We start from the raw sequence: 122,394 nt of genomic DNA, 5'->3' as shown, positions 1-122,394 counted from the left end.
CGAATTCGCGTCTCTTGGTTCCAGCGCCGCGCGCGGGAAAATTCAAACGCTTCAAACATTCGAACACAGTCAATTCAAATCATTCGGTTACGCAATCGTCGATAATTCTCGCAACTGGGAAACTTTAAACCTACGATGATAATTAGATTCATTTATACAAAGATCCGCACCGAAAACAGCGCTTTTAACGGTATTTGTTAAACTTTAATGTCGTTGTGCGGGATGTACTTACAACTTCCTTTGTAACAATAAATATATTTGATGGAGGCAAGGTCCGCGTGTCTGATTTGTTAGGATCAATGATACTTCTGCCCTGTTCGTCCAATTTAAAAGAAACAATTTGTTAGAAAAATAGGCTCGTAATTGATTCGATGTATTTACATTTTTTTAGACATTTCCGTTATTGATCAGAGACGAAATAGTTGACCGGCTGGTCACATCAATTATAATTTCGACGAGCCAGTACTTTTATCCAGCGAACTGTATATACGCTCATTGCCTGATGTATTTGTACCGTGGTTGTGACATATTGATCCCCGGTACCGACTACAGCGATCCTCTATTTATCTCGGTCCCGTGCTAGCTCGCACAGCGCTGTTTCTGCGACCATATTTTCATTTATCCCCCAGTTTTGTCTTTCCTTACGTGACAGTCTTTTCGCCACGAGTTTCACCGTACAACGATCGATATTTCACCATAAAAACATATAAATCTAGACCATAGACGACATAAATAAAATCAATTTCGATTTAAAAACGATTTCTTTAGAAAATTCTCTTATCTCGCTGCTTATTTAATCTCTAACTAGAGTACCAACCGCGGGAAATTCAGATCTTCTCAGCTTTCTACGAGTTCGGAAGGACCTAGATCCGATATGAGTAATTATAGATAACTGATCTGGGAATTGTTATCGATGTCAACGAGAACGCGACGCATCTGACTTGATTAGACGGCTCGGTTAATTAGTCCACCACGTACCGGCTACGTTTTTCGCGTAGACACACGTGCTCGGCTCTGGCAGACAGCCTGTCAGACTTATTCCCAGTTATCGATTCCACGCATACGTGGAAACGCACCGTTGTGTTGCATTCGTGGGGTGGGTGAACTGCGTATTTCTTACACGCCAGTTCCCCGAATTGTGCTATGGGAGGCGGTCACAGTAATCCGCGTTTTCTCCTTCGCCGACACCAGTCCAATTCCGAAATTCTACCCTCGAAGAGATCGCCGAACCCTGCAGAAACTTCGAACACTGCGCTCGATCTCAATTCGGTCGAGTTGTGGAACTTTTTAATAGGTGCTGCTTCTATAGGACCCTGGAGGCAAGGAAAAGTTCCAGATTCATTTATTGTGAAGATCATTCTAGAATTGGAACAGATACTTCATCAATTTTAAGAAAGTTCGGAGCTTCTTGTAAGAAATACTGAATAGTATGGATTTGATCTAATTTTTGTTCTTTTACCCTCTCCGTGCACTAGCTTCTACCCTGCCTGGAACTAATCTCGATGCTATTTACATTTGATTCTAGGCGTGTCGGAGAGCAAACGCGACCCGAGCAGCTCGCGATAACGATCTAGGCTGGTATAGGTGACTGGACTCATCAATTCGGCCGACTATCCGCAAGACCAGTGCCCCAGAAAGAACCAGCCGCAGAAAGAACGCGGACTCTCCTTTCCTGGGACGTTCTACAAAAGTTCGCGTTTTATCAAGGATCCGTTCTGACCCGTTTTCCACCGCAGGAAACACTAAATCCTCTACGGAAACTAAATACGCTCGGCGATAAACTAGTTGTCCTTAATAGCGTGCACGGCCGTCGGCGAATCCGTGGATCCGCGTGGAGGATCCCGGCCAAAAATTTTTCGAGATCGTCCTTGTGCTGCCGATCCAGCGGCCCCCTTCTTCTCTCTCCCTCACCCCCCCCTTCTCGCGTTCTGTACGTACCAGGGTCGGATTATACACACGATACACCTATAATTGCACGTAGGGCAGCTTCGTCGTAACGCTTCATGGATCGATAGCTGGGAAATGGCCGGAAGCCAAGTCCGGCGACGTCGTTTCGAGTTTTGCCGTTGTCACCGTATGGGACCTAACCCCTTTCTTGAACGTCCCACTTGTATCGGTCATCCCCCAACGCTCGGGTATCCCTTCCTCGGCTTTGCATTCCCTTTGGCCGCCTCTTTCCACCGTCCTGGTCCTTCCTCGATGAATGAGGGGGGCCACGATGCCGAAGACGGCGCGATCTATACCGCAGCAACGATGGTGTTTCGTTGTTTCTCGAAAATGCCCGAAATCTTCAGCTTACATGACGTTTTCCCGTAGGATTTTCTGTGTATTTCGTGTTCTACTCCTTCTCACCTTTCAGCGATGAATAAAAGTGCCCATATTATCAAGGACATTGCGACCTATTCCACAAAACATACTAGAAACTATAGCGTTTCGTTGTTTCTTCCCTCCAGAGTAGGAAGAGTCCGAGATCGTTATTTTCTGGGCAGATTTGCCGCGTTTCCCGTATCGCTCCAGGTCGTGACAATCGCGATCAGGCTCGAGAACATCAGTTTTTTCACCTGCTCCCTCGAGAGGCCATTGTTTGCCCTCCTTTGTAGCTCTCAATCATCGATGTTCCGAGTCGCGATCCGGGCTCCGCCGCGCGGGGTGCCATTTATTCCGGCTTCTTTAAATCCTCAAGGGCGGCCTCGGAAAACAACCCCCGGCGATATCGAAATATGATGCTGTGTTTAACCAGCAGGGTGCACCGGGCGCCGGGGGAGGACGGTGGCAGGAATAATATACGCATTGTTTCTTTTTCCGATCCGACCCGAAGTTCACCCGGCTTATTGTCGAGGGAAACTTTTTAGCCAGCTTCATTCCCGTTTACCGAGCGATCTGGACGTTTCAAGGTCACGCTCTTCCACGATACCAGCAGCCCCGAGGCTTCTGTGCACGCCTAGTTACCTTTGGCTCGTAGAATCGTGGTGCTTTTCCAGAAGCGAGAAGAGGTACAGCGACGAATAGCATAGATTTTTACGCTTCTGGATGATCACTAGACTGTGGATTTTATGCGTTCATGGTAAAAACGAGGAGATGGAATTTAAAGTAATAGACAAGTTGATACGATTGTCTCACATAACAATTCGGGTCCCATGGAAATCATCGACACAGAGATTTCTCCGACACGGTTTTCACCGACAACATTTCATTAATTTTTTATTTATTAATTAATTAATTCAAGAACACTCGGTTTCATATTTCGTTTTTCCACTGATTTTCATTCAATCCACATCAATTATTGTGTCGGAGAAATCTGTGTCGATGATTTCCATGGGACCCAAAAATTCACAGTCTAATGACCGCAGATTAATTCACATTTCAGACATAAAAATCGAAAGTTTGGTTATCGACGTAAGAGTCGACAGAAGAGCATAGGAGTTGACCACCCAAGTGTCCAGATGCATTCTGCGGAATCAGCCTCGCCGAATGTTCTCCCCTAAAAGCTGGAGATCACGGCGTCAAAGGCTGGGATCTGTTTTAGATCCCTCGAAACCTCCTTTGACGGAAAGCTAGTCTCTCGTATCGAGCGACGTGTCCCGAGCAGAAAGGAGTGTAGTAGCATAGGGTGAATCATCCCCGTGGTCAAGGATAGCGAGTCGAACTGGCCAGGGTGGCCACCGAGCAGGCACAGACACATCAAAGGTGCCGGCCGTAGAACCCAGCCGACCATTCAGTTCTCGCGAGTAGAAGGCGACCGTGTACACCGTTCCAAAAGAGTAACAGAGTCTCCCTCCAGGTTTCCAGGGAGCGATTCCTTATCCTGGGGATCTGAAAGGCGACGGCTGGCGAGGAAGTAAAAGAAAGGTGGACGGTGCGGCGCGTGCCACGAGCGGAGGGGTCACCACACAGGAGGATCCTTTTATTTTGCGGAAGATCGGCCGAGCGCGTGACACGAGCGCGTCCACGTATTCCTTTCACCGCTGGGGAACAATGGGGTCGTGTCCACGAAGGACGTATCACCTCACAACCAAGGGTAACCGGCACCGGTAAATGATCCGTGAACGCAGCTGCGTGTGTCTTTCCGCGAACTTTCTTCCCTAGACTGGGCGAACGCCTGGTCCATTCACCAGGGACACATTACGAGGGTCTTCCGAAAAGTTTTCAGCCCAACATAGAAACAAGTATATTTTTCGGTCAAATGAAGTTTTATTCTTCAACATAGCCTCCTTTTAAGGCAATACACCTTTCCCAGCGATGTTCTAACCATTCTAACCCTTCCAAATAGTAGCTGGCGTCTCGCTTCGCAAAATAGACGTTTACGTATGCGTTGACCTCCTCGTTCGATGAAAATCTCAGTCCTCCAAGCGAAACTTTAACGTTAGGAAACCGAGAAAGTCGCTGGGGGGCAAATCTGGTGAATACGGTGGGTTGGTCAACCAATTCTAAGTGGAATTCGTGAATTCTGCCCATGGTGACCGCCGAAGTGTGAGCAGGTGCGTTGTCTTGAGCAGTTTCTTTACGAAAACACTGACATCGCCTGACGCAAACAACAACTGAGCGTCCAAACTGCCTGAAATTTTCACAAGCATCTTTCAAAGCATATTACATTGTAGTACCAGAATGTTTTCGACGAGTAACGTCATCTCCATGTGTTGAGATACAACATTTCTCGGACGACCCCCGTAAACAACCAAGAGACTGCGATCTTGCGTCACTTAGCTCAGCAAGTTGCGATATTTCCAAAGAATGGAAAGACGTCGGGGGGGGGTTCCAGGATATTCGAACGAAGGAATTGCGAAATTTAGTGGGTTTGCGGCGTGAATAGGCGGTGTGGTAGGGCCATTAATGGCGGCGTAGGTCCATCGGGGGGTCAAGTATAGTGTGTCGCGCTTGTGCATCGGGGCTATCGGGCAAGGCCCAAGAAGCGGGGAGCCGCAACAACAAGTTGCAACCACCTGGCGAGGGTGATGCCGGCCACCCAGTGGCCTCCAGGTGCTCGGCAAACCCCCTGTCCCGTCCCGCATGCCTGCTGGTAACGCGGACGTGTCGCAAGCTAGGCCACCGTAGCGTTTTGCGACCGGGCCAGCCTTTTACCGATTTCGAAGAGGCGAGACGCGACGACCTCTTTGCCTCTCTTTCCCACCAGTCGTCGTCTCCCGGTTCCTCTCTCTCTCTCTCTTTCTCTCGTTCTCTCGCGCGCAGAGGGCAACGGTATCGTTCTGGAACACGCGCGAATCAACGTTCCAAAATCGATACATACATCTGCCGCAACGTAGAGTCTATTGACTCCTCTCGCCGCTGCTCCCGAGCATCTCCAAGGCGACTCCGGAGAGGATGGAACGCGGCGCGTCCTGCTTTCCACGAAATTTGATAGGGAGACAAAAGGGACACCCTCGCGTACGAGCCACGTTCAACCCCCGTGCATCGTTCCACCGGCAACGGTTTAACGGCCGCCGCCGCCCCCCCCCACCCGAGAAACCATTTCCGTGGCAGTTATCGAAATTAGTGGACACAGACGTGGACCGGGTCCCACACGGACTTGCCTCGGTTATGCAACCTCTCGCGATATTGACACGCTATGGGAGCGGTCGCCGAGTATCTGAGCACTTTTTTATTTTCCATGATGATCCGCGATACTGTTTTACAAACGATCAGTTGTCCAGGGTCATTGAACGCTCGATTGAATAAAATTGCAGCTGGTAAATTGAGAGCATCGACCCGAATTTCGACACTTCATATGCGGGAATCGTTTCATTGATCTGACGATAACATGTTTTCGAGCTAACGTTTAATCCGTTTTAATGAAACTGGGATATGTTCGCGAGCCGAGCAGATTGATTCGAAACGATTTACATCCCGATCGCCGATCACTTCGATAGGGTTTACGAATATTCGCAAGGATTTCGCGCGAGCTAACGTTGTCGTAGTGTGTGAAACGAGCGCAGAACGTTCGTAGTACATTTTTATGGGTCGTGGACAGCTACGGGACACGGATTGTAAGTGCACCGCAGCAATAACGCTGTCGAGGAACGTGTTATTATCGTGTTGACGAGTTCCTGAAACCGTCTCCTCCATTCTTCAACCCTCGAGATAAAAAGAAAGCAAATGATGCTTCTATAGAAAAGTATGTAATACATCGAAATCGATTTGCAAAAGGGTTTCCAGTAGAATGTAGTCGACTGGAAGCGTCTCGATCCTCGAATTGGAGCGCATTAGTGCAAGTCGATCACCGAATTGCAGCGTCGACGTCCACGGTATTAATTTCCGGGATCGATGGAGACGTCACCCGACACCGTCGTCCACGGGACACCATTCATGCAGCGGACTGTAAAAAGAGAATAGGTATCCGTTCATCGGCGAGGAAAAACGGTGGTGTGGGACAAATATCGAGCGGGGACATTGAAATTCGCAGGACGAAGGAGCTATCCTTTCATCGCTATCATTTCAGAGGTGACCGTCGGAGCGAGTCCATTCAATTTTATTCGGGCTTGGTAAAATTTTTGGAGCTATCGACCGATCTTTTTATTTTTACATTGGATCCGGGTACCCGTTGAGAAACGGCGACGCGAAGCGGTAAAAATAGGGGAGAGTAGTCTAATTCGCACTGGCGAGAAAGTTGATTCAATAAAAGATCGTGAGAACAACCTTTAAGTTAACGCGGCTGCCATTAATATCATGTCACTAGACAGCGGACTTTATTTTAATTTTAACAAGTCCGACATGTGATAAGATTCTGAAATGTTTCTAACATATTTCCAGTTTCGTTTAATTTCCTGAAAAGGCAATATCATTCGTGTATCCAGGAAAGTTTACATAACTTAACACATTCGCTACCAGCATTTGTTTCGTTGCTTACCTTCCTCGTTCGAAAGTTTTATTAAACTCAACGTACCCAATTTTGAATTATTAGAACAGTTTAGCGGAAGAAAGTCACATGTTCTCTGAAAATTATGCATTCTGCTATGACTTTAAACGACGCAGAGAGAGAGAGTGCATAAAATTAATTTCGCTGTATTTAAGTGAACTGTCAGATTATGGATGGCACATATTTGTGACGGTGGCAGCGCGAACAGGTTAAAAAACAAATTAATGGTACAGTGGCTCAATGGAGCAAGTTATCTGTGATGCTGCCACCGCTCCGATAACCAAGCAATTAGACCAGGAACGATTCTCAGGTTATTTATCTGTCCTGTCCTAAACAAAACCGTCCCTTTCACGCCGCCTCACCCCTACGCGTAGAAAACAGACAGACAGTGAGTGTTACGTGTGGGGTAGAAGTATTTGGAGGGGGTTTAGGGGCGAGACAGAGAGAAAGAGAGTGGTATGGTGGGGAGGTCGAGGAAGGAGGGGAGAGAAAGAGAGAGAGAGAGGTAGGGTGGAAGAAGAGAAACGGCCGGTTGGAAGGAGGGATGAAGCTAGGGAGGGAGGGAGCGAGAGAAATGGAGAGGGAGGGAGAAAGAGAGAGAGAGAGACGGTTGATGGCACAGGTCGCGGGGGTGGTTTCGAGACGTCGCGTTGCGGGGCATCGATTTCGGGCCAGGCCGATGGCATCGGCGGGGCATCGAGGGGGTGTCACGACGTGGTGAGCGCGTCGCGGCGCTGCTGCTGCCACTGGCGGCAAAGCGGAAATCCGAGCGAGCGAGGCGAACGCTTTTCGTTGTCCGAGAACCGCTTCTACACACCGTTCGGGACACGTTCTCCTGCGGTGGAGTTGTTCGCGCAAGAAAGATAGCGAACCGCGTGCGTGCACGCGTACAGAAAAGGCGGAGAGTAGTTTTGCGGCCGGCGCACGAGCTCGCCACGGAGGTAGCCGAACCTGGCGGTCGTCGACGATACACAGAGAGACAGACCGCGCGCGTCCCTCTGTCAGCTAGACACCGCTGACAGTGTACGGAACGCTTCGAAGGGGTACAGAACAGAGAGGTTTTGTCGGTTGAGGCGTGTGTGTCCCCGGTCAGTATACGTCCAAGTGTTCGCGGCGACGGAGCTCTCCCCCAACTGATCGTTCGGCTTCTCCTCTCGTCAATATTTACGAAATCGGCAAAGATTTCTTCTTTCGTAGAGACAGCGAAGAGAGTAAAACGGAGATTTTTAATAGTTCGAGTTCGATTGTTGCTGTGAACGTTTGGTAGCTCGAGGCTCGCTCTCTAAGGGAGGATCGAGCGAAGAGAAAGAACCGGAGAGTACGACTGTCGAAAAGTTGTTGACCGAGAGAGAGGTGTATCTGAGGACGGCGTGCCGCTCCGAATGGTGCTCGGTGCAAGCGGATGCGCCGGTGCACCAGCAGCTGCAGCTGTCACTACCGCTACTACCGCCACTGCTACCAGCGAACACACACCACACCGCCGCCGGTGCTGCTGCCGCTGGCAGAGCCTCGCAGAGGTGTCCACCTCGTGGCAGTCGACACTTCCTACCGGACGGTGGTAGTGTCCAGGCGCGCTGGACACACGAGCTGCAGCCGGTCGCTGCTGCTGTCGTTGCTCAACGAGCATAAGGATTAAGAGAGGAGGCACGACGAGCAGGGGAAGAAAGAGACGGAGGAAGAAGAAGCTCGCTCGCTCGCGAGGACGGTGCGGTTTGCTCGTGTCGGTGTGTCATCGTCGTCGTCGTAATTCGGTTCTCTCGCGAGTATTTTACATCGAGTAAAATAGTTTTGGATCCCCGGTGGTTGCAGTCAGTCTCTTTCTATCTCTTTATCTCTCTCTCTCTTTTATTTTTCTCACTCGAGGAGCACGGGGAAACCGAGGACGGCAGTCAGAAAGAAGGGCCTTTGGAAAGGGGTTTCCTCGGGGTTGGAAGGAAAGAGTGCGACGAACCCTTCTTCCTCCCTTCACGAGGCGCACCACTCTCGCATACTGACGCGCGACGTGTCGCCGGTAATATAGCGTGCGCGCTTTCGTTTAGAGGGTTTCTTCCCTCCGACCACGTCGTCGTCGTCGTCGAAGAAGAACTCCGGTGCCGGGAGTACACGCGGTGTGGCCGCGTTCCTCCTCCTCCTACTCCTACTCCTCCTCCTCCTCCTCTTCTTCTTCGCACGGTCTAGTTGAGTTTTCCTTTTTACTTTTTCGCCCCCGTGAAGACACACGGGGTGGAATTTCCGTGCGCCTACCAACCAGCGACGCACCGGTGCGCTACCGAAGGGACAACGACGAATAAATCCGTGGTACGAAGCCGAGAGGGTGGTACACGGGTACGCGAATTTCTTTTCTTTTTTCCGGCGAGAGACATGAAAACACCGGAAATCTATACCGAGGCCGAGTGGTGAAGCAGCAGGCAGGCAGGCAGGCAGGCAACACGCTCGCGTGTTGGCCGACCATAAACAAGAGCAGTGCGGACGCACACGATACTGGACGGGTCGGCCTTTACGAGCGGGTCGGTTTGAAAATTCGAACTGTTACGTGATTCCTAAAGGGAGTAGTGCGGTTCATACACTGAAGCTTTCGAAGCGAAGAAAAAAGGAAGAGGAAGAAGAAGAAGAAGACGACGAAGTGGTATTTATTTGGTGTGCTGGTGGTGCTGGTTGATCTCGGTGGAGCCAGGTCGTGGTGATGCCTCGCGGATCGGCTAGATCGCTGGGTGTCGTTGGTTCGGACGCCGAGGGTGCAGTCCCGGTCACGTACCAGCCTGTTACGAGGAGGATACGCTGACGAGTGCAGCCCCCGGTGGCACGGCAGTCGTCGCTTCTGCAGGCCATGTATTACGGTCCGGCAATCGACCGTACCGGCAGCAGCTGCAGTGCCAGCGACCTTCAGCAGCCGCGATCACCACGTCGACGCGGCGCCGCGACGACCGGCGTCCTGCCCGAGGACGCCGACGCCGAGGAGGAGCACCGTCGTCTCTTCCTTGTGCAACGAGGAACGATCGAGGAACCGGCGTACGTCGTGCACGAGGTGCAAAACCCCACACCAGTCGACTGTCATGGATCTTCGCGCGACACAACCTCACGGCCCTGGTCCCGGTCCTGGTCCCGGTCCCGGTCTCGTGCCGGTCAAAGGCCAGGTAGAAGACGGCCCGGCGGGTACGCCGTCAGGATACTCGTGCTCGGCGCGGCCGCTGCCTTCCTCGCACTCGCCGTCTCGCCGGGTGAGTACCATTTTTTTTACTTTTATATCATCTCCATCAGTTCGATCTCGTACCTGAAAACATCGGCAAATGATCGACGGCGATCTTTACGAGACGCTTACCTAGATGTTTACCGTCGAGACTTGCGATCGAACAGAGAACATAGTGTCCGGAAAATTATACTACGATCTTATCAGACGTCTGCTCTTTCGATCAGAACGCAAGGCTGAAATTTCGCACAACGTGTCTCTGCTTGAGAAACTGTCGAACACCTTTTGCTTCATCTTGTTTGGATCTTGCTCGTGTTTGCGTTGTAGATGGTTGTTAGGTCGGTTTCTCTTGTAATTGGGTCGTCGAAGATTTTCAGTGTGGCCTGCATGGCTAGTTTGACTGAATGGTGGAATATTGACGGCGCTGCACGCCGAGTAAGTCATCGGATAAGCTGATTGTTCCGAGAGACCCGTAAACACGTTTGTTTATTACCGATTTTGCATCGAACGAGTGAGGTTGCCTCGGTCGCCGAGGATTTGTCGTGTCGTTGGATCTAGTAATATGCGAATAAATTTCTGGATCGTGTTCCCGGTGTCTAGCCTGAAGATTTGTTACTGACTGTTGGAATTGTTGCGTTTTCTGTTACCATAGAAACGTGGAAGTTCATATTTCATAGGTGGAATTTCAGATCGGAGTAATACCGATGCAAATTTTCTGACACCAGCACCGGCTTTATTAAGGAACGAGTATGCTCCGAAAGGAGTAGCACATGCAAATCTATGCGGTTTGTTCAGATAGTTTCAAAAATAATTGTGTGTATTAAAATTGTAAAGAAGAATTTTTATTTACTTATTTTATTACTCGCAATATTAATTCGCAATAAATTCGCAACCGTTTCGATCGGCACGTAAAATGGTGGAATATAAAGCGGAGACAATGCGAGGCGAGAATCCGGCGCGAGAAGTCGCGTCGTGGGGTGAAAGGACGATTGTCCCGCGATTACGTCTGCCGAAGAGGTTCTGTTTCTCGCGGGGAACGGCAACCCTTCCCGTGTCAGACTTCTCGAAGGCACACGGTGTCCCTGTCGCTCGCCTAAGTGGGCGCTCGCGAAAAGTAAACAGCGGGGGCCGAGACGCTCCGCGAAAAAGACGAGAAAGAGATTCGCGGCATGTTGGCGCCTGCGGCGTGTCCACTCGAGCATGCAGATATGCGTATTATTAAAATGCCGCTCCGTTTCGCGAATCGTCGCCGATACTCGTCGCCTTATGACCGTTTCGCCAAACAATCTCCTGTCGTCCGAATCGGACAAGCTTCTCCACGGAGGGCCAGCCTCGTTCGACAAAGCCGGACAAAGCTCCGGCGGTCTCTGTCCTCGGATCCTCGCTCGGTCGAGCAGAAATTAGGTGAAATTCATTAGGAGGAAGAGGGATAGAACGGCGCACTAATTGCGGATGATTCGCAGCCGGCGCTCGCGCGAGATCTAGGCGTGTGCATTCAGGCTTTTTAGGTCGGCTTCTTACTCGAAGAACCACTCAAGCAAGTCTGACAGTGACCATATGACGCATTGCGTCAAAATCCAGTGCCGAGGTAACTGTTGCGCGAGATCCGTTCCGTTTGCCCGTTCTCTAAGCCTTCCGATCGATTACTTTTCTTTTTCTGTCTTCTCTCTCTCTCTCTCTCTCTCTCTCTCGTTCTCTCTGTCTCTCTTTCGCTCTATTTTGCTTTCTCTCTAGCTTTTCGCTTCGGTCCCTTTCGAACACACGGTTTTGTTTCGAGCGAATGCCTGATGAGGAATCGATCTCTCCGGTCGCGTGGCTCTCGGCTCATACATTATCCGAAACACAAAAATATTTCACTGCTCGGATACCAGGCGTTCTCTCCTTCTCTCTCTCTCTCTGGGAACCACAGAATTGCCCGCGTGTGTTCGATTTTCTGCACCTGGGAGCTTCGGAGTCTCTCCGTGGATCGATGCGAGTGCACGAATTTCTCTCTGTTCGAGTTGCTGCAAATCGACTAATAGGGAGATCAATTTCTCGGGGAACAGAAATTCGAACGAGAAGACCAATTATTGAACCTGACCTTCTGTTTTATTGAGTGAGGTGGAACGATCCGAGAAAGCGCCTCTTCGTTCTGGCAGAATTCCTCGGACAGAAATGACTCGGTGCGAATGCCTTAAAATTTTCACTAGCTCGGTGGTTGTAGCATTGCTATTTCGAGTACACCTGGGCATGAAGGTCAGTTGTACACGTTTCCCGTGCGAAATTTCACGAGGACCAAGCTGGTTCAAGTAAAAATTGTCTATCTCTGTCGGGAGAAGAGGTACACGCGATCGTTGGACCTGACGAGCACTCAGGTTTCGTCGGGTAGCTGCGTCTATGTTTCTGTCGAGTATTGCGGAACCGGATGATGTGTGCAGGTTTCCTATGGGAAATTTTTCGAGGCGATTCCCGTGGAAATAGCCCGTTTGGTATCGTGGGGCCCGTGTTTTCCTTGGCCCCCTCCTCGACCCCTTCGTCGCTGACTCGTTCCGGTGGAAACGTGGCGTGTGGCCCGTAGACATCGCCGAGCCGCACCCACGCGCGCTATTTATCTCGTCGTCTGCCGAAGCCGAGTGCCAAGAGTGTATTTTTTCGCATACCTCGTCCCCCTCTCTTCGATCCTCTCCTCGTCGACCGTCTCTCTTCGTTTTTCCTCTCGCGCGTTGTTTCTATTCGTCTATCCGTCTATTTCCGTTCGCCTCTCTATCCGCTTTCCATCTCGCCAACCCCCGTCGTCGTCTCCGCTCGCCTTTTTCCACGATTTACAAGGAAACACGCGGGCCAGACGAAATAGTGTCGAAGGAAACGGTCCGCTGCCTTACTGCCGCCACTTCGTAAATTTAGATATTTTCGAGCAGGAACTCCTCGTTCCCCCTCCGTTGCGATTTAGGAGCGCAGGGATGATCGCGAGATAATAAACTCTCCTCTCTCGCATCGGCTCGTGGCCTTGGGCGCCGGAATCTTCGGCCTCAATGGAGCATCGCAGACCTTTCTTCCACTTTCAATTATTTCTTCGAACACCGCGAATCTGATCTCGAATGTGGGAAAGTATTTCTCTGAAATAATTGGTTAACGCTACACCTACCAACCGTTAAACGTATCTGGGAAATGTTGCCTTACAAAAATGGCAACGCTAAATTCATATAGAGATCGTCTGTAATTTTAAACTCACATAAAAAACATTTTTATTAAAATTGTTTTAATAGAAACAATAATGTGAAAATTAATTTTATGGAAAATTTAATATTGTTTAATAGTAACATTAAATTATTATGAGAATTGATTTCAATATTATTTAGTGGAATCGTATTGAAATTCATATATTTTACAGAGAATTTAATATTATTTAAAAATATAAAGCTGTGCATTCGTTGACACTTCCTTCGCCCCATACTTCGTTGATATTCCGAGCCGCTTGAACGGCACTTCGGCCCAGCTTGAACTCCTGGAAAAAAATAATGTGAAAATCGCGTTTTGACATCCTGAAATAAAAGCCGAATAATTTAATAAAAATTTGAATACGATTGAATACCAAATGACATATAATTCATTAAATTAAGGTAAATATTTATTGGTATAAAATTGCAATTAAAACAAAGGAACGAAAATCCTGCATTTCTCTCTTTCTTTACAAGTAAAATTTATTCCATCATTTTCCATAAATGGATTTTTATGATTGTGATACTTGGAAAATATATAAAACCGGTCATTCGACCGTGGCAGGTTTAGTATTAATTAAAGAGGGGAGGAAATAAAGAATCGTTTTGGACGAAATTAATTTTTTATTTTACTCCTTCTTGCCACATTTTTATTTTGCGTAAAAATCCCGTCTATTGGTAAGAGAGGCACCGAAATGACGACAGAAACCAACAGGCCTGATTAGGAGAACGTATCCACGAATCTCCCTGGAAAATGGGACGTGGAATCATAGTGCGATCTAGGGACAGTTCCGCGATCGTTGGCCAGCACGTGTCTGACCACGTTGTGTCGCGATAACGTGGGTGAAACGGTTCTGGGAAGACCCTGGCTTCTCTTTTGCAGTGATGCGCTGTGCTAAAGGTTAACGTTTGTTACGAACGTTCCACTATATTCTCATAATTGCATTGTATTACATCTTTCCCCGGTGTGTAAATTTATTCGCCGGAAATAGCGAAACACAAATGTTGAAGAAACGGTTGTTCTCGTGTGGTCGCGAACTATGAATAGGCTCCTCCGGTTCCCTTCTTGTCGGTCATGTTCGCCATTAGCATTGCGTAATCGAATGCGAGCCCCGATTATTCCGTTGCCCCCGGCAGTTTCCCTTCGGTCCGAGTAAATGTGGACTTCTAAGAAAAACCTCGGATTTCTATGAGATCGAGCACTCCGCTCTCTCGCATTCGACAGCCATAATTCTTTTCTCGCGAGGAGGGTGAGTCGGAGAGATAGAGAAAGAGAGAGAGAGAGAATCGTCACACGAATCGTTCCCCTGTTCCCCATCTTCCCGACACACGAGCCTCTCTCTCGGCCGATTTTACCTTATCGTAAATTAGATCCTGCCGGCTGCCGCCTTTCCCTAGATCGATACCTATTCGTCACCGTTCCTTGTCGCGGGACCTCGATCTCTTCTCTACTCTCCGTTTCCTCGCGGGAACCTTAATTGACCCGTTACCAACACTGAAATTTCAACCTACGTGCCTTCCGACGAACTGCAGGCCCTCTATCCTCTGATCACAATCGGATTTCTCGTGAACAATGCCGTTTGACCGAGTGTTAGGCCAGGTAAAAAATCGGGCTACTGTAACTCGGTCCTTCCTAATTAATTTTTCTTTTCTGGAGGTATAAATGGGAGGTATAAAGTATTGAAATAGTGCGAAGTATCGAAATATACGAAGACGACTTTTATTTTTTGGTGGCACTATTTTTCATTTTCAAAGATTATCTACCCCTGTTGCAGTAAACAAAAGCACTTGGATAATTTTATTAGGTTGGCAACTAAGTTCGCGACTTCTACATTTTCTCAAACAAACTGATTTATATATATTTTTTAAGCGCGAGTATTTTATATGAAATTAATGGCGAAATTCAGAGCTTTCCACTGATACACAGTTCAAAAGGAATGGTCACAATGATACAATAAACGAATGACAAAACGAAAGATCGCGAATTCAGTTGGCAACCTAATAATTCATTAAATTGTGACGAGAATTAACAGAGCACTCACGAATAAATGCGTGTTATTCGATCAATTTGCTGTGCTCTCTGTTACGAGGGTGTACGAATTGATTCGGCAAATGAGGAGCATAATTAGAAGCCGCCGATGCGAGACGTGGCTCGTTTCGGCGAGAGTCGGCGCCACCGCGGTGCAACTTTAAAATGGAACGAAGTTTACGCGCTCGCTCGTCGCCACGGGGTGTTCCGCAGTTGTTTTGCGTCCATCATTCTGAAAAGTTTCTCCGTGTCTTTCCAGCCGCCAAAAAACCCGAAATTGTTTTCTCGGTTTCGGCCGCGGGGGAAACATTAAATCGTCGCTCGCGGCCCGTTTCGTCCGTCGCCCTCGTTAACGATCGATCACGGGCCCCCGATCCCCGACGAGCACGCTGTACAAACACACACGCGCGCGCGCACACACACCTCGACTATTTTCTCCTTTGTTTTCACCCGACGTCGCCGCGTTTTCCTCATTTCGCTAAATATAAATTCCTCGACTCGGGGGTGGTTTTTCACTCCGCGCTGCAGCGGCGTCATCGCACTTGAAAATTGACTGTGCAATATTTATTCGAAAAGGTAGAAATGCGCATACTATATTAGTAAAACTGAGTGGGTGCAATTTAAACCAGGATAGAGATTAAAACAGAGAGCTTCATTCGAATAGTCCCACCCTACAAATGTTATTGAGAGAAAAAATAATTACTCACGCAGCTAGGGCCATAAATCATAATGCTGATAGTTCATTTCAATTTCACCCCCGCCCCTCAGGAGCGGGAATTGAAGCTTTAATAAAATGCTTTCAAAGTGACGTAAAGAAAGTAACAACGTCGAGCGACAGTATGAAGTTTAATGCATTGCGATACGAACACGCAAAGTCAGACTTTTTACGAACCGTCATATCAGGGTCATTAGCGACAGTTTAATATTTCTCGGAGAGTCGAGCCACCCCCCGGCGTCGTCGCTCGCATCATTTATTGTTCGTACGGCCGACGCGCGTCGTTCGAAGTGAGCCACAAATGTTCCTTGTGCTGAAACTTTTCACGACACGTTTAAGGGCCGCCTTTGTGCGCTACCCGGCGCCAGACCAGCCAACGGGACTGGTTTATTGTAATGGATTCGCACATTTACAGTATGATCATTGTACTGTTCCGTCGACCGGCACCTCCATTCCGATGCGAAATGGCTGGCCACTGAATAACTAAATGGGCATAATTCACCGGGCCATAATAGAACGCGATTAGATGCGGGACGGTGTGAACGGGCCTTAATTTCGACGCCCGGATCTATAAACGCGGTATTAGCTTTGTCATTTCACTCCGATTCAAGCTTCAAGTTACTTTATCACTTTTGAAAGTTTCCAGACGCAGTTTCGGCGATGCATTTCTCCAAGTTCGTTAACAAATTGTTAAAAAAATTATGCTTCTTGTTACAACGATCCAAACTGCGTGATAAGAATCGTATTGTAGGCGATACATAAACGACGCGACGTTTGACAGATATTCAAATCAAATTCGATCGTGGACGACCTCGAGCGGAGTCGTGTTCGTCTCGGATCGGACTCTCGTTTCCAGCCGGGAGTTTCCCGCGCTCGGGTTCCGTCGGCGAAACGTATTCCACGGTTATGCAATCGAATTCAATTCGATTCGATTCGATGCGATCCGTGTCGCGGCGCGGCATTCGGTTTTTGTCGTGGTGTCAGCAGCCGTCACTTTGAATTACTTAACTTTTCATCGAGTCGACGTCGTTCCCGTGACTATGGTTCACGTGCTCGTCGCTCGATACGATTCAAAATTGAATGTACCGTACCACCGTGTTCGATTATTCGATTATTCTACCTCGAATTATTGCTAGCTGGATCTTTTTATCAAAAAATGTATCGATCGTGACGTTCATTGTTCAAATCATCATGTTTTATTATTTACAGCGAATTAAATAATTTTTGAAAACATTATCAACGAAGAGACATCACTAAAAATTTATTTGCATACTGCTCGAGGTCCAGACCGTCCCATAAAAAAGCTGCAAGTCTGAATAGGGGGCGTGAACGTGCAAAAAGCGTGATCAATTGGAAAGTGATTCTAACAGCGAATTAAATAATTTTTAAAAACATTATCAACGAAGAGACATCGCTAAAAATTTATTTGCATACTGCTCGAGGTCCAGACAGTCCCATAAAAAAGCTGCGAGGGCGAATGGGGGGTGCGAAGGTGTAAAAAGCATGATCAATCGGAAATTGATTACCGAGGCTTTCAAGGGTCCTGGTCTGAAGTGGTTGAAACGACTCGTCGCTCGACCGAGCGATTATAAAATTTCTGTGGGGGAACGAGGGGGCATAACGGGGGCGCGTAACTTTTCCCGTGTCGGCGCAAGGGGGGACCACTTTCTCTGAAAGGAGGCATTATCGTACCTGTCACCGGGCGGTTTCCATTCCCGGTCCGAAGGGATCCGTTCTTTTCCATTGTCAGGCCTTCCTCTCTGAACTGGTTTGAAAATACTGAAGGGCAACCCTTTCCCTCCCCGTACAAAAGACAGCGACCCAATTTCAGGACCTGGATTCGTCGCCGGTGTTCACGCGACCTCGAAACGTGAACGCACGGTGCACCCCACGACGAATGCGCACACGTATAATACGTACACACGAGCCAACGTTCACGACCACCTACGCGAAATGACCTCACTCGCGCGGCCCTCTCGCTTAATTTTCCGGGATCTCGACAAAACAAGCTCGTCCACCACAATACCAAAATGATTTACTCGAAATCCGAAACTTCCTGCAGCACTGAGTATCGCGGAAAGTTGTAATTGTTGACGCAAGGGTCAAAGAAAAATGATTCTGATAGTGGAAAAACAATCTTCCATTAATGTATAGAGATTTGTACTGCGACGGCAAAGCGTGATGACAAATGCAGTGGCAGGAGAATGTAACAAAGGGTCCGTTTATGGGCGTTTTTTGGGGAACACCTTCGATCCATTGGTTCATTGAAAGAATTCCAAGGGGTGTCGAGGCAAGAGCAAGTCCTCCCCGTATCCCGTATCCCCAAAAAGGCCCGCCACACCATTAGCCAGTGCGTTAGGTCGCTAATCCCCGACACGGTGCTCCTCGATCCCAATTAGTCGGTAGTGATTCACGCGAGGCAGCCTTGAACCTTGTCCATTAATTAAATGACGCGAGTTTCGAGGGGGAAGAAGAAACGGACGCGTCGCACGAGGGGTTAGGGGGTTGGAACAGACACCTGCGAGCCGGAGACCACGAAAAAAGGTTCGAAAAATGGACGATGTATGACAGCTGGTGTCACGGGCGGTGGTCCGACCATGTGCTCGGTGCACGCTCGACGTTCTCTCTCTCTCTCTCTCTCTCTCTCTCTCTCTCTCTCTCTCTCTCTCTCTTTCTGCACCCTCTTCCGTGCTTATGGTGGAATAGACATTCGCATGGACACGTTGGTTATTGATTTCGTGATTAAATTCGTTTCGCGACTAGTAACGACAGAGATTATCGATGCTCCTTTTTTCCGAGAACACAGGAATTGACTTTCGACGGTAATCGCAATGATCACGTGACGGAGTAGGACACACACGTCCATTCCGTAATTGCCGAGCGGTGCCGGCAGCGCGTTATGCGCATAGATATCGGCCATATCCCTCCTGCTTTCCCACCGCCATACCTACCGGCAATCGGAATTTATTCTACAGCACTGTCAACGACCACTGGCCCGTGACACATCGACGATCTCTCCGCTTTCCGGGTCACTGCCACAGTAGATTCGCTGGCTAAATATATCTCGGTGGGTTAGGTGAATCTCTGGCTGCGGATTGCCCTCTGGGGCTCCGCTCCGGCTCCGTTGGCACCGGGGCACGGAGGCCACGCCTACTCGGACCGTTCGTACGGGGAAATTACTTTCAATTGGTTAGATGCTTTTGGAGGCGATTTTAGAGGCTTGGTGACCCTGGAAAAAGGAGAAACAATTCTGATCTGTAGAACTGGAATTTTTAGAAGATATTCATCCGCTCCATATCTATGGAGGGACTATCTAGTCCCTCCACCTAATTCCTAAAGTAATAATCAAGTAATATTTAAAAATAACAAAATAGTCATTAGTCAAAACTTTTAGATTAGTTAGTGATAACCAAATGGCAAATAGTTAGTCACAGCTCTAAGTAATCGTTAGCGTGTTAGTGAATTAGTGGTTGATGATCAGTCATCAGTCACTATTGTGCGATTAACATACATTAACTGCGGATTTTATGCATTTATGACAAAAATGGGCACGTACCATTTAAAACAGTGCAGGTATTAAAAATATTTAAAGCCACCAGTGTATTAGTTTCACCTGAATAAGATAATTGAAAGAAGAACGAAATTTTCATATGGTTCCTGTGTCTGGCAATCAATACAAACATTTTCTATTTTGCATCAAGATCCGCTGTCTAGTTATCACTAATCAAAAAGACTATTATTCATTTTTAAATATTAGTTGATCATTGCTCTACTCTGGTCTAGGGTAACCTTAGGGTACACTGTCTAGCACTGCTGACTGACAAGCAACGGTCACTTAAAAAACAAACGAAAAGAAACATTGAATATGTCTTACACCACGATTGAATATAAAAATTGCAAATAATTTGACGAGTGGAACGGGGTAATTTTTCCGGCCGTATTGGGCCAAGGGTTGGCCGGTCGGTCGCTGTTTATGATCGCCGCAGTATTGCCAATTGAGATGCGGTCGCGATTCTCGGTGGCCATGCGATCGTGGCGTAGCTGAAGTTGCCAGAGCTCGCACAACTTTGTGATAGTATAGCGTGTGCACGTACGTCTGTGTGTATAGTGATGGTGGCTGCGTCGGCGGTGGTGGAGTTTGTAGTCGGAGTCGGAGGTGGTGGTGGTGGTGGTGGTGGCGGCGGAGGGCGCTTCGACTGGTCGTTCTGGGAGGGTTGCATAATACACCGACCATCGAGCTGCCAGGGCGTTGACTTTGCACGGCATTACGTTTCTTACGCTTTGCTTCTCTCCCCCATTGCTAATATCGGTCCCGCTGCTGCTCGTCTTTTGCGCGCCGAGAGCCCTCCCCCCACCCCCTCGGATTACACTGGTAGAACCGCGCCTCGTCTCTCGCTCGACCGTGCTTTTCCTTTGATTACCACCGTCACCATTACCATCCAGTCGCTCAGACAGTCCGACAAATTGTCCCCGTGCGCGTTTATCCTGCGTCCTCTTTCCCCGTCTCGCCGAGCGAAATTTCTTTATTTCAATTACAACCCTCCTACTACCCTCTTACCTCTTCGAACAAAGTTTCCCCCGTTTTCCTTATATCTCCTTTTCATTCGTGCGCCTCATAACCAGTTAGAGAAGATAGACAGAGGGAGAGAGAGACACATACTTTCAATTTCAACGGAGTTGCATCACCGTCGGACAGTGAGTAACGCTCCTGTTTGTCGAATAAGGGTTGTATAACCTGATGAGCAATAAGCTTTCAGGGCGTTGAATATCTGCAACGTGTTCCCGCACGGTCGCCACCCCTCCCCATCCGACGGTGTCGTTGCTCCTGTTTGCACACCCTTAATGCACTTAGCCAATGCGAAAACACTCGGTCCTATAATTTCACCCAGCGACGAATTACGAGCATACGGGGCACGATCGGCGGCCGCGTCTCTTTCAGCGCAGAATTCAATATCGGGATATATTGGGTTGCCAACGTTCGCATGGCCTTCGAGAGCATTATTTATAAAAATTGTACAATTCTCAATTTTTCGTGCAAATATAAATCTCAGAAAATGCAGCATTATTTATTCAAATTGTACAGTTCTCAATTTTTTGTGCATATATTCTGGTTCTACTTTAAACAGAAAATTTGAGAAATAAATTTTATAAACTGCAGTATAATATTTATTCAAATTATACATCTCTCAATTTTTTGTGCAAATATAAATCTCATAAAACGCAGCATTATTTATTAAAATTGTACAATTCTCAATTTTTCGTGCAAATATAAATCTCAGAAAATGCAGCATTATTTATTCAAATTGTACAGTTCTCAATTTTTTGTGCATATATTCTGGTTCTACTTTAAATAGAAAATTTGAGAAATAAATTTTATAAACTGCAGAATTATTTATTTAAATTATACAGCTCCCAATTTTTTGTGGAAATATACTTCTTCCAGTTTAAAAAGTGAAAATTTCATTTCATAAATTTCATAAAATGCAGACACCCTTCTTCCAGATACTGATTCAATTAGTGTTCGCATAAATGGCATGATTAGACTGCGGATCTTTATGTAAAATAAAAAATGTTTGCATCGATTGCAAGACACAGGAGCCAAATAAAAATTTCTTTCTTCTTTTAATTATCTTATTAAGGTGAAACTAATGCACTGGTGGCGTTAAATCTTTTAGATATGTCCACTGTTTTAAATTGTACGTACCCCTTTTTGTCATAAATGCATAATGATGGAACATCATCAGGTGTCTCATTGGCCGACGACTATATTCGTCCCGATAGTCTCGAATCGCGGCGCGCAACGCCTAGCGGCATAGCAAGCACGATCCTAAATTCAGGCTTATTGATTGGCGATGACGGTGTGGTTTCTTTTATAGTACGCTGCCGCGCGAGACGCGACTAAATCTCTCCCTGGGCATGGAATCCTCGCTGACCTCGCGTGACCCGTCGCTCTTCCTCGTCCCACCCAAAGAAAGGATCGTTGCAATCTTCCGAGGGCGGAGATGAGACAGCTTGATCTAGATTCGTCGTTTCAAAAATCCTCCTCCTGCTGCTTCAATTAGACTGTTAAAAGCCTCCGCGCCTCGGCCCAGAAATCTTCGCAGGACTCCCTCGATGAACAATTTGAAATTCTTGTAGTCGGATCACGCGGTGATTAAAAGCTCTACGTTGGCCCGGTTTCATTCCCGGAGGACCGTAGTGCTTTCCAATTTTTTCAAGAATAGTCCGCTGTTCCCGAAATTATTCTAGCTTGTATTTCTTCGAGAGAGCTTTAACATCAAAATTTCCGAATGTAAGTGCAATTTCTGAAGGTCGAAGGACTGGGAGCGTAGTTCTGCAAATTATTCCAGCTCGTATTTCCTTCTGACGGTTTCAACACTTTGCAGTCGGAGCTGTATTTTAACTTGAGAATTAAACATTTCTTTCGACCTTGTATACAGTTAGGAGCAAAACTGGTCACACTTGAATTTCTCTGTAAGGCTATTATAATGTAAGGAATTAGTTTAGTAAATGACAACTAAAAAATATGTTCAAAAACTGACTTTTTTAGCTGGGCCAATAACGAAAATTTCAAAGATGTGTTTGGTCAACTCGTATAAATCATATACGCTCCGAAAATTTCATTGAAATTGGTTAATCGGTTTACGAGTTATAAACGATCAAAAGTGGTAAAAAGGCTGAGAATCTTCAAAGATTGCAATTTTCACCACTTTTGATCGTTCATAACTCGTAAACCAATTAACCAATTTCAATGAAGTTTTCGGAGTGTATATATAATTTATACAAATTGACCAAACACATCTTTGAAATTTTCGTTATTGGCCCAGCTAAGAAAGTCGTAAAAATCAGTTTTCGCAATCCCGACCAAATGCAGTTTCCCAATATATTTTTTAGACGTCACTTACTAAACTAATTCTTTCTAGCCTTCCAGAGAAATTCAAGTCGTTTGGTCCATTCATAAAAAAGTTATTCTGATTTATAGTGTGTGTCATCAGTTTTGCTCCTAACTGTATAATACCTCATACGAGATACCAAAATATTTAATAATGGAAACAATATTGTGAATAATGGCCTCTGACCCCTCGACTGCTAAGGGTTAATACCAAAATTTGTAAATGTGGTTGTAATTTTTGGAGGTCGAATAGGATAATTTTCATGGTTTTCCTGAAGAAACCGTGGAATGGTCAGAGGTGCATTTTCGTCGTCGAACTAGCGAGAACCTGAAAATGCGGCGGGCAACCGGAGCGAATCGATTCCATAAGTCCGCCACATCCGTTCGAGGGCGAGCTGGTTCTGTCACGGGGCCGCGAAACGTGATATCGCACGGTCGATTTGCAAGCTCGAAGGCGATTCGCAAGCTCCGGGAAGTCAATGCCCCCCGATTACGCTCCACGATCTCGTTCCCCGGTGAAAAACCAGCTTGCTACACGCGTGACATCGATGTGGAAGATCGCTCTGAATTTGAATCGAACGCGCAACCCCTGTAGAGAAGAACGACAAATTGAAAAATCGGCAGATCTCTGGTAGCCTAAGCGTTTCTTCAGGCTAGTCGAGCGATCAGGCAAGACGACGGAGCCGATGGTGTCCCATTAATTTCACTAGCGCGATGAAAAACGGCTGTCGGAGTCGCGGAGGGTCTCGATGTCGCAGAAACGATCATGAATCGACGCGTGTGGGCTCCTCGAACAGGAGAGCCTAACTTCGGTGGTCCCGTGGAGAGAGAGGGGGGGGGGGGAGGAGGAGGCAAAAAAGTGTTGGGGAACCGTCTCCTCTGGCACGGGCGAGGCACAATCGACCTTTATATGCCTCGGTGACCTCCGTATATATATGTCCTCGCCTGGATGTCATATTACTTATTGACACCGACGGAATCCGATGCGTGGCTGATATATTACAGAAAGCGCCGACCCTCTTAAATGGAGGCAATATTGGCCGGCTGATTTGGCAGTGGATCAAGCTGGCGGTGAATCAAGCGACGGTCCTTTGTGCTCGGGCCCGAACCGCGCCGAAGCGCCGCGCCGCGCGTCGCTCGCACACGATTCGAATCCGAATTCCCCGATGGTGATGTCACGATTTCGATTGGCGAGGAGATCCGCGGCCGTGAGAACTACGAAACGGACCGTGGCTCTCGGCCCTTAGCCCGGACACCGTTCAATTGACCCGAAGGTACCCCCAGCCGGGGCCATTTTCGAGCGGCGTTCACCAAGTACTACATTAGGTGTGCAAATAAATTCGGTGCCTCTTCTAGCGATCTTTAGCTATCATTCATAGAGGGACTATAACATTTCTTTGTCTTGGTGAAGCTGAAGATCGGCACCTTAAAACGAATAAAGAGGTACCGGACTTATTCGCACACCTATACTTCCCCCTGGAGGAAAATGGTGGTCTCGGACGATCGGTGGATAGTCGAAGCCTAATTGCTTCATCCCCCCGGAGACGGTCCCTCGAGGAGCGAATAATATTTGAACGAGAAGAAATTGCATAGGTGAGGCACACAGCTAGAGTCGAGTGACCTCCTGCCCCCGGCCTATCGCCCCTTACATCCACCGTTCTCCTCGTGGCACCCTCGTGGCACACGCCCCTCTCTCCGCCCCTCTACTCTACCCCCTTTCTCTCCTCTTTCTCCCCCCCTCTTTCTCCCCGTTTCTCCAACGTTCTCGCCCCCGTCGGCCCCCGTTCGCCGCACAAGCCCAGCTTTTTCTCGGGGGTTCATCGATCGCCCCCAATCACCCACACCTGCCATCTTGCCTCTCTCTATCCCCTTAAAAGCCCGAAAGCTTTCTTACCTCCTCGACCCCTCGTTTTCTTTCTCTTGATTCGCTCTTTCTCCTCGCTGTTACCACCACCGACACCACTTTATCGATAGCTCGCGGACTGTGGTCACTTTTGCACCCCCGACACCCCGGACACCCCCGTCTCGAATTTCGAATTTTTGGGGCGGGGACAATCGAATCAACCAGCCCATTTCTTCCGAAGGGAATTTGCTCGGTCCGTTGACCTCTTCGGAGCCGAACGAAACGATTTTTCTGGATTAAATTGGTCGATTGCAGACTGTATGAAATTGCAATTTGTACAGTTTAATTAAAAGCAGACACATAGAGATTGCCTGAAACTGGCACGATTTATTTCACAAGAAAGGAACAAAAGAATTCTCTCAAAAAGTAATTTTCAAGTCTAATAAAAGAATGAGTCGCCCACGTCTATCCAGTTAGCCTATTAAGGCGTTAGCAAAGAATAAACGGAGTTGAAAGCATGGCAAAAATTAGAGTGCTCGAGCGACCCATCGAGTGTGATCCTCTCAAGGGTTGCGCCACGATCCAAGAGCCCCATAGGACTTCAGGGAGCTTTCGAAACGGCCAAAGAGATTCTCCTGCTCGGATTAATGGCGCTCGTTACGGCAAGGAAATTTCTTTTAATTGTCCCCAGGTATTTTTAGCCCGTTGCTCTGTTTGCGCGAGGGAAACAATCGGTGTTTGAACTTTGACTCGTGTTGTAGGCGGCGCGGCGCGGTGGTTGCACGCTTTCCCCGTGTTCCTTTCCGTCGCTTTTCTCTCTCCGTTTTTCTACATTCTTTCAGCTCCTCGAGCACCTTCTCCTCGGGTGCCTCGGCTCTGGTCTCTTTATCTTCCGCAAACACAAACTTTCATTTCACGGCTTTGTTCTCCTCATCCCTTATTCCATTCCCGGATCGGTCGACTGTGATTCCTTACTTTCCATTGAAATTAGTTTTCCTCCGAACCCCGCGCCTCTTCGGGAGAAGAGTCGCGCTGCAAAATGCCTCGCGAATTGTCTACCTCTACTAATTAACCTTGATGACTCAGCCTCGCCGAGGGTTGCGGATTTGATGCACTTATGGCAACCTTGTGTAGCTGCGAATTCGAAGAGAAATTATAAAGACCAGAAGAAAATCGACATATTAATTTTGATCGACGAAAATTATTTACTTAATTCATTTTCACAGAGAGAATGTATAGCTGCTGTTTCAAACAAAAATACTAAAAGACTAGAAGAGAATCGACATATTAATTTTGATCTAGCAAAATGATTTACGCCGTTTATTCTCATCGAGAGTTGTGGATTGGGTGCATTTATGGCAACCTTGTGTAGCTGCGAATTCGAAGAGAAATTATAAAGACTACAAGAGAATCGACATATTAATTTTGATCGACGAAAATGATTTACTGCATTCCTATTAATTTCGATCTAGCGAAATAATTGGAGAAACACAAAAATTGCCAGATGGCTCTAGTTTGTCGGAACAAATAAGAAATTTGTCTCTTGCATAAAGATAAGCATGAAATAAGGTTTTCTGAATAAATAAGATTCCCGAGAATGCAGCTCGCAGAGAATTCCCGAGTCTCGTAGATGGCGAACTCGTGCGATTAGGGACGATCAAAGGCGATTGCCGAAATCGAAGTGTAACGATCGTCGGGCCTACATAGGTGGCTGCGGGGCCACCGACTATTAATGGCCGTCGCGGCAGATCGCAGCAATTGCCGTTAATTAGCCGGGCACGCATCCTCGTCAATTGATGCTCGTTTCTCTGCGCCACCCTTCGGGTTCGCCACCGTGCCACCGCGCTCTCCAACACACTTCGCTGCCGAGGCACACGCATTTGGTAAGGTCACGGTCGCAACACCAGCAGCAGCAACGAGCTTCAGAAATTTCAGTCTCAGGCCGACTCTATGCCTATACGGCCGCGCCACTCCATTCCAACCCAATTCCTTTTCTTTCATAAGCCCCTCCAGCCCCGTGACACAGCCCCTAGACGATTTCCAACCGGGTGGCCGGGCGGAAATTCATTTTCATGGGGGGCGGGGGATGAATTCGGACGCGTTCGAGCCCCTTAAAAATACGGAAATGGGAATGGTCAGTCGACAGCCCTTCGACGAGACTACCTTAGCGTGGGAAATTTGATCTGTCATTCGAAATAATTTCATTCTCGTCTGGAAACGGTTCAATGCGGATGCCCTTGAAAATCTAGGTGCACGGTAGTGCACCAGCCAAGTTCTCGCACTACCTTCTTTTACACGAAACAACTTAGCCGTTTTTTAGAGGCTTACAACTCGGCACTGGAGACAGATGGAGAGATGTAATTTCGTATACTTGTTAAATGCTATCATGTCTCAATATTGACAAAACATTAATCTTACAACATTAGTAGGTTCCGAGATATAGGACCTCAAAACTCGCTAAAGTCACTGACAGATCATCAAAACCTTTTGGGTACTTCCCGTTGGCCTACAAGCTTGAAATTTGGTACATAGGTCCACCATAACAAACACTCAAAGGAATAATTATCAAAGTTTGAAATTTTACACCTTAAAGGGGTTGTATTGAAAAGAAACATTACATAGCAGCATAACATACATAAGTATACGTTTTATTAGCTTAGAAGTCGCAACAAATACTGATGAGAAAAACAATCGCTCTAACTTGAACAAAAGAAACTGCACCGAGCATCGTCTGTAGCGGCGGGGGGCAAACGGATCCGAGCGTCGCCGGCAGAGTGTTAATCTTCGATACATTGAATTTGAATTTTGTCTTGCAGATTAGAAAAGGATTTTTTTTCTTTGATACCTACTTGATAATTGATGAAATCCCAATAAAAATATCCTGTAAACAGGAGCCAAGTACCTATGGCCGTAAAAAGTTGTCAGATCAAACAAAATACGGCCGAGTTCGTCAGCTTAGAAGTAGCTCTTGTAATACTGAAAAAGCGTTTGTAAAAATTAGTTTAAAAGAACGCTATTTAATTTTTAAAGAGTTACATGGAGGACTAAATTATTCAAACTCGGCCGTTACTTTTTAAAACAATGGCCATAAAAGGTGTTAGGTAGCGGCCAAGTTTAAGGATGTTCTGAAGGTATATAAAAACGCAACAAAATTTTTAAAAATTTGACAAGATATAATTCTTACTAAATTAATGCAATTACCAAAGTTTGGGTTGGATTCACTGCACCGTTTAAGAATTATAGCAACATTTTAACACGTCTTCTTATGGAGAATTCATAAAATTCCACTTCAAACTTCAAACCCTATTTAAACCTTGAAAAAACGAAACTAGAAAATCCAGTTTTTGTTTAGACATAGTAAAAATTATGTAATTAATTATGTTCAAAATTTATTAGGATTCCCTAAACAGTTACAGAGCAAAAAATTATAGACTGTTACAAAACGTCTTTATCGTGTTGTCATCTCACTAGCATGGAAACGCGACAACAGTGTAAGAAAAGTATACAAAAGTATGCAAAATATACTCGTGAATGGCTTTCATTGCCAATTTATTGATGGATTTCGAATTTCTTGTACTTTCGTCTCCCATTGTACCTCCAGAACATCCTTAAATAATTTAGCCCAACATGTAACTCTTTAAAAATTAAATAGCGTTCTTTTAAACTAATTTTTACAAACGCTTTTTCCAGTATTGCGAGAGGTACTTCTGAGCTAACGAACTTGGCCGTATTTTGTTCGATCTCACAACTTTCTACGGCCATAGGAACTTTCTGCTCCGAGCACTGCGGGAAATGGACATTCATCTGGAAAATCAGATAATGCTCGTACTCTCTCTGATTGAAATCGTGTTTATAATTTGACTGTGGTTTCGATGAATTCGTCGCAAAAATTAGTAGGAGAATGAATTTAACCCATTGCAATCAGAACTTCAACTTTCAACTTGAAAATGGAACATTTCTTCTGACCTCGAGTAATCTCATTGTATACGATTTTTTGAACACCTCATGCAATACTTGAATGTGTAGTAATTGATTAGATATCAACATATTTAATAATGTAAACAATTTCTAGTGGTGACTCTGAGTCTAAAGTTTGTTGGCTCCTAAGAATAATTTTCGCCAGCCTGATGCTGATATTTCATGATGGAAAATGTTACGAAGATTACTCGATAACGGTAAATTAGTGGGAGAATGAATTTAACCCTTTGCGGTCGAAGCTATTTCACTTGAAAATGAAACATTTCTTCTGACCTCGAGTAATTTCATTTTTTAAACGCCTCATTTAATACTTGAATGTGTAGTAATTGATTAGATACCAACATGTTTAATAATGTAAACAATTTCTAGTGGTGACTCTGAGTCTAAAGTTTGTTGGCTCCTAAGAATAATTTTCGCCAGCCTGATGCTGATATTTCATGATGGAAAATGTTGCGAAGATTACTCGATAACGGTAAATTAGTGGGAGAATGAATTTAACCCCTTGCAGTCGGAACTTCAACTTTCAACTTGAAAATGAAACATTTCTTCTGACCTCGAGTAATTTCATTTTTTAAACGCCTCATGCGATATTTAAATGTGTAGTAATTGATTAGACACCAATATATTTAATAATGTAAACAATTTCTAGTGGTGACTCTGAGTCTAAAGTTTGCTGGCTCCTACGAATAATTTTAGCCAGGCTGATGCTGACATTTCGCGACAGAAAATATTGCGAAGATTACTCGATAACGGTATGCTGGCTCCACTGATGATCAGAAATAAGGTTAGACGTTCGAGAACGGTAATTTCCAGCTCGGACTCGGTTGACGAGGTTGTTTAGCCGGGAACGCCTAGAGTCAGGTGTTTGCATAGCTTGAATTGAATTAACTATCGCAGGAAGGAACTGGTGATCGACTTTGCATGTGAAATATGCAGAACGCCGGTGCGTTCCGGCGACGAGGACGGCCGAACGTGCGAAAGAGCAAGACCGCGAAATGTATTTTGCAGTTCGGAGAACCGTGTTTGTACACAGCGGGTCTCGTTCCCAAGAGACTTTTTTCATTCGATTGTGATTCAACGAGCTGCCTGCTGACAACAGCGAAAACCAGAACGATCGGCGAGTAGACCGCGGTGACGATAATTATGCAATCGGGACATAGTAAATCGGTTCGGAACGAAATTAGATCGCGATCGTGTGCGGTATTGAATGCGACGAGTAAGGAGGGGAGGTGAAAACGGAAACGGCACGGGGTCGTGATAAGCGTTAACGTTCCCCGGGACTGGTTCCACGGTGTTTCGCACACCGTTATGCCGTTCGATGAGGGTAGCAGATTTACATTTCGACGCGATAATACCTTCTGTATCTCCTGCGAATTAGATATGCCGGAACAAAGTTTTCTTCACGAGTTGCTAGTTGTGCGAACGTTTGGCGGTCACGATCGAACGATTCGAAAACTCGGCGCACAATCTACGGCTTGCGGAAGTCGTACCCGGCGTCGCCGAACTGCTATAAACGCAACTACAAAGTTGTTCGCAATTATATCAAACTTTAACGGTGCCTACGGTCGGACAAAGTTGGTTAAAATGTTCACAAAATGTAAACGGAGATCGATGGGCCAAGGCAGTCTACGATGGACGTTGATGGTGGCCATATCGGGCTTCAAGAAACTATTGTAAACACGTTCACTCGCAACTACAAAGTTGAGTGCAATTCTGTGAAACTTTCAAGATACAGTCGGACAAAGTTGTTTCGAATGTTCACAAAATGTAAACGAAGATCAATGAGCCGAGGCAGTGTCTATGTGTATATTACTTTCGATCGATCAAAAATCATTTACTCAATTCATTCTCACGGCGAACAGAAATACCAAAAGAATAGAAGAGAATCGGTATATTAATTTTGATCTACGAGCCAGGTAGTCTACGACGACGACTAATTTAAACTTAGATACAACTGGTACAAACACGTCTAATCATAATTACAAATTGACCACTGCAACAGTCCTTGAATACATTTACAGTGGCGTGGAAATTGTTGAAAGTATTGATTCGCAAAGACACAGATTGATAGATCCGGATTCTTTCACGGCGTCCATGTCGGATGTTTCAAGGTAAAAATATCGTTTTGTGTCGGAGAGGGTAAATTTTCGTTTCGGAATGGAGAAGTTGGAGAGTTGTGATGGTTGGGAGACGCGGAGGACTTCCGGTCGCGGTATTCGGCGGGTCGTGATACTATATATGGCTCTCGTCCGTCACGCTGCGACGGATACGACGCACGCAATTTTCTAGGTCGACACGACGCAGCAGGGAAGGTCAGGATTGGTTCAAGTCCAAGCGAGCGATCGTCGCGGCCGTCGGCGTCGACGGCAACGCGTTCGCCTCGTCGCTAGTCGAGCTATAATTAGCGAATTTCCGCGGAGCGCTCTGCTGCTCGCGCTGGAAAGAGAGCGAGAGAGAAAGAGAGGTAGAGAGAGAGAGAGAGAGAGAGAGAAGCTAAGCAACGAGTTTCTTCCACCCATGCTCTTTCGATTCGTCAAACGGATCCCAGTAAATCGTCTCTAACCCCCGAACGCGTAAATAAGTTGCTCGGGAGTGCAGACCTTATCCGAAGAGTTGCTTACACTTTTCATCTAAAAATACCTGGCAGACTTCTACGAGCCTCTTCGGACCCTAGCTAGGTCTAGGTTCCAATCTAATCCAGTCTGAGCAGGGGCTCTTGTTCCTCGGGCACTCTAAGCTGGCTGTTTCGCGGTGCAAGATCCACGATCATTGATCCCGAGTCCTCTGGCCGATGCTAATGGGTCCTAGAATTAGATCCTTAACCCGTGTTTAATCCAGTCGTTAGCATGGCAACTGAGAATTAACTGCCATAAATCTGTAGTCTTCAGCTAAGACACTAGAGTCTCCTAATCCAATTAATGGGATTGAAATCAATGCCAAATTCGCAACTGTTCATCCAGGTCCTCAGCTACTCGAAGACTCCAAACTCTGAACAAGTGGATCATATCTCCAGGCATTTGGCTGAGTTATTACAATGGCAACTGAGAATTAACTGCCATAGATTTGTAGTCTTCAGCTAAGACACTAGGGCTTTCCTAATCCAATTAATGGAATTGAAACCAATCCCAAATTCGCATCTGTTCATCCATATCCTCAGCTACTCGAAGAATCCAAAATCTGAACAAGTGGATCATGTCTCCAGGTGTTCAGCTAGTCAAAGATTCATCGAAATGGAATGACTAGCATTGATCTTCGACGCAGCATCGCCTGAGCCTCGCAGCCGGCCTGGCATGCTGGGAGTCCTTCGCGCGGAAGTCGTTCGGAATTCGTAAATATTTGCCGGCTGGACTGATCACATCCACGCGCATATCACGAGCGCGGCACACCTTCCAGGAAAAGTAGTCGGTCGGTTTATTGACATTAGCTCTGTTCCATGCGCGTTGACGCATTCTGCTCCGGTTCCTCCGGCTAGAACGCACCGGCAGCGTCGGCTATTCGCTCGCGGCACCTTCTTCTTCTTCTTCTTCTTCTTCATGCTCGCAGTAGAAGAGCAGCAGCCCACGCTGAGACTCCGCAGGTGGCCGGATGCCGCGAAAATAGAGGCCCTAGTCCCGGCGAATCGCGTCCAAGATGCAAGGCTGACTTTGATTTGCGGCGTCATCGCGATCCGACGCTACCGTCGCGTCGCGCTTTCCAAGGAACACGTGACACCTCGGACGAAACACGACTCGGTGTCGCGTAGAGACTGGCACTGACGTATACTCGAAAATCTCTAGCATCGGCTCTTTCGTTTTAGAATCGCTGAAGTCATCCTCTGGATAAAATTCTTCGCTGAACACGCGTATTCGTCTGCTTGTTAACCCTTCGCGCTCGAAGCTGTTCCAACGAGAAGACCAAGACGTTTCTTCTGACCTAGAACATTTCCATAGCACAGTTAAAAACTGACATGGCTCTTCCACCAACTTAATATTCCCTCATTATATGATTTTTCGTATTAGAAGATTATTCCCGAAGGAATGGGCTTGCCTCTCGGAGCGAGAAAGACGGAGAAGGGAAAGTGAACGATGCAAGTATGCTAACATGAACGGCGAACCGTTATTTTCGTTGTCAGTTTCGTATAAATAGAAACGTGGAAGAGAATCCGAGAGTCTTGTTAAATCTCGGTCCACGCCTTCCTCGTTTCGAGCGGTTCTGTTTTGATTCCTCCGGAAAAAGAAAATCGTGCGGAAGGCGGAGTAGAATCGCAGGATTCCGAGGGTCTTTAATTCTCTTAATTGAGCCGAGCTTCCACCGGAGCTTCTCTCGAACACTCGAGCCGCGGTTCGAGCATAGTTTCATTCTCTTCGCGTTTCCTTCCTCGAGTTCTATTAATTTTCTGAAACCGTGCGAACCTTCGAAGAGAAGACGCGACTCCGAGCCGTGCACGTTTCTCGCGAACAATTTCGCGGCACTTGACCGACTCGAGCCTCTCGTAATCCTCTAAATTTACACCGGGACCTTTGTTAAAGTAAGAGTTATGCCGGGCGTAGTCCTACCGGAAACGTCGACCGTAACCCCGCGAAATGTTGCAGCATTTTGTTCGAAAACGCTGCCGCGCGCGTGCGCTCGATAACTTATTCTCGAACCGTATACCGTCTGCGGAAAAACCGACGGAACGGCGTTGTTTCAACCCACGTGGTCCTGAGCCGGTCTAATAAACTTTCCATGAATATGCCCCCAGCTACTCCCTTGTTACGTCTCCCATTGCATTATTCCGCGACGTTTATTCAGCGAACCGTTTTATCTCGAAAGCCGGAGCTGGCGAACGCAAACAGCCATTATCCCCGGTTGGAATCTTTTTACAGAATAATTCATTAATGACGCTGGGAACATATTGTTTTCGGGCAGCTCGTCTTCTGTCATGGGCTTGGACCCTTTATCTTAAAATGAAGCTAAACTTTATTGGGTTGGCAAGAAAACCCAATTTTTTTTATTCAATCAAATATTTCCCATTTTGTTCGTTAATCTTTTGCCATCTTTCTGGTAGCTTCATAGAACAAAATGGAAAATATTTTATCGATTAAAATTCATTGCTTGAATAAGAAAATTGGGTTTTGTTTCACCTTAAAACACCGAAATGAAAATACATAATTAAATATTAAAATAAATCAAACTGGAATGTGATCAGCAGACTGGTAATGACAAGAATGGATGGGTGTGAATTCAGATGATAGAGAGAATGATACAATTTAGGAATACACTATTTACAGCTTGTGATAAAATCTTGTCTGGTGACCCGCAATCTTTCTGCCAATTCTTCTCGCGTCCTGATCGGATTTTCGTCGAGCAATTCCTCTAACTCACCGTCATCGAACTTTCTTGGTGCACGTGAACGATCGTCGTCTTCCAAATTAAAATTACCGTCCTTAAATCTTTAGTGTCACTTTTTGCATGTTCTGTAAGATATAGCGTTCTCTCCGATTGTCGCACAAACCATTTCAGTAGCTTCAACAGCTGATTTTCGAAGCTGGAATGCAAAACATAAGCAGCGACGCAAATATCGCACGCCATATTGCTTTAAATTGTTGCACAGGACTGGAAACTTTTAGTGCGCTCATCGTGACTCTTCATAAGACTGAAAGAACGCTCTTTCAGATGGCACCAAAATCGGGAAGTAATTCGAATTCGGTCGGAAGTTATGATCGTACAAAAAGAGGAGAAGGAAATTATTTGCACACGTAATATTTGCAAAAGATTCGCAATGCCGTGACGAGGGTATGAAGCGCCTGTGGCAAGTGTCTAACTTGCGCCTCCCCGTAACCCAATAATGAGAAAGAAATTAAAAATTTCAATGTAACAAGTTAAATTTTACTAAATTCAATATATTAAATACTATTAACCTCATGAAAATGAGTTGACTGTATATACAATAATGTATTTGTCAAGGTATCTGTATGAAGAAATAATCTATAACCTAAATAAGAACAAATTTTTATTCATATTCAATGACGACAAAATAAAAGAAATACAAAACCTAGGTATATGTTAAATAAATATGATAAAAACATAAAACAGTTCAGCATATGTTATAAAGTAATTTTTCTCGTTTAATGTTTTGACAACATCTTTATCAATTAATATTACAGACATGTTTGTTAATCGCTCTTGTCCAATAGAAGATCGAAGGTACGATTTTACAATTTTGAATTTGCTAAACGAACATCTGCAGGAAGCTGTTGTTACAGGCATTGTTATAAAAATCCTTAATTCTATGTCTAGATTTGGATACGTGTTTTGTAATGAGAGTTCGTAATTTTTCTGCAAGATTTGAAAAGCGTCCAAGCGACTCTCAACCGGGTCTGTATTCTTTGTTTTGCGTCCCAAACACAGTTGCGCCTCTTTCGCCACGCCCTCGTTTACGACACTGAAGATTCGCAATGATCAAGATCGATGGAAGTGGCGCGATTCGGGAATCTGAGGACCCCCGCTTACGTAAATCTGCTCGATCGAATTTCCTGGCCACCCGGCGACGCGGTTCTCCTACGTGTGCGCCTATTACGTCGCCTTTACGATTTCCTCGTAAACGTCCAGGTCCGCGAAATTGATAGACCACTACGTTACACGCCACGCACACACACCTAGCCGAAACCTCGTCCCATCGAGGCGTCGATGTCTTCTTCTAACAGGCCGAGGCCCAGCATCGCTTCGGTCGGCTGTATGTCCATCGTAAAAAGGTCGGCAGCCGACGGAATGACAATCTCTCCGTTCGAGTCGAACGTTTCTTTATGACGAAGGCGATCGACGAGTGGAATACCGAACTGGGCCTCGGAGAAACGGTCTCTGCTCGACACCACGGTTACACGGATCCCAGAATGCATTTTATCTGCATAGTCCCGCGTAATTCAACCTCCCGCGAACGCTTTTCTCGTCTTGTCTGGATCTTATCACTTTCGTCGTTTTTCGACTGCAACGCGGAACTGAATGGGACGGTTGTCCGGCGCCATCTTGGATTTGCAAACGTGGCTCTTGTTTCGTTTTACGGCGTTCCTCCACCTTTTTGGAACATTTATAACAGGCATCCGCACTGGTTGTCCACTAAATAATACATTTTATACATGTGTAACACGTTTGGGTTCATATTTACACGAGCGGGAAATATTGAAGTGATCGCATCCGACGGAACGATGGCCGTGTGGAAATTACGGCGCCCTTATATGGACGCTTTTGATTAATATTTGTCAGTACCACGCTATACACAGTCTGATTTCACTTTCAATTTCGACTAGAATGTGCTTTACTAGAATAATATTTGAACCCAAAGCCTGCAGATGGCTGCGTCGGGGACAGACAGATGGGGAAAAGACAGATAGCGTAGGGCTAAGTAGATGCTTGAAAGTTTTTAGGGGAACGGTACGGGGGATGCTGTTTGATGTGTAGATGAAAAATCGCGCAGCGTTTCGCGAAGCGCGCGATTAGTCAGGCGCGACGATGGAAAACGGAGTTTATCGATCGTCGGGGGAACATTGTCAGGGATGAACGTGCGTTCGGTGTCACGTTCAGGCGTGAAGAAGCTTCTGAAAAGGAAACAGAGTCACGAGAGAAAGAGAGAGAGAGCGGTCCGTCGTCGTAAGAACGAGCGTAATCGTTCCGAGCGATGATCGGATGACGGCCGGGGTGAGCGGGTTGATTATTTCCCGGTGATTTTACGAGCGGGACGCGGCTCCAGACGCCGACCAGACGCGAGTGGTTCAACGGGGATATAAATCTAGCTCGCCTACGCTCGTTGAAACGCTCGGCGCCGTTTCTCGTAGAACAGGCGCGAAATGATTTGCTGCTACTAGACCCCCTCTCTCAATCTTTCTCTCTCTCTCTCTCTCTCTGGCCGTTTTTATTTAAAAATACGACGATCCGAGCTTTCGAAAGCCCGCCGGTCGGACCACCCGGCGCTACACATCCACGGAGCACGAGCACGTGTAATTCTACAACATTAACCTTCTAATTATGGTTCTTGTACACTGTGACCGGGTTTACTGCTTCCAGCGAGGGATTTATGCGCAACCGTGAGCCACTCGATTCCACGGTTCTATATTTATTTTCGACGAGAAATATAAACGTATCGCGACAATTGTTTATTAGCCTCGAAAATCGCGCAGACACACCTCCTCGAACTTATTCCGCGCGCTGCCGGCGACGTTGTTTCTCTTCGAGTGAAAAATTGGTCTCGACCTTAAGGTACCGGATCGAATAAATTTCGAAGTCCACCGAAATAAGCCGAGACGGCAGTCTCCAGACCACGAGGCGTTTCGATTTCGTTGGACCAGAAACATTTTTCACCGATAGTTTCGAATACTTTTCCATACCGACGAACTTTAGAGGAACAATTTCATTAATCACTGTACACGGAACAATGAATGTCATCCGAGTAACGCGTCGTCGATCAAAAAAGGTTGGATTCATATCGCGTTGATTAATTACTCGAACGAGTTGAATGGCGATGGGCGATGGGCGAGCGCCAAATTTGAATCGCCAGACGGTGCTCGTCTCGGAAACACGCGGGGAAAGAAACTGCAGATCGATACCGTAGGGAAAGAGCCGCGAGAAGAGAGGAAGAGAGACACAGACACCGCGAACAAGAAGGGAACTGTAAAGTCGTCATAATTGATTGCGTGTTCCGTGAGTGGAGAGGAGAACCTTGAAGAGGAGGCTGAAAGGAAGAAGACAGTGGATGAGGACGAGAGCCACTCGGGCCGGTACGAGTGCCGTTGACATTACTACGTTGCGCTCCTCTCCGCGCGCGGAACCGCCTCGCGATTTTTATTCTGGCTGGCAATAAACAGATCCATCGCACCAAGCTTCTACTCTTCTCTCCGCTTTTTACGGCCCTCCCGCGACAACCGGCTCTCCTGTCGTCGCGCTGGCAAATTATTAGGCGTGCGAGGCACGTTTCCAAACTTCTAGCTACCTTTTAAACCTCCCGCTTTCTCGAGTTCCTCTAAAATTCATTTTTGCATCTCTCGCGTGTGGCCTTTGATCTCTCTCTTCTCTGATATTATATTTTCTTCAATGTAAAAGCGAGTCAATTTATTCCATTAGTTTTTTCTTCTCGTACTTTTTTGACTCGTGCAGGTTTTTCTAAAATCCACGGTGCAATTAAATTAAATCGGGTAAAATCTGCAGAAGCTACTGCACAGCGAGAGATAAAAGTTGCGTGGAAGTTTGCCGGATCGTCGAAGCGGTTTATCAGAGAGGTACGAGCGAGAGACGTTCATTCACTCCGATGCTAAGTACGGGCCAGGCCAGGCGTGTCTCCTCTTCTAAATAGACACTTCGACACCGGGACACGCTCTTCGGATTGTTATTTCCGTCGAGGTTACCGGATCGCGTTTGCGGTTTTGTTTTCCCGGCTACGCCCGATGAGAAGACACATCTCTCCGCCGTCTCGAGTCGGCCGAACGCATGACGATCGATGGCAGGTGCCGTTTTTCTCTTGCCTTCGAACGTGCGAACGCGTCCGTCGCGACGCATCAAGGACGGCCCGTTCGGCCGAACCGCGAGAGACGAATCCGCGGGGATCGAACGGCACAGGTTGAGGAATAGCGTGCCTTCCAATTTCGAAGAATTTTTAATATGTTCTGGAAATCGATATCTCGAACAACGTGTGAGTTGCCACTAGAAAAAATTCAGAGGCACCGCAGAGGAAAGAGTAGTTCGTCGACAGCAGTCATCGAAATCAAAGGGTAGGTAGCTCGAAGTAGAAAATAGTCTGGGTCGATCCGTTGGGTTGATCGGAACAGGTTGAAGAATAGCGTACCTTCCAATTTCGATGATTTTTGGATTTGTTCGAGAAATTGATATTTTGAAGGACTTGTGTGCTGCCACTGGGTGAAGTAAAAATTCAGGGGCACTGCAGAGGAAAAAGTAGTTGGATGAAAATGATCGAAATCAGAGGGAAGGTAGTTTGAAGTAGAAAATAGTCGGGGTCGATCCATTGGATTGACCGGTGCAGGTTGAAGAATAGCGTACCTTCCAGTTTCGAAGAATTTTGAATATCTTCTGGAAATCGATATCTCGAACAACATGCGAGTTGCCACTAGAAAAAATTCAGAGGCACCGCAGAGGAAAGAGTAGTTCGACAGCAGTCATCGAAATCAGAGGGTAGGTAGCTCGAAGTAGAAAATAGTCTGGGTAGATCCGTTGGGTTGATCGGAACAGGTTGAAGAATAGCGTACCTTACAATTTCGATGTTTTTGGATTTGTTCAAGAAATTGATATTTTGAACGACTTGTGTGCTGCCACTGGGTGAAGTAAAAATTCAGGGGCACTGCAGAGGAAAAAGTAGTTGGATGAAAATGATCGAAATCAGAGGGAAGGTAGCTTGAAGTAGAAAATAGTCGGGGTCGATCCGTTGGATTGACCGGTGCAGGTTGAAGAATAGCGTACCTTCCAGTTTCGAAGAATTTTGAATATCTTCTGGAAATCGATATCTCGAACAACATGCGAGTTGCCACTAGAAAAAATTGAGAGGCACCGCAGAGGAAAAAGTAGTTCGACAGAAGTCATCGAAATCGGAGGGTGGGTAGCTCGAAGTAGAAAATAGTCGGGGTCGATCCGTTGGGTCGATCGGAACAGGTTGAAGAATAGCGTACCTTCCAATTTCGATGATTTTTGGATTTGTTCGAGAAATTGATATTTTGAAGGACTTGTGTGCTGCCACTTGGTGAAGTAAAAATTCAGGGGCACTGCAGAGGATAAAGTAGTTGGATGAAAATGATCAAAATCAGAGGGTAGGTAGCTGGAAGTAGAAAATAGTCGGGGGTCGGAACGAAGAAAATTCGATGTATGTATAATATAAAGCATAACGGTGACCGAGAGAGATCCTCCGGGGATTAGCTCGGCGGAGGGTGGAAATGTCAATAGCAATATACCAGCCTTGACATTCGTCCTGTTTATCCCCGCCATTGCAGAACGATCCGTGGGAACTCATTCCGGCTCCTTCGACACTCACGAATCCTTTCTGTGAAGTGGCTATGATTGATGCCAACAGTCAGCGCCCTGGGGGGCCGACGATCTCGTTTCAAAAAGGCAAGGACGACCTCGCGGCGTCTCGTCAAGGACGATCCCTATCGCGATAATGGCCGCGAAGGATTTTCGTGAAAATACCCGCGCAGAAACACACGACGAAGCGCGTCCTCTCCCCCTGCTCCTCTCTCTCCCTGGCAAATAAGATAAACCTCGTCAACGGTGATTCTCCGTGTTCACCCCGTCTTTCTTACTGTCAAGGTTGCGGAGATTGTCAGATGTTGTGATTGCCGAGCATTATGGTCGGGATCTCCTGACCGCCCGGAGTACAATTTCTCCGAAGGGACACAGCAGATTGGAAAAAACGATCCTACTGTTCTGGCGGCGATCGCGGTGATTCAGCCTGATAACGAGGGAACTGGCCAATTTTGTCCGACGATCCTGCAAAACCGAGGCAAACAGTCAATTACGCTCAATCTTTAATAGGTTCGCGTTCGAACGCAATCTCTCCGTTTTGTTTTGATCGACTGTGCTTTCATTTCGCTGCGGAATTGCTTTATTATCGCGTACTCTGGATCTGAAGTCCGCAGGTGAGCACAACAAATCGCGAAAACAAAGATTACCGCTGGGAAACATCGTTACAGCGAATTATCGATTCGCTCCCTTTCGAGGATACTAATTTCGCTTCAATTTCAACTAAAAGTTGTTCGACTGTTGTCATTTTTAATAGAGAAGTCCGCAGGTGGGCGCGTCGATACGAAACAAAGATGGCCCCTCGAAAATCCGAACCCCGTCTAGTGAATAATCGACTGTATCTCGGTTTTCAGTGATCAGAGGATGAAAGTTCCGTTTAGAAGCGACGAATTCAACTTGAATTCCAACTTGAACTTGCCTCTCGGCGTTGTACTTTTCGGAGGAGAAGTCGGCAGTTGAGCGCACCGGTGTGAAAGAAAGATGGCCGCGGCGAAATTACGGTCGAACGAAAGCGAGCGCAATTACGGGGGTCGTGGAAACGGGAAATAATGAATTCAAGCCCCGTTTCTCTCGTGCTCCCGAGGGATTACAGACACAGGGTTGCGATCGGGGGGCCGGGCCGGGCCGGCGGTGGGTGAACGGCGAGATTATTCCGGCCCGCGAAGTAAAGAGAATCTGGCAGCTATGACCTACTTCGATTTGCTCTTCCACATTCGTAGGCTCTCCACGTTCCTCGCCTCTGTCGTCTCCGGTGGCCGACGTTTGCCTTGTTGCTCGCTTCGACGTCCCCTTTCTCCCCTTTTCACCGGCACTCGTCCGAGAGACTGCCGTCGAATAATAAATTCGAGGGGAAATCATTTCTTTCGCCATTGTCGCGTTCGAGCGGCGTGGGCTGTGCAAATCAGTCGGCGATTCGATCGTCGATTAATCTCCCAGTCAATTCGAACCGTTTCATCGCCCGTTATTCGATTATCCAATCGAGAACGATCAAGGGAGTAAAATTGTTTGTTAGTTCGAGGAACCGACGTCTAATTTATGTGAATTCCTCGAGTGCCACCTCCCGCGAGGCAGGTGCTGTACGAGTAGATTGCGCTGGCACACCTGGTGCCCCGCACAGTCCCCATATGACATCGGTTCCCTTCCAGATATAACAGGAACTGCAATTTCTGCCTCGTTAGGACATTATCTTCTACCACTAATTCCTACCACTCTTTGGGCAAGAACGAAAAATTATTTTCGGTTTCAAACTAAACTGCGACGTCTAGCTCACAGAGGCGAGCAATCTGGACGTTTCTCAACTGGTATAAATTATTGAATAGTGAGGGGCACATGCGGTATCAGACTCAACCATAATCTCTAGCCCACAGAGGCAAGAAATCTGGTTGTTTCTTAACTCATAAAAATTATTGAATAGTGAGGGGCACATGCGGTATCAGACTCAACCATAATCTCTAGCCCACAGAGGCAAGAAATCTGGTTGTTTCTTAACTCATAAAAATTATTGTATAGTGAGGGGCACATGCATAACCAGACTCAACCACGATCTCTAGCCCACAGAGGCAAGACATCTGGATATTTCTCAACTGGTAAAATTGATTTAATACTGAGGGGCACATGCGTTATCACTAGACAGCGGATCTTTATGCAATTATGACTTTTGAAAATTTAAAAAAAAATGCTAGGGTATAAAATATAACAGAATTTAGTACAATTTTAATTTATTTCAAATCTGCAAAGGCTACTATCACGGAAAATAAGATTCTATTTCATACCACTTTTTTAAAATTTATCTACAAAAATGAAAAATTGCATAAACATCCGCAGTTTAGTTACCACTCTACTCAACAACGATCTCTAGCCCACAGAGGCAAGATATCTGGATGTTTCTCAACTCATAAAAATTATTGTATAATAAGGGGCACATGCATTATCAAACTCAACCACGATCTCTAGCCCACAGAGGCAAGAAATCTGGATGATTCTCAACCGACAAGAATTATTGAATAGTGAGACTCATAAAAATCATTGTATAGTACGGGGAACGTGCATTATCAAACGCAACCACGATCTCTGGCCCACAGCGGCTGGATGCTTCTGAACTGATAGAAGTAACCAATTAGTAGGGGGGACATCGGTGCGTTATCAACGCGAAGGCTCCAGTTTCGGAAAATCGCGGAAGTTCGGGCCAATTATCCTCGTTATCGAGCATCAGCGTCAACGACACCGGGACGGCAATCCAGGCTCCATTGGCGTAGCTGTGACCAGTGCAGCCGAAAATTCGACTCAGTCTCTCCGCATCGCCGGCGCCGCGCAATCGTGGCCGAGTTGCCCGTTTGGGGATTGATTTCGGGCCGCGTTTTCCGCGTAATTTGCTCGCGAATTGGTCGCGCGAGGCCGGCCTGAAATCCGATAACGATCGGCTACGCGAAACACCGTTATTGGATGTAGGCCTGGGGGGCGGTCAGGATCGAAACAGGGCCAGAGAAAGGGGGGTATCTTCGCCTCATAACAAAATCAGAGAAAACGGGCCGAAGAAAAGAGGCGAGAAGGAACGTTCTCTCGAGAACAAACGGCGGAAGATGCGGGCGGCCGGGTTGCGTCCGGGATTTCGCCGAGTTCACTGGCGCAATGCGGGGCGGCCAGACAACATGGCGCACTCTTCCCCTACACGTTGATTCGCACGCACACAGGTACTGTCTTTCGCACGGTACGCTCTTTCCGATCGACGGAAAATTGGTCGCGAAACGGCCGAATTTGTTCGTCGGCCGTTGCACACTTCGTTCGGCGTTTCCGGTTCGGAAACAAGTCGAACATTCGTGGAATTTTAAAGATACAGTTGGAATAACACACACACACACACACACCGATTATAGGGTATTTTGGGTTTTTAATGTCTGTTCTAATAATGTTATCTGGAGGCAATGGTAATGGGATAATGGTCGGTTCACTGTGGAAATATTTCACGATCGTTTAGGTCGGCGCACGACTGCCAGGCACATGGGGGATCGAGGTTCACGCACGGCTACCTTTAAAGTACCTTTTTTTTTTCTTGGCACGTGGCTGGTGCGGGCCTCTTCCCCTCACGAGTCCTCTTTCATCGTGACGCCGTGAAATAATTCGGAACAGGTGTTACTGCACCACGGGCCGTTCGCGCGCGTTTGTGGGGGGCTTGGCCGTTGATTCCTACGCGCCGATGGTAAAAAGTCCCATCTTAGCTGCATACACCATCGTCATAGATATGTAACGTCTACAATCTCGTTGTTTACTTCAAGCTGGTTAGATTAATTCTAATCGCTTCGTTGTTTAGAGTCATTGCACAGCAAAATACTCCGAGGATCCACGAGGTCTTTGAATATGTCGTAGAGGAGGTACGTTGCATTTAATACCACGTTTTACCAATGAAGAGTATTCTAGTACGTTTATCCTGCAATGAATTACAAAAATTGACTAAATTTTCTGTTGCCAATAGTCTTCCTAAATTTTTTGAATGTTTTTTAAAGGAAGTATGTTGCATTTATTACCACATTTTAACAGCGAAGAGTATTCTAGTACGTTAATCCTGCAGTGAATTACAAAAATTGACTAAATTTTCTGTTGCCAATAGTCTTTCTAAATTTTTTTAATGTTTTATGATGGAGGTATGTTGCATTTAATACCACATTTTAACAATGAAGAGTATTCTAGTATAAAGGTGACATTTGTTTCTCGATCGAAATTCATAGTATTCTAGTATGTTAATCCTGCCATGAATTACAAAAATTGACTAAATTTTCTGTTGCCAATAATCTTCCTAAATTTTTTGAATGTTTCATGACGCAGGTACGTTGCATTTAATACTACATTTTAACAATGAAGAGTATTCTAGTACGTTAATCCTGCAATGAATTACAAAAATTGACTAAATTTTCTGTTGCCAATAGTCTTTCTAAATTGTTTTAATGTTTCATGAAGCAGGTACGTTGCATTTAATACTACATTTTACCCACGAAGAGTATTCTACTATAGTTTATCTGCAAGATACACAGCGGCGGAATGAACGCCGGCACCGAACGTGTAAACCCTGCAATGAATTACAAAAATTGACTAAATTGTCTATTGTCATCAGCCATTTTACACCAGCACTAACAATGTCCATATCCCAGCTACCGTGAAAACTATTTCTCGCGTGTGTTCCGCCGTTGAAGTTAACAGAAACGATTTCAGTTACAGTTAGCTTTTACTCGAAATCCATTCGTCGCTGCCCGGATTGCCTTTTAAACTCGAGCTCGCGAGCGCGACGGTCTTTCGAATATTGCGAAACCGTTCTGTGCCAACGAGAAAATTTGATGTTCGAAAAGTCCGCGTCCAATTACCGGGAACAGTTTGCATTCTTCTCGAAGCACGAACCGCCGTTTTAGCCAATTGCTTCGGCCTTGACCCGAGGTCACCGGTGTGCAGCGATTATTCGGTGTAAAGTGGTCGTCTGGAATTTTTTGATTCCTCGGTCTTTCTCCGTCGCGAGGAGAGAATCCGCGAGAATTCTGGATGAGAAAACTCGGCGCGGGAACAACGGGCACGGGAGTCCTCGATACGAGTTTATCGACGTTCGTCCGATTAACTGTCAATCATTGTCAGTGTTCCACGATATGGAGTCGATCGAGGACGGTGGACGAGCGTTTCGAGGACGTCGCCATCCCGATTCGCCCTTTAAATAATCGACCACTCGGTGGCTTCAATAATTAAACTGCTCGGTCGGACAGGAGTCCATACGATGTTTCTAAAACAAGTGGAGAACCACCGAAAATAAGAATTTATAGGCTGTAGACCTTTTTGCTGCAGCGATGCACATCACTGTTGCAAATTCTACATGAGACAAGCATCCAGACTACACGTGCATTCCGAATGAATTAAATTTTTATACTGTTTTAAAAAGATCTGAAAAATATTTATCGGTTTAGTATCTAGGTGCACGGTAGTGCACCAGCCAAGTTCTCGCTCTACATCCTTTTACATGGAACGATGAGCATTTTGTAAAATGATTGGTACACACCCTATATCTCCACGCGAACTTCTAGGTAATTGGTGGCCCGTGGAACTACCTGCTTCCACGCTTCACGCTCGCTTCTCCGCATTTTCTCATTGATTTATTCTGAAATTTAAGGGTTGAATTGGACAACCTAATGAGTTAATTTCTTCATTTTCAGTGTCGTCGGTATAGTTTAAAACAATCGCCTACTTTTAACAGAGTTCTGGCGAGGTTCGATGGCCTAGCTACCCCTGTTCTACTTCCAGGCTAAAATTCGTTTCACAGTCTCTCTTCATTCATTTACTATTGGGTTGGCGAGACGGTAATTTCGGTATTTTAAAGGGAAATAGAGCCCAATTTTTAAACCAATGGCCATAAAAGGTGTTAGGTAGCGGCCAAGTTTGAATAATTTAGCCCTCCAACTCTTTAAAAATTAAATAGCGTTCTTTTAAACTAATTTTTACTAATTATTTCTAACGAACTTGGCGGTATTTTGTTTGATCTCACAACTTTTTACGGTCATAGGAACTTGGCTCCTATTTACAGGATGTTTTTGTTGGTCGGAACGACATTACATGTAAACCTAGCAAGCATTAAAAGTATCTGGTAAATATTGCCTTATAAAAATGGCAACGGTACTTTATTGAGATCGTTTGTAATTTTGCGATATAATAGATGCTTGGACAAGGAAATTTATCCGCTTATTTTCCATAAATGGATTTTTATAATTTCGACAATTGGAAAATATAAAACTTTTTGTTTAGTGTTAATACAGCGGGCTGAAACGCATTTCTAGCTTGCACTACGAACTATCGCGGTCACCCGGGCAATCTCGATCGGATCTAGCCGGAGCGCCGTTGGCCATTAGCAATCGGGGAAAAGTCTCGAATTCTGGGGTCCCAGCACTGTAATCCGAAATTCACCTCCCTCGACGAAAAGCCCACCTAACGAACATACGGTGTCCCGTAGGAGTCCCTCGGTGTATGCGGGGGCGTATGGGGGACCGGCACGCGTCAACAAAGGGACGCACAAAAGGCTGGGAAATGGAGAGCGAATTGCTCATTATCGAGTGGTCAGGACTTGCCGAGGGGCCGCTCGGGATTTCACGGTTGCTCTCAGGGATAAAAAGACTCGGCTAACCGAAGGAGGGAGGCTGGACGGGTCTGGATGAAGGAGCATTGGGTCCGGGAATCCTGGATTCGACGCCAGCCGAATGAATCGCGTGAAAATTGTCTCTCCCCCCTCTGGGGGGCTCTCTCGAATCCTCCCTAGGGAGTTTCGCGTCTCGCGTGGAACCTGAACGGTCGTTTACGACAGACTCCTGTGTCTTTGTTCGTCGGGGAGGATCAATCGAACCCCGGGGCCCCACCCCAGTCCATGGTAAATACGAAGGAGGGTGGCGAGCGAACAACGGAAGTGATTCGTACGATTTCACGAAAGTGCACAGCCTCCCCTAGCCCGTCACTCTTGGCTAAACTTTCGTTTCATCCTCCTTTGTCGATGAATCGGAGAGAAATTGCCGGGCGAGTACTGTTTCGTTTACTTTAGAGATGTTTACTTCGGTCTGGCCATCTTCGAGACCGTGCACTTACCGACTTTTATCTTTTCTCTTTCTTGAAGTAATCTTCTTGGAGCTTTTGTACAGCTCTTCAGTAGTACTTTTTGAAGTACACGCTGAGTTGAGTGTAGCGTGCATGCCGGGTGAGTTGCGCAGTGCAACTGCGCAGCGAGGTGGAGCGGCAGCCATTCGCCTAAAGCGAAATCCAATTTTTACATATAAAAAGGACGAACTAGAGTGTTAATCTGTACCTAATAGTACCACCAAGGTCTAGAGATGATTAACAATGATTACAAAAACAAGAAAATAGCTTGAAAATCGATGAAAGAGTCCTACAATGATAATTCTCAGCAAAGTTATTCAGTGAGAACGAGAAACGTGCGTCGTTTGACGAACGAAGCACTCCTAGACGGATACACGATGTCGGATCGATGGGCAGTTAATGTTTGAAGCGCATCTTGAATATTAACGGCCTGCACGGTCGCGTATCGACGGGCACAACGTAAATCCGACAGTTGCGTCGCTTTTATCCACCGGCCTTGCACGAAACGTAGCGCGGGTGGCATTCTCATGTGAATGCCACACTTTTAGATAAAATTCTGCCGGTGGTCGGCGAGGAGCGGCCTGATTTATGGGCCGGCCTAAAAATATCCTGGATAGTTCACACGAAACAACGGTCGGTAAATGACTCCTCCCGGCCGCTTCCTTGTTCGCCGCCATTTTTCTTCCCTTTGTTTCCCTTCCTTCTCGCGAGACGCCTATTTTTCCTGTCCGATTTACAACAACGAAATCGATTTTTCTGAACGAAACCAAACCGAGGTGTGCTACTGTAATTGTACCATGAATATTTAGCGGCTGTTGAAATTGTAAAATAAATTGATAACGTTCGTTGAACGTGAAACGAGACAATCGAGTTCGGTTATCAAACGTCGATCGGCATTTCGGTGCGCGCACGACACGTCGGACAATGAGGAATTACTTTTCCGCGAGTGAGTACACTATTGCGATACTTTGCCGGGAGTGTACTTGGATATCAAAAGCCCCCGTGTGCTCTAAAGCGGTTCGCTCGAGTACGGCCATTTGGAGCTCGTTCGTACGTAAAAGGAAAGCACTTCCGGGGAAGGAGTCAATCCGGAAGTGAGCTAAAAGCCTGCTTGGAAATTGAAGCGTGGAATTCTTTTAAAATCTCCTCGGGATTACGTTTCGCGTTTGAGATCGTTTCCCCTCGAATTGTACGCTAACTATCATTCTAGCCACCTATTATTCGCTTCTCCCGTCTCCAACCACGAAAAATCGATCTATTTACCCGGCAATCTCGTTATCGTTTGCTCCGCGAAAACCGTCCGATAATATTCTCAGATTTATTTACCTGAAAAACATCCCTCAAAGTCTTCCATTAAAATTCAAATTGCCGCTCCCTCGATTCGCAATTCTCAACGATAATATATCCTCGACGTTCCACCGACGCTCCGGCAAACGTGGAACACGGCTTCTCGAGGAAATTCCGAATCGATCACGGGAGGCCCGACGATTACCTTGAGTCACGTTCAAACGAAAGTTCGAGCGCCAGGAGATCGGGAGTTCACCGCGCAGGCCGAGGTTTCTCTTTCATTTCGCCAGGCCGTGAGATTTTCCCCGTTTATCCGAGCCGTTTCACCACCGACGCCCTTTCGTTTTATTTCCCTTTCTTCTTTTCAACCGTAATTCCCCAGTTTTCTCGCGACGCGTACGTCGTCGTCGTTGTCGCCGGGTAATTTCATCCCAGTCCCTGTTTGTCCTCTTGTTTCTGAGGTGTTCTTCAGCGTCTCATTTCCTCCGCCGTCTCCGTCCGAGGAAGAAAATTAAACCTTTGTTTACCTCATCGAAGTCAAAACGTTCCTTCGCTCTGGGACACCCACTGATAAGACCGAAAGGAATTTTATATAATTAACTTTGAAATTAATTATCAACACAGAAGTCGACGTAGTTGATTTTAGATCACTCTGTAGACTGAATTTGTATTGAGTGTATTTTTTGCAAATACGACTGTGGAAACAGACCTCTTATTAAAAATCGAGAATGTAGACGACGTTCATTAAATAAATTATATGTAGGGGGTGATTTAATACTTTTCTATTTAAATCTAGGACACCCTGTAGGCTAGATAAAATATCTTCACGGTGTCTAGAATGTATTTTCTGCAACCACGACTGTGGAAACAGACCTTTTCTTAAAAAACAACCATGTATATGACATTAATTAAATAAATTATATGTAGGGGGTGATTTCATACTTTTCTATTTAATTCTAGGACACCCTGTAGGCTAGATAAAATATCTTCGTGGTATCTAGAAGATGTTTTCTATAACCACAACTATGGAAACAGACCTCTTCTTAAACAACGACAACGTAGACCACGTTAATTAAATAAATATTGGGTTGGAAAGAATGTTCGTAGCGTTTTCAAATTAAGGATCAAAGATAAAATTAAGGCATTTCTGCATATGTTTATTCAATAACACAAGAAGCTACCACGAAAACAGCAAAAAGTAATAGAACAGAATAGAAAATATGTTATTGAATAAATCTACGAATAAATATCTGAATTTTAGCTTTCACTTTTACTTTACAAACGCTACGAACTTTAATAAATTTTTAAATATTTACGGCGCAACGGTTCGATCGTTTATTACGAATTAGAAAGCAATTTTGCTAATTGCCAAACAAAATCAAACTGGGATCGAAACGTTGATTCTGTTTGACAATTAGCAAAATTGCTTTATAATTCGTAATAAACGATCGAACCGTTGCGCCGAAAACATTTAAAAATTTATCAGCAAATATTTGCAACGAACTTTCGTTCCAAACCAATATATGTAGGGGGTGATTTAATACTTTCTATTTGATTCTGGAACACCCCGTAGTCTAGAAATATTTCCACGATGTCTAAGAAACTATTTTCTGCAACGACGGAGCAGGCTCCCGCTTTAAAATCAATGACGCGGAGGATTTTTATTGGACGACCGTTTCACGGTGTTGGTTTTCCGCGTTTCGTTCCGGGGACACCGAGTGTATGGATCGAGATGCCTCCAGAGTTCGCAGAGGTCGGGTAAACGATTGAGTCATTGTATCGCGCGTTGCGGTCCGTCAGGATCAGACGGATCCCAACGATCCGTGCGCCGGTGATCTATAATTCGCGTCAGGTGCACGCGCCGTTGTAATTGGCTCGCTCCGGTTGCGGAGCCCGTTGCTCTGTCACGAGCAAAGCGATATCGTAAATTCGAACGTGTCACCGGCAACGAGCCACCGTTTCGTTTTGTATTCGCGAGCCGTTCCTCGCTCATTTCCGCCATCTTGCGACTTTTTTCTCGCGAATGGACGCCGCCGTTCCGGTTCTTCCTTCCTTCCGGAAGAAGTCGATCGATGGATTCCGCTGGAATTGTTCCCTGCAAGATTCTTTGAAATTCTCGTTCGAGGTTCCGCGTCGTGCCGTTCGCTTTACGATAGTCGCGGATTTACGAGAGGCCGGACGGCGATTATTTGGCGGTGCTAAAATTTATTGGAGGCTCGTAGCACCGGTCGTTCGGTTCCGTTCGACCTCCGCGTGAATATTTGATAGAACACGCGACGAGAGTGCTTGATAAGATCGCGGTGGTCGTGTGTATGTGTGTGGCCCTCGGTGCTATCGAAGGAAACCGTTCGGAACGCGTTCTGTTTGCCGGCCAGTACATAAAACGCGAAATGAAATGTCGGCCGGGTTCGTACGCCTAGGGAAATTTAATAATCGTCGCGCGCGAGAGCGTGGCCGATATAATGCTCGTCCCACACGGCGAATGAAATGTGTATCGAGGTCATAGGCGGATTCGTGGGTCTCCAATAACAAAGGTTATTCCATTTATTAATAGCCCGTTACGGAGATTAAGGCTCGAACGCGAAAACACGGCGATCCGGAAACGTTAAAATAGACTGATCGATTGGCCACCAAATATTTTCGGGCTCGCTAGAGGCCTGCTCTATTTCAGCCGAAACACTCAGCACTTTATCCTCCTCCCCCGCGTGCATGCGCTCGAAAACGGGGTAGAACGAGAATCGTTGCATTTTTACGACCGTCAACGCGGGTTCGAGATGTCGCGATTATTCCTCGCAAGAAAGTATTCACGGTTGTTCGCGTGAGAAATCGTTGTTGTAATTTTGCACGGGGGGCCGTCGTGTTTGCTCGAAGTTACGAGCTCCTCCGACACAGTGTCACCGCGTTTCCTCGGCGGTTTATGCACAATGGAGAGGTTCGGCCGCGATTGCGCTCGGCGCCGCGGCGCCGGGACGCTTTGCGAACGATTCGAATCCTATCGCCTCTTCTATCATCCACGGACTCGAGCACACTCCAATTTTCCCCTAGCCGACGCCCGTTACCCGGGGATCTGGCAACGCCGGGGTTTCGTCGAGACTATTACAAAGAAACTTTGCCTCGTGGGGGATGCTAACGAGCAGCTTTATTGCAAGTCTGTAGCATCGGATTATACTTTTAGCTACGCAACAAATGAAATAGTCGAGTAGTTTTCCCGTTATTCTTCCGAGAAGAGACATTTTCATTGGTTCTTTTCAGTAGCAGAAAGATTCTCCACCTCGCTGCGCAGTAGCTCTGCGCACATTACCCATGAACGCCGGGTGTCGGACTAAATCTCGCGTGAAATTCGAAAGGCGTTATCGTTTTAGGAGGTTGCGAATGACGATGTTTTCGGTTCGGGGAAACGTGGATGGCAGCGAGTGGGATTTTCTGGTCGACAGGCGAAAGGTCAAAGTCGATTGCGTTGCCGGGAGGCGCCAATGCGAGCGACAACGACTGAACGCTGGTGTACGGCGACAGACAGAAAAGAAACGACTCGACGCCGGGAGACGACACGGTGAGAATGCGTTTCACGGGCAACAAAAGACTTTACGAGCCGACGACTATTTTTGAGGCGTTCTCTCTCGCGAGAGAGAGAGCGAGAGAAAGAGAGAGAGAGAGAGAGAGTTCACTCGAACGACGCGACGCCCCGTTTTACGAGACGCGTCACGACGACGCGACGCACTCTCTCCCAAAATGAAGGTTCCCGCGCGTTCCGGCTGAGAAAACGCCGCCCCTTCTAGGTTCCGTTCTGTCCTATTAATGGCACAATAAGGCAGTTTGTAATCCCTCCGCAACCTTTGATCTATATTCTCCTGGAAGATCGTCGAACGACACAATGACCGCGAGCCATTGTTCGTGGAACCGTGTCCTCCGCGGTGGACGTTTTTTTCGGCTGTGCTAAAACCGGACCCCCGATTAGGGCTGCCCTTGTACTCGATGCGATTTTTGAATCGCGGACGTGTCTCTCGCGAGCGAATTCTCCCCTGCCGCCGGTGTCTCCGCTGCGAACGGCCACCGAATCGATCATACAAGTAAAAATACACGCCGCGCACGGGACACCATAAATTTTTCACGAACGGTTTTTATGCCCGGCCGTAACGTAATCGCGGCACGCGACGCCCGAGTGGATTGCACGAGAAAAAAAAAATATTCGACCGACACACGACCCTGCCCTCGACGACCAATCCGATCTCTTTTCCGGCTGTCTCGCACGATTCCTTTACCGATCCCCCATTTTTACTGCTGTTACAAACAATTCTTAGTTTGCACGAAGATCCGCGGTCGTCTCACGAGTGGAACAAGTTTAGATGGTTCAACTTTGCTATGAGTTACGCGTTTAGCAACTCGAGTAGCACGATTCTAAATGTCCGAAGATGCGATGGGACTCATTGCCGAAGAAGCATGAGCAAATGAGTGACCGATCGAGCAACACCTCCATCAAGAATAGCCCAAGGTGGATTGAAATATCCGTGGGGGCTATCGTCGCTCGCGCGGCACCTGCCGCGAACGTGTGCCGGGGTAAAATAGCCTAATCTCTGGTCGGTCGTGTGTACAATCCCGGCTTTCGGCCAAATATTGACCAGTCAGGTTAGCGCGGTCGTTCCGAGAGAGCCGCGAAGAGAAGGGGCTTGGTTACATTGGTGCATTCCTCGTGTTCTTATCTCGTGGGCCCGTCCATCGTTCGTGATCTTTGATCAAGATCCTTATCGTTCACGGGCACGGGTTTCGCTTATCAGCTGACTCGAACAACGCTGACGACGGCGGCCGCTTCCTGTCCCCCTTTTCTTCCATGGGAAAAGTCCACCTCCGAAGAGAACTTGTCTCGCAACTCTCTATGATTCTCGCGGACCGGTACGGTGGTTAGGTTGCGGCGCCCAAGGTCGCGTCCAAGCCGAACCCCAGCTCCGTCTTAATCGCCTTTGCAGCTTGAAAAAGCCGCACGGAGCCGCCTTCAGGGTAATCCCTTCCTCAATCACGACGCCTTTTGTGCCGGCGCGGCCCCGATCGATCCTCGAAAACGCGATTTTCACGCGGCCTACTCGATCGATGCCGCTCCGCACGACACCTGCACCTTTCTTGGAACCAGTCGAAATAGAATGGAACCCTCTACCTTTCACGCGCGTACCCGGGCTTCGTAGAATAAAAACTGTGTGCAAACACTCCCACGCTTTTTCAAAGTTCGAGTCGAGCCAATTTATTATATAAATTGTAAGCTTAATTTATTTTGACTCCTCCGGCTTGGAGGCTTTTCCCGGAAAAGCTACTCGAATCATGGGGCCGAGTTTTTCGACCGAATGTGTTATGAAAGAGATGAAACATCTATTTACAGGTCATTATTTTCAATTTTGTTATGAAATGACAGCGCTGCGGAAGTCCAATGTTTTTTAAGACTTACAAAAAAATTATAAGCTGTCCAGTTTCGATTACAGTGTTCCCGCGATTGATGTGACTTTCGGGTATGCGGATGATGTGACCCTCTTATCCCCACTACTGGGGGTTCCCCCTTGGGCGGTCGATCGCGCTACGAAGAAATTAAGGTATCAGGGTGTTTAAATTGTGGTTTCATGATGCTCGATGTATCATTCTCAGATATGGAATAGCATTAGTACAATGCAACAATTTCGCTGGAAAATTTTCACTTGGAAAAGTTATGCAAGAAATCTATGTTTTCGACACACGTAAAAAAACGTATGTAGTACCATTTCGTTTCCTGAGGCTCGATACCCCCGAGGTTCTCACAACATATAGCGGGAACGCTGTATTTCTCCTTCAAAAAAATTACACACCTAATTAAAATCCTAGTAAATGTGTATGCAAATTCCCGTTTTGCGAAAGGTTCGATTATTTCTCCCGAAAAAAATTCCCGGAGATCCTAAAATGGCCTGGGAATCCCGTGTGGTCCGTGTCGGAAGGTAACGCTCGATAGGCCGTAACTATGGCGACCTTGACCCTTCGGTAACCGATGATCGAACCTCACGGCCTCGCACGAGGAGTCTGTTTTTTGTCGGCACGGCGGAATTTCTGCTAGGGCAGAGTATTCATTCGCTGGTGTGCGATTGATATCCGGTGGCGACACGGCGAGCTCTCCGCGGTGTCTCACGTGTCCTCCTCGGACTGGGCAAATTTCAATGATCGCGCGAAATTTGGCGCCACGCGATCGCTCACGCCACACGCTCGGTAACCGTCACCCGTGTCCTGTGTCCCGTCTCGCCTCGTGGAAATCCGATCGTGAGTGGTTTCGGCGCGCGAATCGGGACACACACGGGCCTCTCTTGTCTCAGTTGATCTGGGAGTGGCGTTGTCGATAGTGGTCGCGTTTCTGCCCGGTGCCTCGCAATTTCTCCCAGTTTCCGGTTATGTCGGTCCTGTTCATGGCGGTGGTTGGCGTCGCATTCTGCTGGCTGATGGTGACGCCGGTCACGCATGGGGTCCAGGATCGTTTGCGGAGCAAGCCTGGCAACCGTGAGTACCGATCTTGTGCTCCGAATCAAATGAAATCTACCGCGGACCTTGCGGAATCAATCTTTTCGTGGGTACCGATCTTGTGATCCAAATCTGAAAAATTGAGCAGAATCGTTGTAGAATCACTTCTCGCGAGTACCGATTTTGTTCTCCAAACGCGGCAAAATTTAGTACAGATGTTGCAGAATATCATTCTTCAAGTGAGTACCGATCTTGTGCTCCAGATCTGCCAAAATTTAGTACAAACGTTGTAGAATCATTTTTTCGCGAGTACCGATCTTGTGCTCCAAACGTGGCAAAATTTAGTACAGATGTTGCAGAATCATTTGTTCGCGAGTACCGATCTTGTGATCCAAATCTGTCGAAGTTTAGCAGAATCGTTGTAGAATCACTACTCGCGAGTACCGATTTTGTTCTCCAAACGCGGCAAAATTTAGTACAGGTGTTGCAGAATATCATTCTTCAAGTGAGTACCGATCTTGTGCTCCAGATCTGCCAAAATTTAGTACAAACGTTGTAGAATCATTTTTTCGCGAGTACCGATCTTGTGCTCCAAACGTGGCAAAATTTAGTACAGATGTTGCAGAATCATTTGTTCGCGAGTACCGATCTTGTGATCCAAATCTGTCGAAGTTTAGCAGAATCGTTGTAGAATCACTACTCGCGAGTACCGATTTTGTTCTCCAAACGCGGCAAAATTTAGTACAGATGTTGCAGAATATTATTCTTCAAGCGAGTACCGATCTTGTGATCCAAATCTGCCAAGTACAAACGTTGTATAATCATTTTTTCGCGAGTACCGATCTTGTGCTCCAAACGTGGCAAAATTTAGTACAGATGTTGCAGAATCATTTGTTCGCGGGTACCGATCTTGTGATCCAAATCTGTCGAAGTTTAGCAGAATCGTTGTAGAATCACTACTCGCGAGTACCGATTTTGTTCTCCAAACGCGGCAAAATTTAGTACAGATGTTGCAGAATATTATTCTTCAAGCGAGTACCGATCTTGTGATCCAAATCTGCCAAGTACAAACGTTGTAGACTCATTTTTTCGCGAGTACCGATCTTGTGCTCCAAACGTGGCAAAATTTAGTACAGATGTTGCAGAATCATTTGTTCGCGAGTACCGATCTTCTGATCCCCAAATATGTCAAAATTTAGTACAAACGTTGCAGGATAATTTTTTTGCGAGTACCGATCTTGTGATCCAAATCTGTGAAAATTTAGTACAAACGTTGCAGAACCATTTTTTTTTTATAAATACCGATCTTGTGCTAAAGAATTGGCAAAATTTAGTAGAAACTTTGCAGAATCTTTTCCGTTGAGTACCGATCTCGTGCTAAAAAGTCACAAAATCCAGCACAGTTGTTGCAGAATGATTTTTTCGTGAGTACCGATCTCGTGTGCGAATTGAATTTTCCCAAACAATTCAAAACCATCAGCTGCTACATTAATTTGGCAATATACAAGAGTCATCTCTCCCTCGAAATCATCACAGTTAGTAGTTCGCCAATCAGGTCGTGAGCCAATTAGCGGAAGGGTCGCAGTGGTCGTTAACGATCAGTTATTTTATTCGCTCCCGCCAGTGCGTGTGGTTCAACGAAATGGATTAATTAATTGTCCGAAAAAAATCGGGTTTGGGTAAGGAGTGATTCATTCCCGTGGGTTGTCGCCTAATTATCGGGGCTGACAAAGCGGACAGTTAGCAGAATTGCGTGCCGAACGAACGAATCAATATCTGGACACGATGATACTAGTTACGATTGACCGGCTGTTCCGGGAAGTTACGTGTCCGGCCGGACAACTTCCAAATAATGCAGAACTGTACCCTCAATTATTCCCAACCTCGTGGAAATATAGATATTAAGGAGAATCTTGCGTTTCTTAGAAGCACGACCGAGTTCGTAGAACCCTGCTGTGACTAGGAAACACATTTGCAATGTATAATAATCATTATTCGCTCGCGGCTTAATTCTCGGCTTCGATAATCCTTCAAACAAAGCCTGCTTCCGTAGAAAACTACGTTCTCTAAGGATAATTACTAAGGATAATTCTCTAAGGATAATTACTGTTCCCAAGCAACAGAGAAAATTTCGCAATGGAATAAATTTAAGTTGAAAATTCAGTTTCAATAAATTCAGTGTTGCTATTTTTACGAGGCTTTTAACGCCGGAGTAGGATTAGCGTTGATCTAGATAGTGTGTTTGAACAGTAGAAATTCCTCGGGAAAAATTCCGAGTTCCTCAGCGAGGAATAATAGTAGTAATATTCGCAGAGGCCGAATTAGCGAGGTAATATTCGTTACGAGGCGAAGACACCGCGAAGCAGAGCGCCGGGGCGAAAGGGGAGCGTTGTAAATCGGACACGCGAGGGTCGGCGTTTTTCATTCACCGCTCGAAACGAAAGAAAATCCGCTTTCGACGAATGCCAGGGACTGCTCGAATCGATAGCACGCGGCGACACGACGGTCAGGCGTTTGTCTGTCCGCCTAGGAGAGCCGTCCTCGTGGTGCACGACTCCTCGTGGATCGATGCCGAGACACGTTCCACGAGTCCAACGAGTCCATGAGTCCACCGGCTATTCGTGTCTGCTGTCTATGGGGGTCGCAGACCCCGGAACACCCCTATGAATTTCGTCTGATACGCACGTACCGGCCCGGTATCGCGAAAACACTGACAAAATTCGTGCCCGCCCGAATTCTACATTATCCATCACCACTGCCAACCCGTTATGCGAAATAACACATGTCTTTATTCATTGCGAGACACCGGAGACGGTCCAATATACAGTGACTCCCACAAATATTCGGACACTCTTAAAAAGGCGATAACTTTTTTAATATTATATTGTATTATACGATTTGAACTTTTTTGGGAAGCTAGAGCAATTCATTTACTACAGGATGTGAAAAGAATCTTTTTCGAAAATTGCAATTGGTCGGAATTGTAGAGAAAATACTAAAAGTTGCATTTTACAACTTTTTTATGTGGGCCTATATTGAAAATTTAAAGAATACGTTTTGTAGATCTTTGTGAATTCAACATATTCTGAAAATTTCGTCAAAATCGCGGTCGACGTTGCAATGAGCTACAAACGTTTAAAGATGGTAAAAACTGCAGATTTTCACGATTTTCGGCCGATAACTACAGATTCTTACATCTTTCGATGGAAATCGATTTCGATGAAACTTTCACAGTGTATAGAATTGACACAGATCTACAAAATGTATGTTTTAAATTTTCAATATGGGCCCACATTAAAAAGTTATAAAACGCAACTTTTAGTACTTTGTATACAATTCCGACCAATTGCAATTTAAAAAAAAAATTCTTTTCACATCCTGTAGTAAACTAATTGCTCTAGCTTCCCAAAAAAGTTCGAATCGTGTAGCCCAATTTAAAAAAAGGTATCGGCTTTTTAAGAGTGTCCGAATATTTGTGCGAGTCACTGTACATTTATTTCGTTTCTTAATTACTTTAGAGAGGTTGAAATAACGCAACAATATTTTAAAAATCTTGGAATATTTTTATAAGCGTACAGGATGTATAAAAAGTAATGGTCATCCGTTCTAGGGGTGAATCTACACCTCTGGATCGGTGGACATTTGTAAAAGAAACTTGCCGCAAAATTGTTCACAACAAAGGAAATTGTTGGTAAAGCTGTTTTTTTTACCACGCTTATATTAACTTGCCGCGTTGCTGTATGCGTCAAATCTTGTAATCGAATTTTAATTTTCGAATTTCCGATTACGATAAAAGTAGAAAATAAAATATACAAAAGAAACTTTTTAAAAACCACACGTTCATATTAAAATGCACTAAAAAGGAGAAAAACTAAAAACTAAAAACGCAGATCCACGAAATTAAATTTTTATTATTCAAAAATACTTAACTGATGAAACATCTTTACAATGTTACAATCAATCTAAAATCTCTGGGGTCTGTAAGACCGCACCTAATTAACACCGGGTTAAGCAATGTTTGGTGGAAGTTGAATTGTTAATGTTAACAGAGGCGGTTTTCGATCGACGGTTTCGTTGGTTTCCTAGAAACAGACCGGCCGGCCCGCGACTCCCGTGTCCCGTCGTGCATCACGCGACACACCACGCTAATTATCTTCATTAGCAGCCGGTGATTGGATTTTCGTGAACCGGCCGATCGATCGCCGAGACGCTGACTCGCGGCGTACAATCTATTGGAAACGTTTGCTCCGATAATTAACACCGCTGTTTCCATTAATTATCTCTTGGAATTTCAGGAGTGTATCTTTTACTATTATAACCAAAATATATCTTGCAGCTGATGAAACAATTTCCAAACAGTGAAAATGACGTTTTATAAATTTGTCGCATGATTGAAAATCATTTATTTCATTCATACATTCCCCATTCCGCAGAAATCTAACCATTAGTTAGAACTGATTGATGAGTGTGTCGGAGCAGGAAGCTATACTGCACTTTAGGAACTGTATAATTGATGCAGGTGATAGGAACGAACCGTCAATGTTTCAACGATAGTCCGGAGAATTGATGAACCTAGGATCGTTGGATTCATTCATTGTAACACGGCGTCGCTCTTTAATGAACACATTCTACACGCGAGGATGATGACCTCTCGGATTCTCGCGCGTGAACCAGGCATTTATCATTCATAATGCGCCCGCGGAATATTATCCGCGGCTGTTACAGTCATTTAACGTTATCGGATTTGCAACAGTTGCGGGTACACATTGTAAATCAGTTGTTCAAGTTTAATTAGAATTCGTGTTTCGCTTGCTTTAGCGCTTTGGTAAACTCGTTTGCTGGGAATTCTGCATTGCCGAACGAGAACCGTGTTCTACAACTTCCTGCGGAAAAGTAGTATGCTCCAGCCACGGTCAGACACGGCAACACGGTGAAACCACGATCTTAAAAAATCGCAAACTTGAGCCGACTCAGCTGATCGAATTAGAACAGAAAAATTAACAGTAATCCTATGTCACCAAACTTTGAATTGACAGTAACCCAGTTATGTCTTCAAACTTTTCTGTATGTCAAGTAAACAGGGGAAAATAATTTTTTTAGGCATTGGTGAGCATAAATAATTTTATTTATTAATTTCACTTATAGTCACTAGTGTCTACAAAAATTATTTTCTCCTTTTTACTGCATTTTAATATAAGCGTGATTTTTAAATAGTTTTCTTTTATATATTTTTTTATTTTCTACTTTTTAGTCTGTTTTAAATGGAACGCAAGATATAGTGATACTGGTATGAAATAGTAAGATATATATAGAAACGCAAGAGATATGGAAATACGGGAGAATGAATGAGAGGAGAGACGACGTCTCTTGATGGAGTCCGAAATTGTCCGAAATGGAACCGAATGAACGGAACACCACACTGAGCTCCTTCGGTGCGAAGTGGGTCAGTGGAGTGGGAACACGTAGTGGAGTAGGGAGCGCTGGCGCGCGGAGTGGGGATCGCTGAACGCGATGACGTACTACTAACATTTTTTTTTCTCCTAGACGCACATTTTTTTTTAGATTTGTTTTTGAATATTGCATTGTCATCCAGTTCTGAACTATGTTTAAAGTTTCAAGTCTCTATAGCTCATCGGGCAGTGATTTAAAATTCGATTACAAGATTTGACGCATACAACGACAAAACAATGGTAAAACAGCAACATGTTTTTACGTTTCTATTTAATTGAACACTTTATCATTTCTATTTTTCGCATCCAATGCTTTTGAACCCGAGGAAAGAAGTACGTCTCGCAAGATAAATTTCTCTTCAACTCCCGTTTCTTGCGATCCGAGCAGACGATTTTTCTTTCGCGAAAATATTCCAGCGCGCTGATTGCACTAAACGCGGCTTTAAAATCCAACAGCAATCAAGATAGTACGAAGGAAAGCTTCGCGGTAAGCTGGGCAGGAAGAATAACTCGGAATTTTTTGCAAGAGTAGACGAAATAGGAGCACGGACTTTTGTAATTTTCCCGTCGGCGTTACCGATAAATTAGCTCTGTCCTACTTGGACGTCCTGAGTTGTTCCTCCTTGTTTGCGAGTTATTCCTCTCGCGGGCTCGCCCATCCCTGCGTCGCCACCCTTTCTCTGGTCGCGTCTCTCTCGTTCCCTCTCTCGTGGCGGGTCTCTCGAACTAAACGATAATGCCACGTACGGTTCGATAGCGGGCGTCGCGACGCCCGGCAGTCTGCCACCGTTCCATTCCGTCCCGTTCCGACCGTTTTCGGGCCGTGCTCTCTCTATCGCACTGTACTATAGTATAGAGCATGGTATATAGCATCTCCGAGCGCCGCGGCAGCCTGTGTGCTCCTAAGACGGGCCATAGGCGGCGCCTTTTCCAAATTTCCGACGGTTCGTTAACCCGACAACGCCGAATCGATCAGGCGTGTGCCACTTTTCCGACGACGACGACAGGGAACGACCAAACCAGTCCGCAGTCGCATAATCGCGGGGGTGGATACACTATTTTTATGTCTGCACGCTATTGTTCCTCGATCTGCCCTTCGTCAAGCAAATTTCTACGCCATTGTCCCGACCATTTTCTTCGAATTTTTCTTACTAGTCATTACAATTTTTAGTTGGTGAGTAATGGTGAGATATGGAGCACTTCATTTGCATCTCAGTTGAATATTCAATCAATATTGAAAACATTATCGTTGGACAGTATCATTATTCTTGGACATTTTCATCGAGCAAAGGGTTTAAACAAATCGTGCACACCATTAGTCTCACGATTTTCTTCGAGTTTTCTTACGGATCATTCGAAATCTTCTCATTTTACATGGAGATCCATAGTTTTCCTATTTTCTTGGACATTTCCATCGAACAATGGGTTTAAACAAATTGTGCACACCTTTGGTCTCACGACTTTCTTCGAGTTCTCTTACGGATCCTTCGAAATCTTCCCATTTTACATGGAGTTTAGTTAGGGACAAATTTTAATATTCATTTAATATTGAAAACATTATCGTTGGATAGTATCATTATATTTTTCTATTTTCTTGGACATTTTTATCGAGTCAAGGATGTATATTGTATATAAATTGAGCACACCATTGATCTGACGATATTCTCCGAAATTTCTTACGGATCATTCGAAATCTTCTCATTTTGCATGGAGATCAACACACGCAGTTTAGTTAGTGATAAATTTTAATATATATATTCAATCAATATTGAAAACATTCTCTCGTTGGACAGTATCATTAGTCTTTCCTATGTTCTTGGACATTTTCATCGAACCAAGGATTTAAAAAAATTGTGCACACCATTGGTCTCAAGATTTTCTTCGAGTTTTCTTACGGATCATTCGAAATCTTCTCATTTTACATGAAGATCCACAGTTCGTCGGAGATTATCATTATCTTTTTCAATTTTCTTGGACGTTCGATCAGTGAACTGTTGTGCAAACAAGAAATCCTGACTATTTTCAATGTGTGTAATTCGCTGATCCCCCGAAGCGACCCTGCAATAATACTTAATAGCCGTAGTTACTTTTTGTTTGCACGATTCGGAGCCGATTCAGTATTCGAGCGAGTAAACATCGATGGACCGTTTCAATGAACCCTACGCCAATGGATCAAAGGTGCAGCAGGTATGCGTTTGGCACAACGGACCGCTTTTAGCGGTGAATGCTGCCGCGCAACGCCATTAATTTACCGGACGATTTGGCTCGATTAATGCTTGCAAAGCTCCGCCATACACTCGCACACGCATACACACGGGATTCAGAGGATCGTTTCACCGCGAGCAATCGACTTTCCACAGTTTCCCTTTTCCGGCTTTCCCTTTGCGCGCAGAGAAAGAAGAGAACGCGATTCGCGGTCCGTTTCACCGCGGTGATATCAGTCTGGCTCCCGGAGACGGTTGAATAACGAGCGTCTGGATGTCGCCGTTAATTGACAATTAAGATCGTCCACGGGTGCGGGATTATTAGATTAGGACTGCTCAAATTTAATGGCCACACTGATCCCCCCCGGATTCGAATCGGCGAGATTCCTCTTGATTAATGCGATTGGGAAAGGGGGCTCAAATTAATGAGTGCTCACCGTTGATCCGATTCTCTCTTGCAATAACTGTCTCCGTAATGAGGGGCTCAAGCGAACATCCATTTTCATATAGGATCTCGTTAGGCTTATTTTTTCAGTGCGGAAGTGTTCTCAAGCAGCCTATTTTGTATGTTCAATTAATCTAGCTCTTGAAATGTTAGTGTATCAGTCACATAGGGGTAGTTTTACAGATTAGAACAGACTTTTAGAAACTACAAATTACATTCAGCTATAAACTAGTATATTGGCTTGGCAAGAAAGTAATTTCGGTATTTTAAGGTGAAATAAAACCGAATTTCATTATACAATCGATGAACTTTAATCAATAAAATATTTTCTTGTTTGTTCTTTTTGGCAAAAGATCATCGAACAAAAGGGAGAAATTTTATTCATTAAAATTAATTGCTTGAATAAAAAAATTGGGCTCTGTTTCACCTTAAAATACCGGAATTACTGTCTCGCCAACCCAATAGTGAATGAATGAAGAAAGACTGCGAAACAAATTTTAGCGTGGAAGTAGAACAGGGGTAATTAGGCTGTCGAGCGAGATTGTTTTAAGCATGTTCTGGAGGTATATAAAAACGCGACAAAATTTTTGAAAATTTGACAAGATATGATTCTTACTAAATTAATGCAATTACCAAAGTTTGGGTTCGATTCACTGCATCGTTTAAGAATTATAGCAACTTAAAGTTTGCACATTTTAACACTTCTTCTTATGGAGAATTCATAAAATTCCACCTCAAACCCTGTTTAAATCTTGAAAAAACGCAACTAAGAAACTTCAAAAAAGATACACTCGAAAACAAAAATATACTCGTGAATGGCTTTCATTGCTAATATATTGATGGATTTCGAATTTCTTGTAATTTTGTCTCCCATTGCACCTCCAGAACATCCTTAAACTATACCGACGAAAATGAAGAAATTAACTGATTAGGTTGTCCAATTCAACCCTTAAATTTCAGAGTAAATCAATGAGAAAATGCGGAAAAGCGAGCATGAAGCATGGAAGCAGGTAGTTCCACGGGCCACCGATTACCTGGAGGTTCGCGTGGAGGGTATGGGGTGTGTTCCAATCATTTTACAAAATGCTCATCGTGTTCAGGGTTCGTCAACCCTGCGTCGAGTGGCGGAATCAATTGTGTCTCTGTGAAACGGGTGAAACGCACCCGCGGGACGATTGATCCCAGTGCCGAAACGACGGATCCTCGATATTTTTCTCGTTTCCACGCTTTTCCATCGCAGCGCGCGGGAAAAAGTTATCTAAAAAGGAGTGCGAGAGATAGGGAGGGAAGAGGTTGGAGCATCAAACATTTTTATTAGCTCGGTCAACTGCTGTCGGCTCGCGATAGCCCATTGGCGGCGATCGGACAGAAGGATATTGGCAGTAGGTTGGACGCGGGTGGCGTCGGTTGACGGGGGTTGGAAAAGAAAAGCCTTTTTCCGCGCGACAAAAGGCTGGCGAGGCGGGGGTGAGTTCAATCATCGTTACGTGATCCCGACGCGACGCGACAGAGGCGAAATGGATTTTTCATATACCCAGAGAGAGAGAGAGAGAGAGAGAGAGAGAGAGAGAGAGAGAGAGAGAGAGAGAGAGAGAGAGAGAGAGAGAGAGAGAGAGAGAGAGAGAGAGAGAGAGAGAGACCGATCCGATAAACCCGGAGCGGTGTTTACGGGGGTGTGTGGCGAGCTTTGCTAGAAGGGATCCGGGGGTAGCGGGGTTGTAGCTAGTCGAGGAAGGGGTTGAAGGCTTCACGGAAACGAGGAAAAGCGCGGAAAGGCCGATAACGACCGTCGACTGTGAAGAGTCGATCGATACCACCACCGTTTCGAGAGGACTACCTTGTCCCTTCTTTTCCTTATCGCTTCTTCCGCACCCCTCACCCTTTAAGCCCCCTCGGTGTGTTTCCCTTCGTACCACCCACCCCCTCGACACCGTCTTGCTATTCACTCGATGGACGCGTCGATGATGGATGCTCCTTGAACTGCTCTTAGCATTTTTTTTTTCCACCGTTGGAGAGAGTGGAAATACCGCCATTGAACTTTATTGCTGTTCGAGTAGCCGCTGTTACTCGCGGAACCGACTCGTTTCGGGTGGGGAGCGTCGGGGGCCGACGATGCTAATGTTCCGTCTGGAAACCTCGATGAGATGCTAATCGCCCGGGGTAGTCAATTTGTTCGCGCGATTTGCGAACATGAAGCGAGAGGAGGGGTAGTTCCACGAACCGTCGAACGCGTAAAGTTAAATTAGCGCGGCAAATCTTTTCTCCGAAGGAGAGGTACGATTTTATAAAGGAATTTGTTCGCTCCTTATTAAACTATTAACCCTTCGCACTCGGAGCTATTTTTTTCTGGAAAATTAAACATTTCTTCCGATCTAGAATATTTGCATGCTCTAGGATTTTTGAGATTTTATGAAATTGGTATAATACCTCGTACAATACCTAAATGTTTAGTAATTGATTAGATACCGATGTATTTAATAATGTAACCAATATTTTGAATAATGGTACAGCAATTTTTAGCGGTGCCTCAGAGGGGCCAATCGAGCACAAAGGTTTAAATGCAATCCTTTTCAGGAAATACTGAAACAATTTTGCAGGAGAATGTCGCGATACCTCTGAATATTGTGCTGTATATTATGAATTAGACCGCGGATCTTTATGCAAAATAATAAAAAATGTTTGCATTGATTGCAGGACGCAGGAGCCAAATAAAATATTGTTTACATTTCCACTGGTTTAAATTGTGCGTACCCATTCTTGTCACAAATGCATAAAATCCGCAGTCTAATTATGATATTAGATAACAAAGTGTATAAAATTGGTTTAACTATTTTTAGTCTATTTTCATCTAAAGAGAAAGGCATGACAGTCGTGTTTGTTAGACTTTCTTAAAATCTTCGTCGCGAGTCGTTAAAATACGGCAAGGGGTTAAATTGTTAAACATTGCAATGGATCCATGACGAAGACAAGGAATCAGCCTAATTATAAGATTGGAGAAGGGAAAGTTCTGCAAGCAATCAGCTTGGAAAAATTAGACAATAATCGCATCATCCGATGCTCCAGTATTTCAAAATACTGGCTGCAATGTAAGATTTTACAGATTCGTGTCAAGGGGGGGCTTCGCCGAGACGTTTTGACGTCCGGAGTGAAACAAGCCGGACGTTTGCCAGCGAGCGTCCGAGCCTATAGGATTACAGTGTTGTAATTGTTGTTTGGCAGCTGGCATCGACTTAACAAGCGTTCTCTTTGGTTTTCGCAGTGTCCGGCACGGCAAACAAGAAAGAGGAAGAGACGGCGGTGGCCGCAGCCGACGTCACGGAAGAGACCACCGGTGTCCTGTCGACGAGATCGAGAACGGGCAGCGATCCTGGCGGCGGTATAGACCTCTTGGCAGCTTTACAGCTGCACAACACGACGCGGCAGGGTGTTACACAGGTGCCGGGGCTGGTTAGGTTAAAGCCGGCTTATTATCTTCAGGGTGAGTCATGGTTTACGCGTACACACCGAACGGGAACGCCGAGTCTCGCGTTTACGACAGAGACATAATCTCCGCGTAATACTAACCGAGGCAGAAACGGTCCGCGTTTATTATTCCACCACATTGATGAACCCTTAGACGGTGCGTTGCACACCCCACGCGAAAACAGTTCTCCCAGCCAGAAAAAAGAAAGTTTCGGTTCGCGGGTCAGTGCTCCAGGAGACTCTAAATATTTCGTTGTTCAACTGTCCCTCTGTTTTTTTTGCAAATCAATGGTCAAAATACTTCACATACATTTTGAATGTTCCTCCAGCCAGAGGAAAAGAAAATTTCGGTTCACAGGCAGAGTTTGGGAATTTTTCAAGTGGGTTTTAAACCCACTTTATTCGAAATATTTATTTAAATAAAATTTTTGCCCAACCCTATTCACAGGTCAGTGCTCCAGGAGACTCTAAATATTTTGTTGTTCAACTGTCCCTCTGTTTTCTTTGCAAATCAATGGTCAAAATACTTCACATACATTTTGAATGGTTTTCCAGTCAGAGGAAAAGAAAATTTCGGTTCACAGGCAGAGTTGGGAAAAATTTTATACAAATAGAAATTAAAAATTTCGAAATATTTATTTAAATAAAATTTTTGCCCAACTCCATTCACAGGTCAGTGCTCCAGGAGACCCTAAATATTGTTGCTCAACTGTCCCCCTGTTTTTTTGCAAATCAATGGTCAAATACAAAACTGTCAAGACATTCGAAGAATTTGGAATGTTCAGGATTCTCATTTTTATACGGCAAAATCCATGCGTTGCATTTGTATTTCACTTTTCCCGGGGACGTTCGGAGAACAACTGTCCATTCGAAGACGCAACAATGGTAAGAGTCACATGGCTCGCACGTGACACGCACGTGAGAATCCGCGAGGACCATCTTATCTTTTATTCAGCACCGTACACATGTAACAAGGGTATAACAGGGCGCATGGAGCTATAGCCCGATTTATAAGCCTCGCTCAGCGATGGCGGAAATACTGTTTCGAATAGTAAATAGTAAATAGTCTGCGTCGCTTTCGATCGGACCGACAACTGTGGCAATATTTTGTTCAAGAGAAACAGCCTTCCCCTTTCAAACAAGTAAAGTCAATTTGTCCTATCTCATTTCAACAAAATATTTTGGCACCCCTAAAATAGGGGTGAATGTACATCCTACAACTTTATATTTCCTGAAATAAAAATATCCTCTGTTTGTCGTACCATTTTATCCGGACGTTTTTACCATCCAATATCATTAATGGTAAGGCGGAACTGTTTCACGCACCCTTGAAATAAGGGTGCGTTTACATCCTACAGTTTTATATCTTGAAATAAAAATAAGAACGTCTTATCTTTCAATATTTTCAATGGTACTCGAAATATGTTCGATTTCCCGTGGCATATCGGAGGCATATTTTCCACGGGAGTTTCTGCGCGCACATGGTCCCCCATAATAAAATTCGGCGACGTGGATAATAAATCATCACGCGAGTGTACGCCCCCGCGTACCGGTTGCGTGCTTGCCTGTACGCGATGCAGTAAATCTACGGACGAGCAGCCGACTCGAGTCGAAACCACTTCGGGGGCCTGGCTTCTCTTAACCCGAATACTGGCTGATTTGCATATCGGAGGGTCGTTTTCTAGCGCGGCGAAGCATTCTCCCTCTCTCCGGCAATCATTGCCAACAGTAAAGTCGATTATTGCTTTTCGTAAATCACACCACGCTTCCTGTCCCTTCACGCTGGAAATTAGAGTGCCGATGGAAAAGGTCCTTGAGAAGTTTCCCTGTCCCTGGAAAGATTTATTCGCGGTTGTAAAAATCCTCGGCTGCTTCTTCAATTTTTAACTGGCCGTTACTCTATCGCCATTTACAATATTGCTCATTAAACTGTCCATAAATATTGCTCAATTCTCGCGATTTCGTAATGCAGCTTTGAGAAATTAGAATTTCATATTGTAAATTGAAGACATTATGTGTGTGCGAAACAATTGAAAGACTAAAAAAATTGACGAGCATTTGGCTTTCGAAGCTGCTTCTATTTCTCGCAACGGATGCAGAAATAGAATTATTGGGTAGAAAATTCAGTATAATATATAAATTAAATTTAGAATAATCAATTTATCATATGAATTTAATTTAGAATAATTATGTGGGTAGAAAATTTAGTTTAATATATAAATTAAATTTAGAATAATCAGTTTAACATATGAATTTAATTTAGAATAATTATGTGGGTAGCGAAAATTTAGTTTAATATATAAATTAAATTTCGAATAATTATGTGGGAGGAACATTTCCTGGTTCGGTAAATGGAACGCTGGCTTTTTGGGAAGAATTGGAGCAGGAAATGCCGAGCCAAAAATATTGAGTTTTTCAGAAGGATTATTTTGGTTTCCGAGCGACAGATAACGCAACGATTAATTTTTCGGGAGCGTTGTGTGACCTCGCGAGTGCAGCAGAATTGAACCATTGACCGCGATCTTGATAACGGTTATCAGTCCTGGCCGCAAAACGAACGAATAGGAGCGATAAACTGGAAAAACAATAGGCGCTTATCAGTTGGTGTCCGATGGTTACGTAACGAGCGATTAATCGATATTGCGAAAGGTCAGTTTCAGAGCTCGTCGACGTTTCTTCATCCGTGGGTCTCCGAAGGGAATTCCCCTGACTGTGAACGTCTCGGCTGCCCTTTTTCCTCAATAATTCTGGCGGTACCCTTTTCGCTGATACTCCCTTGTTCACGTCTCGAAATTTCCTATTTTTAACCCTGCTTTAACTCGCTTATTTCAACCCTTGAGAAGGTCTTCGGTATTAATCGTCGTAGATCGAATCTTTTATAATGAACCTCACCGGTATTATTACTATCGCAGTATTCGATATTTGCATACGGCCTTCGAGCGTTTTAATCAAATATTGCAGAGATATTCCAACAATAACGACAGATACTCTCACACTTTGCATGGAGATAGTCCATGCAAATCCGTTGCGTTTTATGCACGTTGTCATGAGAAGTTCCGAGTCATTCCAGAGTAGTCAGAGCAGACAATTTTTATTTTGCAATTATCATGAACTTATTCGAACGATTAAAGAAGGAAACGATGAAGTCGGCAGTCATTCAAGAATATTCGTAGCAGACAATTTTCATCAACGTATTCGAGCGATCAAAGAAAGGAGACGAATAATTTTTGCACAAAGATCCGTAATGTAATAATTAGCCCGGATCACCTGTGGAGCGGCGAGTCGCGCCGGTTCGTAACGCGACACCCTGTATATCGGTGGAAACATGCTCGATTAGCGTTCGAGCACGGCCGATAGAGTTTCGTGGTGCGATGATCGGGGCCCGTGCTCCACCCCCGTCGTCATTTGTTGTTCAATTAGCCGGCCGCTTTCGTCCCCTGAAGGGAAATGAATTTTTCAGTTTGGTCGACGACGTGTCGATCGTCCAGCGAGCCGTATGATCCGGTCCCGTGCGAACGATCGTCGTCGAACACGCCGCCACCGTCTGCGCAGCTAAAGCGCACCGGTGCACACGCTGCTGCTGCATTCGTAGTGCAAGCTGCATGCTGCTCGATTGGTTGGCTTCGCGCGCGCCAACCTCCACCCGCCTCTCCTCGAGTTTCAGTTTCAGACGCGCCACGGGCTTAATAAAGTAACTGGACACCTGTGCTCGGGCGAGCAATAAACGGAGCACCCGCTGGAACCGAGGCCGATCAATCGGCCGGGGTTCACAGTCGGTTAAAAGCTAATGGAACCCCGCAGACCCTGCGAAATGTTCCTCTTCAAGTGCCCCCCTTGCCTTACCTTCAGGTACTTCTCCAGATGTACTTCGATCTTGTCTTTGCAACAGCTAGTTGATTTATGCATTCTTCCTCGACGAATTTCTTCAGGTACTTCTTCCAGATGCACTTCGATCTTGCCTTTGCAATAGGTAGTTCATTCATGCATCCTTCCTCGACGAATTTCTTCAGGTACTTCTCCCAGATGTACTTCGTACTTGTCTCTGCAACAGCTAGTTCATTTATGAATTCTTCCTCGACGAACTTTTTCAGGCACTTCTTCCAGATGTACTTCGATCTTATCTTTGCAATAGCTAGTTCATTTATGCATCCTTCCTCGACGAATTTCTTCAGGTACTTCTTCCAGATGTACTTCGATCCGGTCTTTGCAACAGCTAGTTCATTCATGCATTCTTCCTCGACCATTTTGTTCAGGTACTTCTCCCAGATGTACTTCGATCTTGTCTCTGCAACATCTAGTTCATTTATGCATTCTGCCTCAACCAATTTCTTCAGGTACTTCTTTTGGAGGTACTTCGATCTTATCTTTGTGATAGCTAGTTCATTTATGCATTCTGCCTCAACCAATTTCTTCAGGTACTTCTTTTGGAGGTACTTCGATCTTATCTTTGTAATAGCTAGTTCATTTATGCATTCTTCCTCGACGAACTTTCCCAGGTACTTCTTCCAGATATACTGCGATCTTATCTTTGCAACAGCTAGTTCATTCCTGCATTCTTCCTCGACCATTTTGTTCAGGTACTTCTCTCAGATGTACTTCGATCTTGTCTTTGCAACATCTAATTCATTTATGCATTCTGTCTCAACCAATTTGTTCAGGTACTTCATTTGGAGGTACTTCGATCTTATCTTTGCAATAGCTAGTTCATTTATGCATCCTTGCTCGATGAATTTCTTCAGGTATTTCTCCCAGATGTATTTCGATCTTGTCTTTGCAACATTTAGCTTATTTATGCATCCTTCCTCGACGAATCTCGTCAGGTACTTCTAGATTCTAGAGGAACCTCGATCTTGTCTTTGCAACAGCTAGTTCAAGAATGACAGCCTCTAGAGGATGAATGCAGCAGAAATATATTTATGCATTCTTCTGAAACTAATATGTTCAGGTACTTCTTCTATATGTACTTCGATCTTGTCATTGCAACAGCTGGTTCAAGAACAGCACCCTTATTCTTCGACGAACTTCTTCACCTTCTACTTCATGTACATGTACTTCGGTCTTGTCTTTGCACTAGTTCAAGAATAGCACCGTTAGAAAATGCAGTTTATCTACGAATTCACGAAGAATTATTAAAAGGGGTGACATCGCCTCAGACAGAATAGAGCACATAATCAATTATTATTATCGCTGCTCTTCATTTATTGACTGAACGAGGTTAATACTCGATAAAAAAGGTTCCAGATCAAAGATAAATGATGTATGTCAGGAATGATAAATATCTAGTTTCTCCTTATCATCGTTCCCAGGGGGTGATTTTTTTCTCCGTACTATTAGTAGACAATGTCCTACTGATGGAAGTAGGTTGTACAACAATTCTCTCGAATATTAACAAGAAAATACATTTGGGACTAGCCTAGTCACTTGAAGCATGAATAATGAAAAAGGAACTCTTAGGGTGATTACTGCGAGGTCTGAAGTATGCATAAACGAACGATACAGTGTTCGAAGAATCGGTGTCTTCGAACAGGTCCGCGAAGACCCCATTCACCGTGTATACGCGCGATCTATAATTCAGGGGTTAGTAAAGTACGAAGTACGAAGTGAAAGTTGGCCAGTGAAAGATCAATGGGGGAGAGTTCGAAGTTTCGAGCCGGGTGCGGTGGAGGAAAGTTCCATCAGCCACCCCTCCGGGGCATTAATTTAGCATCCGGGAAGACGGTCAAAGCGAAAGTTGCTTCGTTTCAGAAATAAATAACGCCGTTCGCCGGAGATTAAATCAGCTGAACCCCCTGAGGGAAGGGGACAGACGGAGAGAAAGAGAATCATCCTATAAGGGGTCACCCAATTCCAGAACCAGACGCCTTGCCAGCGTTCCCCGCTGGTCCAACAAAAGGGGGATCGCGAAATCTTGTTTTCCATGTTCCAGAGAAAACTTGGACACGTGTCCGGGGTCTCTCTATCGTTCGCCGCCTTTGTTCGCAGATTACAATGGGCTCCCTTGCCTGGGCTCTTCTCCCAATTCTTCGGGGGGCCTTTGCTCGATCACCGAAATATTCCGACAGAAAAATAATAGTATCGCTGCTCGGATAGAGGAATAACAGTCTCGCTGCTACGAAAACAACGGCGACGAACCTCTTCAATCAATCAATTCAGTTAATCATTACAATATCATTTTATAAGGAAGTCTAAGAGCGACACTGTTTCAATTTTTATGGTAGCGACCTGTTGGTATGGCTGCTGTTCCAAAATTTCCTCAGATTTTTTGGTGAGGTGTGTCCCAGCTGAAAAAATAACAGTATCGCTGTTCGGATAGAGGAATAACAGTCTCGCTGCTACGAAAACAACGGTGACGAACCTCTTTAATCAATCAATTCAGTTAATCATTACAATATCATTTTATAAGGAAGTCTAAGAGCGACACTGTTTCAATTTTTATGGTAGCGACCTGTTGGTATGGCTGCTGTTCCAAAATTTCCTCAGATTTTTTGGTGAGGTGTGTCCCAGCTGAAAAAATAACAGTATCGCTGCTCGGATAGGGGAATAACAGTCTCGCTGCTACGAAAACAACGGTGACGAACCTCTTCAATCAATCAATCCAGTCAATCATTACAAAATCATTTTATAAGGAAGTCTAAGAGCGACACTGTCTCAATTTTTATGGTAGCGACCTGTTGGTATGGCTGCTGTTCCCAAATTTTCTCAGATTTTTTGGTGAAGTATGTCCCAGTTGAAAAAATTAAATGACACCACTAAAAATTGCTGTACCATTAAATATGTTGGTACCCAACCAATTACTAAACATTCAAGTATTGTAAGAGGTACTACATCAATTTAATATCCATAAAATGAAAAAAAATCGTGTACAATGAAGTTATTCTAGGTCGGAAGAAATGTTCAATATTAATACACATACACAAACTTTTTACCCCTTAAGTGATCGTGAGAATGAAGAGAATGGTCCGAAAAGTCGATATAGAGTAAAGTAGATTTTCGGTGTAGTCTAGAGTTTTTATTGCCACGGCGAAGTCAGTCGGGGCGAACAATTACTTTGTACATAAAAGGTTGGATAACCATCGTTGAGCAAAGTAGAACGTTACCTGTGAACTTTGGTCGACAGCGAGTCGCCCTCGGTCCGCCGGAAGCAGTAAAACAGTGGAACAGTAAAACGGGGCCTGAATTCGGTCTTGAAACGAAGCCACCGCAGTTTGCCAGGAAACCGGCGTAACAGTTCGCTGGAACAATACCAAAAACGATTCGAGACTGGAACCGAAGAGAGCTACATGGTCAGAGAGAGACAGAGAGAGAGGGGGGGGGGAGTAAAAGGGGGAAGAAAAAGTTCCCTTCGGGCCGAGGTTGGAAACCGCAGAGGAGGTTCGGTCGCTTCCGCGAAACCGTGGCGGTTGCGAGAGAGGGTGCAGCGAGAGAGGCGAGGGTGGCTCCGGTAATTGAAATTTCTTTCGGGGAAAGCCACCCTTGGCCCGAGCAACCCCCGTCAAGGCGGTCTGCGCTCGCTTTTCGCGGACGTTGCACCGTCGTCCTCGTCGCCCACGCTTTCAAGTCTCGGCCTCCGCGCGTTTCTCTAATACCGATCAACTCTACAGGGTGTCCCAGGACGAGTACTGCAATCCTGATTCTCTGTTCTTCGTCTACGAGAAGACGCAGAGGAATCGCCCAAAAATTCCACCCCTCCCGAGTCCCTTAATTTTGCAACTTTTAACGGTGTCGGCGCGCCCGTGCAAGAGTGTGGTGGTACACGCACACATCGCTAGATCCGCATATACGTATACGAAATTACAAGGTTTACAAGAATACAAAATGACGCTTCAACATTGCAATGAGTTCAGTAGCGGTCAATTGTGATTCCTAAAAGTCAAATCTATGTCTGTCCGGTGCCCAAAATGCATATTTTTACGTTATCGAGGAATAATTTGTAATATTCGGCACATACTTCAGCACATAATTCGTGTTTAAATAATTAATTAATCAACTAAAAATACACACCACCGCCTTTGTACATGTCCTGGCTATGTCGATGCAAAGCGATTTTCTCGATTTGAACGATAAATCTTTTAATATTCACGAAAATCTGTCAGTGGCGGCCATCTTGAGATATCATGCTTGATTCGGATGCCGCGTGACAGGCGGTGTCAGCCGAATATTACAAATTATTCCTCGACAACGTAAAAATATGCATTTTGGGCACCGGACAGACATAGATTTGACTTTTAGGAATCACAATTGACCGCCTCTGAACTCATCATTGCAATGTTGAAGCGTGATTTTGTATTCTTGTAAACCTTGTAATTTCATATAGTCATATGCGGATCTAGCGATGTGTGCGTGTGCCACCACACTATTGCGCGGGCGCGCCGGCATCCTTCCTGAGGTATCGTGCGATCATTCGCAATAACATTCGGACGCCATTAAAATGACGACAGCTTATTAATAGTGGACCATATGAATTTGTTGTTTTATTAGAAGTTAGAAGAATTCGTTTACTACATGACGTGAAAAATAACTGTTGTGTCAGAATTGCAATCAGCCGGAATTTTAGAGAAAATAGAATCACCTCGTGCTCGTTCTTCCGAGACACCCCGTGTATTAGAAGCATGGGGGACGAACGCAAGCGCACACTCAAGTGGCTGCAGCCGTTTACGCAGCTACACGAGTAATTGGACACGCGATATTACGCGGCCGAATCGAAACCGAGAGCAAATATCGAGGCGACGATGGTTTGTCGCAATTTGTCGAGTGCGAATGGGGTGGGACCGTCAAGGGCGCCCTTCACCGCGGCCTCTCACAGGGTGTGGACCAGCTCGAATTTCTGTGTGTCTACATGCAAAGATGGCATTAATGGAATTGTAGACATTCCTTAGGACACATCTAGTATTTTTATACTGGGCCAGCTCGGATCAGAGACAGAATTTAATTTCTTGAAACGTTTATGGCACACTTCCCCGAAGAAATAATATTATCGAGACATAAAACTCTATTGCTCATTACGTTGGCCCTTCGGCCATATTTTTGGGACGTCTCGTTATCCCTCTCTTGGAAGAGTTCCCAATTTCTTGCGCAGCTCCGCATCTGCAAGAAAACGAGAAAACTTCTCGGCCGACTCGATAAAAAATGTCTCTGCCCCTCTGGACAATTTAGGAGCGAATTTAGCTAATCCTGTTTCATGTTTCATCATTCTGCATCTCTGAAAAATTGAATCTTCGGGGGGTGGATCTTCAGACAGCGTGATATACAACAGCTTAAAAATTCACCCCGAAAAGCTCCTCTCTCCCTCCTGAATAAATTTCATACTTATTCACCTCGAAATATCGCTATACAGTAGCGCACAATTTTTACTGAAAAAAACAGGCATTTCGTGACGCATACATACAACCCTGATTCGACAGTCCAGGCCTGTGAAGGCTTCGGACCAGAATGGGCTCGGTTCGTTGGATCGAATTCGAGCGAACGAGTCAGCAACCACAGCCAATCGAATTTCCATGTCAACGTGATTGCGTAACCGGGAGCGGGGCACCGTGAATCCTAGAGATCGATGTGAGCCGAGAAAAATTTCGGCTGACCCAGATCGCACAGCTCTTTCTCTAGCGACCGTTCCCGAACTCGCGGAAATCTTACTCTTTGCTGTCAGAACTTCCGGAAAGCGAGACAAGTTTGTATCTTGTTCTGTCTCGTAGAATCTCGTCGAAATCGCAGTGCGAGAGGTCAACCACCTTTAAATAACAATCGAGCCAATTTCATCCTGTAAATGTGCGACCTAGCTGGTGTCGAGACGGATTCGAAGATCTACTATAATCATTTTTATTTGTTCCCTTGCGGGATATAAAGAGATCCCGTTCCCTTAAAAATTCTTTTCTTGATTTTCACCCTGTCGCACAGTGGGCTGGATCGAGAAATTTAGTGACTTTTTGTTATAACTTTTAACCCGGCGTTGGTAAGGTGGGAAAATATATCGTAAGTGGTAAGGTGGGGTCTCACAGACTCACCGAAATAATATATTGTATTATAGAAATAAATACCTTTTTCATAATTATAAGATTAGGTATTGCTTAAGAGGCTTGCAATTTATCAGAGTAAAAACACAAATCCACGAAATTAAATTTTTATTATTCAAAAATACTTAACTAATGAAACATTTTTACAATGTTACAATCAATCTAAAATCTCTAGGGGTCTGTGAGACCCTACCTAACTAACGCCGGGTTAAATCATAAGAGATATCGGGAAGAAATTTGCACTAGAATTCATTAAAAAATTGTCAACTTTAACTATGAACAAATAAAATTTTTTCTATTTTGTTCAACAATAATGGTTAATTAATTTTCATTGATTTGTTTTATTAAAATAAAATTGATTAAGTATAATCTTCCAAACTATTTGTTACTCTTACTAAATGTGTATTTTATATTTACATTTCATACATGCAATGTTTTATGGAATACGTAAAATATAAATTCGAGAGAAATGTTTTTATAATCAACGCATACAAAATGTACCGAGGAGGTAAAAACGCCTCGGAAGCGTGTCAAAAGATATTTTTTATTAGTATAAATTATTATTTATAATAATTATAAATGATTTTTTCCATTCCATATATTACGACCTTCGTTATTTCGTATTATTTCATGTATAATGTGTCTATAAAAGATAAAAATGTGAACAAAAATATAACAAATATAAAAGATAAGCCAATTAATCTTACCAAAATGTTTTTAAATTGATGTTAACAGGTAAACTGTTGGCCAATTTGTTTAGTTTAGTGATACTCACTAAGAAAAACTAAGAAACTCTTAGTCCAGTCATATTATTACCGTTCATTATATTTTTAACAATAAAATTAATAGATTACTTATATTATTGTCAAAAATTACATACTTGTTTTAGGTAGGTATGTACTTTTGATGCAATTGCAGAAATATTCATATTTGGATGGTATTTAATTACTTATGTAGTACTATATGTGAGTTGCTATACGTCAAGTGACACGTCCCGATAACTTTAAACAATCATAATTTGTAAAGTCGGATCAGGTCGGATATGATTTTTGTGGGGATATGTAGAGGAAGGTCTACTGAAAATGATCTGATTAGTCCTATTAGGTCCAAATAGGTCCATTAAAAGATACACCTTGCATATTCTAAGAAAGTATATAGATTTTATTCATTTCATTAAATATTAATTTTTAATATATTGCGAGCAACCATCCTCAGCCAACAGCGTTAATTGTTACCCGAAAGGACTGTTTTTCATTTACACAAAAGAGTCAGAAGAAATATTAAATAGGGTAATCGGGACACCTCGATGAAAAGAAGCAATTTTTGGCTGAAAAATACTGCATCCCAAATGTCTATCTTTGTGAATTTATATTAACTACAGTTTACCTGAACAAACATTAATTTTCTCAGCTTCGATGTTGATGGACATTTAGGAAGCAATACAAATTTATTAGAAAGTCGATATTTTCGTGAAATGTCACTAAATTTCTCGATCCAGCCCGCTGTGTGTCGTCTCTCTTATTCCTTCCTGTTTTTCCTTTCTCTTTCTAACTTTGCCTTCCACCCCTCCCCCTCTCCGTCTTCGGCTAATATCTTTTTCAACTTCCCCTGGATCTTTCCAACACGTGGTCCCACGTTTCTGCTTCGTGTCCACGTCTATAATCATTTTTACGTAAAACAATGTCGGCCAGAGAAGGAAACACACAGGTTCCCATCCAGTGCGGTAGTATCGTCGTTGATTTTCCGTATCGAGAGACTCGGTCGGGCTATGCTGGCGTCGAACAATCGATGCTAACGGAACAATCGGAACACGGGAGAACTATCCGCGGCAGCCGGCGTTCCGGCGTAATATGATTATTAGCGCGCCAGGATCGAGCGGAACGCAGAAATGATCGAGTTTTACTACTGTGCAGGCGAGGAGAGGGAGCTTCGACTGAACGAGGCGAGCTTCGAACGAGCGGCCACACTACTCCGGCGGGTTCCGGAATTCACTATAGCCGCCGCTCTGCGACAGGAGGAGGCCAATTCCGGGACGATCGTCGCCTTTTCACATGGGAACAATAGGTAGGACGCGTAATATAATTCTGCGACCCGTGTGGATCCCTTCGTTCCCCGATCCACTGGAATTCAAAGCTCTATCGCGACGAACAACGCGAAATAGCGTTCCCGTGTCGTTACCGTGGCTCCATTTATCACACTGGATTCTCCGGAATATAGTGTTTTTGTTCGCGGAACGTCGCGCGGATGGGCATAGTTTCCGCGGGATTTACGTCTCCCGAGGGGGGTCGAGAGAATCGAGGGTCGAGGGGGGACCTCGGGTCAATGCCAACCGTGGCTACAGTGAGTTCTCGATCAAATTCCTGTTGTTCGCGCGAGGAGAGTGAGAGAAAGAGGCTCGCGAACGACACCGGCACGAGCTGAAAATGGTAGAAAAGCCAGTCTTAAGGAAGTTACTGTGTCAATTGTTGAGCCGGGACCGGTGTAGAGCACTTAACCTGAAAGTAGTCGCAGCCTCTGTTGGCACGTCGGGCGCGCAGTCTAGTCGTTTTGACCCGGCTGACACAAATTGGATGCGCGGCACCTACGTGTCCGCGGCATTAGACGGTAATTAACACGCTCCGTCGAGCGGAAATCGCGGCCGGATCAACCGGAATTTAGCGTCGATTCAGCGCGCCGGGAGACTTCAAGTTGGAGGGATCCGAACGGATATACGGCCCCCCTCCCCCGAAATCCACTGGAATTCCGCGGACAGATCGATCGCGACCTTTCCGCGCGTCTCGGCTAAACGAATTCCAGAACGATGCCTCAATGTCGCCGATTGAGAGCGGCCGAGCGACTCCGCCTCGCGATCGATGGCCAACGAGGAAACGAAAATCGTTAGACACACACGCAACCGCCCACTGCCGCCCCCCTCTTGATTCAATCGTGTCATCTATTTATTGCCCTCGCGTGTTTCAATTAGCACTGATTTTCATCGATCTCTTCGGACGTTTGTTCGCGGTTTGACCGGTCGATTAAACGATTCGAAGGAATTGACGTGTTTACCGGACGATTGTCGAGAGTATCACGCCCACCGCGGTCCCATTGGGCTGTCGCGTCGGACGCCACGCCTGCTTCCCCCCTCTCGCGTCTACTGTGTACTGGGAGGCGGAGCGTTGGGCGTGGCGTCCGTGGTGGGAGCTGCGACCTTGGACGGTGATACTTCAAGGTTAACGCTCTAGAGTGTTCTACTGTACCCTTTCACTGCCCCGAGACTGTCGATCGGGCGTAATAATGTAAGCTTCCGACTGAATTGCGTTTGTTCGTGGTTGGCAGATATTTGGAGCTGCAGAGCAGCGGTCGTAAAGACGAGCTTCGACTTCACTACGTATCACGCCGAGACGGTACAGTCCACGTGGAGGCGTTTCCTTTCCGTTTGGCGGACGGGGCCTGGCACAGGGTCGCCCTGAGCGTAAGCGGCTCGCAGGTCGAGCTGCTGGTCGACTGTCATCCGTTGTACAGGCGGCTGCTCAGGCCTGGACCACCCGACACCAATTTCACCCTGCCGCAGCTTCAGCTCTGGGTGGGGCAAAGAAACGCCAGGCACTTTCTCTTCAAGGTACGTATCGATCGATCTGTCTTTAACACCGGTAATCGAAAAGCTCTTCTGAGGGTTTATTATGGTTTTCCGCGCCGCAGGGTGCTTTGCAGGATGTGAAGCTGATCCCGGGCCCCCATGGCTATCTCTCGCAGTGTCCTCAGCTCGACTCGTCCTGTCCCACATGCGGTCAATTTTCTATATTACAAAACACGGTGGAACAGCTGATGCATAATCTGAACGAGCTGACGCGTAGGGTGAGTAGCGGAGAGATTCGTGAGAACAGTGATCACGCGTGTGTACTTGATTTTCGGCCATGGGTCACGGGGCTCATTGACATCCTTCCTTTTAGCTAGCCGCCGCAGAGGGCAGAATAAGCAAAGTGGAGGAGTGCGAGTGCCAAAAGTCGTGCAGGGCCAACGGCACCGTCCATGAAGACGGCGCGACGTGGGAGAAGGGCTGCCAGCAGTGTTCTTGCGTCCACGGTGAAATCGAGTGCAGGCCGACACCCTGCGCCCCCGTCACTTGCAAGCATCCCGTCCTTCCTCCGGGGCAATGCTGTCCCATCTGCTTGAGTAAGACCATACCTCCATACACGTTCAACACATAACGGTAGCCTCCATTCATTAGATCATCATCCTAACGCGTTTCTCCGCAGAGCAATGTTACTTGCGCGGTGTGATCTATGACCACGGTGAAAAAGTCTCACCGAAACAGTGCGTCGAGTGCGACTGTTTCGACGGCAGTTTCACCTGTCAGAGGTTCGACACGGAGACCAGGTGTCCACCACTGCCTTGTCCGCCTAGCGAACAGATAAGCGTGGCCGAGGAGTGTTGCAAATTCTGTCCAGGTACGTTGTTCGAATTGCAGGACGGGTCCCCGGATATCTTCCGATCGCTGACTGCGAGGACTCGAATCATTCGCGGCGCTTTTGCTAGCTCATCTTAACTCGCATGAACCATGTAATACGAAATTGTGATTAACACCCGGCGTGCAACCCTCGGCAACCGAGTCCCTGCAAAAACCTGTTGCTAAGGGTTGTGTTCTAACTGCTCTTCTCGCGACTCGCCGAAGCGATTAATAAACATTAGCATGTTAGATTAACGTGAAACCAACCGCGAACGATCCAATTCCCCGACCGGCGTGCCGCGCCAGCCCGACTCGAACCGAGTACGCTTAATCGAATGTTCTAACCGTCTCTTCATCTGCCTGGCTAACCAAATTTAACCAGGGGTGGACTACTGCGCGAAGGGCCACAAGTGTCATGCTAACGCGTCCTGCCTGAATCTCCAGACCACCTACGCCTGCCACTGCGATATCGGTTTCCAGGGGGATGGTCATAACTGTCACGGTATATCTAATGCTTTCCTAACTTACTCTCTCAATGTATCATAACCTTTCTACTCGTTGTCCTGCTGGAAGCGCGAGCTTCGTCGGGTCGATGGGAAATTCCTGCTCGGACACGTGCAATTTCCGATCGATCCGACCGCGTGAAATATTTAAAGGACGATGTGTTAACACGTGGAGAACGTGACTGTACGCGGCCGGTACCGTTCCACGATGTCCGCGATTCAACAATCGTACTCTGTCAACTCCGCCTGCGGATGATTGTAGTTATCGAGCGACACGAACATCGTGGTTCCATACCGTTTTCAACAGTCTCCCCGTTGTTAACGACTTTTGACGCCGTTCCTAGTACCATCCGTAGCTGTACGATCGTCGGCCGATCGGCTCGCGAGATCGATCTGACCGAATGTCTGTACGTTTCCAACGCAGATGTGGACGAGTGCGCACAGCAAGGAGGCTCCGAGGGTCATCACTGCAACGCGAACACGAAGTGCGTGAACGTGATCGGCTCCTACACGTGCGAGTGTCTTCCGGGTTACCACAGAGTCGACAAGTTCAACTGCGCCGAGCTCGACGAGTGCGCGACTGGGCATCACGCGTGCGACGAGCACGCGACGTGCGTCAACACCGCCGGCAGCTACTACTGCGTCTGCAAGGAGGGCTACACCGGCGACGGATACACCTGCAAACGTACAGTATTCGATTTTCAAACCCTCGAACAATCGTCAAGTTCATGGTCCTAGCCTCGCGGTACTGATCAATTTCTTCTCTCTCTCTCTCTCTCTCGCGGTTTAGCTGTCTGTAATCAGACCTGTCAGAACGGCGGCGAATGCGTGGCGCCGGGCAGGTGTTCCTGTCGGCGCGGTTACATCGGCAACAGCTGCGAGCTCGACTTGGACGAGTGCGCCAGCGACCTTCACCGATGCCACCAATCGTCGACGTGCTTCAACATGCCCGGCTGGTACTACTGTCGCTGCAAACCCGGCTACAGAAGCGCTCTCCACGACAGCACCCAGGGCACGCAATGCCTGGACATCGACGAGTGCAACGATCAAACGATCGAGAGGAGGCACACGTGCCACCCGAGCGCCAAGTGTATGAACACCGACGGAGGGTACGAGTGTATCTGCCCGCCGCAGGAGGACAACCACACCGCGGAGGAATGTAGTCTCAGTACGTGTTCAACAATCTAACTTGCAAACGAAATTTACGATTCAACCTCTAAACTCGCTCTGATCGATCCGTCCAGGTTGTTGGTTCGAGGACAGAGAAGTGGAGAACGGCGAGACTCTAGCGCCAGCTGGCAACCCCTGCAGAAGGTGCACGTGTAAAGACGGTGTGATCACCTGCAGGGATCCCATCTGCGACTGCAGTGCACCGGGAAGTCGTCGGGACAAGTGCTGTCCCCAGTGCGACCCTGCAGCCTCGTGCAGGCACCAGGAACTTCATCATCTGGTGTTCAGGAGCGGCGAACGATGGATATACCAATGCCAGACCTGCGAATGCCTGGTAATGACGACAACTAAGAGCGGCGTAGTTGCCGATTACCCGTTCTATTCGTTGTAGAGAACACGATGAGTAGCTGCGTCCACGTATAGTACAAGAAGACTCGTTCTTCTCGAGCTGGAAGGGAGATAATCGGTCGATTGTTCACAGTACGGCGAAATAGACTGTTGGCAAATGGAATGTCCACCAGTGACCTGTTCGAACCCGGTCACCGAAGACGGTGACTGTTGTCCGCGTTGCGAGGATGATCCTTGCGCGAGGGAACTACCAGGAAACGGCACTACCCTCTCGATCCTGACACGACCCAGGCCCTGCAGCTACTCCGGGATCATACACGACAGCGGCAGCTCCTGGCAGGATCCCCATGACAAATGCACCACGTGCGAGTGCAAGGTAAGGAAGATGTCCGGCCACGAACACAACGAAGGACCGAAGAAATCGTCGGTCCTTTAACCGTACAAGGCCCGCAGGATAGGATAGGGGGGTTCGTGGGAGAAGAGGGGCGAGCAATCGAGGAAAATCGATGGTCCCCGGATGGCGTGGAGTACGCCCACGATCCGAACTGCCAAGTAGATTGTTTGCTCGGGTACGAGCCATGGCTAAGGAGCGCACAGGGCTCGAGAGTCTGCTATGAGCGCCGCCATGACAGTTTGCGCGCGCCATCTAGCCGTTCCAGTATCAATTGCAGGCTTCCATGACGCTTCTACTAGGTGTCGCTTGCTGTCTATACCGGCTTCTTATGTCAGTTCTGCTCCGAGGTCCTTTAATCCTTTTAGAACAAAGTTTCCCTTTCGCTACGCCACCCTCAAGCATATTTAATGTCCAAGTTGGGAAACTATGATTTAGAAAAAAAAGGGTACGGATCGTAAAACGCGACGATTCCATAGAGAACGTCTCGGCCAGGATTTTCCTCGAGCCCGCCCTCTTTTCGCGCGAAATCAAGAGCTCAAGGTCAGTAAATGAAACGTAAATGTCGCCATAAGTTAGACGTGGATCTGTCATGTGTCTAATCAGTTGCGTTCATTGTTAATTCTGTCGAGACACGACCAGTTGCTGTGCGGCAGGCCTCCATTCAGAATACATTATGATATACACTACACACGTGGCAGATTAACCTTGCGTGTTAACGTTCTCTTACTCTCTTTGCCTTTTCCTGTTTTCTCTATCGTTACTACATGCTTCTCTTTCGATTAATATACGAGCGCTCAGTTTTAAATATCGCTTATTCTGCATGAACAAGTTGTCTCTGTAAATATCTTGGTGTTTACATACCTGACAACACTTAATCGACGATAACTATCATGATAAAGTACTCGAGCCGATGTTCTATGCTTCCACGTTGTACAGTAAACGTTTGTGCGAACTAATCCTAACGGATAACGCTTGTAAAAAAAATGTGCAAGCATGCCTCGCTGCTATTGTACATTTACTTGAAAGAAAATTCGGGAGTCTCTCTCACGGTTCAGCTTTTTACAATTTCTCGAACGATCTCCGAAGAAGAGACTCGGTTTCATTTTGGTCTGCCACGTGTATAAAAGTCACAACACACTAGCATATATACATTTTCGTTTCTCTTCTCTTTCTGTCTATCCATTTTTGTCGCTCTTGTTTAATTTGCCGTGTCAGTAGGCAACCCTCGTATAACACAAGGTACCTATATACTGATTGTACTTTGTTTCTAGTATGCCATTCATTTCTGCGGTGTGTACAACTCGAGTCAACTGTGCAAAGCTATGCGCTGCAATCTTGATCTGTATCGCGCGCCGAGAGAAATCCCGTTGAATCCGATTCGATCCGTCGCAGCTTCGCTTAGGCCAGATCCGATTTCGATCTACCTAGATCTTGGTGGACTGCGCATTCACTTATCATCCACCCTTTCCACTCGAATGGCGACTCTGTACATGATTTTCTAGGTCGAAAAACGTCTTGGTCTCGGAGTTCAGCCAGCTTCGAGTGCAAAGGGTTGAACTATGGATCTTTAGAAAATCCGCAGTTTGCTAATTAGTGTCGGCTCAGACTCGTTCCCGCCTAGAGAAACGTAGCGGAGCAGTAAATTTTCCAAAGTATAGAATCACGATAGTCAGACCCTGAAGATAGTCAGATCCTCTGATTGATCAGGGCCAGGTTCTCTCGGCGTCGGCTACCGTTGCGTCGTGCTAGTCTTGTCATTATGCGACCTTAAGCTGTATTCACCACTTGTAAATTACTCCAAGATCTGAATCGCGCGACACCAGCGTCCGAGACACGTTCAGGGGCGTCCCCAAGCTAGCCTTCAGTTAGATATGTGTACTATTTTTGGTTGGCTGCCTTGCACGCGGCAGTGTTCATTTACTCTTGTAGTCTTCCGCCGTGGAAAGACGAAAGGTAGACCGAGTCCGACATTTGAAACTGCATGTCTAACCAGTGATCGAAGTATATATTGTAACACCATTATTCTAACAAGTAGCAAAACGAGAGTAACATCTTTATGATTATGTTTGTAGTGAGAATTGGTTTCTGTCGAAGGTAATACAATTTTTGTTTCTTGATCCTTATGCGTGACCAGGTGCTGAAAGAATCACTCGTGGCGTTTCATATCCCGGGTATCTGAACCGAACCGATTCGGTAGAACGAAGGTCCCGGATCGGTTCAATTCTGTGAAAGAAGATCGAACACTGCCGCGATTAGAGAACAGTCGAAATTCCGAGCTATAGATCTCGTTCTCGATCAGATTTCGAGTGGCAAAGTCTCATTGCTTCGGGTCGGCCCTGCATGGATCGTGTTCAGTACATAGCGGACCCGACCTCGTAGCGAATGATCGTCTAACAAAGCCTCGATCCCGTCGATCCGTTCACTTTCGCGATCGGGATGAACAGTTCTCCGAAATCCGAAGGGGGCCATCAGTATATAGAGGGTGTCTGAATTGATAATCATTCGGGTTCTGGTGAACGGATGGACGTGTAGGGGTTGGCTGATGTGCTGAGCAACGCTGAGTAACACAGTATAGCGTGTCCGAATGCCAAATAATCGTAACCATTTCTTGTGAAATTTTAACCCCGCCACATTGCCCGTGAGACGACTAACCTGATAGCCTAACGATGGGTATCCTTGCAGGTGCCGTACTGCGCCCAATTGGTGAGCAATAGCGCGTGTTGTGTGCATCGGTAATCACGTCACTTCTACCTCACCTATAATCTCTACCCGCCTCTTCTACTTTTTACTTACTTTCTTCGTTTCCTTTTTTTTTTTAATTATTCTTTCTTCTCTGTTTCGTTTCGATTAATGTCTTTCTGATAACTGTCTAGAATTATCGTTTACTTTAGCCCACGACTAGTATCAAGCTCTCGAGTGCTTCCGTTTCTATTCCCCGCCTGCTTAGGTAGCACTAGCTTTATATTCTTTTCATTTGATTTCGATCCGGAGCTGAACAACCTCGAGTAGACTGCAGACTTGCGTTTGTGATCAGAATTAATAGATCAAATCCAGAAGAAGAAGAACATTGAAAGAATTTAATTATTCAGAAAGGTAGCTCGTGCAGGAGACAATTTTCATTTTCCATTTGAAATTCGCAGTGCACTGCAGACGTGCGTTTGTGATCAAAATTAATAGATCAAATCCAGAAGAAGAAGAACATTGAAAGAATTTAATTATTCAGAAAGGTAGCTCCTGCAGGAGACAATTTTAATTTTCCATTTAAAATCCACAGTAGACTGCAGACGTGCGTTTGTGATCAAAATTAATAGGATCAAATCCAGAAGAAGAAGAACATTGAAAGAAATTAATAGATCAAATCCAGAAGAAGAAGAACATTGAAAGAATTTAATTATTCAGAAAGATAGCTCCTGCAGGAGACAATTTTAATTTTCCATTTTAAATCCACAGTAGACTGCAGACGTGCGTTTTTGATCAAAATTAATAGGATCAAATCCAGAAGAAGAAGAACATTCAAAGAAATTAATAGATCAAATCCAGAAGAAGAGAAACATCGAAACAATTTAATTATTCAGAAAGGTACCTCCTGTAGCAGACAATTTTCATTTTCCATTTAAAATTCGCAGTGCACTGCAGACGTGCGTTTGTGATCAAAATTAATAGATCAAATCCAGAAGAAGAAGAACATTGAAAGAAATTAATAGATCAAATCCAGAAGAAGAGAAGCATCGAAAGAATTTAATTATTCGGAAAGGTAGCTTCCTGTAGCAGACAATTTTCATTTTCCATTTAAAATTCGCAGTGCACTGCAGACGTGCGTTTGTGATCAAAATTAATAGATCAAATCCAGAAGAAGAAGAACATTGAAAGAAATTAATAGATCAAATCCAGAAGAAGAGAAGCATCGAAAGAATTTAATTATTCGGAAAGGTAGCTTCCTGTAGCAGACAATTTTCATTTTCCATTTAAAAGTCGCAGTCCACTCACAAGCAGCTCGCGCTTCTTCTTCGAGCTACCCCCACTATGGGGAAAAACTTGGGCGTGTCTATCGGGCCCCGTGGAGTGGTCCCATAGTGGGGATAACTTGGGACAGACGCTAGCCAGCTGCCCAGCTCTGGTTTAGACGAATAGAAATTCAAGTCTCCCTTCTTAGAGGTCTAACCGATCGTATGATCGCCGCACGCTGGTCACCACGCTTCCTCTTGACGATTTCTTGCGCCCTGATTGGTTCTTCGATCGTCTATGTCACGTGACAGTCTTTCATGCAGGCAAACTGTTTATTTGTTTCCACGTGTCTAGAGGGTTTTGCGCGAGGAGTAAAACTGATGTTAAATCGAACGCTGTTTTCCGATAAATGATCTAAGTGTAGATTATCAGGGAAGCTAGGGGTTTTAAGGGGGAAAACACGTGACATAGATGGAGCTTGATGTGGTGTCAAGGACCTGTTAAGAGCGAATCGCGAGCACGTCGCATGCTTCATACGTTGACTCCTTGTCAGAGGCGATCTCGATCGACAGATCGACGAGCCTTTATCTGAATACGTAATCAAAAATTGTTTAACATAAAAGAGTAAAATATCAGAGGATAATGGATCCTAATTAGACTGCGGATCACATGCCTGAAAATGAGTAGCTGCTATTCGGAACAGCAGAAACATTGAAATAAGTAATTTTGCATAATTTACGCGTACATATCAGCAGTCTAATAACAATTCGTTTGGCTCGAATATTGCGTATCAATTTCGAAGGACCGATCCTGTATGTCCTTGTCGATCGATCGATCGGGAGAAGCGTATGGGTCCCCCCATAGTCTGGTAATGGCTGCGTGCACGTTTATAAGATCTCGCATGCGCCGACTCACCCACACTCTCACGACTAAAACCGACTCACCCGACTCGATTCTCTCTCACTGAAATGAACAAAACTAATGGAGAACACTATCCGCGCACACGTACACACGCACACACACACACACACACAGGCACATACACCTCTCGAGACGCAAAGTCGTCCGCCGCTAGATCGCAGACTATATTAGATCTCTCTCACTGCTGGCCGGTTCTTTTCTTTGGTATATTATATCGGTTCACTTGGGAGGGGCGCACGGCGCACGTGGTGACAGACACACACAAAGGAGAGAAAGAAGGAACACACAAGACTGCATTTTGATTCGTTTCTTTGTTGATTTATGTTGATTATGTTTTTTGGTTACACTTGAGCCTCTTTTGCACCCTCCTCTGATCTGCATTCGAGATTCGATAGAAGCACCAAGAGTCTCTTTCTCTGTCTCTCTCTATCGAGTGTTGTCCAGCGACGATTCTGGCGCAGAACAGCGACCATAAACGATCCTTAGAGTTTATCAAATAATTCGATCTTGATCGGGGATAGAACATGTGATCTTTGCAGACCAGAGAAAAGTACGGAGCAGCGCTGTGCCGCGCGATCTACGAGGCCAAGACACGGTGTGTCGGGACTCGCTGAAAAAGCTCTCGCGGACAGGATTTATGGTGTCGAGCGGTGGAGGATTTAGTATGTCTGGCCTCGTGGGACGTCGGACATGATCGCTCGTGCTTCGCGTTCGCCAGAATCGCCGCGCGAACGTAGTGAAAGCCTAGACACGTTGTCGTCGGGTGTCAGATACATACTATGGAAATTCATTGTTTTGTCCCCCAACTGTCACAGCATGATTGTCGTTCAGAATTCTTGTAACTGTGAGTCCGTGAAGCTATCAATTTGCCCGAGGGAGAACGCCGCGCGCCGTCGGGACCGGGCCGCAAGGGTCATCGATCACGGGGAGGATGAATATACGCACACGCGACGTCGAGATCTGGATCACGTCTCACGTCGATCTCTCTCCGCAGCGGGATCCCCTCAGCCGCCGAACGAAACAATGAATTGCATACTATGTGGAGGATTACCTAGTCTCCCTTCCGCGATGCGAAAAGTCTTGGGCTAGCGGCTCGGTCGAACAAGCCGGAAATCGCAAGATACGTAGAATGGCACCAAGCTTATGGTCCCGCAAATCAATGCCACAATCTCACCCTAGCAGAACGACGACCGGATCTTTTCCAAATTCGTGTAGACGCTTCCGCAAAACGATCCCGAGGACTCGGCGCCACGAAATTCCATCCCGGTCGAAAAGTATTCGATCATTTGATCTTCATGTGTTTATGAAGACATTTTGATTGGCTGAAATATAAAACGGTAATAGATTAGACAAATTTAAGAGCATTGGAACGTTGTTTTTTATGTAACAAAGTCATCAAGGGATGAAATCAATTTTTAGTTTCTTCCTGCTTCCCACGATCGATGCAGAATATTTTTATTTTGCATGAAGATCCGCGGTCTACTGATTATATTGTCCTAAAATCACCTTATCAAGTCACTGTTTGTTTTATACCAATGTGCAATGTGTAATGACAGAGGTCTGTTTCATTTGATCGAATACATTTCGCCAGGGGTGTACACGACGTAGTTCTTACACCGCTCCACTCGAATATGCTAGCTCAGGCATGTCCAATTGATGCGCTCGTGCGATCCGATCGAGCAAAGTCGACCTTTCTCCTCCTCTTTTCTACCACGAAACAGTCTACTTTGCTTTAGCGGACGACGAGCAGCGTCGGTGACGGCGAATACTATGCAAATATGACGTGAAGTTGAACAACAATTCATTTCTGCACAGTAGAACGCCAAGAGCAACGCGCTAAGCAAAACCACGCCTCCCAAGAGCCAGAGTCTCGTGGTGGGGGTGAGCGACGGGTGGGGACAGCGAATGACGCGAGTCCGCTGTCCCCACTCTTCCATCGCTTTGGCTCTTTTAGGAGGGGCGTTGCTCGGAAGAGCCCCAGTAGTGTAAGCTTGAGCTGCTGGGACATGCCTGGTCTACATCCTGAATTCTTCGCGTTTTCGTCCTTAAGTGGCCTCGGCGTGGTATCCTGAAATTCTTGAAGGTTTATACGATTCTTTATGGTAAAATTCATGCATATATACAGCGTGGTCCGCCTAAATGTAGCCACCTAAATGTCTCCTTTATTCGTGATGAGATAATAAATGTTTTTAATGCAATTTGCGAAGCATTTGATTTCTTTCTCGAGTTGGTTATTTATATTATTTTCAACCTATTCAACATATTAAGAAAGAGAATGGATTTCTATTTCACTCCAGTTCGTTGCAATTCGAGTGGAAAATTTTATTTTGCATAGAGACCCGCTGTCTAATGATATCGATGGAAATGAGTGACATATCTACACTGCGGAACTGTATGCAATTATGGATTTTTAAACTTTTGAAAAATTACTATGATATAAAATATGACAGAAGTTAGCACGATTTTTATTTATTTCACATCTGAAAAGGCTACTACCACGGAAAATGAGATTCTATTTTATTCCACTTTCTTAAAATTCATCTACGAAAATTGAAAATTGCATAAACATTCGCTGTCTAGTCACGTCTAATTTCAATTCAGAGGGATTACTTCGAGCTCATGTTACTAACACGTGTAAATGCGTTTTAACATCGACTAGAATATGCAAGGAAAAAGAATATCGATCATCTTGAAAACTCCGGATAAGAAGACCTCGAGACAGGAATAACATTTGCAAAGCATTCACCTTGTGATACCATTTACATTACGTTAAAAATATATGTTGTGTGATCACAAATGAAGGAGATGTTTAGGTGGCTACATTTACAATAAGGAGCATAACTGATTCTACACACTTTAAATCGGAACAACTTTTTTATGAATGGACCAAACGACCTCAATTTCTCTGTAAGGCTAGAAGAATTAATTTAGTAGATGATGTGTAAAAAATATGTTGGAAAAATGCATTTGGACGGAATTGCGAAAAACAATAGTGAAAATTGATTTTTACTACTTTTTTAGCTGGGCTGATAACGAGAATTCAAAAGATGTGTCTGGTCAACTGGTATAAATTATATACGCTCTGAAGATTTCATTTAGAAATTAGTTAATTGGTTTGCGAGTTATAAACAATCAAAAGTGGTAAATCTTGAAAATCTAGCTAAATTGCAATTTTTACCACTTTCGATCGTTTATAACTCGTAAACCAATTCACGAATTTCAATGAAATTTTCAGAGCGTATATAATTTATACTAGTTGACCAAAAAAAGAGGTAAAAATCAATTTTTACTATTTTTTTCGCAATTCCGACCAAATGCATTTTTTCAACTTATTCATTAGACGTCATTTACTAGGGGTGTGCGAGAACCCGAACTATTGGGTCGGGTCGGGAACACGACATTTTATCGGGATCGGGGCGGGTACCCGAAAATTTCGAGAACCCAGTAATTATTTATATTCATTTTAATGAACACATTCATAGTTTCGGATTTATTATTCTAGATGTTTTCGAAATTGAAAGGATGTTGTCCATCACGAATTCTTTTCAAGAGTGTCTTATGTCATATTCTCGAAATTTTCGGAAACCCGACCCGACCCGACTCGACCTCTTCTCGACTCATCCCGACCATCGGGTTCTCGCACACCCCTATCATTTACTAAACTAATTCTTCTAGCCTTAAAGAGAAATCGAAGTCGTTTGGTCGATTCATATAAAAGTTATAAGTTGTCCTGATTTAAAGTGTGTGTGGAATCAGTTACGCTCCTTACTGCATATAAACCACCCTGTACACCTGGGTCCACTGGAGAGCGAAATCGCAGTATGAAGGGGCCGATGTGAGGCTCGCGGGGCCAAGACTTTTCGCGGTGTGCCGTCAAAGAGGGTGTACCGACCGTGAAGGGACGAACGCGAAAGACGAAAGCGGGTCGCGTTCTATCCGCCGGTGGCTAACGCAGTGTCGAACGAACCTCTCCGTAGGACGGGCAGCTATGCTGCAGCTACGATTACGGCTGCGCTGGCGATCTGGGCGACAACGAGCAGCAACGTCCTCCAGTCGTTGTTCCTGAGCCTGTCGTACGCGGTGTACCGGGCCCTGCGGGGTCACCGATGGCAGACAGTGCACCGGAAGCAGCTGTACCAGCGGTTACCGCTTCTACCGGTGGCGCGACAGTCTCCACCACCAGCGGCGGAGGCGGCGGGTACCTTCTGTCGCCCTCGTCTTCTTCCTCGTCCATCTTCAGCGGTTCGAATCAACCCCGAAAGTCGCAGCATTGGAGTCTGCAGAACACGTTGCAGCCGAAGTCCCAGCAGCATCAGCAGCAGCAATCGCAGCCGCAGCCGAAAGACGACAGACGTGTGCGAGCACAGCAACAGCTCGGGTCCACAGCGAGGTACCAAGTGGCAGCCGGAGGGGCGACAACGTCGTCAACGATACAACGGCCGTCAGCGACGTCGGCGTCGTCGACGACGGCGACGACCAAGACTACTGTCAAGGACTCCAAGCCAGAAGCATCGTCGCGTCGTCAACGCGGCAAAACAACCGCTGGGAACGGCAACCTCTCCAGTCATCGAACCAACGTGTCCTCGTCCTCGTCTTCGTCCCCGTCCTCTTCGCCGCCCTTCTCGATGCCGGTGCTCTCCGGGACTCGGGTGGACTCGGAGGACACCGGGTCTACCAGCAGCACGGCCAGCGACGGTCCTAGCTTCGCTCGTAATCGTCAAACCTCTTCGTCACCCGGTCGTCATCGACGGAGCGACGACACCGCTGACGAGTCCGTGGTGCGAGACAGCGCTACTTGAGCCAGGCGACGCTGTCGACAGCTAGAACAGACAGAACTCAGCATTGGCAAGGCATTCCAGGGGGTGTAGAAGCTACACGGGGGTAGCCGGATACGTTAGGAGCGAGCAGAGAAGCGTTCTCTATGGTCGCCTTGGTTATCCGACGGGTACGTCGCCGAGGGAAGGAAAAAGAATTAAGGGGACGAGGGACAAGAGAGCTCGTTGAGTTCAACAGGACATTAGCCGTTCGAAGAAGAGAGGACATCCTCGTCGCTGGCTCGTCCTTGAATCCTCGATCTTCTCGATGCTCCAGCTTCCATGGTTCATCAGCATTCGTCGCAGGAGAGAAACTGTTTACCAAACGGGGTCCATCGTCGACGGTGCGAGCCGACAGGATATCGGTGATATCGGTTCGCGGAGGACGATCGGTACGATGCGGGCCCCAATTTCTAGTCCGTTTTAGAGTCGCGTCGCGAATGGCTTTACGAGGGACCGTGTCTCCTGAAGCATGTTCTGTAAGCGATCGATCCCGTCGATCGGCAAGGCAGGCTGGCACTCATGCTCGTCCGAATCAGGTGCCAAACGCGAGCCTGCCAAGCCGAACACCCCATGATGACGGGAGAAAAATGTTCTTCGAAAAGAGAGAGAGCGAAGCGGACTTTGTGTTTGTTTGTTTATCGTTTAGTTTTTCCGGTACGATCGAATGGGACCGGGAGACGAAAGCCGTGACGCGCCGTTGTTGCCGCCGATCGTCGAGCCCTTTTTCCTCGATGGGTCAAGCATAAAGTTAGTCGCAGCAAATAGCACAGGCAGTAGAATCGAGAAACTGAGCCTCGAGAGAGAGAAAGAACAGAAGCGCGTCCGAGAGAGAGAGAGAGTGCCCCTCTGCGCTCGTGTCGCTCGACATGCTTTTCGCAATTCCTTCTTGGCGTGTTTCATTGAACAGGTAGCGCACAATATTTGGGCCTTATAAAGTATATAAATTGTTCGATGTTCCGCGCTCCGCGGCGAACCTCGACTCGATCGCGCAGTACGATTGCGCGGTTCCGAGGCTGCGAATATGTAAAGAAAAAACGAAAACAGAAGAAGTACAGCGGTGTATAATTATTCGTAAGGAATTGAATATCCCCGACGAGAAGGACAAAGTTATTTAAACATAGGAGAGTTCCGTAATATATAAATATATATATATACTATAATATATACGAATATATATGTATATGATATATATATATATATATATGATATATATATTATATATATATATATATGTGTGAACGAAATAAGAAAAAAAAAATATATTATATATATACATAATGTATATTCGACGCGAGTACCATGGGTAAAGCTAAACCGACAAAAGAAAAAAAGATGAACCCCCTATCGATGTTGAGTATGTGAATCGGCGCGGCGACTAACGACTATAAAGATAAAATTATTATTGTAATTATGGATGATCATATCTCGTGACAATATAGATGACTCGCGCGGTAACCTTGTCGGAAGAAAGGAGAAGGCTATACACAATCAATTATAGCTCTCGTGTTTTTTTCTCTGGCGAAATATAGTCTACGCTTGGAAGTAAACTTAAGGATCATTAGGGTACTGATCGGATTACGTCGAATAATCACGAAGCACAGGCGGCCATACTGGGTTCAGTTTCTCTGGTTCCGGACGCTCGCCTGGTTTATGCCTGATCCAGGTGTCGAATAATCATCGAACGCGCAACCTGTGCCTCCGCGGTTTACGAGGCCTTGAACGACTCGCATGACGGGCATCGGACGTGTCCGACCGATCATCGTCCACCTTCAACATCGATTTTCTCGAAAATCTCGGTCGCTGTTTGGGTCCTCCCAGTCTCACGCTTCTCGGTCGGTAAAGTAGGCTCCACCTGCGCCATCTTGGTTCCTCCGGAGTTCACACAAGCGACTTTCGTGTACCGAATCACTATGCTTTTAATGGCTTGATCATTTCAACTTCTTCAGCAATCAGAACTTCTTCATCTTCGAGAAAACAAAGATTAAAACAATGCTTTCGCCAATGGTTCAATATCCAGACGTGCAATTTAATCTCAGTTCGTGTAACGTAAATTTTAGTATAATTGTATGACAGCAGATTAGCGTGGAGACAGAAACGATAGCAATTGGCTTGGCACCGGAAGTGGAGGAGGACGAAGTCGATTCTAAACGAACGATACAACGAAGTTCCAGCTGAACCGGGACTGGATGTTGAACGACGTGTTCAGATCGCAGACACGTCCGAGTATCCGCCATGCCGATTAGGTCTCCTGTTCAATTATTAGTTGTACACCGGACGATGAACGTGCCGGCTCGCTCGAACGATTCTTTATCTCGCTCAACCAAACGCGACCACTACGACTACATTCCTCCTTGATTAACAATAAGTAGGCACTAATGAGAGAAACATATAAATATATATATATATAAAAAAAAGAATAACGAAGGGAGGGAGGTGAGAATAAAATGAAATTAATAAATAATTAAATAAATGGACGACTAAAAAAATGAGTAAATCTATACATATATATTATATATATACGAAGAGAAAAAGAGCTCGAGTATATAAGTATATATATGTATATGCGTGTATGTATGCATATTGGAAAGAAAGAGAAGGAACGGTGATGTACTCGAGTGAATATAGATCTTATAATAATCGACCTGCTGACCGGAAGCGAAACGAAGTGTGTAGAGGACATTGTGTGTAACATGCATCCGAGGGTTCATCGGTAATCGTTTGTTCAATGTGCAATAACTTAATAACGGTATCGGATTTACTTGTGCAAGGAGACTCCTATCGATCGACGTTCAAGATGGATTCCGTTCAGGCTACACGGTACATCTTCGCTTGGATCGCGTGGCTGTCGTTCGCCATAGTTTGCACATTCGTTGCCGCCGGACCGTGGCTCTTCGTGCGTTTACAACGAACACGAAAACTCGGTAAACAGTAGAATAAAATTTTTTAAATCTTCGTTCGCTCATTCTGTCGAACAATTTTTGATCAAAATTTGCACGAACGTTCGCAGTCCGGCTGTAACCAACGAATAAATAGAACAGTGTACATCTTGCGTGGGCTCGGACTGACTCTGTCGAGGTCGGAAACAAACTTGCCACGCCCACACCCGAGTTGCTCCACCCAGTGGGAGTCGGGTATAGCGAATTGTAGCTACCAAAGCGCAAGGTGTCTTTACTGTAGAGCCAGAGGAACGTAAATTTGAATGATCTAGAGCAGGAATGTTCATAGAATACTTCGCAGGGCAGTGTCGTAGCTGCGTCAAGACCGAGAGCAAAAATGCCACACCCACTCGAGTTGCTCCGCCCAGTGGGAGTCGGGTATAGCGAATTGTAGCTACCAAAGCGCAAGGTGTCTTTACTGTAGAGCCAGAGGAACGTAAATTTGAATGATCTAGACCAGGAATGTTCATAGAATACTTCGCAGGGCAGTGTCGTAGCTGCGTCAAGACCGAGAGCAAAAGTGCCACGCCCACTCGAGTTGCTCCGCCCAGTGGGAGTCGGGTATAGCGAATTGTAGCTACCAAAGCGCAAGGTGTCTTTACTGTAGAGCCAGAGGAACGTAAATTTGAATGATCTAGACCAGGAATGTTCATAGGATACTTCGCAGGGCAGTGTCGTAGCTGCGTCAAGACCGAGAGCAAAAGTGCCACGCCCACTCGAGTTGTTCCGCCTAGTGTGAGTTCGGCATAGTGCATTTTAGAGTCAAAGAAACGTTCGTGAAATCCGAGAAACCACGCCCACCGAGGGTGAGAGACCGCCGCCCATGCGGGGTGTACACTTTCCGTCAGTTTTCCGAGATCGAACGTTACCGACCGAACTGTCCTCCAGGTCAGGCCTAAAGCGAACAAATTGTACGACCTATTTACCTCGTACTCAACGATTCAAGTTATTCTTTGAGCATTTTCCGTGCAGTTTCTCGACTCCCGGTGTCGAAGGATGGTTCGAAGGGGCGGTGGCTGGGAAATCAACGAGATCGGTCAGCGAACAGTCACGCGACCAGTGCCCCGAGCGAGCACGAAGCGGCGGGGTTCGTCGTTGTCGTTCCTAATCTCTCGTTTACGAGGAAATTGGTCTTTCTTTTCATTTCCACGGAGCTTTAAAGTTCCATCAACTTTATTTCTTGGGTATCGAATTGCTACGATTAAAGAACGGAGACTCGGTGGATGATGAATCGGGAACGATCACAGCGAGTCAACGAGTAGCTGCAGAGCCTTGCGAGCCCTTCGTGCACGCGGCCATACGACCACGAGCGTAATCGAAACGGTGGCGACACCGACCGGAGGCGTGCGACAGCCTGAATAAATCATTATAATTAATCTTAATAACGACTAATAACGCTGTGTTGCTCCTGGTAAACTGTATATAGACGTGTAATGTTCTAGTAACAGCCATTAGCGGGGCGTACGATTATACATATTATACATAACACAGAACATATTATAAAAGAAAACCCACGCGACCGAGGCTATCTCGCCGTGCGAATATTGACTGCATAAACGAACGAATAAACGTAAACAGCAACGTGTAACACGAATTTACTGACGAACGGATGGATGATGCTGCTGACGCGGATGACGACGAACACATCGGGGAGCGAGAGAGAGCCAGGAAGAGGGAGAGGGAGAGAGAGACGGAAGAGGATCAACAGTTTTTCGTCTTCGTCTCAACAAAAATATAGTCAATCCTCTCTTCTCTCTCTCTTTCTCTCTCTCTCTCTCTCTCTCTCTCTCTCTCTCTCTCTCTCTCTCTCTCTCTGTACGATAATAACTCTTCCTCTCTTCCGTTCTCTTCGCGGCGCTCCCCGTATTCTGAGAACGTCGCGGAGAGGTCGGCGCATCGTGCCCGTAAAAAAACTAGTATACAATTAAACTACGAATAATAGATCGTATTAATTATTGTATTATCGATAATCGTGTTAAGCATTTACGACGAACTAATCTCGAGGATCGGGGGTTGGAGGAGGGGAGGGAGACCAGGTGGAGCCAGAACATCTACGGGGGCAGTCCTTCGGGAGGTGAACCTCTTCGAGTTCGAGCGGGATTCGAAACCACGGGGAGAAAAGAACGAGAGCGAACGTAATCCAGTGGGCAGGAGGCGAACGGAATGGCTCGCGAGCCGTTTCGCACTTTGATACGAGCGTAGATTGATAAGACTGTTTTAGGGAAGCGTTCAACCTTTGCAACGAAACGAGAAAGTTTCCCCAGGATTTCCGTCGGGGATCCTCTTTTTTTTTAGAAGCATCGCCTAGCCCTCATCGAGAGCGCTCCCCGGCTGCCGGGGAGAGCACATCATCGTCGTCACGAATTCTTCGGTATAGTACTCGCCGGGCAACGAGCCATTCCCTGCGCCCTCTGTCCCGTTAGCAAGCTAGGCGAACAGGTCCCGTAATTCAGGTAGGTAGGCGTAGGTCTCCTGGGATGAATTGGTCGAATGAGGGCGGGCCTAACTGATCTAGAGCCAATCGCGAGAGCCTCTGCCCCGTCCTGCCGCTCGGGACAGGAGGTGGGAGCAACGAGGCGGCGCCTAATACCTCGCGGCCACGCCCACCGAGCTCCGTGTCGCTCAACTCGTTACGGGACAGGCGTAGACGTACCCGAAGGCAGGACACTAGACGAATCGCGGATCGAAAAGCGAAACCGAACCGAACCGTGGATGAACTGTGGCAGCTGGACCCAGTTGGACGACAGGGAGGCATCGGGAACGTCGGAGAACAAAAGTGAACTCTAAACGGACTGTTAAGCAGTAGTTAAGGAACACCACAGCCTGAGGACTTCTTTTATAGTGTTACCTAATATTAATAACAGTTTACCGTTACTCCTGACTACTACTACTACTATTACTACTACTACTACTACTATAACTACTACTACTATTACTACTACTACTAGTACGCCTAATTACTGTACCGAAGTAACTACTACTACAACGACTACTAGTAAGCGCTTAATTAAAGAGGAAAAGAAAAATTGGAAAAAAATGAGAGAGAGAGAGAAAGAGCGGGATTCACGAGCGAGAGAGAGAGAGAGAGAGAGAGAGAGAGAGAGAGAGAGAGAGAAAGAGAGATGTGAAAGAGGTCTACTAAAGCCAGCCTAGTCCCAGTTTAATCTCTGCTAAACCGTAGACGTTACTACCGTTACTATCTACCGGCACTAATGTTACTATCATCGTCACTGTTCCGTTCGATTGCGATTTACGCGTGATCGCCGGTGTGTGTCCCCGGCTCGCTCCCGTGATCTCCCGTCCTCGCCGAGACACCAAGATCAAGCTGTAAGAATCCCTGGTCCCAGGGGACTTGCTCGATCAGGCGGATCTCTCGATCGCGGACTCTCTCGGCGGTCGCCGCCCCACCCGATGGGTCACTTTCGACTTCGCGATCGCGGACAATGAACGAAACAAACACCCGTTCGAAAGAGGTGTTCCGCGGAAGAGGGTTGTGTCGCGAGGAGGAACCGGCGGGTCGCCCCGGCCAATCGAGCGTCGTGTGCACGCCCACGACACCAAAACAAGATGAATCAAGCGAGAGGCGCTGCTAGTGTTGATCGTCGAATAGACTCGCTAGTGGCTGGCGCTATCGTCACTGCCGGGACTATCATCGTCATCTTTGTTCATTCGGTCATCCGATCAGGGTACAGGCGGCGGACGGTCGTGGACGTTCGTGCTCGCAATTGTTAACCAGCGATACACACACCTCTGTCCCAGGGTTCCGTTTGCCTGCCAGCGTACTTTGCCCCCGCGTCGTTGAACAAATGATTCTCAATGACTCCGAACGTAGGGAATAGTTCTCGAGCGGTTGTCCAAAGCGTCGGATGACCGTAGAGGCTCGTCGAACTTATGGTTCCCGGGGCGTTGTACGGTGAAGGCGCCTACAGTTTGCGCGGGAGCTGCCGAGGACGACAACGATTCCTCGGTGAACCTTGTCGACCCGCTGTTCGATTGAAAATTTATCGGGAAATGAATAGAAGGTTGACAGGTTTACGATGAACAGGTCGTCGAGACTCGGTGCTCCCATTTTGTCGAACGGTCGCGGTCCAGATCGCGAGCATCGTTGCCGGACAGCTAATTAACAATTGATCCGAGGGGATTCCACGGCGACGTCCATCGCGTTTCCATGCTTGTTGTGCGACGAATGTTTCTATGTACGTGTACAACGTGTATAACTTGATAGCCTACGGGGACGGATCCAGGTTCTGAACACTGAGAGGTGGGGGAAGGATCGGCGGCCACGTGACCCAAGGTTCGACTGCCATAATCGAGCAGGATAGCGGAGGGAAGACGTGTGGAAGATAAAACGAAGAAGTCGTTCGTCGAAGATTTTCAATTTGGGAATTTGCTCGAGGATCGGGTGTACGGGTGCTAGAGACGGGCTCCTCGATCGACGAATTAGACGAGACTTTTCTGTTACGATACGATTCTGTTCGCCGATTTCTCGTGTCCAACGATTGGTCCACGATGCCGAGTCCCCGCCTTCCCCCCACCCGGCGCACCTGCTGGACCCGCCCTTCGCCTACGAATTATTGTACGGTAACGCCGTGTTGTAAGAGTGTAAGGGAGTTGATTTTCTAGTCAGGTACAAGCTACGAGGTCTAACTTTTGCGTTTCGGGCAGTCAGTAGTTTTTACATCGCTGTGAATATGTAAGATGATTTTTCGTTCCCCCCCCCCTTTCCCCGTTTACGTTCCGATTATCGTTTCCACGTTCGGTCACGATTTTTGTCGCGTCGAGTCGGACAAGCGCGAATCATTAGAAACCCACATACGACGACGCGTACACGTTCTCACGCTCATATATATACATACACACGGATGTGTACAAGCGGGTACGCGTGCGTCGGAGATCGACGCTGTCATTCACACTGTCGATAGTCGACGACAGGGACGACGAGGTACGATTTCGATCGATATGATTAATTACCAATTAATTCTTCTTCTTCTTCTTCTTCTTCTTATGATTACTATGATTACGGCGAGCCATTACGATTATGATTATGGTTATTATTGATTACTACCATCGTCGATTATTAGTTAACTATCACTAGAGTCATATAATACCTTTGTAAATGAGAATCAAGACACTGACGGCTAGGGAAAAAACTTAATAAATTGAAATTCTATTAACCCAAATGCGTTACATCGTTATTCTGTCCGATTCTCCTCATTCTTCCAGCTGCAGCGGAGCCAAGTCGAACAACGATAATTTCGGTCTTTTTCGTGAATCGAAAAAGGATTTGTACTTGGTCTTTAACACAATCGATGTTTTTTTTAAATATAATACAAATTTGTTGCCGGCAGCATTGACCTTCGGCAACTATTTCACGGAACTAGCAAACTGTAGCGGTGTTGCAAATTTAAAACGAACGAGCGTATGAAATGTTCCGATGTGATCGCGTGTACTTCTTGAGACGAGACTACGAAAGTCCTCCAGTTGAAGTCAGAGTTGGGCAAACGTTTAATCAACGGGTGATGACTAAATTTCTACTTTAATCGTTAATCGCAATTAACAATTAATCTCCTAGTTTAGTCGTCAAAAAAATTGCGGTTAACGATTAAATACTTATTAAGCGAGACAGCGCTCGTGGAGAAGACAGCTGGGATCGGACCGAGCCCGGATTCATCAACCCGGTGACATCGACGAGGATATCAAGGATAAGGGATGACCAGCCACCCAACCTGGTCGACTTCTCGTCCGGGAACAGGCCGTGAGAGCCAATCCGGAATGGCTCGGATCCATCCTTACCGATCTCGCAGCGTTTATCGACCGTCGCCCCGACGAATCGAGAAATTGCCGGAGGTCCAGGGCCGAATTTCCTAAATTCTGAAAGAAGCTACGCGATAGGCCCGAGTGTCGTGGTAGAGGAGATAGATGAGGAAGTAGGGGGACGCCTCGCTTCCGCGTTCCCGAGCTGGCTCGAATGAGGTCATTAGGACCCAGGACGCCAAACGTTGTAGTTACTTTCCGCCGTTAGAATCGCGTTCATACGATATAGTATTTTTGCGTCGGCCGCCATAATCGGAAGGAGATCATCTACCGATTGGTAAGTGCCGGTCAGGATTTCGCTATTTCGATAACACTGTCCAACAAATTTCAACTTTTTAAAAGTATTTCGATTCCCACTATGCGATTCTTATAGAGTTTTCCGCGCTGATTCCGAATCTGGTTTTAATTTTTTTCCTATACATCCAGTTTTTGAGAAAATGGAGTTTAAAAAAAAAACATATTTTTCAACTTTAAACAAATATTGCGATGTTATTATAAAAGATATTGAATTGTTCTTTACAGCAAAAGATTCTGTAGACTTTCCCGAATACAGTGATATCCAATATTAAGACATTATGATTGTTTAAACATGTTTAAACAATGATTAAAGACGGAGATGCACCACTTTTGCACCAATTTTTGCGGATATTTTCGAATTTATCTGAAAAAATAAGGGTCCAGCGAAAAATTGAACTATACCACGCGAAAGAGCAGACTTTTATCTTGAGAAACCCCCCTGTGAAGTTTGCATGGTCGACGTTTTCTTCGAACCAGAAAGCAAAATATCTTCGCCCGACATGAGTTGTCACCAGTGGCGGTCACCACCAGAACGGTCGTTCGCCGCTCCGTATCCCGTCGCTGCGCCGTATCCCGTCCCGAGCGCCACTGGCGGAAACTCATGTCGCGCGAAGATATTTTGCTTTCTGGTTCGAAAAAAACGTCGACCATGCAAACTTCACAGGGGGGTTTCTCAAGATAAAAGTCTGCTCTTTCGCGTGGTATAGTTAAATTTTTCGCTGGACCCTTATTTTTTCAGATAAATTCGAAAATATCCGCAAAAATTGGTGCAAAAGTGGTGCATCGCCGTCTTTAATCATTGTTTAAACATCTTTAAACAATCATAATGTATTAATATTGGATATCACTGTATTCGGGAAAGTCTACAGAATCTTTTGCTGTAAAGAACAATTCAATATGTTTTATAATAACATCGCAATATTTGTTTAAAGTTGAAAAATATGTCTTTTTTTTAAACTCCATTTTCTCAAAAACTAGACGTATAGCAAAAAAAAATGAAAAACAGGTTCGGAATCAGCGCGGAAAACTCTATAGGAATCGCATAGTGGGAATCGAAATATTTTTAAAAAGTTGACATTTGTTGGACAGTGTTATTTGCCATTTAGTTATCAGTAACTAATCGAAAAGTTTAGCTAAAATATTAGCTATTTTTAAATACTAGTTGATTATTGCCCTACTCCGCTGATAACTACAGACATTACATAGTTATCATGTGATCGCTCATCGCACGGACCTGTTAAAAACTGGACGTATAGGAAAAAAATTAAAACCAGATTCGGAATCAGCGCGGAAAACTCTATAAGAATCGCATAGTGGGAATCGAAATACTTTTTGCCTGTTGGACAGTGTAATCGGTAACTGTTCGTGTTGGCTCGTTGCGTATTCGACGCGTCCATAACCTCGTGTCGCGACCACGTGTCACGGCCACATGTCGTGTACCTCCTTTCACGTACCTCGTGTCGCGTAACACGTGTCCGTGGCGGGTCCCACGACCGACCGGGACGAGCTCTCCCGAGAGGAACGCCAGGCCGTGGGTCGGAACACCGCCGATTGTCCGCAGTAAGGAATATTCGGGGCGTACGATTTTCGACGTTATATTACCGGTTATCCTCGAGACGTTCCACGGTGGGACGACGCGACGTGCCCTTTCGTTCTTGCCGCGACCTTGTTCGTCCGCGCCTAGTCCCATTGTAAAGAGACGCGTGTTTTACCGGAGCTCGGCAGAAATCGTGCTTTCGAGGCTTGTATTTTTCACGCGGAGTCCTGTGACTGCCGAGCTCGACGCGAATTAGAATACACCACGTGCGACCGGCCGAACATCCGCCGATTACGCTGTCCAACAAATTTCAACTTTTTTTATGATTTCAATATACTGTTGGGTCCTTCTTATAGAGTTTTTTGCGCTGATTCCGAATCTGTCCTTAATTTTTCTCCTACACGCGCACAGTTTTTGAAAAACATGGCTTTGAAAAAAAAAACATATTTTTCAACTTTAAACAAATATTGCGATGTTATTATAAAAGATATTGAATTGTTCTTTACAGCAAAAGATTCTGCAGACTTTCCCGAATACATTGATATCCAATATTAATACATTATTAAACATGTTTAAACAATGATTAAAGACGGAGAGACGCCACTTCTGCACCAATTTTTGAGGATATTTTTCAATTTATCTCAAAAAATTAGGGTCCAGCGGAAAATCGAACTATACCACGCGATAGAGCAGACTTTTATCTTGAGAAACCCCCGTTTGAAGTTTGCGACATCGACCTTTTTTTCGAACCAGAAAGCAACATATCTTGGCCCGACATGAGTTTCCACCAGTGGCGCTCGGAACGGGATACGGAGCGGCGAACGACCGTTCTGGTGGTGAGCGCCACTGGTGACAACTCATGTCGGGCGAAGATATTTTGCTTTCTGGTTCGAAAAAAACGTCGGCGTCACAAACTTGAAAGGGTGGTTTCTCAAGATAAAAGTCTGCTCTATCGCGTGGTACAGTTCGATTTTCCGCTGGACCTGAATTTTTTGAGATAAATTGAAAAATATCCTCTAAAATTGGTGCAAAAGTGGTGTCTCTCCGTCTTTAATCATTGTTTAAACATGTTTAAACAAACTTAATGTATTAATATTGGATATCAATGTATTCGGGAAAGTCTGCAGAATCTTTTGCTGTAAAGAACAATTCAATATCATTTATAATAACATCACAATATTTGTTTAAAGTTGAAAAATATGTTTTTTTTTTCAAAGCCATGTTTTTCAAAAACTGCACGTATAGGAAAAAAATGAAAAACAGATTCGGAATCAGCGCGAAAACTTTATAAGAATCGCATAGTGGGAATCGAAATACTTTTAAAAAGTTGACATTTGTTGGACAGTGTTATTATCGCCGTCGCGTCGCGCCGGCAAATCTTTTGACTGCCGCCGCTTTTCCACCGGTGGCTTGTATCGACAGCTATCGTTCGGAATAAACGATTATTATTTGCCTAATCGACTCTAGCTTATTCTGCCTGTCAGAAACATTCCCGTCGCGGGGAATGCCCCGTCCTTTTTCCCCACGTGGAATCCTGGGCCGGTTCGCGGCTATCCTTGGCTACCGCGCAGTCCTCGCTGATCCGGATTCGTTTCGCGGTCTTTCCTAAGAATTCGAGAGTTTTCGCGTGGCACGGCAACGTGCCTGGCGCCCGAAGTTCGATTTATCGATCTTTAGAATTGTTCTATTCCGAATCCGCGAGTGATTGTTTGTCCCGGGAGGACCACGTGTCGCGCGACCGAGCGTGGCCCGGTCTATAAACCATAATTTCCCGTGTCCAGTTGCCTTTTCGTTCGCGAAGAAGCAACTTGATGCGAATACGTGCGTCGGGCCCTCACGGACCTTGAGGATAACAATGACGTGAGGGACAGGCGCCACAGTGCGGCCGCCTGTGGACAAAAGTCGAAAATGCAACTATTTTCCATACCATATTTGGCTTTACTAATCCCTTCAGATATGTCTCTAGTGTATGAAACAAATGCCGGGAATCTCAAATTTCCACAACAAACGGCAGGAATCACGTTTGCATAAGTGGCAGAGAGCTCGTTAGAGAGCTCATCGAAGAATTCACGCGAGACCTGGCCCAATCAATTGCTGATTTCCTATAATCAATAACTTTGTTTTGTGTTCGTTCTTTCAATTTTGAATATGGAAGGTATCGAAGCAGGTGAGGAATATCCATTTGTCCTGTCTCATTAACCGTTAAAATAGTTTCATAGCATTAATAAAACACTAAGTCAGAATCAAGTTTTATAAACGTTAATATCTTCAAATTAGCTTTTCTCGAGTTCAGGTCAAAACATCCTGGGGTGTTGATGTATTTCGATTTCACAACTATTATACTTCACAAATATGTAAACATTTCTTGCTTCAAACTCGTTTGAACGGCTGTGTGCTATTTTTTACCACGCTTATGCGTCAAATCTTGTAATCGAATTTTAAGCCTCTTCGCATAGACCAATCTTACTGAAATTTTATATACACACTTGCTTCCGGGATGACAATGACAGTAGAAAATAAAATATATAAAAAACTTTTTAAAAACCATTTTTAAACCATTTTTCACTCATAGCATTTTCTTTCTCCATATACGTCAAAAACAATTATTTATTTTATGTATTAATTTCGTTACAGAGAAAAACTAATTTATTTTCATAAAATAAATGCGGTGCATTGCAATGTTTTTTTTATTTTTCAAGAGTAAAAATTTATTATTTATGTTTATTTATTACAGACATAATTAGTGACTTTATGTATATATATTTTTTTTCTCTATGTATATATTTTATTATAGTTTTTATTATAGTAATTTCTTTATGGATATAAATATATATATATATATACAATAAATATTTATATATATATATATATATGTATATCTACTTCATAGGTATAGTCTCTATGGCCTATATTATGTAAATTGGCATACCTTTATTATTGTGAAGTTACCTATATATTCTGTCCATTATCATTGCTGTAATGTTTATAAAATATTATTTGACATTCAATTTTGAATAAAATTCAATTTAATTTTTGGTCATGTTTCCTCATTTTTGTAGATGATGCATTGAAGAGCAATTTTTCTTAACTGACCCCTGTTTCCATCACTTGCAAACATACAGTGTGATCTCAAACGAAACAAAGATACTTTGAGGTCTTATAGGAAATTTCAGGCTGATCACGAATATACCATGTATTAAGGGTCACTGAATTGAATTTAACCGTTTTTCACGCAAGAACACTAAAAAAAAACTGAGAAAAAAACGGTATTTTGAGGAAAAAACGGTTAAATTCTATTCAGGGACCCTGAGTATACGGTATATTCGTGATCAGCGTGAAATTTCCTATAAGAATTCGTCAAGAACAGACTTTTGTCCACTCCGACCATAAGAACGCCGCACTGTGAGGCGTGACGGTTGCAATCGTAAAGTTGCTAAAACTCTCAAAATTTCGAGACCCTTTCCGACGGTACTTTAAAGACTACGGTACGGGTGGTAAAAATATAAAACGATTGCCGCGCGGTGTGTGGCAGATGTCTAACTTTAGAATTTTAGAAATAATGCAAATATAAAGACGCGATGAATAATCATGATAGGAAACCGAATATTTCCATGCGAAGTACAATGCAAAAACAACCTTCCGCAAGGTAAGTCTTAGTTAGCCTTCACGAGCTACCAATCGGAATGACTCGCAACGGTGTACCATTTCCATTTTTTACAATGTTGTTCAACATTTGGTGAACGTTAACCTCTCATAAGATAAGCTACCTGCCGCATATTTTAAATCGCTGAAACTATATAGCTACCGGTTTCAGTGTTTATCAGCCGGAAGGACGTGGAGACTGAGCAGTGCAGCAAAGATCGTGATCAATAGACAGTAATGACGACGCCATCGATCAACAATGGGGTAACCGATTCTAAGAACCTGTCGGACATGACCGCGGACCAGTTGCGGATCTTCTTGAACTCGTTCGATGTTGTACTGTCAGACTGCGATGGTGAGTGTCTCTGCGAATGCTGTTTTCGCTGCGTCAAGCGGTCACGATGGTTTCGTCGACGCTGACGGACGAATTGCAACGGTGAAATGATCGATTTGATGTTCGCATAGCGTTGCAACATCTGCCGATGAGTCCTCACTTTGCGATTCGAAGATGTAGATCTCAGAGACGGAACAATCGTGCATACTGGACGCTAAGTTCGAACGAAAAATTGAGTGTTTCCATTTTCGGAGCAGGTGTCCTGTGGATCTTGGGCAAGCCGATCCCCGGAGCCGTGGAGAGCCTGAAGAGGCTTCAAGACCTCGGGAAGAGGATCTACCTAGTGTCGAACAACAGCACGATGTATTTCGATCTGTACAAGCGGAATGTGCGAGCCACTGGCCTGGATTTGAAACCGGTGAATATTATCTTCGTTGATGATCAGCTCGATGTGTCATTTCAGACACGAGTGAATTAGTAGTATGTGGAATGAAATTTTTCCGTTGTGATTGATACCGTGTGATTATTCCACAGGAGCAAGTGGTATTGCCATCGGCAGTGGTGGGCTGGTACCTGAACAAGATTAATTTCTCCGGAGAGGCATTCGTGGTCGCCAGCAAGCCGTTCCGGAAGGTCCTAGCGGACTGGGGCATCAAGATGTCACCCGAAGACGTGAGTCGTGATCCTTCAGCGATGAAACTTATGCATTTATGGCTTATAAAAATGTACAAAACATGCGGGAGTATTAACGCTGAACGTGCCGAGCTGTAAATTCAATAAGCACGTGGTTACTTTATAAAAATGACGAGAATTCATTTATTTATACATAGCAATATTTACAGGATGTCCCACGCATCGCTTTTCTGACAAAAAAATAGTTTAAACAAAATTCGATCAGTTTTCGATTGGCTCTATACACTGCAATAAAAAAAGTTCGAAATTTTCTTTCTTTTTTAGTATTGCCAAGGCCACCTTTATTTTTTTTAAATGCCACTTGGTATTTTTGACTTGACAGTATTATAGCCCGTGTCAAGACTAATTCAATGACCTAGTGTACCATGACCTTCGGATGACCTTGAAGTACTATTTTAAAAAATTAAGGTGGAAAAACAGCCAATCGAAAACTGATCGACTTTTGTTTGAAATATTTTTTTGTCAGAACATCGCAAGAGCACTTAATTGAAAAATCGTGAAAAGTGTTACGTGGGACACCCTGTATATACAGGGTGGGGCGCCACATTTTGCCAGCTCAAATATCTTTGTTGTTTTTAAAGATTAAAGTAATGGTATTTTAGAGTTATTTAAATTGAAATATCTCCGGAACTACTAACATGTCGACATACATAGGTTAGTACTTTTTTATAACGAATGTCCAGCTGCATCGATTGATGTATTAAAAAATACCTCATTCCATTTAAAAAATGGAGGTCACCTTCATATCTCTAGACAAAATTAAATAAAAACAAACATTTTTTTTGGTGTCGTATAAGCCCCGTTTTACCAGTCAACTTTGTCCTTCAGACATTTGACGTATCTTTAAAAACAACAAAGATATTTGAGCTGGCACAATGTGGCGACCCACCCTGTATATTGTATATGTATAACAGTAGCAATGTACATAGCAGTATGTGCTTTAATAAAGATATTCATTAAATCATTTCTGATGAAAGCATATTTGCAATTTCATTAATTGTGAAATAAAAAAATCTAGAACCGGTCAGTTCGCCGGTGGTGGTACGTTTAGTGTTGAATTCGGCAGAATTTCGTACGATTTTTATTAATTCTGGATCTACAAATGCCAATGAAAGTAGAATTTCATTTCGCGCCACTTCCTGAAAATTTGTCTACAAAGATTGAACAATTGCATAAACGTCCGCAGTCTAATTATAATCCATTTCAGCGACGGAACTTTTAATTGATAAATGATCTATTCCAGCGACCACTGATATTCGACGACGACGTGAACAGATCCCTGGACTCCGCGACGAGCATGGACGCCATTAATGCAGTGATCTTCGACTTCGACATGAGGTGCAGCCTGTCGACGCTGACCTACGCGGTCCAGTGTCTCAAGAACAAAGACGTATTGTTCTTGTCCGGGTCCAGTAGCGAATGGATCGTCGTGAATCACGAGAGAAAAGCCCTAGGTAGTCGATCAGATCGATGTAATAATCGATCATTGATTAATTTCCGGCGATTTTCAGGTTCCGGAACCTTGATCAAACTGATCAGCCACTACAGCGGAAGGAAACCGATCGGATGCGGCAAACCCAGCGACAATCTGAAGGATTATCTTCTTAAAGTGTGCCAGGTCGATCCTAAACGGTGTCTGTTCATCGGGGACTCGTGAGTAAATCCTGTTAGGCGATTCAACGCATTCATTTCAGTGAGAATCGTTCTTTCGTTCTAGAATCAAGACGGACATGATGTTCGCGAGCAAGTGCGGGTTCCAGAAGCTTCTCGTCGAAACTGGCCTCGATACAATAGAGACAGCGTCGCACGACTGTCAGACCAGACCGGATTATTATATCTCGAATCTTGGACTGTTGTCGAAGATCATGGACTCGCGGTAAGCGAGCTCGACGAACCTGACGATCGATGAACTTTGATTTCGGGCGGTGGACACTGTGCAAGTGCTCTGTATCATTAATTATTTATTATTAAACTGCGGCTTTGATGCGCTTATCACAAAAATGAGTAAGCACTATTCAAAGCAGTGGACAGATTAGAATGATTTAAAGACATCAACGTAATGGTTTCAGCTTAACCGAATAATTAAAAGAAGAACACATTTTTTATTTCGCTTCTGTCTCGCAATCGATGCCAAAATTTTTGGTGGACAGATTAAAAAGATTTAAAGATATCGGCGTATTGGTTTCAGCTTTATCGGATCATTAAAAGAAGAACACATTTTTTATTTCATTTCCGTGCCTTATGTCACGTCCGGTGGTTCAGCCAATACTATTAATTGATGAAATCAATCATGTATGATGTACATTTTTTAAAATTGAGTAGTTACTCTAATAATGATGTACGAAATATAAAATATCTAATATTATAATTGATAATTTATGCCGAACTATAATGTCGAATTAGGAAAACTCATTTTGAATTTGAATCTTTATTGAATTATTATTATTCCATTATTTCGATTATTATTATATCGATTATTATATTATTGAATTGAATACGTATCCAAATTTATTTCATTAAATGATTGAGTTATTGACAAATATAAATTGTGGATCATATTTACGTTATCGTATTACCAATTAAACAGGATAAACATATCCCTATTGAACCAGAATATATTGTTAATTCAATAGCATCCGTCCGTTACCTTTATATTGATGACTCATCAATGATGAGTGTTGAGCCCCTCATGCGACGACGTGTACACGTTCTCACGCTCATATACAACACACGGATGCGTACAAGCGGGTACGCATGTGTCGGAGATCGATGCAGTCATTCACACTGTCGATAGTCGATGACAGGGACGACGAGGTACGATTTCGATCGATATGATTAATTACCAATTAATTCTTCTTCTACTTATGATTACTACGATTACAGCGAGCCATTACGATTATGATTATGGTTATTATTGATTACTACCATCGTCAATTATTAGTTAACTATCACTAGAGTCATATAATACCTTTGTAAATGAGAATCAAGACACTGACAGCTAGGGAGAAAACTTAATAAATTAAAATTCTATTAATACGCAAATGCGTTACATCGTTATTGTCTCCTATTCTCCTAATTCTTCCACCTGCAGCGACGCCAAGTCGAATAAGATAATTTCCATAAAAATTCCAAGGAGATAAGAGTACAATGCGAGAACGAACTTCCGTTTCACGGTCATTGCAAACGATTCCTCAAGGTAGATCTTACAATTAGCCTTCACGAGTTACTTATCGGAATGCTCGCAAAGGTGTAACATTTCCATTTTTTACAATGTTGTCCAAAGTTCGACGAACGTTAAACTCTCATAAGATAAGCCACCTGCCGCATATTTTAAATCGCTGAAGCTATATAGCTACCGGTTTCAGTGTTTATCAGCCGGAAGGACGTGTAGACTGAGCGGTGCAGCGAAGATAGTGATCAATAGATAGTAATGACGACGCCATCGATCAATAATGGGGTCACCGGTCCTAAGAACCTGTCAGACATGACCGCGGACCAGTTGCGGACCTTCTTGAACTCGTTCGATGTTGTACTGTCAGACTGCGATGGCGAGTGTCTCCGCGAATGCTGTTTTCGCTGCGTCAAGCGGTCACGATGGTTCCGTCGACGCTGAAGGACGAATTGCAACGGTGAAATGATCGATTTGATGTTCGCATAGCGTTGCAACGTCTGCCGATGAGTCTTCACTTTGCGATTCGAAGATGTAGATCTCAGGGACGGAACGATCGTGCATACTGGACGCTGAGTTCGAACGAAAAATTGAGTGTTTCCATTTTCGGAGCAGGTGTCCTGTGGATCTTGGACACGCCGATCCCCGGAGCCGTGGAGAGCCTGAAGAGACTTCAAGACCTCGGGAAGAGGATCTACCTAGTGTCGAACAACAGCACGATGTATTTCGATCTGTACAAGCGTAATGTGCGAGCCGCTCGCCTGGATTTGAAACCGGTGGATATTATCTTCGTTGATGATCAGCTCGAAGTGTCCTTTCAGACACGAGTGAATTAGTAGTATGTGGAATGAAATTTTTCGGTCGTGTTTGATATCGTGTGATTATTCCGCAGGAGCAAGTGGTTTTGCCATCGGCAGTGATGGGCTGGTACCTGAAAAAGATCAATTTCTCCGGGGAAGCATTCGTGGTCGCCAGCAAGCCGTTCCGGAAGGTCCTGGCGGACTGGGGCATCAAAATGTCACCCGAAGACGTGAGTCGTGCTCCTTCAGCGATGGAACTTTGAAGATTAATAATTACTTATAATCAGACTGCGGACCTTTATGCATTTATGATTTATAAAAATGTTCAAAAAATGCGGGAGTATTAACGCTGAACGTGCCGAGCTGTAAATTCAATAAGCACGTGGTTGCCTTATAAAAGTGACGAGAATTCGTTTATTTGTACATAGCAATATATACAGGGTATCCCACGTAACATTTTTCACGATTTTTCAATGAAGTGCTTACGACAATCTGACAAAAAATATTTTAAACAAAATTCGATCAGTTTTCGATTGGCTGTAAAGACTGCAATAAATAAGTTCGAAATTTTTGTTTCTTTTTAGTCTTGCTAAGGCCACCATCATTTTTTTAAATGGCAATTGGTGTTTTTGAGTTAACAGTATTATAGACCGTATCAAGACGAATTCAACGATCTAGTATACCATGACCTTCGGATGACCTTGAAGTACCATTTTAATAAATGAAGGTGGAAAAACAGCCAATCGAAAACTGAGCGACTTTTGTTTGAAATATTTTTTTGTCAGATTATCGCAAGCACTTAATTGAAAAATCGTGAAAAGTGTTACGTGGGCACCCTGTATATATATTGTATATGTATAATAGTAGCAATATACATAGCAGTATGTGCTGTAATAAAGATATATATTAAATCATTTCTTATGGAAGCATATTTGCAATTTCATTAATTGTGAAATAAAAAAATCTAGAACCGGTCAGATCGCCGGTCGTGGTACGTTTAGTGTTGAATTCAGCAGAATTTCGTACGATTTTTATTAATTCTGGATCTACAAATGCCAATGAAAGTAGAATTTCATTTCGCGCCACTTCCTGAAAATTCTCTAGAAAGATTGAACAATTGCATAAACATCGGCAGTCTTATTATAATCCATTTCAGCGACGGAACTTTTAATTGATAAATGATCCGTTCCAGCGGCCACTGATATTCGACGACGACGTAAACAGATCCCTGCACTCCGCGACGAGCACGGACGCCATTAATGCAGTGATCCTCGACTTCGACATGAGGTGCAGCCTGTCGATGCTGACCTACGTGGTCCAGTGCCTCAAGAACAAAGACGTATTGTTCTTGACCGGGTCCAATAGCGAATGGATCATCGTGAATCACGAGAAGAAAGCTCTAGGTAATCGATCAGATCGATGCAATAATCGATCATTGATTAATTTCCGGCGATTTTCAGGTACCGGAGCCTTGACCAAACTGATCAGCCACTACAGCGGAAGGACACCGATCGGGTGCGGCAAACCCGGCGACAATCTGAAGGATTATCTTCTTGAAGTGTGCCAGGTCGATCCTAAACGGTGTCTATTCATCGGAGACTCGTGAGTAAATCCTGTTAGGCGATTCAACGTATTCATTTCAGTGAGAATCGTTCTTTCGTTCTAGAATCAAGACGGACATGATGTTCGCGAGCAAGTGCGGGTTCCAGAAGCTTTTCGTCGAAACTGGCCTCGATACAATGGAGACAGCGTCGCACGACTGTCAGACCCAACCGGATTATTATATCTCTAATCTTGGACTGTTGTCGAAGATCATGGACTCGCGGTAAGCGAGCTCGACGAACCTGACGATCGATGAACTTTGATTCATCGATCATTTGAGACTGTGCAAGTGCTCTGTATCATTAATTATTTATTATTAGACTGCGGGTTTGATGCTTTTATCACAAAAATGAGTAAGCACTATTTAAAGCAGTGGACAGATTAAAAAGATTTAAAGACATCAGCGTATTGGTTTCAGCTTAACCGAATAATTAAAAGAGGAACACATTTTTTATTTCGCTTCTGTGTCTCGCAATCGATGCCAACATTTTTGGTGGACAGATTAAAAAGATTTAAAGACATCAGCGTATTGGTTTCAGCTTAACCGAATAATTAAAAGAGGAACACATTTTTTATTTCGCATCCGTGTGTCGCAGTATATATTTTTGGTGGATATATTAAAAAGATTTAAAGACATCAGCGTATCAATGTAAACATTTTTGTATTTTGTATATAGATCCGCAGTCTATTCATTATAGTGACTTTGATATTACAGTAATTTCGATGTATACTTCACCGCGATTTCATAGCTTCTGGACTATTTTTGTATGAATTCTGGGGCAATCGTCAACGTAGAAATGTAATGGAGTGTAATATACAGAGAAAAATTCACAGCAGTACATTTCATCTTCTTTTTCCGAAACCAATCGACAGGAGAAACTGTTCCATAATTAGCGATGCAGCACATTTGTAGCAATTACTTTTCGCTATTCGATCCGGCACACGCGTCCTTCAGTCGTATTCAAATTGCAGCGGCTCTGACTGGACAATAAAATGTTGCGCGTCTGTTTCCGGAAATAAATTTGCATGCGATTAATATTGCCATTAACCTTCTCTCTGTGAAACTTCAACTGCACTCGAGACTGACAAAAACGGAGATAAAAAGTTGACGAATGGAAAATTCCAAACTTTTTAAGTATCGTATACGTAACTTTTAAAAATCAATGAAATTTCTCAAAATTATTCCCTTCATTTTGCTCAAAAAATGTATGAGGTCCGATCATGTGTTCAAAGCGTGTGCTTTATTCATGGTCACTCGATTTCCAATCGGCGAGAAAACGAACATGACGAGATACACTGTTTAAAATGTCATTGTCTATTTACAATCTTATCTGAAGACGAGCGTTGTTTCAACATGTTCGAATCGGTTACGGAACGGCCGAGATAAGGACAGTGCTAAGCGAGTGTTAAGCGAGGAAAACACTTTTATTCTTGGGTGACATCTATGACGAATAGTTCATACTAACTTATACTACATTGATAAATACAAGCTAAAGAATATTTCGCGCGCTCATATTATAATAAAAATAAACCAGTTAATGCACTTGCCCCGCTTGCGCACTTACCCCACTCCAACTTACTGAACGCTTTTTAATGGAACCTCCAATAGCAACAGCAATTTTCATTGTGAACGTCATCGAATAGTTTCATTTAAGATCGCAATGTAAAACAAAATTTCTATGCTTTCGTTTGGCACAGCACAATTATTGAAAACCTAGCTTCCTGTAGGCAGTGTTGGGCAAATTTTATTTTAAATAATAAATAAACGTGTGTGACTTTAATTGCAAATAATAACTAAACTTTTTTTATTTAAATAAGAATTATTTAAATAATTCCAAAAATGATGTATTTATTATTTCTTATTTGCAAATAAAAGATTATTTATTATTTGGACTGAGAGGTGGAAATCGATTAAATAGTTTTTGGTCTTCTCTTATGTTTCTTGTATTTTGTATATGTATACAATGAACACGTGGCGAAATGAATATCGTGAACACCCGTATGTATAATATTTACGTACATAAATACAACTAGTTTTTGTACCAATTTGCTTGGGTCGGTCGCACGTGTTGTCCATCTGTCGGAGTTGAAGTTGTCGGAACGCGGTGGTTGTAAATACTCGGCCGATTCGGAGCTGATCCGTGCGCGTTTTTTTTCTGCTATAGCAAACTTCTCAGGTATACCGCCAGTGGTCGGCTTCGATTTGCTAATACAAATAATAATAGCAAATTGTATTTGTAAATAACAATTAACTTTATTATTTTAAATGAATTCATTTAGACTTGCTCAAATAATAGAAAATTATTTTTGCGTTTTGTTTGACTATCCAAATAACAAATAACTATTTATTTAAATCATTATTTATTGCCCAACACTGCCTGTAGGTAAAGTGTAAACGACAGTTTTTATTCATTTCTACGAGAAATGGCGCGTGTCAGTTGACGGCGAGCGAGAGGGTAAGAATTTGTGCTCGAATCTGAGCTGTACGGTTGCACCGCCCACATAAAAAGCTGTCGACCGGTTTAAAAATGGGTTAGAGGAGGATGAGATAACGGGGAAGACGCGGCCGACTATTTGGCGCCGTTCAGTCAGCTCCTAGACAGCCAACACTGGTGAACAGAGCGCAAGATCGACCACGAAGTAAACCTGCGCGGATCTGGAGACGAATCGACGCGTGGCGGGGGCAAATAGCATTGCATAATACTCGTGGTTTCTACTCGGGCATGATCGAGCAGTACCGGTGAGCGTGCGGAGAGGAGGATCCATCATTGTGAGGACACCGGCGAGACCAGAGGACCATGCAGGGACACCCGGTATGTTGCGAATCTGACCGCGCTTTGAAATTCCGAGCGATTTTTCCCACGAATAAATCTCAATTGATTTGAATACCGAAGCCGATAATAGTTCTTTGATAATAAATCTGACCGACGAAGACACGCATTCAAATTTATTTAACAAACACAGCGTCAATTTAAAAGTGATTTCCGAAGCGAACAAACTTCTTACAGTTTTCGAAGCTTCGGAAGAGCAGCGAAGCAAATAATCCGTGTTAAGCCTGTTTAAACGCGGAATTCGATTATGGGAGCGAGCGTCGCGTGCCGACGCACGTGCTGGGACAACGTTCTCGCGAAGACGATTGCGCAACGGAATGTTTATTGTTCGCTGTTGTTTACGTTAGAGAAGCTAGGAATGGTGTACGCGCGTTGTTGCGTTGAATGTACGAACGCTCTGTATATCGGCCGACGATTTATTGCCGTTCGTTCAAGTGCATAAATAAAACGTTATGCTAACTATCGGGATATTATTATCGACGCGAGTGTGTTACGGTGAAATAGATGGTTATGGTGAGGATCGCCGTATTTCAACTTTCACGATTCACCACTCTAAGTTCTCGACGTATCGGGAACGCAAAGTTACTTTATTGAATCGGCGAAACATACCGTAGCTCAGGTTATCGTCGACTAACTCGATACAAAACTAATGGATTATCTAATTCGAGGGTATATAAAGTTTTGGGACTGTGTTGGTGGTACACGAAGTACATATTGGGACGCTGAGTCAGTGATGAACTCTGGCCTGGTGACGTGTTGCGAAGGTCGGCGTCTTACAATTAGTCTTATCGGGCCGAAAACACCGCACGCGTTGGATGGTAAACAGAAGATTCGGAGCTGTGCGCCGCTCTTCGAATAAACGGGAAACCTGTGCCACTGTGCTTATTACAGGGTGACAAGAAATAACGGAGTTAATCATTTCTTATTATAATTCTGTCAAATTGACGAATTTTGAAAAACCAAATAATAACAACCACAACGTGGACCTTTAGTATTCATATATTGAAGAAGTTTCGAAATGGCCACCTTTTGCGCCGATACAGAGGCTCAAACGTGTCTTGAAATTTTCGGCAATGGTCCGCAGCTCTTCTGACGTCATTCGGTCCCACTCCTGGTACAGAGATTTTTTCAATGACTCCAAATTTTTATGGGGCCGAGCACAGGCCCTGGCCTCCAAAATCGACCACACGCTGTAGTCCATCGGGTTGAGATTCGGTGAGTACGGCGGCCATTCCATAGATGTGATGAAACCTGGAAAATGGGCTTTGCACCACTGCTGAGTCGTTTTCGCCCTGTGGGCCGGCGCGGAATCCTGCTGTAACGTCCATTCCGGATCGCCAAGGTGTTGTTGGGCCCACAGAAGTACGACGGCTTCGAGAAAGTCCCGTCGATACACTTCTTGGTTGATTTTGACCCCTTGATCCACGAAAACAGTAGCAAATCCCATTTTCCAGGTCTCATCACATCTGCGGAATGGCCGCCGTACTCACCGCATCTCAACTCTATGAACTCCAGCGTTTGGTCGGTTTTGGAGGCCAGGGCCTGTGCTCAGCCCCATTAAAGTTTCGAGTCGCTGAAAAAATCTCTGCGCCGGGTGTGGGACGGAATGACGTCAGAAGAGCTGTGGCCCATAGCCGAAAATTTCAAAACACGTTTGAGCCTCTTCTTCGAAACTTCTTAAATATATGAATACTAAAGGTCTATGTTATGGTTGTTATCATTTGGTTTTTCAAAATTATAATAAGAAATGTTTAACTCCGTTATTTCTTGTCACCCTGTAATTTCTCTGGAAAATCATTCTGAAAATTGTTCTTTCGCAGGATTGGAGGTCCTCGGTGGCGATAACATGCTCGCTGGCAGCGATCGTGGCAGTGGTGGCGTGGAACATGCGACGGCGCAGCTCGCTGAAGAGGAAGAACTCGAGCGAGAGCTGCGAGAAGCTGAAGACGGTCGACGAGAATGTTGAGAACAGCGTCGTAAATACGAAAGTCGAGACGGCGCGTCGACGCAGCGACGAGATCCCCGAATTACCGGACCCAAACTGGGTGAAAGTGGGTCAAGTCCAAGAGCTGTACGTCTATCCGATGAAATCTGGACGCGGGAGGAACGTCGCCGAATGCGAGTTCACCGAGCTCGGCATCTGTATCGAGAGCGAAGGGAAATTCACTCTGCGCGATCGGTAAGACGTCGCATTTTTCTTAGAAGGCAGTTCACACCTGGCTACTACGCTGCGCGCCTCGTTTCGGAGTCTAATCATTGATTAACGCTTGTTAGCGCTCGTTAGTAGGAAGATCCGAGATGTTTGAACGCCTACTGCTGATCGAATCCCCCCGCTACTGCGCGCAAATCCCGTAGAGCCCGTTCCCGACGGAATTGATGAACGTTCACCGTTCACCAGAATGTTTCTAGTGTACAACGAGGAGTCCGGTCGCTTCCAGACCGGTAGAAATTACCCGACGTTGATCCTGGTGACCCTGTCCGCGGTGGATGAGGACAAGGTGAGGCTGGAAGCCGTGGGGATGCCGAGCGTGGTCTTCAGCGTGCCGAAATGCACCGAGGAGAACGTCGAAGCCGTGCAATGCACCATGTGGTGGGGAGAACCAGTGAAATGTATCGATTGTGGACCGGAGCCAGCCGAATGGCTCTCAAGGTACGCTGAAGTTGACTGGCAACTTCGTGCAAACGCACGATCATGAATATTCTTCCCTTCTCAAGGTCGTAGCCACGCCCACCCTGCAGGTTCGACCTCCTGCCACGCCCACATTCCCTCTCCAGCCTCTACGACCCACCTACCGTCCCTCTCCTGCAGGTTTACTCCGCCCACTGGCCCTAGAGAGCTCTTGCAGGCATTAAACAGCCGATAATGTTTCAGATTTTTAACCGGAACGAGCTCTGGGCTGCGACTGGGCTACTCCATGTTGAACAGAAGAGATTTGAGCGTCTGGACCAAATTCACCAAAGTTTACAGCACTCTCGAGACCGAAGACACTGTAACGATGAGAACAAGCTCTATCTTCAGAACATCTTCGACATCCACGCCTCTTCTAACAGGAATATTTGTTCCCAGGGTTTGTTCAGCGATCTGGCAAGCTACATGCTGATGAACACAAAGTCCGTGGATGCGTTGAACGAAAAGTTAGAGCGACCCGTGCCCGCGCTACAGTTCCGTCCAAATATCGTGGTCTCTGGGCCGGAGGCGTTCGTGGAGGACAACTGGGAATGGGTGAAAATCGGCGAGAAGGTCGTCATTAGGAACGTGAAACCCTGCACGAGGTATTCACACCGCGAATACTAAATGATTCATAAAATTGCCAGCTCGGAGGGAATCTGAGAAACGTCTCCAATTGTTGCAGGTGCAAGTTCATTCTAGTGAATCCGGAAACCGGAAATCCGGAGACGGAGGAGCCGCTCAAAACCCTGAAGAGGTACGGATTAAATAGATTTGCTCGTTTTCGACGTCGCCGTTGCTGTCGTGAAATTTGTCTGATCGTTTCGCGTGTTTAGTTTCCGACTTCACAAGGATCCCGATCGACTGGCGCTCGAAGGTCAATCGCCGCTTATGGGAATACTATGCGGCGCCTACATCACCGGAAAAGTGAGAACCGGCGACGACGTCTACGTCCACGTTGCCGAGGACTCGGGCGAGTCGAATCACCGAGAAGCGTCGAGCTAGAGGCTACAGACCTAAACGAAGAACACTCTTTTCATCCTCTGCCCTCGCTCCCGAAAATAGACAACCTATTGTAGCATGTATGAATGAATGTGTGTGTGTGTGTGTGTGTGTGTGTGTATGTATGTTTACAACATGACGCAAGAGACGCGTCTTGCGACGCACGCGAACGGCGTTGGCGAAAATTCGAGGTTTGACTAATTGTAAGTAGTATGCGATTGAACACCGAGCGGAAAAGTGACGCGGGGGGGGGGGGGATCGGAGAGGCCTAGGGATGGGATCAAGTTCAATATGTACTCACGAATCCGAGTCAAGTTCAATATCCAAGTTTCATTTCATGCATTTCGATTGCTACTTAAAAGCAATAAAAGTTTCAATGATTATACTTGAAAAGTATTAATTGTATACATGTAGTTATCGAACCTCGGAATGAGTACCTACAAGTTTCGGAAACATACTTATCGGATACTTATTCGGAAAGTACTTCGATGTTGAAAGCAATCGAAACTTTCACAAGTAGTACCCGAATCTTGGAAATCAGAACTGCATAGTAGGTTTTAAGCACTTTCTTTATTAAATTCGTAACTATTTAAGAATAATATTTCATTTACAATACTTGGCGTTATCCTATTTCTTTTTTTGTCCATGATATCTCCTGCTTTTGAGAAAACTCTGTCTGAAGGTACAAAAGTGACCAGTATACAAGCATATTCACGTGCAATGTTTGATAAAATGGGGTACTTGTGACTGATAACGGGTCTTCTTTGCGTTCTAAATATTGTGATTTTAGATAATTTTAAGGGCCCGTGCGTCCTTACAATGTAATACCAATATAAAAATTGTTTTATTATTACATAATATTTTTACGAAACTTTCACCAATATATTTGTGGCATTTTTCTGATTAAAATAATATCAAACCAGAGAGGAAATGAGAGTGCTCGCGCTCACGGCCAAGATGCCGTGCCCATTATAGTGCTGCCCCCTACTCTAGTGCTTAGCCTGGATCAGCTCCAACATCATCTTTACCATGGACAAGATCCTACATCATCTTTAGAGAGCATGGATTAGATCCTACATCATCTTTAGCCTGGATCAGATCCTACATCATCTTTAGCTTCGTCGAGATAAGCGGGCTGCGCTGAACCTTACTCTATCAAATGAACCTTCCTCTATTAAATGAACCTTCCTCTATCAAATGAACCTTTCTCTATCAAATGAACCTTCCTCTATTAAATGAACCTTCCTCTATCAAATGAACCTTTCTCTATCAAATGAACCTTCCTCTATCAAATGAATCTTCTTGTATCTAATGAACCTTCCTCTATCAAATGAATCTTCCTCTATCAAATGAATCTTCTTCTATCAAATGAACCTTCCTCTATCAAATGAATCTTCCTCTATCAAATGAATCTTCTTCTATCAAATGAACCTTCCTCTACCAAATGAATCTTCTTCTATCAAATGAACCTTCCTCTATCAAATGAATCTTCCTCTATCAAATGAATCTTCTTGTATCTAATGAACCTTCCTCTATCAAATGAATCTTTTCTATCAAATGAATCTTCTTGTATCTAATGAACCTTCCTCTATCAAATGAATCTTCCTCTATCAAATGAATCTTCTTCTATCAAATGAACCTTCCTCTACCAAATGAATCTTCTTCTATCAAATGAACCTTCCTCTATCAAATGAACCTTCCTCTATCAAATGAATCTTCCTCTATCAAATGAATCTTCTTCTATCAAATGAACCTTCCTCTATCAAATGAACCTTCCTCTACCAAATGAACCTTCCTCTATCAAATGAATCTTCCTCTATCAAATGAATCTTCTTCTATCAAATGAATCTTCCTCTATCAAATGAATCTTCTTCTATCAAATGAACCTTCCTCTATCAAATGAACCTTCCTCTATCAAATGAATCTTCCTCTATCAAATGAATCTTCTTCTATCAAATGAACCGTCCTCTACCAAATGAATCTTCTTCTATCAAATGAACCTTCCTCTATCAAAGTGGTCCTCAAAAAATGATCCTTCTCTCCTCCTGGGTCTTGCCGTACCTTCCTCTCCTTATTTTCCTCCCACTATTCCGTTTCCTCCTCTCCTTCATTTTGACCTTTTCCAGGGGAGTTTTCTAAGGGTTGACAGCACCACTTACTAATGAGTCTTCGACGAGACAACACAACTCTCTCTCTTACTTCACGCACCGTACCTCTGTTTTTAATAAATGTGAGTTGAGGGAATATTTGGCGGTGTTTACTTATTTCAACAAGTTCCCTCACTAGTATAGCAGTATAGCAGTGGACTGATGATCATCTAATAAATGTCCATACCTCCCTGTACTGCAGTATTATAGAAGTCTGACGGTGTGACGAGTCTCTCAAAGCTAGTCAACATTCGCGTTATAAATGTTTAGAATGTATTATACATAAGTTATGTAGATGTATGTATGTACAATATA

At 45.0% G+C, this 122,394-nt stretch overlaps 4 protein-coding genes across 10 annotated transcripts; all 4 read left to right on the top strand.

Moving 5' to 3' along the window:
• The first annotated feature begins 7,463 nt into the window (after nt 1–7,463).
• Nucleotides 7,464–102,156, top strand: LOC143215978 (protein kinase C-binding protein NELL1). 5 transcript variants are annotated; one of them, XM_076438642.1, is made up of 14 exons: nt 7,466–10,068; nt 65,874–66,092; nt 77,997–78,147; nt 79,399–79,681; nt 79,762–79,917; nt 80,013–80,235; nt 80,319–80,510; nt 80,892–81,011; nt 81,437–81,697; nt 81,803–82,180; nt 82,257–82,516; nt 82,664–82,906; nt 85,607–85,627; nt 91,768–102,156. In XM_076438642.1, the coding sequence occupies exons 1-14, from the start codon at nt 9,678–9,680 to the stop codon at nt 92,587–92,589; spliced, it is 3,720 nt and encodes a 1,239-aa protein (XP_076294757.1). In that variant the 5' UTR covers nt 7,466–9,677; the 3' UTR covers nt 92,590–102,156. The 5 variants fall into 5 exon arrangements, with proteins under 5 accessions (XP_076294759.1, XP_076294760.1, XP_076294757.1 ...); XM_076438641.1 differs by having other exon boundaries at nt 85,607–85,656; XM_076438644.1 differs by lacking the exon at nt 80,892–81,011 and having other exon boundaries at nt 7,464–10,068; nt 85,607–85,656.
• LOC143215982 (uncharacterized) lies at nt 101,529–110,881 on the top strand. The gene is made up of 7 exons (XM_076438652.1): nt 101,529–101,634; nt 107,006–107,188; nt 107,425–107,585; nt 107,702–107,839; nt 109,104–109,314; nt 109,372–109,513; nt 109,578–110,881. The coding sequence occupies exons 2-7, from the start codon at nt 107,071–107,073 to the stop codon at nt 109,738–109,740; spliced, it is 933 nt and encodes a 310-aa protein (XP_076294767.1). The 5' UTR covers nt 101,529–101,634; nt 107,006–107,070; the 3' UTR covers nt 109,741–110,881.
• A 160-nt stretch (nt 110,882–111,041) lies between these two features.
• On the top strand, nt 111,042–115,748 carry LOC143215983 (uncharacterized). The gene is made up of 6 exons (XM_076438653.1): nt 111,042–111,408; nt 111,645–111,805; nt 111,922–112,059; nt 113,022–113,232; nt 113,290–113,431; nt 113,496–115,748. The coding sequence occupies exons 1-6, from the start codon at nt 111,291–111,293 to the stop codon at nt 113,656–113,658; spliced, it is 933 nt and encodes a 310-aa protein (XP_076294768.1). The 5' UTR covers nt 111,042–111,290; the 3' UTR covers nt 113,659–115,748.
• Nucleotides 115,749–116,051: 303 nt separating this feature from the next.
• LOC143215980 (mitochondrial amidoxime-reducing component 1) lies at nt 116,052–121,454 on the top strand. Of its 3 annotated transcripts, none has more exons than XM_076438647.1 (7): nt 116,052–116,244; nt 118,083–118,441; nt 118,661–118,912; nt 119,135–119,252; nt 119,330–119,535; nt 119,616–119,687; nt 119,767–121,452. In XM_076438647.1, the coding sequence occupies exons 1-7, from the start codon at nt 116,230–116,232 to the stop codon at nt 119,933–119,935; spliced, it is 1,191 nt and encodes a 396-aa protein (XP_076294762.1). In that variant the 5' UTR covers nt 116,052–116,229; the 3' UTR covers nt 119,936–121,452. The 3 variants fall into 3 exon arrangements, with proteins under 3 accessions (XP_076294762.1, XP_076294763.1, XP_076294764.1); XM_076438648.1 differs by lacking the exon at nt 116,052–116,244 and adding an exon at nt 116,398–116,775 and having other exon boundaries at nt 119,767–121,454; XM_076438649.1 differs by lacking the exon at nt 116,052–116,244 and adding an exon at nt 116,786–117,080 and having other exon boundaries at nt 119,767–121,454.
• The last annotated feature ends 940 nt before the right edge of the window (nt 121,455–122,394 follow it).

Source organism: Lasioglossum baleicum, chromosome 14, assembly GCF_051020765.1.
Source record: "Lasioglossum baleicum chromosome 14, iyLasBale1, whole genome shotgun sequence".
NCBI lineage: Eukaryota > Metazoa > Arthropoda > Insecta > Hymenoptera > Halictidae > Lasioglossum > Lasioglossum baleicum.
Note: the sequence above shows the minus strand (reverse complement) of the source record. Positions and strands in the feature narration are given on the sequence as shown.

What these genes read in the sequence shown, in the direction of transcription:
- LOC143215978 (XM_076438641.1), top strand. Translation starts at nt 9,678, where the DNA reads ATGTATTACGGTCCGGCAATCGACCGTACCGGCAGCAGCTGCAGTGCC. An exon ending in CGACGGATACACCTGCAAAC is followed by an intron (nt 81,698 to 81,802) that starts GTACAGTATTCG and finishes CTCGCGGTTTAG; the next exon opens with CTGTCTGTAATCAGACCTGT. An exon ending in GCCAGACCTGCGAATGCCTG is followed by an intron (nt 82,517 to 82,663) that starts GTAATGACGACA and finishes GATTGTTCACAG; the next exon opens with TACGGCGAAATAGACTGTTG.
- LOC143215983 (XM_076438653.1), top strand. Translation starts at nt 111,291, where the DNA reads ATGACGACGCCATCGATCAATAATGGGGTCACCGGTCCTAAGAACCTG. An exon ending in TGTACTGTCAGACTGCGATG is followed by an intron (nt 111,409 to 111,644) that starts GCGAGTGTCTCC and finishes TTTTCGGAGCAG; the next exon opens with GTGTCCTGTGGATCTTGGAC. An exon ending in TCACGAGAAGAAAGCTCTAG is followed by an intron (nt 113,233 to 113,289) that starts GTAATCGATCAG and finishes GGCGATTTTCAG; the next exon opens with GTACCGGAGCCTTGACCAAA.
- LOC143215980 (XM_076438647.1), top strand. An exon ending in CCAGCCGAATGGCTCTCAAG is followed by an intron (nt 118,913 to 119,134) that starts GTACGCTGAAGT and finishes ATAATGTTTCAG; the next exon opens with ATTTTTAACCGGAACGAGCT. An exon ending in CCGCTCAAAACCCTGAAGAG is followed by an intron (nt 119,688 to 119,766) that starts GTACGGATTAAA and finishes TCGCGTGTTTAG; the next exon opens with TTTCCGACTTCACAAGGATC.
- LOC143215982 (XM_076438652.1), top strand. Translation starts at nt 107,071, where the DNA reads ATGACGACGCCATCGATCAACAATGGGGTAACCGATTCTAAGAACCTG. An exon ending in TCAAGATGTCACCCGAAGAC is followed by an intron (nt 107,840 to 109,103) that starts GTGAGTCGTGAT and finishes GATCTATTCCAG; the next exon opens with CGACCACTGATATTCGACGA. An exon ending in TGTCTGTTCATCGGGGACTC is followed by an intron (nt 109,514 to 109,577) that starts GTGAGTAAATCC and finishes CTTTCGTTCTAG; the next exon opens with AATCAAGACGGACATGATGT.